General features: G+C 43.7%; 4 protein-coding genes, 2 long non-coding RNA genes and 1 pseudogene across 10 annotated transcripts; 1 reads left to right on the forward strand and 6 right to left on the reverse strand.

Moving 5' to 3' along the window:
- Positions 1-15,256: 15,256 nt before the first annotated feature.
- Positions 15,257-22,290, reverse strand: LOC139360644 (G antigen 10-like). The gene is made up of 5 exons (XM_071088488.1): positions 22,212-22,290; positions 21,089-21,177; positions 20,490-20,613; positions 17,582-17,707; positions 15,257-15,373 (listed from the first exon to the last, which is right to left on the reverse strand). The coding sequence occupies exons 2-4, from the start codon at positions 21,167-21,169 to the stop codon at positions 17,583-17,585; spliced, it is 330 nt and encodes a 109-aa protein (XP_070944589.1). The 5' UTR covers positions 21,170-21,177; positions 22,212-22,290; the 3' UTR covers positions 15,257-15,373; position 17,582.
- A 2,260-nt stretch (positions 22,291-24,550) lies between these two features.
- On the reverse strand, positions 24,551-31,283 carry LOC139360734 (G antigen 10-like). 3 transcript variants are annotated; one of them, XM_071088615.1, is made up of 5 exons: positions 31,159-31,283; positions 30,036-30,124; positions 29,437-29,560; positions 26,559-26,684; positions 24,551-24,667 (listed from the first exon to the last, which is right to left on the reverse strand). In XM_071088615.1, exons 2-4 carry the CDS (start codon positions 30,114-30,116, stop codon positions 26,560-26,562), a joined length of 330 nt encoding a protein of 109 aa, XP_070944716.1. In that variant the 5' UTR covers positions 30,117-30,124; positions 31,159-31,283; the 3' UTR covers positions 24,551-24,667; position 26,559. The 3 variants fall into 3 exon arrangements, with proteins under 3 accessions (XP_070944716.1, XP_070944714.1, XP_070944715.1); XM_071088613.1 differs by having other exon boundaries at positions 29,407-29,560; XM_071088614.1 differs by having other exon boundaries at positions 29,407-29,560; positions 31,123-31,258.
- Positions 31,284-33,501: 2,218 nt separating this feature from the next.
- LOC139360735 (uncharacterized) lies at positions 33,502-38,512 on the reverse strand. Its single transcript, XR_011618206.1, has 3 exons — positions 38,388-38,512; positions 35,510-35,635; positions 33,502-33,618 (listed from the first exon to the last, which is right to left on the reverse strand). It is a non-coding gene; the product is annotated as an uncharacterized lncRNA (long non-coding RNA).
- A 3,944-nt stretch (positions 38,513-42,456) lies between these two features.
- LOC139360623 (G antigen 10-like) lies at positions 42,457-49,477 on the reverse strand. Its single transcript, XM_071088408.1, has 5 exons — positions 49,403-49,477; positions 48,280-48,368; positions 47,681-47,804; positions 44,773-44,898; positions 42,457-42,573 (listed from the first exon to the last, which is right to left on the reverse strand). Exons 2-4 carry the CDS (start codon positions 48,358-48,360, stop codon positions 44,774-44,776), a joined length of 330 nt encoding a protein of 109 aa, XP_070944509.1. The 5' UTR covers positions 48,361-48,368; positions 49,403-49,477; the 3' UTR covers positions 42,457-42,573; position 44,773.
- A 2,270-nt stretch (positions 49,478-51,747) lies between these two features.
- On the reverse strand, positions 51,748-63,184 carry LOC139360628 (G antigen 10-like). 3 transcript variants are annotated; one of them, XM_071088439.1, is made up of 5 exons: positions 63,064-63,184; positions 57,267-57,355; positions 56,668-56,791; positions 53,757-53,882; positions 51,748-51,864 (listed from the first exon to the last, which is right to left on the reverse strand). In XM_071088439.1, exons 2-4 carry the CDS (start codon positions 57,345-57,347, stop codon positions 53,758-53,760), a joined length of 330 nt encoding a protein of 109 aa, XP_070944540.1. In that variant the 5' UTR covers positions 57,348-57,355; positions 63,064-63,184; the 3' UTR covers positions 51,748-51,864; position 53,757. The 3 variants fall into 3 exon arrangements, with proteins under 3 accessions (XP_070944540.1, XP_070944538.1, XP_070944539.1); XM_071088437.1 differs by having other exon boundaries at positions 56,638-56,791; XM_071088438.1 differs by lacking the exon at positions 63,064-63,184 and adding an exon at positions 58,149-58,171 and having other exon boundaries at positions 56,638-56,791.
- Positions 62,704-77,276, reverse strand: LOC105493934 (G antigen 10-like; annotated as a pseudogene).
- LOC139360629 (uncharacterized) lies at positions 64,701-74,832 on the forward strand. The gene is made up of 3 exons (XR_011618128.1): positions 64,701-64,753; positions 66,970-67,021; positions 74,138-74,832. It is a non-coding gene; the product is annotated as an uncharacterized lncRNA (long non-coding RNA).
- Positions 77,277-103,925: the final 26,649 nt, after the last annotated feature.

A 103,925-nucleotide genomic window follows, 5' to 3' on the forward strand; every position in this document is an offset into this window, starting at 1 on the left:
AAAGCTTGAATAATAAGAAGACAATTCCAGACACCTTTAATGGGTAGACTGGAGTCTAAATAAATCAAACCTCATGGGTCTATCTTTTTCTGTAAGAAAAAAAAACCTTCCCACCTTTCGTCATTGCCCACAATTTCTATCTTCCCTTCAAGTGCCTCCACACTCAAATTTCTGAATCAAAGACAATCATTGGGTGACAGGGAGAAAACAGACATCAGCCAGTTTCCCTGACTTTCGGTTTGCCCTAAATTGAGCTTAGCTTGATGAAAGCACTCCCACGTTGATACAACTGAAAAATCCCTGTCTCCACAGGCCACCGTTTTTCCTTTTCAAAAGCAAAACAAAACAAAATAAAAACATTTAGGTTGTTGTCAAGGCTGGGGAATGTCAGGGCATGAAAGTCTATGGGCACCATACAACTCCATGTTGTATGTGAACCCTTCCACTGGGGAGGGAAAGAATGACTTTCCATTACTTTGTAGGAAATACACACACACACACACACACACACACATATATATATATAGAGAGAGAGAGTGTGTCAGAGTCTCGCTCTGTCGCCCAGGCTGGAGTGCAGTGAGACCATCTCGGCTCACTGTAGCCTCCACCTCCTGGGTTCAAACGATTCTCTTGCCTCAGCCTCCCAAGTAACTGGGATTACAGGCGCCCACCACCACGCCTGGCTAATTTTTTTTGTATTTTTTAGTGGAGATGGGGTTTTGCCATGTTGGCCAGGCTGGTCTCTAACTCCTGACCTCAAGTGATCCGCCCACCTCAGCCTCCCAAAGTGCTGGGATTACAGGCGTGAGCCACGGTGCCTGGTCTTGCTTTTTACAAGGGTGAAACAAAAGTGGATTTCTAAAAATTTCCTGGAAATCAGATAGTTAATAAAAAGCATTCAATGGGAAGACTTGAAAAAGCCAGGTGAGCAAACCTTCAACAAAGTTGAATAAATAGGCAAAAGGAGTGAAACAATATAAAAATAAAGTCTTAATAAAGATGGTCTAGAATCAGGTTAAGAAAATTTCCTTAATCCCAGCACTTTGGGAGGCCGAGGCCAGCGGATCACATGAGGTCAGGAGTTCAAGACCAGCCTGGCCAACATGGCGAAACCCCATCTCTACTAAAAAAATACAACAATTAGCCAGGCGTGGTGGTGCACACCTGTAATCCCAGCTACTCGGAAGGCTGAGGCAGGAGAATTGCTTGAACCCAGAGGCAGTGGTTGTGGTGAGCCAAGATGGCATCACTACACTCCCGCCTGGATGACTGAATGAGACTCTGTCTAAAAAAAAAAAAGAGAGAGAGAAGAAGAAGAAAAGGAGGAGGAGGAGGAGGAGGAGAAGAAGAAAAGGAGAAGGAGAAGGAGAAGAAAAGAAAATTCCCTGGCAAATAAAATTCCCTGGCTGGGCGCGGTAGCTCACACTTGTAATCCCAGTGCTTTGGGAGGCCGAGGCTGGCAGATCACTTGAACTCAGGAGTCCAAGACCAGCCTGGCCAACACAGCAAAACCCTGTGTCTGCTAAAAATACAAAAATTAGCGGGGCATGGTGACGCATGCCTGTGGTCCCAGCTACTCAGGAGGCTGAGGCAGGGAGAATCACTTGAGCCCAGAAGGCAGAGGTTGCAGTGAGCTGAGATCGTGCCACTGCACTCCAGCCTGGGTAATAGAGAAAGACTCAAGGAAAGAAAGAAAGAAAAAGAAAGGAAAAGAGAAAGAAGAGAGAGAGAGAAAGAAGAGAGAGAGAGAAAAGAGAGAGAGAAAAAATAAAATATGTTCAACGTGTTGAAATGCAAATTAAAACTGCAAGAAGGTACCACTACACACCTATTAGAATGGCTAAAATGTAAAGAACTGGTAGTATCAAGTGTTCATGGAGATGTAGAGCAAATGCAGCCCTCATACACTGCTGGTAAGAGTGCAAAATGTCTCAGCCTCTGAAAAACATGTTAGCACTTTAGCAATAAAGCTGTAAAATAAGAAGGAACTTTGGGGGCAAGCTGAGCAAGGAACTGTATTTATGGTGAATGTGAATTAAAACAGAAGACAATATTAAAAGCACCAAAGATGCTTATAATGGAAAGTACATGGGTGTTCCAAGAGTCCTAGGTTGAAAACTGGCTGCACCAGGGACTACTGACTTGACCTTGAATTAGATACTTCTCTGATCTCGTTACCTCATCTATAACATGAGAATAATTGAGCAGTGAGATTTTTATTTTTTAATGAAAAGGGGGATAATGAACAGAGATTAAAAGTTATTTACTGGCCTGGCACAGTGGCTCATGCCTGTAATCCCAGCACTTTGGGAGGCTGAGGAGGGCGGATCACCTGAGGTCAGGAGTTCAAGACCAGCTCGGTCAACATGGCAAAACCCCGTCTCTACTAAAAATAAAAAAATTAGCCAGGCGTGGTGGCAGGCACCTGTAATTCCAGCTACTCGGGAGGCTGAGGCAGGAGAATCGCTTGAACCCAGGAGACAGGGGTTGCAATGAACCAAGATCACGCCTCTGCACTCCAGCCTGGGCGACAAGTGTGAGACTCCTGTCAAAAAATAAATAAAATAAAATAAAAGTTATTTACCAGCCTGGCGCAGTGGCTCACTCCTGTAATCCTAGCACTTTGGGAGGCCAAGGCAGGTGGATCACTTGAGGTCAGAAGTTGGAGACCAACCTGGCCAACACAGTGAAACCCCATCTATTAAAAATACAAAAACTAGCTGGGCAAGGTGATGGGCACCTGTAATCCCAGCTACTGGGGAGGCTGAGGCAGAAGAAACATTTGAACCTGGGAGGTGGAGGTTGCAATGAGCCGAGATTGCGACATTGCACTCCAGCCTGGGTGACAGAGCAAGACTCTGTCTCAATAAACAAACAAACAAACAAACAAATAAATAAATAAATAAAAAGTTATTTACAGTGAAGCAGTACCTAGAACACATACATCATCCCCTAGGAGTAGACTCTGAGCTCTGTGATAACTCTTATCCTGCATGAATCATTCCTTGATCCTCAGAGTCTTTCTAGCCCAGAGCACAGAGCCTGATTCCCAGCAGCTGATTCTCAAACAAGTTTTTGTTGTTGGTTTTTGCATTGTTTCATTGTTGCTGCTGTTGTTATTGTTGACAGAGAGAGAGATGATGACATGCTCCTTGCTTACTTAAGTGTAGCCATTATTAAACTAGTAATTTACTTCCTGGAAATAATACATTGCAGATGAGAGATCACAGGAAATCTCTCTTTGCAAACTTCTCTTCTCTTAGAGGAGGTTGTGCAGGAAAGGATGAACTCAGCAGGACCGCCTGATAAGAGTGTTTTTTATGCCTGAGTCTTTGGGCCATACTGTAACAGTGGGATCTGATAAGTTTGTTGAACAATGTGATTTATGGTGAATGTTTGTTTTTGCTCAGGAAGGCTAGAGTCTGAGTAGCTGAGGTCAGTTACACAAGCTTTGCATGCCTACATGATTCCCAATAAAAACCCTGAACACCAAGGTCAGGTGAGCTTCCCTGGTTGATAATACTTCACATGTTGTCACACATCATTGCTGGGACAGTATATAAACGTGTCCCTGTACCACTCTATTGGGAAAAAACACCTAAAATCTTGCCCCCAGTCTCTCCCTGATTTCACCCCATGCGCCTTTTACCTTTGCTGATTCTAATCTGTATCCTTTCACTTTAATAAACTATAACTGTGAGTATAACAGCTTCTGAATACTGTGTGTCTGGAAGATCATCAAGCTGAAGGTTGTCTTGGGGATCTGTCATAGAGGGCTTGTGCCCTTCACCACACACTTTGCCTAGAAGCATCTAGTACCAATGTATTACCTTTTATACTTTTATATTTACAGTGAATATATATAATATTTTATAAATATTAAACACTTTTACATTTATAATGAATCTTGGACACTGCTACTTTCTTAGACCATTTCTCAGTTAGGGGCTACATTGGCTAATTCGCTGATGTCTTCTCATATATAAAGGAGCTGATAAAGAAACAGCCCTCAATAAATACTTTTTGAATAAGCACAACACTGCCATTCTGGTTATTTTAGTTTTCAAGTGTGAGGCACAGATGTCACTCAGCCTTCAAAAAATAAAGAGGCCAGGCATGGTGGCTCATGCCTGTAATCTGAGTACTTTGAGAGGCCAAGGCAGGCAGAACACTTGAGGTCAGGAGTTCGAGACCAGCCTGGCCAACATTGTGAAACCTCGTCTCTACAAAATATACAAAAATTAGCCAGGTGTGGTGACGTGCACCTGTAATCCCAGCCACCTGAGAGGCTGAGGTGGGAAAATCACTTGATCCCGGGAGGCAAAGGTTGCAGTGAGCCAATATTGTGCCACTGCACTCCAGCCTGGGCAACAGAGCGAGACTCTGTCTCAAAAAAAAAAAAAAATAGAAGCAGGGTCTCGCTCTGTTGCTCAGGCTGGTCTTGAACTCCTGGGCTCAAGCAATCCTCCCTCCTCAGCCTCCTAAAGTGCTAGGATTACAGGTGTGAGCCTCCGTGCCTGGCCGTCATTCAGCCTTATATCAACAGAATCAAGTAGATGAACCCAGCGATCAGTGGATATGAGAAATCCAGTAGATCTCTTTCACTCTCACAAGGCTTCTCTCCTTGTTTTTCTCTTGCTTCTTAGGTACCCCATTCACTGTGGGGGGTGTGTGTGTGTGTGCACCTCAACTGCTCTTCTGTTTATGTGTCTGTCTGCCCCACCAGAACATGATATCCCTCGTGGGAAACACCATATGTATTGACATCTCATTCTCCATAGCAATCATTTAGCGTAAATATTGTAATCCGTACTTTAGAAATGGGGTGGGGAAACAGGCCCAAAGAATGTAAGAACCTTTCCCACCATTTCACCATTGCAAGGTCAGTGTGTCAGAGACAGGATGGAAACCCATGGCTATTTCATGCCATTGCCTATAAGGAGACAGTGTAAGTAGGACCCAAGTAATTTTGCGTAAGCAAATTTTCCTGGTTGCTTTCCCTTTTCTTCTATATAGGCTCTAATCCTTTCTGCTACCTCCACAACCAAGGGATCCCCTCATGTATTTGGGGTAAATTGAGATACCCTGCATTTAGCCTCACTCTTTACTTGAACCATAGATTTTAAGTCCTCTTGGATCAGGAAATATTTTTAGGCCTCTGTAAGAGGGAAAAATCATTGCTGTTTATAATCCCTTGTCATTCCCTAAGCAGGGTGGATTCTGAATAGGATTTTTTTTTTTTGGCAGAACTGTTTCCTTGGGGTGGGGGACTGTGAAGATGCAAACAAGACCTCAGAGGTATAACCTGTCTTTGTGTATAGTAATAGGGGTAGATGTCTGGAATCGGGCAGCAAGGGGGGCTTCTGAGAGATCTCTTATCAAGCCAACAGAGGATTTTGTGGAAGAAAAAAAGAGATTTGTGGCTGCTCCTTCTCCACCTCTGAGTAACTTCGAAGGACAGATGTGTTTGTAGGGGATGTTGTGGTGTTTTGCCGTGTGATTTGTGACACACGTTCTTAACTTTCTCCCCACAAATGGTTGCAAATGGCTTTAGTATTATATTTTCTGTAACATAAGCACATTATCATGGAAAAAAAAGTTTTTAAATGTTTGTTTTTGTATTAATGATTTCATCCAGCCAAATCCGTGGCTGAAGCTGCCCCAAAAGCAGAAGTAGGAGAGTACCCACAAGGGAGTGCCCCAGACCATCTAAAGATTGTGCCTGTCAGGATTTCCAAGGAGCACTAACCACCAGGGTGATCAGTCCAAAGCATTTATTGGGAGAACTTACAGAGTAGACTAAAGCATCCTCACAACAGACAACAAGGATGTCGTGCCTAGGTATATCCGCAGAGAGGGGGTCAGGTTATGGAGTTTTATAGGAGAGTTTAAGGGATTTGGTTCAGGGCCAGAGCTAGTTTCTTTCAGTATTTTGAGCAACAACTTAAATACCTTTATGTTCAAGGCTCCAGCTTGGGTTCAAGCATGCTGGGTAAACATGCAGCTGGCTGGGTCACAGTGCAGTCAAAGCACTTTGTTTTTCAGTCAGAACAAGAGAAAAAGGAGGGGAAATGCGGGGTGGGAGGCCCTAGAGACACCATGCGAGGTCTGTGTGCCACATTTTGGTAGACGCTTCCTTTAAAGGGAGAACAAAGCCTTTTAAGTCAAACACTTTTGTATATGTAATTTTTTTAAGAAAACATCAGATTACAACTAAAGTCATCATATACACCATCAGTTCGTCTACATTTAACACTTTCAAAAGCTTTACTTTGAGAAAAGTGCAAGGGCTTTGAGCTTAGAAATTGAAATCCCCCCAAATCTGCTTCTTACTGGAGTCAGTCGTCAATTTCATGAAAATTCTGCCTTATCTTGTGAGGATCTAAAGAGGTCATACATGTACAGAACCTAGCACAAAGAAGTAATTCATACATAGTACACATCCAGTAAATAGGAATTTTATAATAATTCCTCTTATTATTTTAAAAATAAATGGAGCCATTGTCATAATTATACACAGATCTAGGGTCAGTCAGCCCATTCTCAGCCACATAGCACAGATCAAAATCTAGGGAAAATAATAACCGGTGACATTTAACTTTCTGTGCACAGAGAGTTAATATCAGCAGAGAAACAGGAACAGATAGCTTTCAAATTGAAGAGGCATCCTCAGAGAACATGACCCTCACAAAGTTTGAGGGGATAGGTACCCGGAGCTGCCCGTTTGGTCACTGCCGTTTAAGAAGGGTCCAAATCTCAGAGAAGCATTCTAGAAAAGCTCATTATGTAATCCCAGCACTTTGGGAGGCCGAGGCGAGCGGACGACTTGAGCCTAGGAGTATAAAACCAGCCTGGGCAACATGAAAAAATATCATCTCCAAAATAGAAAAATTAGCTTGGCATGGTGGCATGTACCTATAGTCCTAGCTACTCAGGAGGGTGAGGTGGGAGGATCGCTTGAGCCCAGGAGGTTGAGGCTGCAGTGAGCTGTGATCACACTACTGCAGTCAGCATGGGTGACAGAGTGAGACCTGTCTCAATTGTTAAAATTTAAAAAGTACAGATTTATCAACGTAATTGACGACATAAACAGATTACTGGGGGAAAAACCCCTGTGGTAATCACAATTGATGCAGTGTTTGATGAAATTCAACATATATTCAAAATGAACACTCTCAGCAAACTAAAACAGAATGGAATGACTCTGAAAAAGTCCATCTACAAAAAAAGCACAGTAAATATTGTCGTGAAATGTTGAAATTTTTCCATTCCTCATCAGGAATAACACAAAAATTTCCACTATCGCAATTGTACTGGGTGGGTCTGCTCAATGCCATAAAATCAGAAAAGGAAATAAAAGTGTTTAAAATGGCAAAAACAGGCCCAGCACAGTGGCCCATGCCTGTAATCCCAACACTTTGAAAGGCCAAGGAGAGTGGATTACTTGCGCTCAGGAGTTTAAAAAAGCCTGGGCAACAAGCCAAAATCCCATCTGTACGAAAAATACAAAAAAAAACCAAACAAAAACAGCAGAAACAAAATTGTTCTTATTCAAAAATGATACGATTCTGTATGTTGAAAACTGAAAAAAATCTAGAAGAAAACTTTTTTTTTTTTTTTTTTTTTTGAGATGGAGTCTCGCTCTGTCGCCCAGGCTGGAGTGCAGTGGCCGGATCTCAGCTCACTGCAAGTTCCGCCTCCCGGGTTTACGCCATTCTCCTGCCTCAGCCTCCCGAGTAGCTGGGACTACAGGCGCCCGCCACCTAGCCCGGCTAGTTTTTTGTATTTTTTAGTAGAGACGGGGTTTCACTGGGTTAACCAGGATGGTCTCGATCTCCTGACCTTGTGATCCGCCCGTCTCGGCCTCTCAAAGTGCTGGGATTACAAGCTTGAGCCACCGCGCCCAGCCTAGAAGTAAACTTTTAAAATTCATAAGCATATTTAACAAGGTTTCTGGATAGAAAATCAATATATGAGAATTATGCCTCTACACACCAGCTCAAAGAGTTAGACTACAAAATTTCAAAGAATGATACATTTCACAGCATCAAATACCTAGAAATAAAATTAACAAAAGATGCACAAGACTTCTTTGCAGAAGGCTGTAAAGCTTTATTGGGAGAACTTTAGTGAAAATTTTTCCAACATAGGAGCAGCCTGCATCATTTCAGCGTGTCTTCTTTTAACACTGTGATCGCCCTTCACCTGAAACAAAAAACAACAGTTGGGAACATTACTGAGCAACAGATTATTATTATTATTATTATTATTATTATTATTATTATTATTACTTTAGACAGAATCTCACTCTGTCACTCAGGCTGGGGTGCAGTGGTGCAATCTCGGCTCACTGCAACCTCCGCCTTCTGGGTTCAAGCAATTCTCCTGCCTCAGCCTCCTGAGTAGCTGGGACCACAGGCACGTGCCACCACACCTGGCTAATTTTTTGTATTTTTAGAACAGACAGGGTTTCACCGTGTTAGCCAGGATGGTATCGAACTTCTGACCTCGTGATCCACCCGCCTCAGCCTCCCAAAGTGCTGCGATTACAGGCGTGAGCCACCGCGCCCGGCCGAGCAACAGATTGTTTAGATGACCCTAAAGGTATACAAAGCACACTACAGTTTGGGTTTTATAAAATGTACTAGAAACAGAAACCTAAGGGTGATCCTGTGTCTTACATCCAATTGAACCTCTGTACACACTTTGAGGGTAGACCTGCAGAATTTAAAGGTAATTTCTTCCTAAGCATCAGGTGCTCCCTTTCAATTCAGAAGCACTTACAATTCACAGTCAGCAATTTGGAAAACACATGTGTAAAACATACTTCAGTTGATTAGTCAGGAAGTACTAAAGTCATGGTCTTTCAACCTTAAATCTGATCAATCCATGTCTCTAAAGCTGAAACTTACATGTAACATTTGATATGGTGAGAGATGATTATATCATATATGTGTCGACAGTCTTATTAGAAATACTGGCTCATGAAGACTGACAGTGCAGCAGGGAGCGTGCATAGCACAGGCATCTTACTCACACCCATGCTGAGCATCACTGACCTACATGCCACAGATGATAGGAACTAACTGGTCTCTCGCCAGTTGATAATTCCGTCACTCAAGGTTTCCTTGGGGGAAAGATTTAAAAAGCAATTATTAATTAAAAGCCAGAGAATCGCAGCCTGGGCAACATAGTGAGACCTCATCTCTACAAAAATTTATTTTTAAAAAAACAAAATAAGTTAGGCACGGTGGCCTAGGCCTGTAGTTCCAGCCACTCAGGAAGGTGAAGTGAGAGAATGGCTTGAGGCTCAGAGGCAGAGGTTGCAGTGAGCTGAAATTGCACCACTGCACTCCAGCCTGGGTTACAGAGTGAACCCGTGTCTAAAAAAAATAAATAAATAAAATGAAGAGAATTCACAATTTGACAGAATCTAAGAGTAGGCATTCAAGTCTCCACACAGAAATGCAAACATGAAGCCGAGTGCCCGCTCACTTTCTTAGTACCAATGAAATCTCAATTCACACGTTTTAAGATGACTCAGGTCAGGGTTTGATGATTTGGGATAAAGAAATCATGCACAGCAGATAATCTCTGTATCCTATGCATTATATCCAACAGGATCAGTGTATGAAAAAACCAGAATGGAAAATTATATTAAAATATCTTCATTAAACTCAGTATTTTTATAAGACCAAAGATAGCTTTGTAAGTTAAGGGATTTGCTGAGAATCTCACCAAGGCTGTAAGAGCTGGTATTAGAACCTGCATCAGTGCTTCAGCATATTTCACACCAAGTGATGGGTGTTAAAAATATGTTATGTATTTGTTAAAAGCAGACCTTTAAAAAGCATCTGAAAATTATAAGCTGTTGGTCTGAGGGCTTATTCTCAAAAGCTATAATTCAATAGGGCTTTGACTCAATTTGTTTCTATATGACAGTCTATAAGTCAGTTGCTGGGGCTGGAACTACATTACAAAAAACCTTTATATAAGAACTCTATTATTGGCCAGAACCGGTGGCTCACGCCATAATCCCAGCATTTTGGTAGGCCGAGGCAGGTGGATCACCTGAGGTCAGGAGTTCGAGATCAGCCTGACTAATATGCCGCAACCCGTCTCCACTGATAATACAAAAATTACCCAGGCATGGTGGCATGTGCCTGTAGTCCCAGCTACTCGGGAGGCTGAGACAGCAGAGGTTGCAGTGACCTACAAGATCAGAAAACTGCACTCCAGGCTGGGTGACAAAGTAAGACTCTATTTCCAAAAATAAAAAATAAAAGTACAAAATAAAAAAAACCTCTAATATTAAAGAGGCAGTATTATCACCTCTGTGTTATTAAAACCATAATACTCTGGAAACAGACACCCTACAATTTGCATGGTTAATAGATTGCCTACCTTCTTCTGGCAGTTTCCCCGGCTCTGGATTTGACAGGCACATCCCCTTCACATCAGGACCATCTCCACGCTCACACCCAGTTTTCAGCTGAACCAGCTCCTGGCTATCAGCTTGCAGCTCAGGCCCTTAAAAGAAAAAAAATCAATTTAAGCAGTAAACCATGGAATATGAATAAGAAAATAATATTCATGCTCACAGTGTTATTAAATGAAAGCCTTAGGCTCATGTAGTAATAACTGTGTTAATAAGAATCACAAGAACATTATCTGAGGAGTCTGTTGCCAGAAAATAGGAAAACAGGGTTTTCCAAATATTACCCTCTTCCTTTCTGAAGACTGCCCTCACACAGCTTTGTCACCTCCTTTGCACATATCTGTGAATGTATTTCTCATTGTCCTTGTCATATTAAACACTCAAGGCTGAAATCCTGTCTCTCATTAGCAATTAGACTCCTAGCACCTAGCAAGTTATATGGCATGAGTAGCCACCAATAAATGGTGAGTGAAAAAAGGTCTCTAAACGATAAATGAAAAAGCCCAAACTGGTGAACATTCTGCAAACCAACTGTTCTATCTATCCTCTTCACAAACATCAGTATCATGAATGACAAAGAAAACTTAAGGAACCATTCCAGATGAAACTAAAAAGACATGACAACTACACGCAAGACATGATCCTGAACTGGACTCTGGATCAGAAAATTAAATTCTATAGAGGAAATTATCTGGGCCGGACGTGGTGGCTCACACCTATAATCCCAACAGTCTGGAAGGCCGAGGTGGGCAGAGCACTTGAGGTTAGGGGTTTCACCTGGCCAACATGGTGAAACCCTGTCTCTACTAAAAATATATTTTAAAAAAAAATTAGCCAGTTGCCATGACAGGCACCTGTAATCCAAGTTATTCAGGAGACTGAGACATGAGAATCCCTTGAACCTGAAAGGCTCAGGTTGCAATGCACCAAGATCGTACCACTGCACTCCAGTTTGACTGACGGAGTGAAACTCCGTCTCAAAAAAACAAAAAATGGGAAATTACTTGAATAACTGGCAAAATTTGAGTATATGCTGTATATTAAATGACTGCAGGTTCTCATTGTTAAATTTCCTTATTTCGATCATTGTGCAGTGATTATCCAAGGAATGACTTTTTCTTTCTGAGGATATACACACACTCAAGTACTTTGGGTAAAGGACCATAATACCTGAAAATTTACGCAAATAATTCACCATTAATAACAATAAATATAATACAAATAAGGGTGTGTGAGTGTGTAGGCACCAGGGTAAGAGAGGGAGAGAAGAGATAAGAAACTAATGAGGCAAAAACTATTAACAGTTGGTGAATCCAGATGAAAAATATATGAATTGATTGAAATTCTTGCAACTTTTCTATAAATATTATATTTACAAAATATATCAAATGAAAACTTAAAATAATATATGATGACTACACTGAACATTATGAAGACAGGGGATTTTTAAATTTGTGGTAAAAACTACACATAACTTAAAATTTATCAACTTAACTATTTGAAAGTGTTACAGTTCAGTAAAGACTTATGTTTCCAACATTACCAGCAACTAGGAACAAACTTTACATGTTTGCTTTCCAATACCACGAAACATTTAGTTATTCATTCACTCACTTATTTACTTACTTATTTACTTATTTCTTAGCGATAAGGTCTCACTATGCTTCCCAGGCTGGGCTTGAACTCCTGGACTCAAGCAAACCTCTCACTTCAGCGTCCCAAGTAGCCGGGACTACGAGTACACGGCACTGAGCCCATTGAGCCCACTGAGCACCATTGAGCACTGAGCCCATTGAGCACCTTTCTCTTAAATTACAATCTAAGGATAAACCATGGGACATGTATAATTCCTATATTCAGCCATAGAGTACTAAGAGCAGTGCGCATCAAATAAGAAATCTGATGTCTACAACACAGAAACGATTTCAATTACAATTGAAACGTAAATTTCTGAAGGACTGATTAGCTGAATGGATTTGAGGACTATGAAAAATCTTACAGTCAGGACATCCATTCCCTATTGGGGTAAACAGAAACTCAACTTTGTTCAAATGAAGTTATATTTAGGTTCAAAGGTCCTAAATGTAATATTCCATGAATGAACCCCAGGTAGTACAAAATAACATTATTTGTCAATCACAGAAAATATACTGCCCCAAACTGAGAATAAGGGAGAGGGTGGACAGCAATTAGTGGGTATTGTTGTCTGTCATAGTCTAGAAACCTTTAACAGTGAATTACTAGACTAATCCATGACCTGATACATAAAAGTATTGCTTCAAAATGTTTTATCTAGGAGAAATTATTTCTATCTTCTGTTAATCTCAGGATAATTATTTTTAAATTTTCTAACCATAAAAAAAATTTAGTCGCCTCTTAAAGCCACTTAAAAACTCATACTAAACCAACTACATGTATGGCAATATCCTGATTTATCCAGCTTTTATCCAACTTACCATATAAAAATATCAATCAAAGGAAATGGTGACCAACATTCAGCGACACAGTTTTTGGGTTTGCTCCTACTCCTAAGAATTGGGTCTATTTTGGGGCCAGTACTAAGCTACCTTACAGTAAAGCATTGCAGTTCTAACCATTTTAAGCAAAATCATTTACTATTTTCACAGCAACATAGATGGTAGGAAGACACACACTTTGGAAAAATAATACAAATTCTGTATTCACCAGTCAAGTGTTCTTGGATATTTGGAAAAATAATATAAATTCTGTATTCACCAGTCAAGTGTTCTTGGATAAAACACAGTCACCGAGGCTTCATTCTCTTTATAAAGTGGAGAAATTTTATCATAGTGAGGGATTTCCCTAAGCTAAGCTGCAAACTATACCCTCTTCAATTTTCCAGTCAATTTCCCAGCATTGTTTGCGTTGTTTTCTTCTCTCCTGCTTCTGGTATGTGACAACGCATCACACACACACACACACACACACACACACACACACACACACTTCCACAAGCATTCTTTCTTTGCCCTTCACCTTGAGCTGCAGATGCTCCCTTATCCTTTCTCTCCTGAGCAGGTGCAGGATCCTGACTTTGAGTTGGTGGTTCCAGTTTTTCAGGTGTTTCGTGAACATACTGGATGGGCTAGAAAACATGTGTGTGTGTACAATTTAAAAGTTTCGTTATTAATACATATCAATAAAATATACACATATACATGTATAGATACATATATATAAATACACACAGATAGAATACATAGAATCTTCTGATCATAATTAAGCCTAAAGACATTTCTCCAACTCTATTCTATATGCTTCATAAGGTTACTCTACCTACAGAAAGGTAACTCTGATAAGAGATACCCACAAAAACGTTGGAAGCAATTATACGCTATGGTAGAAGTATACAATTTAAAATTAACAAGCATGAGAAGGAAGTCATGTGCAAAAGCTGCAGAACACAAGAGGAAAAAAATCCTCCTGAAACATTATTTCCTTCATGAGATGCCATAACCATTGTCATAAGATGCCAGCCTAATCAACATGAGAAAATCTCATCACTACAAAACAAAAAAAAATCATAGAAAAATGAGCTAGGCATACTGGCATGTACCTAGAGTCACAGCTAATCAGGAGGCAGAGGTGGGAGGATCGCTTGAGCCCAGGAAGTCAAGGCTGCAGTTAGCTCTGACAACACCACCGCACTCTAGCCTGGGTGACGGAGGGAAATGGTAGCCAACATTCAGCAACACGGTTTTTGGAGTTATAAAAATACAAAATAAAAATGAATGAAGTTTTAAAAATACAATGTGAACCATAAATTTAGCAATCTAATTCCTGATATTAATAGATGAATGGGAAAAAATGCTGTGGTAATCAAAATAGATGCACTGTTTGATGAAACTCAACATAGATTCAAATGAATATGCTTAGCATATTTAGAACAGAATGGAATGACTTACTCTGAAGAAGTCCATCTACAAAAAAAGGACAGTAAATATGACGGTGAAATGTTGAAAGTTTTCCGTTTCTCATCAGGGATAAGACAAGGATGTCCACTATCACCATGGTAACAGGTGGGTCTGCGCAATGCCATATAATCAGAAAAGGAAATAAAACTCTTTACAACGGCTGCAACAGTCCTGGTGCGGAGGCCCACGCCTGTAATCCCAGCACTGTGGGAGGCAAGGCGGGTGCATCACTTGCACTCAGGAGTCCAAGAACAGCACGGGAAACATGGCAAAACCCCATCTCTACAAACAATACAAAAGGACAAAGAAAAATAAATGGCAGAAACAAAATTGCTCTTATTGAAGGATGATATGTTTCCGTATGTTGAAGACTGAAAATGATCCAGAAGTAAACTTTTAGAAATCATAAGCATATTTCACAAGGCTGCTGGATAGAAAACCAATATATAAGAATTATGTCTCCGCCGGGCATGGTGGCTCACGCCTGTAATCCCAGCACTTTAGGAGGCCAAGGCGGGTGAATCACGAGGTCAGGAATTCAAGAGCACCCTAGCCAAGATGGTGAAACCCCATCTCTACTAAAAATACAAAACTTAGTGGGGCGTGATGGTGGGCGCCTGTAATCCCAGCTACTCGGGAGGCTGAGGCAGAGAATTGCTTGAATCCGGGAGGCGGGGGTGGCAGTGAGCAGAGATCGCGCCACTGCACTCCAGCCTGGGTGACACAGCGAGACTCCGTCGCCAAAGAGAAAAATGAAAGAAAGAAAAAAGAATGATGTCTCTACATACCAGCTCAAACAGTTAGAATATAACATTTCAAAGAATGATACATGTGTCACAGCATCAAAAAGCGAGAAATAAAGTTCACAAAAGATGCACAAGACTTCTTTGCAGAGGGCTGTAAAGCTTTATTGGGAGAATTTTAATGAACAAATTTCCAACATAGGAGCAGCCTGCATCATTTCAGCGTGTCTTCTTTTAACACTGTCATTGCTTTTCACCTGTAACAGAAACATAACAATTGGGAACATGACTTAGCAACAGATTATTTAAATGACCCTAAAGACATACAAAATACACTACACTTTGGGTTTTATTAAATGGACTAGAAACAGAAACCTAAGGGTGATCCTGTGTCTTACATCCAATTAAACCTCTCTATACACTTTGAGGACGGACCTGCAGAATTTAAAGGTAATTTCTTCCCTAAACATCCAGTGCTTCCTTTCAATTCAGAAGCACTTACAATTCACAGTCAGCAATTTGGAAAACACATGTGTAAAACATATTTCAGTTGATTAGTCAGGAAGTACTAAAGTCATGGTCTTTCAACTTTAAATCCGATCAATCCATGTCTCTAAAGCTGAAACTTACATGTAACATTTGATATGGTGAGAGATGATTATATCACATATGTGTCGACAGTCTTATTAGAAATACTGGCTCATGAAGACAGTGCGGCAGGCAGCGTGCATAGCACAGACATCTTACTCACACCCATGCTGAGCATCACTGACCTACATGCCACAGAGGATAGGAACTAACCGGTCTCTCACCAGTTGATAACTCTGTCACTCAAGGTTTCCGTGAGGAAAGATTTTAAACACAATTGTTCATTAAAAGCCAGACAATCCCAGCCTGGGCAGCATAGTGAGACCTCATATCGACAAAAAAAAAAAAAAAAAGTTTAAAAAAATTTTTTTTAAAAATTAATAAATAACTTAGGCACGGTGGCTTGTGGGCTTGTGCATGTACTTTCAGCCACTCAAGAGGCTGAGGTGGGAGGACTGCTTTAGCCAGGGAGCCAGAGGTTGCAGTGAGCTGAAATCACACCACTGTACTCCAGACTGAGACTCTGTCTCAAACAAACAAACAAACAAAGAGGAGGGAGAATTCACAATTTGACAAGATACTACGATAGGTATTCAGCTCTCCACACGGAAAAACTAGGATGAAGCAGAGTGACCGCTCACTTTCTTAGTAGCAATGAAATCTCAATTTAGAGATTTTCAGATGACTCAGGCCAGGGTTTCATGATATGGGATCAACACATCATGCGAACCAGATGATCTCTGTATCCCATGCATTCTATGCAACAGGATCAGAGTATGAAAGAACCAGAAGGGAAAATGGTTTTAATTTTTTTTTTTTTTTTGAGACGGAGTCTCCCTCTGTCGCCCAGGCTGAAGGGCAGTGGCCTGATCTCAGCTCACTACAAGCTCCTCCTTCCGGGTTTACGCCATTCTCCTGCCTCAGCCTCCTGAGTAGCTAGGACTACAGGCGCCCGCCACCTCACCCGGCTAGATTTTTGTATTTTTTAGTAGAGACGGGGTTTCACCATGTTAGCCAGGATGGTCTTGATCTCCTGACCTCATGATCCGCCTGTCTCGGCCTCCCAAAGTGCTGGGATTACAGGCTTGAGCCACCGCGCCCGGCCGGGAAAATGGTTTTAAAATCTCTGACTTCAACTCACTATTTTCATAAGAACCAAAGACAGGTTTAGAAGTGAAAGGACTCACTCAGCATCTCGCCAAGGCTGTAAGAGCTGGTATTAGAACCCGCATCAGTGCTTTGGCATTTTTCACACCAAGTGATGGGTGTTACAAATGTGTTATGTATTTGTTAAAAGCAGATCATTACAAAAGCATCTGAAAATTATGAGCTATTGGTTCAAGGATTTAGACTCAAATCTTCATTCAACATGGCTTTGACTCAGTTTGTTTCTATATCTCACAGCCTATCAGTCGGGTGCTGGGGCCTGAACTACGTTTCAAATAACCTTTCTATATAAGAACTCTAGTATTACAGAGGCAGTACTGTTACCTCTCTGCTATTAAAAATATAATGCTGGGTCGGGCTCCGTGGCTCTCGCCTGTAATCCCGGAAATTTCAAAGGCGAGGCACGTGGATAACCCGAGGCCAGGAGTTCGGGACCAACCTGTGCAACGCAACGAAACCCCATCAATACTAAACATACAAAAATTAGCAGGGAACGGTGGAGCACGTCTGTAAGCCTGGCTACTCGGGAGGCACACGCGGGAGAATGACTTGAACCCGGGAGGCTGAAGTTCCAGTGACCGAGGTGGTACCACTGCACTCCAGCTTGGTCGACAGAGCGAGACTCTGTCTCAAAAAATAACAATTATTATTATTATACAATACTGTGGAAACAGACACCCTACGATCTGCATGTCTAATGGATTGCCTACCTTATTCAGGCCTTTTCACCTCCTCTGGATTTGGCAGGCTCATCTCCTGGACATCAGGACCATCTTCACGCTCATAATCGGGCGTCGGGCGAACCTCTTCCTGGCTCTCAGCTTCAGGCTCTGGCCCTTAAAAATAAAAAATACGTATCAATTTAAGCAGTAAAATATAAAATGTCAATAAGAAAATAATACTCATGCTCTCGGTGTTATTTTATCAAAGCTTTAGCTACTGTAATAATAGATGTGTTGACAAGAATCCCAGGAACATTATTTCAGGAGTCTGTTAGCAGAAAACAGGAAAACAAGGTGTTCCAAATATTACCCTCTTCCTTTCCGAAGACTGCCCTCAGACAACGTTGTGGCCTCCTTTGCTCTTCTCTGTTATTCTTCTTCTGATTGTCCTTACCTCATCAAATGACTCAAGGCTGAAATCCTGTCTCTCACAGCACTTACACTCCTAGCACTCAGACTCTCCTATGGCCTGAGTAGCCACCAATCAACGCTGAGTCGAAAAAAGGTCTTTAAAAAATACACGAAAAAGCCCAAACTGCAGAACATTCTGCAAACCAACTGGTCTATCCTCTTCAAAAATGTCTGTATCATGAATGACAAAGAAAAATTAAGGAAACATTCTAGATTAAAGGAAACTAAAAACACCTGAAAAGCACAGGTAAGACGTGATCCTGAACCGGACTCTGGATCAGAAAAAGAAATCCTATCAATAACATTATCTGGGCCGGGCGTGTGGTCTCACGCCTGCAATCCAAACACTTTGGGATGCCAAGGTGGGCAGATCAGGTGAGGTCAGAAGTTCAAGACCGCAGTGGCCGGCGCCTGTAGGCCCAGCTACACGGCAGGCTGAGGCGTGAGAATCCCTAGAACCTGGGAGGTGTAGGTTGCAGTGAGCCAAGATCGCACTACTGCACTCCAACCTGGGCAACAGAGGGAGACTCCGTCTCAACAAAGAATAACGAAAGGAAGAAAGAAGTTGTCTGGGGAGCTGGCAAAATTTGAGTATCCACTGTGTATTAAATGACTGCATTTTCTCATTGTTAAATTTCCTGATTTTGATCTTTCTGCAGTGATGATCCAAGAAATGACTTTCTCTTTGTGCTGACGATATACACACCCTCGAGTACATAGGGGAAAGGACCATGATACCTGAAACTTTATCTAAACAAGTCAGCATTAATAACAGTAAACATATATCCGCGTGTGGGTGTGTGCGAGTGTGGGGGCAGCCGGGTAAGAGAGGGAGGGAAGAGATATGAAACCTACGGAGCAAAAGCTATTAACAACTGGTGAATCTAAGTGAAAAGTATATGAGTTCATTGTACTATTCTTGCAAATTTTCTATAAATGTTTCGTCTTGAATATAGACACAGTAAAACTTTTAAAGAATACATGACAACTACACTGAACTTTAGGAAGAGAGGAGGTTTTCTTTTAATTGTGGTAAAAAACACACATATCATCAAATTTGCCGTCTTAACTATTTTTAAGTGGTACGGTTCACTAAGGAGTTATGTCTGCGACATTACCAGCCACTAGGCACAAACTATGAGTCTGTGTTTTCCTATACCATGAAACCTTTATTTATTTACTTCTTTGTTTGTTTATTAGCAATGAGGTCTTGCTGTGTTTCCCAGGCTGGGCTTGAACGCCAGGGCTCAAGCGATCCTCTCACCTCATCCTCCCAAGTAGCTGGGACTATGAGTGCACGACATTCAGCCCAGCTTGAGACCTTTCTCCTAAATGACAATCTGAGGATAAACCACAGGACATGCATAACGCTTATATTCAGCCGTAGACTACCAAGAGCAGTGTGCATCACCTAAGATATCTGAAGTCTACAACATGGATAGGATTTCAGTTACAATTACAATGTCAATTTCTGAAGAATTGATTAGCTGAATGGATTTGAGGACTATGGAAAATCTTACAGTCACGACACCCATTACCTACTGGGGTGAACAGAAACTTAACTTTCTTCAAACAAAGTTATATTTAGGTCCGAAGGTCCCAAATGTTTTATCCCACAAATGAACCCCGTGAAGAACAAAGCACCAAATATAACATTGTTTGTGAATCACACAAAATATACTGACCCGCACTGAGAATAAGGGAGTGGGTGGACAGCAAGTAATGGGCATTGTTATCAGTCATATTCTAGAAACTTTTAACAATGAATCCCTGGAATAATCCATGACCTCGGTTACATAAACGTTTCCTTTCAAAACATTTCATCTCGGAGAAAATATTTCCATCTCATGTTAATCCCAGGATAACTCCTTTTCTGCTTTTCCAACCATAAAAGGATTTAATCACCTCCTAAAAGCCACTTAGAAAATCACTAAAGCAGCTACCTGTATGGCAGTACCCTTGTTTATCCAGCTTTTATCGAACGTACCATATAAAAATATCAATCGAAGGCAACGGTGGCCAACATTCAGTGACTCGGTTTTTGGAGCTGCTCCTGCTCCTCTGAACTGGGTCTCTTCTTCGGCCAGTACTAAGCTACCTTACAGGAAAGCATTTGACTTTTAAGCATTTTCAGCAAAATCATTTCCTTCTGTATAGCAACACAGATGATAGGAAGACACAAACCGTGGAAAAAAGTATAAATTGTGTATTCACCAGTCAAGGGTTCTGGGATAAAACACAATCCCTGCACCTCTATTCTCTCATTTATAAAGTCGAGAAATTTTATCATAGTGAGGGATTTACCTAAGCTAAGCTGCAAACTACATAGCCTCCTGACTTTTCCAGTCAAATTCAGGCATTCTTTCCATTGATTTCTTTCCTCCTGTTCCTGCTATGTGACAATGCATAACACACACACACATGCACACACGCACACGCACACACACGGGCACACAAGCGGGCATTCTTCTTCCCTTTCCATCACCTTGACCTGCAGATGCTCCCTCATCCTCTCCCTCCTGAGCAGGTGCAGGATCCTGACTTTGAGTTGCTGGTTCCCCTTCTTCAGGTTTTGGTGGTTCCACTTCTTCATCACTGAACTGCTCGGGCTGGGGAATATGTGTGGGTATGCAAATAAAGAAAAAAAAAACAAGTTTTGCTATTCATACAAAATTTTACATATATACACAGAATACATAGCTATTTCTGATCATAACTAAGCCTAAAGACATTTCTCCAACTCTATTTTCTATGGCCAAGAACGTTACTCTACCCACAGGGAGGTTACTGTGAGAAAAGTGACGCACAAGGACTTTGGAAGCTATTATACTCTGTGTTGGAATACATGTGTACGATCTGTCATTAACAAACAAAGCATGAGAAAGAAGTCATGGGCAAGAGGTGAAGAACACGAGAGGAAAAACGAAAAATCCTCCAGAATCAATGTTTCCTTCATGAGACGCCATAATCATGTTTTATCAGCAGGAAAGACGTTTCTCAGCATTTCCATACTAACGCAACAACACTATCGCAAAAATTAATTTCTGCTAATAGAAAACCTCGAATTAATATTTAAGCGCTCACCAGCATAGGCCCAATCATTTCAGGAGGCTCTACATAGCGTCTTGGTCTACGCCGGTAGGTTGATCGTCCTCGCCAACTCATATTTCACACTGAAAACAGACAACCGTGATTGGGAACATGCGCTCCAGAGGGCTGCTATATTCGATCTCTTCCATGGATCAACGTTAACTTGTCGTTTTAATTTTGAAAATACTCTCAAAATAAGTCCCAGAGTGAAGCATACGTGTGTACGTTTTCTAAGTGCCTACAAAGCCATTTATGCTGGCCAAGCTGGCAGAGCAGTCATTTTAAGTCGTGTGGCAAGAGGCAGAGGACATTTTTTTCTAAATTTCTTTTGGACGCGGGGTCTCGCTGTGTTGCTCAGGCTGGAGTGCAGCGGCGCGATCACAGCTCACTGCAGCCTCGACCTCCTGCTCAAGGGATCCTCCCGCCTCTGTATCCCGAGTAACTCGGACTACAGGCGAGCACCACTGTGCCACGCAGATAGAGGTCATTTCTAATGAGGTTTAGTTTCACAAGCGGACTCCCCACGAAAACATTAGTGAATCACAATTCCCGTGATGGCTGCTTTGGGCAACTCCCGCTTCCTAGAGCCATTCACCCCCTCTCACATTAAGTTTGGTTGCACCGCACTGCCTCGCCCACTCCTTCCCACTTTTCCCGGACCTTCCATGGCGGACGTGAGACCTTGCAGTGCTTCTCACTCAGGCGCTCCACACTCCACACCGCTGGGGGGCGCTCACCAGGCCGTAGCCTTCCCAGGTACCAGGTTCCTTCTTTACCGACTGCCTCACCCCCACCGGGCACCCCATTCAGGATCTGCCCTGTGTCGTCAGGGGTTCTCGGCACCTCGGGACGTCCATCCCCCAAACAGCACTCACCCCATCATCACCTGAGCCCCTGACCGCCTTCCCTCTGCGGACCACCTTCCTCCCAATCCAGGCCCCCTCACGACCACAAAGTCGATGGTGGCCTGGTAGCCTGAGAAGAGAAGGAGGATGACCTCGAGGTCCTTCTCCCTCAGAGGCCACAGACCAGGAAGCGGGATCCACCGGACCCACCCGAGGCCCTCTTCACCCCCACTCACACTTCAGCCCCCGTTATGACTGGCCTGCAGACCTACCAGACGAATCTCAGTAGGGGAAAAAGAGTCCGGACGGCAAGAACGAGACCGCACAGCCTCACAGCTCCCTGGCGTTCTTCACGTGGGCTAACGGGCTGGGCGGAAGACGCCCAGTGAACATGCGCACTGAGAAGGGAGCCCAGAGAGCATGCGCGGCTGTGGGCCTGGGCGGGCTGCCGTTCCCAACCCCATGCCCCAAACCCCTGATTCCCATCCACACTGAGGATAATGGACTCCAACCTCCCTTTGCTGTTTCCTATGCTTCTGGGACTCAAATACCTCAAGTAGTGCTCCCCTCAAAACTCACTCGATTTTCAACTGAACCGACCCCGACACACACACACACACACACACACACACACACACACACCCAGGGTCCTCTCTTGCCCTGGCCCCACCATGGGGACAAGAACCACGGTGACTGCCTGGAAAGACAGGTAGACCACCTGCAAAAACAGCAATAGCAACCTACCCCACAAGGAAATTGTTCAATGTGAACAAGTCACAGAAAGAGACTGAAAGAAAAATGAATACAATCTCTAGGACCTGTAAAGAAATACTAAAACGGTATCTATCCTTTTTAGAATCAGAATCACAGAAGGAGAAGTGACAGTATTAGGGAAACGGGACAGCCAGAGTGGCACCATGTGAAAATCAGCTCCATCTTGAAACTAGCAAGATACATAGTCCTACCAGTCACAACCCATGGTCCTAAGATGTTTGGAGTTGAGAAAACAGACGAAAGGTACCTCCACGGACATGCCCCCACAGCAGCAGAAACTGCAGGGTTCCCAACACCCAACAATATATGCTTTCAACATAATTATGCTCTCATGGACTTACACACTGGTAAGTCAAGGATAGTTGTCTTTAAATCAACAGAATGATAAATTTCATCATGCAAGTCTTTGCCCACCTGCACAAAGGTACAGGTAAGTTTAGTCTTTATATAGATAAGACCCCTGTATAAGAAAAACCTGATCAGGCCAAGTCTCACGCCTGTAATCCTAGTATTTTGGGAGGCTGTGCTGGCCAGAACACCCGAGCTGAGGACTTCCATCGAGAGCAGCCTGAGCAACATCAGAAAATCTCAAAACTACAAAAAACAAAGAAAAAGCCATCAAAAAATTACCTGGGCATGGTGGCATGTACCTAGACTCACAGCTACTCAGGAGGCTGAGGTGGGAGGATCGCTTCAGCCCAGGAGGTCAAGGCTGCAGTGAGCTCTGATAACACCACTGCACCCCAGCCTGGATGACAGAGTGAGACCCTGTCTCAAGTTTTAAAAATTGAACATAAAAACATCCAATTTTATCAATCGAATTCACTATATTAACAGATGAATGGGAAAAAATGCTGTGGTCGAAATAGATGCACTGTTTGATGAAACTCAACATAGATTCAAATGAATACGCTCAGCATATTTAGAACAGAATGGAATGACTTACTCTGAAGAAGTCCGTCTACAAAAAAAGGACAGTAACTATGACAGTGAAATGTTGAAAGTTTTCCGTTTCTCATCAGGGATAAGACAAGGATGTCCACTATCACCATGGAACAGGTGGGTCTGCGCAATGCCATAAAATCAGAAAAGGAAATAAAAGTCTTTACAACGGCAGCAACAGTCCTGGTGCGGAGGCCCATGCCTGTAATCCCAGCACTGTGGGAGGCAAGGCGGGTGCATCACTTGCACTCAGGAGTCCAAGAACAGCACGGGAAACATGGCAAAACCCCGTCTCTACAAACAATACAAAAGGACAAAGAAAAATAAATGGCAGAAATAAAATTGCTCTTATTGAAGGATGATATGTTTCTGTATGTTGAAGACTGAAAATGATCTAGAAATAAACTTTTAGAGTTCATAAGCATATTTCACAAGGCTGCTGGATAGAAAACCAATATATAAGAATTATGTCTCCGCCGGGCATGGTGGCTCACGCTTGTAATCCCAACACTTTGGAAGGCCGAGGCGGGTGAATCACGAGGTCAGGAATTCAAGAGCACCCTAGCCAAGATGGTGAAACCCCATCTCTACTAAAAATACAAAACTTAGCCGGGAGTGCTGGTGGGCGCCTGTAATCCCAGCTACTTGGGAGGCTAAGGCAGAGAATTGCTTGAATCCGGGAGGCGGGGGTGGCAGTGAGCAGAGATCGCGCCACTGCACTCCAGCCTGGGTGACACAGCGAGACTCTGTCGCCAAAGGGAAAAATGAAAGAAAGAAAAAAGAATGATGTGTCTACATACCAGCTCAAACAGTTGGAATATAACATTTCAAAGAATGATACATGTCTCACAGCATCAAAAAGCTAGAAATAAAGTTCACAAAAGATGCGCAAGACTTCTTTGCAGAGGGCTGTAAAGCTTTATTGGGAGAATTTTAATGAACAAATTTCCAACATAGGAGCAGCCTGCATCATTTCAGCGTGTCTTCTTTTAACACTGTCATTGCTTTTCACCTGTAACAGAAACATAACAATTAGCAACGTGACTTAGCAACAGATTATTTAAATGACCCTAAAGGCATACAAAACACACTACAGTTTGGATTTTGTTAAATGGACTAGAAACAAAACCCAAAGGGTGATCCTGTGTCTTACATCCAATTAAACCTCAATACACTTTGAGGACGGACCTGTAGAATTTAAAGGTAATTTCTTCCCTAAACATCCAGTGCTTCCTTTCAATTCAAAAGCACTTACAATTCACAGTCAGGAATTTGGAAAACACAAGTGTAAAACATACTTCAGTTGATTAGTCAGGAAGTCCTAAAGTCATGGTCTTTCAACTTTAAATCTGATCAATCCATGTCTCTAAAGCTGAAACTTACATGTAACATTTGATATGGTGAGAGATGATTATATCACATATGTGTCAACAGTCTTATTAGAAATACTGGCTCATGAAGACTGACAGTGTGGCAGGGAGCGTGCATAGCACAGGCATCTTACTCACACCCATGCTGAGCATCACTGACCTACATGCCACAGAGGATAGGAACTAACCGGTCTCTCGCCAGTTGATAATTTCATCACTCAAGGTTTCCGTGAGGAAAGATTTTAAAAGCAATTGTTCATTAAAAGCCAGAGAATCCCAGCCTGGGCAACATAGTGAGACCTCATCTCGACAAAAAAAAATTTTTTTTTAATTTAACAGAAAAAAAAAAAAAAAAAACAACTTAGGCACGGTGGCTTGTGCATATACTTTCAGCCACTCAGGAGGCTGAGGTGGGAGGACTGCTTTAGCCAGGGAGCCAGAGGTTGCAGTGAGCTGAAATCACACCACTGTACTCCAGCCTGGGTGACAGACTGAGACTCTGTCTCAAACAAACAAAGAGGAGGGAGAATTCACAATTTGACAAGATGCTACCATATATATTCAGCTCTCCACACGGAAAAACTAAGATGAAGCAGAGTGACCGCTCACTTTCTTAGTAGCAATGAAATCTCAATTTAGAGATTTTCAGATGACTCAGGCAGGGTTTCATGATTTGGGATCAACACATCATGTGAAGCAGATGATCTCTGTATCCCATGCATTCTATACAACAGGATCAGAGTATGAAAGAACCAGAAGGGAAAATGGTTTTAAAATCTCTGACTTCAACTCACTATTTTCATAAGAACCAAAGACAGGTTTAGAAGTGAAAGGACTCACTCAGCATCTCGCCAAGGCTGTAAGAGCTGGTATTAGAACCCGCATCAGTGCTTCGGCATTTTTCACACCAAGTGATGGGTGTTACAAATGTGTTATGTATTTGTTAAAAGCAGATCTTTACAAAAGCATCTGAAAATTATGAGCTATTGGTTCAAGGATTTAGACTCAAATCTTCATTCAACATGGCTTTGACTCAGTTTGTTTCTATATCTCACAGCCTATCAGTCGGGTGCTGGGGCCTGAACTACGTTTCAAATAACCTTTCTATATAAGAACTCTAGTATTACAGAGGCAGTACTGTTACCTCTCTGCTATTAAAAATATAATGCTGGGTCGGGCTCCGTGGCTCTCGCCTGTAATCCCGGAAATTTCAAAGGCGAGGCACGTGGATAACCCGAGGCCAGGAGTTCGGGACCAACCTGTGCAACGGAACAAAACCCCATCAATACTAAACATACAAAAATTAGCTGGGAACGGTGGAGCACGTCTCTAAGCCTGGCTACTCGGGAGGCACACGCGGGAGAATGACTTGAACCCGGGAGGCTGAAGTTCCAGTGACCGAGGTGGGACCACTGCACTCCAGCTTGGTCGACAGAGCGAGACTCTGTCTCAAAAAATAACTATTATTATTGTTATTATACAATACTGTGGAAACAGACACCCTACGATCTGCATGTCTAATGGATTGCCTACCTTATTCAGGCCTTTTCACCTCCTCTGGATTTGGCAGGCTCATCTCCTGGACATCAGGACCATCTTCACGCTCATAATCGGGCGTCGGGCGAACCTCTTCCTGGCTCTCAGCTTCAGGCTCTGGCCCTTAAAAATAAAAAATACGTATCAATTTAAGCAGTAAAACATAAAATATCAATGAGAAAATAATACTCATGCTCTCGGTGTTATTTTATCAAAGCTTTAGCTACTGTAATAATAGATGTGTTGACAAGAATCCCAGGAACATTATTTCAGGAGTCTGTTAGCAGAAAACAGGAAAACAAGGTGTTCCAAATATTACCCTCTTCCTTTCCGAAGACTGCCCTCAGACAACGTTGTGGCCTCCTTTGCTCTTCTCTGTTATTCTACTTCTGATTGTCCTTACCTCATCAAATGACTCAAGGCTGAAATCCTGTCTCTCACAGCACTTACACTCCTAGCACTCAGACTCTCCTATGGCCTGAGTAGCCACCAATCAACGCTGAGTCGAAAAAAGGTCTTTAAAAAATACACGAAAAAGCCCAAACTGCAGAACATTCTGCAAACCAACTGGTCTATCCTCTTCAAAAATGTCTGTATCATGAATGACAAAGAAAAATTAAGGAAACATTCTAGATTAAAGGAAACTAAAAACACCTGAAAAGCACAGGTAAGACGTGATCCTGAACCGGACTCTGGATCAGAAAAAGAAATCCTATCAATAACATTATCTGGGCCGGGCGTGTGGTCTCACGCCTGCAATCCAAACACTTTGGGATGCCAAGGTGGGCAGATCAGGTGAGGTCAGAAGTTCAAGACCGCAGTGGCCGGCGCCTGTAGGCCCAGCTACACGGCAGGCTGAGGCGTGAGAATCCCTAGAACCTGGGAGGTGTAGGTTGCAGTGAGCCAAGATCGCACTACTGCACTCCAACCTGGGCAACAGAGGGAGACTCCGTCTCAACAAAGAATAACGAAAGGAAGAAAGAAGTTGTCTGGGGAGCTGGCAAAATTTGAGTATGCACTGCGTATTAAATGACTGCATTTTCTCATTGTTAAATTTCCTGATTTTGATCTTTCTGCAGTGATGATCCAAGAAATGACTTTCTCTTTGTGCTGACGATATACACACCCTCGAGTACATAGGGGAAAGGACCATGATACCTGAAACTTTATCTAAACAAGTCAGCATTAATAACAGTAAACATACATCCGCGTGTGGGTGTGTGTGAGTGTGTGGGCAGCCGGGTAAGAGAGGGAGGGAAGAGATATAAAACCTACGGAGAGAAAGCTATTAAAAATTGGTGAATCTAGGTGAAAAGTATATGAGTTCGTTGTACCATTCTTGCAAATTTTCTATAAATGTTATGTCTTGAATATAGACACAGTAAAAATTTTAAAGAATATATGACAACTACACTGAAGTTTAGGAAGAGAGGAGGTTTTCTTTCAATTGTGGTAAAAAAATACACATATCCTCAAACTTACCGTCTTTTTTTAAGTGGTACAGTTCACTAAGGAGTTATGTCTGCAACATTACCAGCCACTAGGCACAAACTTTGAATCTGTGTTTTCTATACCATGAAACCTTTATTTATTTACTTGTTTGTTTGTTTGTTTATTACTGATGAGATCTCGCTATGTTTCCCAGGCTGGGCTTGAACGCCAGGGCTCAAGCGATCCTCTCACCTCAGCCTCCCAAGTAGCTGGGACTATGAGTGCACGGCGTTCAGCCCAGCTTGAGACCTTTCTCCTAAATGACAATCTGAGGATAAACCACAGGACATGCATAATGCTTATATTCAGCCATAGAGTACCAAGAGCAGTGTGCATCACCTAAGACATCTGAAGTCTACAACATGGATAGGATTTCAGTTACAATTACAATGTTAATTTCTGAAGGACTGATTAGCTGAATGGATTTGAGGACTATGGAAAATCTTACAGTCATGACACCCATTACCTACTGGGATAAACAGAAACTTAACTTTCTTCAAACAAAGTTATATTTAGTCCGAAGGTCCCAAATGTAATATTCCATAAATGAACCCCGTGAAGAACAAAGCACCAAATATAACATTGTTTGTGAATCACACAAAATATACTGTCCCGCACTGAGAATAAGGGAGTGGGTGGACAGCAGGTAATGGGCATTGTTATCAGTCATATTCTAGAAACTTCTAACAATGAATCCCTGGAATAATCCATGACCTCAGTTACATAAATGTTTCCTTTCAAAACATTTTATCTCGGAGAAATGATTTCCATCTCATGTTAATCCCAGGATAACTCCTTTTCTGTTTTTCCAACCATAAAATGATTTAATCACCTCCTAAAAGCCACTTAGAAAATCACTAAAGCAGCTACCTGTATGGCAGTATCCTCGTATATCCGGCTTTTATCAAACGTACCATAAAAATATCAATCTAAGGAAACGGTGGCCAACATTCAGTGACTTGGTTTTTGGAGCTGCTCCTGCTCCTCTGAACTGGGTCTCTTCTTGGGCCAGTACTAAGCTACCTTACAGAAAAGCATTTGCGTTTTAAGCATTTTCAGCAAAATCTTTCCTTCTTTATAGCAACATAGATGATAGGAAGACACAAACCTTGGAACAAAGTACAAATTGTGTATTCACCAGTCAATCCCGGCACCTCTATTCTCTCATTCATAAAGTCGAGAAATTTTATCACAGTGAGGGATTTGCCTAAGCTAAGCTGCAAACTACATAGCCTCCTGGCTTTTCCAGTCAATTTCAGGCATTCTTTCCACTGATTTCTTTCCTCCTGTTCCTGCTATGTGACAATGCATAACACACACACACATGCACACGCACACACTCAGACACACACACCAGCGGGCATTCTTCTTCCCTTTCCATCACCTTGACCTGCAGATGCTCCCTCATCCTCTCCCTCCTGAGCAGGTGCAGGATCCTGACTTTGAGTTGCTGGTTCCCCTTCTTCAGGTTTTGGTGGTTCCACTTCTTCATCACTGAACTGCTCGGGCTGGGGAATATGTGTGGGTATGCAAATAAAGAAAAAAAAACAAGTTTTGCTATTGATACAAAATTTTACATATATACACAGAATACATAGCTATTTCTGATCATAACTAAGCCTAAAGACATTTTTCCAACTCTATTCTCTATGGCCAAGAACGTTACTCTACCCACAGGGAGGTTACTGTGAGAAAAGTGACGCACAAGGACTTTGGAAGCTATTATACTCTGTGTTGGAATACATGTGTACGATCTGTCATTAACAAACAAAGCATGAGAAAGAAGTCATAGGCAAGAGCTGAAGAACACGAGAGGAAAAACAAAAAAATCCTCCAGAATCAATGTTTCCTTCATGAGACGCCATAATCATGTTTTATCAGCAGGAAAGACGTTTCTCAGCATTTCCATACTAATGCAACAACACTATCGCAAAAATTAATTTCTGCTAATAGAAAACCTCGAATTAATATTTAAGCGCTCACCAGCATAGGCCCAATCATTTCAGGAGGCTCTACATAGCGTCTTGGTCTACGCCGGTAGGTCGATCTTCCTCGCCAACTCATATTTCACACTGAAAACAGACAACCGTGATTGGGAACATGCGCTCCAGAGGGCTGCTATATTCGATCTCTTCCATGGATCAATGTTAACTTGTCGTTTTAATTTTGAAAATACTCTCAAAATAAGTCCCAGAGTGAAGCATACGTGTGTACGTTTTCTAAGTGCCTACAAAGCCATTTATGCTGGCCAAGCTGGCAGAGCAGTCATCTTAAGGCGTGTGGCAAGAGGCAGAGGACATTTTTTTCTAAATTTCTTTTGGACGCAGGGTCTCGCTGTGTTGCTCAGGCTGGAGTGCAGGGGCGCGATCACAGCTCACTGCAGCCTCGACCGCCTGCTCAAGGGATCCTCCCGCCTCTGTGTCCCGAGTAACTCGGACTATAGGCGAGCACCACTATGCCCCGCAGATAGAGATCATTTCTGATGAGGTTTAGTTTCACAAGCGGACTCCCCACGAAAACACTAGTGAATCACAATTCCCGTGATGGCTGCTTTGGGCAACTCCCGCTTGCTAGAGCCATTCACCCCCTCTCACATTAAGTTTGGTTGCACCGCACTGCCTCGCCCACTCCTTCCCACTTTTCCCGGACCTTCCATGGCGGACGTGAGACCTTGCAGTGCTTCTCACTCAGGCGCTCCACACTCCACACCGCTGGGGGGCGCTCACCAGGCCGTAGCCTTCCCAGGTACCAGGTTCCTTCTTTACCGACTGCCTCACCCCCACCGGGCACCCCATTCAGGATCTGCCCTGTGTCGTCGGGGGTTCTCGGCACCTCGGGACTTCCATCCCCCAAACAGCACTCACCCCATCATCACCTGAGCCCCTGACCGCCTTCCCTCTGCGGACCACCTTCCTCCCTGTCCAGGCCCCCTCACGACCACAAAGTCGATGGTGGCCTGGTAGCCTGAGAAGAGAAGGAGGATGACCTCGAGGTCCTTCTCCCTCAGAGGCCACAGACCATGAAGCGGGATCCACCGGACCCACCCGAGGCCCTCTTCACCCTCACTCACACTTCAGCCCCCGTTATGACTGGCCTGCAGACCTACCAGACGAATCTCAGTAGGGGAAAAAGAGTCCGGACGGCAAGAACGAGACCGCACAGCCTCACAGCTCCCTGGCGTTCTTCACGTGGGCTAACGGGCTGGGCGGAAGACGCCCAGTGAACATGCGCACTGAGAAGGGAGCCCAGAGAGCATGCGCGGCTGTGGGCCTGGGCGGGCTGCCGTTCCCAACCCCATGCCCCAAACCCCTGATTCCCATCCACACTGAGGATAATGGACTCCAACCTCCCTTTGCTGTTTCCTATGCTTCTGGGACTCAAATACCTCAAGTAGTGCTCCCCTCAAAACTCACTCGATTTTCAACTGAACCGACCCCGACACACACACACACACACACACACACACACACACACACACCCCCAGGGTCCTCTCTTGCCCTGGCCCCACCATGGGGACAAGAACCACGGTGACTGCCTGGAAAGACAGGTAGACCACCTGCAAAAACAGCAATAGCAACCTACCCCACAAGGAAATTGTTCAATGTGAACAAGTCACAGAAAGAGACTGAAAGAAAAATGAATACAATCTCTAGGACCTGTAAAGAAATACTAAAACGGTATCTATCCTTTTTAGAATCAGAATCACAGAAGGAGAAGTGACGGTATTAGGGAAACGGGACAGCCAGAGTGGCACCATGTGAAAATCAACTCCATCTTGAAACTAGCAAGATACATAGTCCTACCAGTCACAACCCATGGTCCTAAGATGTTTGGAGTTGAGAAAGCAGACGAAAGGTACCTCCACGGACATGCCCCCACAGCAGCAGAAACTGCAGGGTTCCCAACACCCAACAATATATGCTTTCAACATAATTATGCTCTCATGGACTTACACACTGGTAAGTCAAGGATAGTTGTCTTTAAATCAACAGAATGATAAATTTCATCATGCAAGTCTTTGCCCACCTGCACAAAGGTACAGGTAAGTTTAGTCTTTATATAGATAAGACCCCTGTATAAGAAAAACCTGATCAGGCCAAGTCTCACGCCTGTAATCCTAGTATTTTGGGAGGCTGTGCTGGCCAGAACACCCGAGCTGAGGACTTCCATCGAGAGCAGCCTGAGCAACATCAGAAAATCTCAAAACTACAAAAAACAAAGAAAAAGCCATCAAAAAATTACCTGGGCATGGTGGCATGTACCTAGACTCACAGCTACTCAGGAGGCTGAGGTGGGAGGATCGCTTCAGCCCAGGAGGTCAAGGCTGCAGTGAGCTCTGATAACACCACTGCACCCCAGCCTGGATGACAGAGTGAGACCCTGTCTCAAGTTTTAAAAATTGAACATAAAAACATCCAATTTTATCAATCGAATTCACTATATTAACAGATGAATGGGAAAAAATGCTGTGGTCGAAATAGATGCACTGTTTGATGAAACTCAACATAGATTCAAATGAATACGCTCAGCATATTTAGAACAGAATGGAATGACTTACTCTGAAGAAGTCCGTCTACAAAAAAAGGACAGTAACTATGACAGTGAAATGTTGAAAGTTTTCCGTTTCTCATCAGGGATAAGACAAGGATGTCCACTATCACCATGGAACAGGTGGGTCTGCGCAATGCCATAAAATCAGAAAAGGAAATAAAAGTCTTTACAACGGCAGCAACAGTCCTGGTGCGGAGGCCCATGCCTGTAATCCCAGCACTGTGGGAGGCAAGGCGGGTGCATCACTTGCACTCAGGAGTCCAAGAACAGCACGGGAAACATGGCAAAACCCCGTCTCTACAAACAATACAAAAGGACAAAGAAAAATAAATGGCAGAAATAAAATTGCTCTTATTGAAGGATGATATGTTTCTGTATGTTGAAGACTGAAAATGATCTAGAAATAAACTTTTAGAGTTCATAAGCATATTTCACAAGGCTGCTGGATAGAAAACCAATATATAAGAATTATGTCTCCGCCGGGCATGGTGGCTCACGCTTGTAATCCCAACACTTTGGAAGGCCGAGGCGGGTGAATCACGAGGTCAGGAATTCAAGAGCACCCTAGCCAAGATGGTGAAACCCCATCTCTACTAAAAATACAAAACTTAGCCGGGAGTGCTGGTGGGCGCCTGTAATCCCAGCTACTTGGGAGGCTAAGGCAGAGAATTGCTTGAATCCGGGAGGCGGGGGTGGCAGTGAGCAGAGATCGCGCCACTGCACTCCAGCCTGGGTGACACAGCGAGACTCTGTCGCCAAAGGGAAAAATGAAAGAAAGAAAAAAGAATGATGTGTCTACATACCAGCTCAAACAGTTGGAATATAACATTTCAAAGAATGATACATGTCTCACAGCATCAAAAAGCTAGAAATAAAGTTCACAAAAGATGCGCAAGACTTCTTTGCAGAGGGCTGTAAAGCTTTATTGGGAGAATTTTAATGAACAAATTTCCAACATAGGAGCAGCCTGCATCATTTCAGCGTGTCTTCTTTTAACACTGTCATTGCTTTTCACCTGTAACAGAAACATAACAATTAGCAACGTGACTTAGCAACAGATTATTTAAATGACCCTAAAGGCATACAAAACACACTACAGTTTGGATTTTGTTAAATGGACTAGAAACAAAACCCAAAGGGTGATCCTGTGTCTTACATCCAATTAAACCTCAATACACTTTGAGGACGGACCTGTAGAATTTAAAGGTAATTTCTTCCCTAAACATCCAGTGCTTCCTTTCAATTCAAAAGCACTTACAATTCACAGTCAGGAATTTGGAAAACACAAGTGTAAAACATACTTCAGTTGATTAGTCAGGAAGTCCTAAAGTCATGGTCTTTCAACTTTAAATCTGATCAATCCATGTCTCTAAAGCTGAAACTTACATGTAACATTTGATATGGTGAGAGATGATTATATCACATATGTGTCAACAGTCTTATTAGAAATACTGGCTCATGAAGACTGACAGTGTGGCAGGGAGCGTGCATAGCACAGGCATCTTACTCACACCCATGCTGAGCATCACTGACCTACATGCCACAGAGGATAGGAACTAACCGGTCTCTCGCCAGTTGATAATTTCATCACTCAAGGTTTCCGTGAGGAAAGATTTTAAAAGCAATTGTTCATTAAAAGCCAGAGAATCCCAGCCTGGGCAACATAGTGAGACCTCATCTCGACAAAAAAAAATTTTTTTTTAATTTAACAGAAAAAAAAAAAAAAAAAACAACTTAGGCACGGTGGCTTGTGCATATACTTTCAGCCACTCAGGAGGCTGAGGTGGGAGGACTGCTTTAGCCAGGGAGCCAGAGGTTGCAGTGAGCTGAAATCACACCACTGTACTCCAGCCTGGGTGACAGACTGAGACTCTGTCTCAAACAAACAAAGAGGAGGGAGAATTCACAATTTGACAAGATGCTACCATATATATTCAGCTCTCCACACGGAAAAACTAAGATGAAGCAGAGTGACCGCTCACTTTCTTAGTAGCAATGAAATCTCAATTTAGAGATTTTCAGATGACTCAGGCAGGGTTTCATGATTTGGGATCAACACATCATGTGAAGCAGATGATCTCTGTATCCCATGCATTCTATACAACAGGATCAGAGTATGAAAGAACCAGAAGGGAAAATGGTTTTAAAATCTCTGACTTCAACTCACTATTTTCATAAGAACCAAAGACAGGTTTAGAAGTGAAAGGACTCACTCAGCATCTCGCCAAGGCTGTAAGAGCTGGTATTAGAACCCGCATCAGTGCTTCGGCATTTTTCACACCAAGTGATGGGTGTTACAAATGTGTTATGTATTTGTTAAAAGCAGATCTTTACAAAAGCATCTGAAAATTATGAGCTATTGGTTCAAGGATTTAGACTCAAATCTTCATTCAACATGGCTTTGACTCAGTTTGTTTCTATATCTGACAGCCTATCAGTCGGGTGCTGGGGCCTGAACTACGTTTCAAATAACCTTTCTATATAAGAACTCTAGTATTACAGAGGCAGTACTGTTACCTCTCTGCTATTAAAAATATAATGCTGGGTCGGGCTCCGTGGCTCTCGCCTGTAATCCCGGAAATTTCAAAGGCGAGGCACGTGGATAACCCGAGGCCAGGAGTTCGGGACCAACCTGTGCAACGGAACAAAACCCCATCAATACTAAACATACAAAAATTAGCTGGGAACGGTGGAGCACGTCTCTAAGCCTGGCTACTCGGGAGGCACACGCGGGAGAATGACTTGAACCCGGGAGGCTGAAGTTCCAGTGACCGAGGTGGGACCACTGCACTCCAGCTTGGTCGACAGAGCGAGACTCTGTCTCAAAAAATAACTATTATTATTGTTATTATACAATACTGTGGAAACAGACACCCTACGATCTGCATGTCTAATGGATTGCCTACCTTATTCAGGCCTTTTCACCTCCTCTGGATTTGGCAGGCTCATCTCCTGGACATCAGGACCATCTTCACGCTCATAATCGGGCGTCGGGCGAACCTCTTCCTGGCTCTCAGCTTCAGGCTCTGGCCCTTAAAAATAAAAAATACGTATCAATTTAAGCAGTAAAACATAAAATATCAATGAGAAAATAATACTCATGCTCTCGGTGTTATTTTATCAAAGCTTTAGCTACTGTAATAATAGATGTGTTGACAAGAATCCCAGGAACATTATTTCAGGAGTCTGTTAGCAGAAAACAGGAAAACAAGGTGTTCCAAATATTACCCTCTTCCTTTCCGAAGACTGCCCTCAGACAACGTTGTGGCCTCCTTTGCTCTTCTCTGTTATTCTTCTTCTGATTGTCCTTACCTCATCAAATGACTCAAGGCTGAAATCCTGTCTCTCACAGCACTTACACTCCTAGCACTCAGACTCTCCTATGGCCTGAGTAGCCACCAATCAACGCTGAGTCGAAAAAAGGTCTTTAAAAAATACACGAAAAAGCCCAAACTGCAGAACATTCTGCAAACCAACTGGTCTATCCTCTTCAAAAATGTCCGTATCATGAATGACAAAGAAAAATTAAGGAAACATTCCAGATTAAAGGAAACTAAAAACACCTGAAAAGCACAGGTAAGACGTGATCCTGAACCGGACTCTGGATCAGAAAAAGAAATCCTATCAATAACATTATCTGGGCCGGGCGTGGGGTCTCACGCCTGCAATCCAAACACTTTGGGATGCCAAGGTGGGCAGATCAGGTGAGGTCAGAAGTTCAAGACCGCAGTGGCCGGCGCCTGTAGGCCCAGCTACACGGCAGGCTGAGGCGTGAGAATCCCTAGAACCTGGGAGGTGTAGGTTGCAGTGAGCCAAGATCGCACTACTGCACTCCAACCTGGGCAACAGAGGGAGACTCCGTCTCAACAAAGAATAACGAAAGGAAGAAAGAAGTTGTCTGGGGAGCTGGCAAAATTTGAGTATGCACTGCGTATTAAATGACTGCATTTTCTCATTGTTAAATTTCCTGATTTTGATCTTTCTGCAGTGATGATCCAAGAAATGACTTTCTCTTTGTGCTGACGATATACACACCCTCGAGTACATAGGGGAAAGGACCATGATACCTGAAACTTTATCTAAACAAGTCAGCATTAATAACAGTAAACATACATCCGCGTGTGGGTGTGTGTGAGTGTGTGGGCAGCCGGGTAAGAGAGGGAGGGAAGAGATATAAAACCTACGGAGAGAAAGCTATTAAAAATTGGTGAATCTAGGTGAAAAGTATATGAGTTCGTTGTACCATTCTTGCAAATTTTCTATAAATGTTATGTCTTGAATATAGACACAGTAAAAATTTTAAAGAATATATGACAACTACACTGAAGTTTAGGAAGAGAGGAGGTTTTCTTTCAATTGTGGTAAAAAAATACACATATCCTCAAACTTACCGTCTTTTTTTAAGTGGTACAGTTCACTAAGGAGTTATGTCTGCAACATTACCAGCCACTAGGCACAAACTTTGAATCTGTGTTTTCTATACCATGAAACCTTTATTTATTTACTTGTTTGTTTGTTTGTTTATTACTGATGAGATCTCGCTATGTTTCCCAGGCTGGGCTTGAACGCCAGGGCTCAAGCGATCCTCTCACCTCAGCCTCCCAAGTAGCTGGGACTATGAGTGCACGGCGTTCAGCCCAGCTTGAGACCTTTCTCCTAAATGACAATCTGAGGATAAACCACAGGACATGCATAATGCTTATATTCAGCCATAGAGTACCAAGAGCAGTGTGCATCACCTAAGACATCTGAAGTCTACAACATGGATAGGATTTCAGTTACAATTACAATGTCAATTTCTGAAGGACTGATTAGCTGAATGGATTTGAGGACTATGGAAAATCTTACAGTCATGACACCCATTACCTACTGGGATAAACAGAAACTTAACTTTCTTCAAACAAAGTTATATTTAGTCCGAAGGTCCCAAATGTAATATTCCATAAATGAACCCCGTGAAGAACAAAGCACCAAATATAACATTGTTTGTGAATCACACAAAATATACTGTCCCGCACTGAGAATAAGGGAGTGGGTGGACAGCAGGTAATGGGCATTGTTATCAGTCATATTCTAGAAACTTCTAACAATGAATCCCTGGAATAATCCATGACCTCAGTTACATAAATGTTTCCTTTCAAAACATTTTATCTCGGAGAAATGATTTCCATCTCATGTTAATCCCAGGATAACTCCTTTTCTGTTTTTCCAACCATAAAATGATTTAATCACCTCCTAAAAGCCACTTAGAAAATCACTAAAGCAGCTACCTGTATGGCAGTATCCTCGTATATCCGGCTTTTATCAAACGTACCATAAAAATATCAATCTAAGGAAACGGTGGCCAACATTCAGTGACTTGGTTTTTGGAGCTGCTCCTGCTCCTCTGAACTGGGTCTCTTCTTGGGCCAGTACTAAGCTACCTTACAGAAAAGCATTTGCGTTTTAAGCATTTTCAGCAAAATCTTTCCTTCTTTATAGCAACATAGATGATAGGAAGACACAAACCTTGGAACAAAGTACAAATTGTGTATTCACCAGTCAATCCCGGCACCTCTATTCTCTCATTCATAAAGTCGAGAAATTTTATCACAGTGAGGGATTTGCCTAAGCTAAGCTGCAAACTACATAGCCTCCTGGCTTTTCCAGTCAATTTCAGGCATTCTTTCCACTGATTTCTTTCCTCCTGTTCCTGCTATGTGACAATGCATAACACACACACACATGCACACGCACACACTCAGACACACACACCAGCGGGCATTCTTCTTCCCTTTCCATCACCTTGACCTGCAGATGCTCCCTCATCCTCTCCCTCCTGAGCAGGTGCAGGATCCTGACTTTGAGTTGCTGGTTCCCCTTCTTCAGGTTTTGGTGGTTCCACTTCTTCATCACTGAACTGCTCGGGCTGGGGAATATGTGTGGGTATGCAAATAAAGAAAAAAAAACAAGTTTTGCTATTGATACAAAATTTTACATATATACACAGAATACATAGCTATTTCTGATCATAACTAAGCCTAAAGACATTTTTCCAACTCTATTCTCTATGGCCAAGAACGTTACTCTACCCACAGGGAGGTTACTGTGAGAAAAGTGACGCACAAGGACTTTGGAAGCTATTATACTCTGTGTTGGAATACATGTGTACGATCTGTCATTAACAAACAAAGCATGAGAAAGAAGTCATAGGCAAGAGCTGAAGAACACGAGAGGAAAAACAAAAAAATCCTCCAGAATCAATGTTTCCTTCATGAGACGCCATAATCATGTTTTATCAGCAGGAAAGACGTTTCTCAGCATTTCCATACTAATGCAACAACACTATCGCAAAAATTAATTTCTGCTAATAGAAAACCTCGAATTAATATTTAAGCGCTCACCAGCATGGGCCCAATCATTTCAGGAGGCTCTACATAGCGTCTTGGTCTACGCCGGTAGGTCGATCTTCCTCGCCAACTCATATTTCACACTGAAAACAGACAACCGTGATTGGGAACATGCGCTCCAGAGGGCTGCTATATTCGATCTCTTCCATGGATCAATGTTAACTTGTCGTTTTAATTTTGAAAATACTCTCAAAATAAGTCCCAGAGTGAAGCATACGTGTGTACGTTTTCTAAGTGCCTACAAAGCCATTTATGCTGGCCAAGCTGGCAGAGTAGTCATCTTAAGGCGTGTGGCAAGAGGCAGAGGACATTTTTTTCTAAATTTCTTTTGGACGCAGGGTCTCGCTGTGTTGCTCAGGCTGGAGTGCAGGGGCGCGATCACAGCTCACTGCAGCCTCGACCGCCTGCTCAAGGGATCCTCCCGCCTCTGTGTCCCGAGTAACTCGGACTATAGGCCAGCACCACTATGCCCCGCAGATAGAGATCATTTCTGATGAGGTTTAGTTTCACAAGCGGACTCCCCACGAAAACACTAGTGAATCACAATTCCCGTGATGGCTGCTTTGGGCAACTCCCGCTTGCTAGAGCCATTCACCCCCTCTCACATTAAGTTTGGTTGCACCGCACTGCCTCGCCCACTCCTTCCCACTTTTCCCGGACCTTCCATGGCGGACGTGAGACCTTGCAGTGCTTCTCACTCAGGCGCTCCACACTCCACACCGCTGGGGGGCGCTCACCAGGCCGTAGCCTTCCCAGGTACCAGGTTCCTTCTTTACCGACTGCCTCACCCCCACCGGGCACCCCATTCAGGATCTGCCCTGTGTCGTCGGGGGTTCTCGGCACCTCGGGACGTCCATCCCCCAAACAGCACTCACCCCATCATCACCTGAGCCCCTGACTGCCTTCCCTCTGCGGACCACCTTCCTCCCTGTCCAGGCCCCCTCACGACCACAAAGTCGATGGTGGCCTGGTAGCCTGAGAAGAGAAGGAGGATGACCTCGAGGTCCTTCTCCCTCAGAGGCCACAGACCATGAAGCGGGATCCACCGGACCCACCCGAGGCCCTCTTCACCCTCACTCACACTTCAGCCCCCGTTATGACTGGCCTGCAGACCTACCAGACGAATCTCAGTAGGGGAAAAAGAGTCCGGACGGCAAGAACGAGACCGCACAGCCTCACAGCTCCCTGGCGTTCTTCACGTGGGCTAACGGGCTGGGCGGAAGACGCCCAGTGAACATGCGCACTGAGAAGGGAGCCCAGAGAGCATGCGCGGCTGTGGGCCTGGGCGGGCTGCCGTTCCCAACCCCATGCCCCAAACCCCTGATTCCCATCCACACTGAGGATAATGGACTCCAACCTCCCTTTGCTGTTTCCTATGCTTCTGGGACTCAAATACCTTAAGTAGTGCTCCCCTCAAAACTCACTCGATTTTCAACTGAACCGACCCCGACACACACACACACACACACACACACACACACACACACACACACCCCCAGGGTCCTCTCTTGCCCTGGCCCCACCATGGGGACAAGAACCACGGTGACTGCCTGGAAAGACAGGTAGACCACCTGCAAAAACAGCAATAGCAACCTACCCCACAAGGAAATTGTTCAATGTGAACAAGTCACAGAAAGAGACTGAAAGAAAAATGAATACAATCTCTAGGACCTGTAAAGAAATACTAAAACGGTATCTATCCTTTTTAGAATCAGAATCACAGAAGGAGAAGTGACGGTATTAGGGAAACGGGACAGCCAGAGTGGCACCATGTGAAAATCAACTCCATCTTGAAACTAGCAAGATACATAGTCCTACCAGTCACAACCCATGGTCCTAAGATGTTTGGAGTTGAGAAAGCAGACGAAAGGTACCTCCACGGACATGCCCCCACAGCAGCAGAAACTGCAGGGTTCCCAACACCCAACAATATATGCTTTCAACATAATTATGCTCTCATGGACTTACACACTGGTAAGTCAAGGATAGTTGTCTTTAAATCAACAGAATGATAAATTTCATCATGCAAGTCTTTGCCCACCTGCACAAAGGTACAGGTAAGTTTAGTCTTTATATAGATAAGACCCCTGTATAAGAAAAACCTGATCAGGCCAAGTCTCACGCCTGTAATCCTAGTATTTTGGGAGGCTGTGCTGGCCAGAACACCTGAGCTGAGGACTTCCATCGAGAGCTGCCTGAGCAACATCAGAAAATCTCAAAACTACAAAAAACAAAGAAAAAGCCATCAAAAAATTACCTGGGCATGGTGGCATGTACCTAGACTCACAGCTACTCAGGAGGCTGAGGTGGGAGGATCGCTTCAGCCCAGGAGGTCAAGGCTGCAGTGAGCTCTGATAACACCACTGCACCCCAGCCTGGATGACAGAGTGAGACCCTGTCTCAAGTTTTAAAAATTGAACATAAAAACATCCAATTTTATCAATCGAATTCACTATATTAACAGATGAATGGGAAAAAATGCTGTGGTCGAAATAGATGCACTGTTTGATGAAACTCAACATAGATTCAAATGAATACGCTCAGCATATTTAGAACAGAATGGAATGACTTACTCTGAAGAAGTCCGTCTACAAAAAAAGGACAGTAACTATGACAGTGAAATGTTGAAAGTTTTCCGTTTCTCATCAGGGATAAGACAAGGATGTCCACTATCACCATGGAACAGGTGGGTCTGCGCAATGCCATAAAATCAGAAAAGGAAATAAAAGTCTTTACAACGGCAGCAACAGTCCTGGTGCGGAGGCCCATGCCTGTAATCCCAGCACTGTGGGAGGCAAGGCGGGTGCATCACTTGCACTCAGGAGTCCAAGAACAGCACGGGAAACATGGCAAAACCCCGTCTCTACAAACAATACAAAAGGACAAAGAAAAATAAATGGCAGAAATAAAATTGCTCTTATTGAAGGATGATATGTTTCTGTATGTTGAAGACTGAAAATGATCTAGAAATAAACTTTTAGAGTTCATAAGCATATTTCACAAGGCTGCTGGATAGAAAACCAATATATAAGAATTATGTCTCCGCCGGGCATGGTGGCTCACGCTTGTAATCCCAACACTTTGGAAGGCCGAGGCGGGTGAATCACGAGGTCAGGAATTCAAGAGCACCCTAGCCAAGATGGTGAAACCCCATCTCTACTAAAAATACAAAACTTAGCCGGGAGTGCTGGTGGGCGCCTGTAATCCCAGCTACTTGGGAGGCTAAGGCAGAGAATTGCTTGAATCCGGGAGGCGGGGGTGGCAGTGAGCAGAGATCGCGCCACTGCACTCCAGCCTGGGTGACACAGCGAGACTCTGTCGCCAAAGGGAAAAATGAAAGAAAGAAAAAAGAATGATGTGTCTACATACCAGCTCAAACAGTTGGAATATAACATTTCAAAGAATGATACATGTCTCACAGCATCAAAAAGCTAGAAATAAAGTTCACAAAAGATGCGCAAGACTTCTTTGCAGAGGGCTGTAAAGCTTTATTGGGAGAATTTTAATGAACAAATTTCCAACATAGGAGCAGCCTGCATCATTTCAGCGTGTCTTCTTTTAACACTGTCATTGCTTTTCACCTGTAACAGAAACATAACAATTAGCAACGTGACTTAGCAACAGATTATTTAAATGACCCTAAAGGCATACAAAACACACTACAGTTTGGATTTTGTTAAATGGACTAGAAACAAAACCCAAAGGGTGATCCTGTGTCTTACATCCAATTAAACCTCAATACACTTTGAGGACGGACCTGTAGAATTTAAAGGTAATTTCTTCCCTAAACATCCAGTGCTTCCTTTCAATTCAAAAGCACTTACAATTCACAGTCAGGAATTTGGAAAACACAAGTGTAAAACATACTTCAGTTGATTAGTCAGGAAGTCCTAAAGTCATGGTCTTTCAACTTTAAATCTGATCAATCCATGTCTCTAAAGCTGAAACTTACATGTAACATTTGATATGGTGAGATGATTATATCACATATGTGTCAACAGTCTTATTAGAAATACTGGCTCGGCCGGGCGCGGTGGCTCAAGCCTGTAATCCCAGCACTTTGGGAGGCCGAGACGGGCGGATCATGAGGTCAGGAGATCGAGACCATCCTGGCTAACACGGTGAAACCCTGTCTCTACTAAAAAATACAAAAAACTAGCCGGGCGAAGTGGCGGGCGCCTGTAGTCCCAGCTACTTGGGAGGCTGAGGCAGGAGAATGGCGTGTACCCGGGAGGCGGAGCTTGCAGTGAGCTGAGATCCGGCCACTGCACTCCAGCCTGGGTGACAGAGCATGACTCCGTCTCAAAAAAAAAAAAAAAAAAAAAAGAAATACTGGCTCATGAAGACTGACAGTGTGGCAGGGAGCGTGCATAGCACAGGCATCTTACTCACACCCATGCTGAGCATCACTGACCTACATGCCACAGAGGATAGGAACTAACCGGTCTCTCGCCAGTTGATAATTTCATCACTCAAGGTTTCCGTGAGGAAAGATTTTAAAAGCAATTGTTCATTAAAAGCCAGAGAATCCCAGCCTGGGCAACATAGTGAGACCTCATCTCGACAAAAAAAAATTTTTTTTTAATTTAACAGAAAAAAAAAAAAAAAAACTTAGGCACGGTGGCTTGTGCATATACTTTCAGCCACTCAGGAGGCTGAGGTGGGAGGACTGCTTTAGCCAGGGAGCCAGAGGTTGCAGTGAGCTGAAATCACACCACTGTACTCCAGCCTGGGTGACAGACTGAGACTCTGTCTCAAACAAACAAAGAGGAGGGAGAATTCACAATTTGACAAGATGCTACCATATATATTCAGCTCTCCACACGGAAAAACTAAGATGAAGCAGAGTGACCGCTCACTTTCTTAGTAGCAATGAAATCTCAATTTAGAGATTTTCAGATGACTCAGGCAGGGTTTCATGATTTGGGATCAACACATCATGTGAAGCAGATGATCTCTGTATCCCATGCATTCTATACAACAGGATCAGAGTATGAAAGAACCAGAAGGGAAAATGGTTTTAAAATCTCTGACTTCAACTCACTATTTTCATAAGAACCAAAGACAGGTTTAGAAGTGAAAGGACTCACTCAGCATCTCGCCAAGGCTGTAAGAGCTGGTATTAGAACCCGCATCAGTGCTTCGGCATTTTTCACACCAAGTGATGGGTGTTACAAATGTGTTATGTATTTGTTAAAAGCAGATCATTACAAAAGCATCTGAAAATTATGAGCTATTGGTTCAAGGATTTAGACTCAAATCTTCATTCAACATGGCTTTGACTCAGTTTGTTTCTATATCTGACAGCCTATCAGTCGGGTGCTGGGGCCTGAACTACGTTTCAAATAACCTTTCTATATGAGAACTCTAGTATTACAGAGGCAGTACTGTTACCTCTCTGCTATTAAAAATATAATGCTGGGTCGGGCTCCGTGGCTCTCGCCTGTAATCCCGGAAATTTCAAAGGCGAGGCACGTGGATAACCCGAGGCCAGGAGTTCGGGACCAACCTGTGCAACGCAACGAAACCCCATCAATACTAAACATACAAAAATTAGCAGGGAACGGTGGAGCACGTCTGTAAGCCTGGCTACTCGGGAGGCACACGCGGGAGAATGACTTGAACCCGGGAGGCTGAAGTTCCAGTGACCGAGGTGGTACCACTGCACTCCAGCTTGATCGACAGAGCGAGACTCTGTCTCAAAAAATAACTATTATTATTATTATACAATACTGTGGAAACAGACACCCTACGATCTGCATGTCTAATGGATTGCCTACCTTATTCAGGCCTTTTCACCTCCTCTGGATTTGGCAGGCTCATCTCCTGGACATCAGGACCATCTTCACGCTCATAATCGGGCGTCGGGCGAACCTCTTCCTGGCTCTCAGCTTCAGGCTCTGGCCCTTAAAAATAAAAAATACGTATCAATTTAAGCAGTAAAATATAAAATGTCAATAAGAAAATAATACTCATGCTCTCGGTGTTATTTTATCAAAGCTTTAGCTACTGTAATAATAGATGTGTTGACAAGAATCCCAGGAACATTATTTCAGGAGTCTGTTAGCAGAAAACAGGAAAACAAGGTGTTCCAAATATTACCCTCTTCCTTTCCGAAGACTGCCCTCAGACAACGTTGTGGCCTCCTTTGCTCTTCTCTGTTATTCTTCTTCTGATTGTCCTTACCTCATCAAATGACTCAAGGCTGAAATCCTGTCTCTCACAGCACTTACACTCCTAGCACTCAGACTCTCCTATGGCCTGAGTAGCCACCAATCAACGCTGAGTCGAAAAAAGGTCTTTAAAAAATACACGAAAAAGCCCAAACTGCAGAACATTCTGCAAACCAACTGGTCTATCCTCTTCAAAAATGTCTGTATCATGAATGACAAAGAAAAATTAAGGAAACATTCTAGATTAAAGGAAACTAAAAACACCTGAAAAGCACAGGTAAGACGTGATCCTGAACCGGACTCTGGATCAGAAAAAGAAATCCTATCAATAACATTATCTGGGCCGGGCGTGGGGTCTCACGCCTGCAATCCAAACACTTTGGGATGCCAAGGTGGGCAGATCAGGTGAGGTCAGAAGTTCAAGACCGCAGTGGCCGGCGCCTGTAGGCCCAGCTACACGGCAGGCTGAGGCGTGAGAATCCCTAGAACCTGGGAGGTGTAGGTTGCAGTGAGCCAAGATCGCACTACTGCACTCCAACCTGGGCAACAGAGGGAGACTCCGTCTCAACAAAGAATAACGAAAGGAAGAAAGAAGTTGTCTGGGGAGCTGGCAAAATTTGAGTATCCACTGTGTATTAAATGACTGCATTTTCTCATTGTTAAATTTCCTGATTTTGATCTTTCTGCAGTGATGATCCAAGAAATGACTTTCTCTTTGTGCTGACGATATACACACCCTCGAGTACATAGGGGAAAGGACCATGATACCTGAAACTTTATCTAAACAAGTCAGCATTAATAACAGTAAACATATATCCGCGTGTGGGTGTGTGCGAGTGTGGGGGCAGCCGGGTAAGAGAGGGAGGGAAGAGATATGAAACCTACGGAGCAAAAGCTATTAACAACTGGTGAATCTAGGTGAAAAGTATATGAGTTCATTGTACTATTCTTGCAAATTTTCTATAAATGTTTCGTCTTGAATATAGACACAGTAAAACTTTTAAAGAATACATGACAACTACACTGAACTTTAGGAAGAGAGGAGGTTTTCTTTTAATTGTGGTAAAAAACACACATATCATCAAATTTGCCGTCTTAACTATTTTTAAGTGGTACGGTTCACTAAGGAGTTATGTCTGCAACATTACCAGCCACTAGGCACAAACTATGAGTCTGTGTTTTCCTATACCATGAAACCTTTATTTATTTACTTCTTTGTTTGTTTATTAGCAATGAGGTCTTGCTGTGTTTCCCAGGCTGGGCTTGAACGCCAGGGCTCAAGCGATCCTCTCACCTCATCCTCCCAAGTAGCTGGGACTATGAGTGCACGGCCTTCAGCCCAGCTTGAGACCTTTCTCCTAAATGACAATCTGAGGATAAACCACAGGACATGCATAACGCTTATATTCAGCCGTAGACTACCAAGAGCAGTGTGCATCACCTAAGATATCTGAAGTCTACAACATGGATAGGATTTCAGTTACAATTACAATGTCAATTTCTGAAGAATTGATTAGCTGAATGGATTTGAGGACTATGGAAAATCTTACAGTCACGACACCCATTACCTACTGGGGTAAACAGAAACTTAACTTTCTTCAAACAAAGTTATATTTAGGTCCGAAGGTCCCAAATGTTTTATCCCACAAATGAACCCCGTGAAGAACAAAGCACCAAATATAACATTGTTTGTGAATCACACAAAATATACTGTCCCGCACTGAGAATAAGGGAGTGGGTGGACAGCAAGTAATGGGCATTGTTATCAGTCATATTCTAGAAACTTTTAACAATGAATCCCTGGAATAATCCATGACCTCGGTTACATAAACGTTTCCTTTCAAAACATTTTATCTCGGAGAAAATATTTCCATCTCATGTTAATCCCAGGATAACTCCTTTTCTGCTTTTCCAACCATAAAAGGATTTAATCACCTCCTAAAAGCCACTTAGAAAATCACTAAAGCAGCTACCTGTATGGCAGTACCCTTGTTTATCCAGCTTTTATCGAACGTACCATATAAAAATATCAATCGAAGGCAACGGTGGCCAACATTCAGTGACTCGGTTTTTGGAGCTGCTCCTGCTCCTCTGAACTGGGTCTCTTCTTCGGCCAGTACTAAGCTACCTTACAGGAAAGCATTTGACTTTTAAGCATTTTCAGCAAAATCATTTCCTTCTGTATAGCAACACAGATGATAGGAAGACACAAACCGTGGAAAAAAGTATAAATTGTGTATTCACCAGTCAAGGGTTCTGGGATAAAACACAATCCCTGCACCTCTATTCTCTCATTTATAAAGTTGAGAAATTTTATCATAGTGAGGGATTTACCTAAGCTAAGCTGCAAACTACATAGCCTCCTGACTTTTCCAGTCAAATTCAGGCATTCTTTCCACTGATTTCTTTCCTCCTGTTCCTGCTATGTGACAATGCATAACACACACACACATGCACACACGCACACGCACACACACGGGCACACAAGCGGGCATTCTTCTTCCCTTTCCATCACCTTGACCTGCAGATGCTCCCTCATCCTCTCCCTCCTGAGCAGGTGCAGGATCCTGACTTTGAGTTGCTGGTTCCCCTTCTTCAGGTTTTGGTGGTTCCACTTCTTCATCACTGAACTGCTCGGGCTGGGGAATATGTGTGGGTATGCAAATAAAGAAAAAAAAAACAAGTTTTGCTATTCATACAAAATTTTACATATATACACAGAATACATAGCTATTTCTGATCATAACTAAGCCTAAAGACATTTCTCCAACTCTATTTTCTATGGCCAAGAACGTTACTCTACCCACAGGGAGGTTACTGTGAGAAAAGTGACGCACAAGGACTTTGGAAGCTATTATACTCTGTGTTGGAATACATGTGTACGATCTGTCATTAACAAACAAAGCATGAGAAAGAAGTCATGGGCAAGAGGTGAAGAACACGAGAGGAAAAACGAAAAATCCTCCAGAATCAATGTTTCCCTCATGAGACGCCATAATCATGTTTTATCAGCAGGAAAGACGTTTCTCAGCATTTCCATACTAACGCAACAACACTATTGCAAAAATTAATTTCTGCTAATAGAAAACCTCGAATTAATATTTAAGCGCTCACCAGCATAGGCCCAATCATTTCAGGAGGCTCTACATAGCGTCTTGGTCTACGCCGGTAGGTTGATCGTCCTCGCCAACTCATATTTCACACTGAAAACAGACAACCGTGATTGGGAACATGCGCTCCAGAGGGCTGCTATATTCGATCTCTTCCATGGATCAACGTTAACTTGTCATTTTAATTTTGAAAATACTCTCAAAATAAGTCCCAGAGTGAAGCATACGTGTGTACGTTTTCTAAGTGCCTACAAAGCCATTTATGCTGGCCAAGCTGGCAGAGCAGTCATTTTAAGTCGTGTGGCAAGAGGCAGAGGACATTTTTTTCTAAATTTCTTTTGGACGCGGGGTCTCGCTGTGTTGCTCAGGCTGGAGTGCAGCGGCGCGATCACAGCTCACTGCAGCCTCGACCTCCTGCTCAAGGGATCCTCCCGCCTCTGTATCCCGAGTAACTCGGACTACAGGCGAGCACCACTGTGCCACGCAGATAGAGGTCATTTCTAATGAGGTTTAGTTTCACAAGCGGACGCCCCACGAAAACATTAGTGAATCACAATTCCCGTGATGGCTGCTTTGGGCAACTCCCGCTTCCTAGAGCCATTCACCCCCTCTCACATTAAGTTTGGTTGCACCGCACTGCCTCGCCCACTCCTTCCCACTTTTCCCGGACCTTCCATGGCGGACGTGAGACCTTGCAGTGCTTCTCACTCAGGCGCTCCACACTCCACACCGCTGGGGGGCGCTCACCAGGCCGTAGCCTTCCCAGGTACCAGGTTCCTTCTTTACCGACTGCCTCACCCCCACCGGGCACCCCATTCAGGATCTGCCCTGTGTCGTCGGGGGTTCTCGGCACCTCGGGACGTCCATCCCCCAAACAGCACTCACCCCATCATCACCTGAGCCCCTGACCGCCTTCCCTCTGCGGACCACCTTCCTCCCAATCCAGGCCCCCTCACGACCACAAAGTCGATGGTGGCCTGGTAGCCTGAGAAGAGAAGGAGGATGACCTCGAGGTCCTTCTCCCTCAGAGGCCACAGACCAGGAAGCGGGATCCACCGGACCCACCCGAGGCCCTCTTCACCCCCACTCACACTTCAGCCCCCGTTATGACTGGCCTGCAGACCTACCAGACGAATCTCAGTAGGGGAAAAAGAGTCCGGACGGCAAGAACGAGACCGCACAGCCTCACAGCTCCCTGGCGTTCTTCACGTGGGCTAACGGGCTGGGCGGAAGATGCCCAGTGAACATGCGCACTGAGAAGGGAGCCCAGAGAGCATGCGCGGCTGTGGGCCTGGGCGGGCTGCCGTTCCCAACCCCATGCCCCAAACCCCTGATTCCCATCCACACTGAGGATAATGGACTCCAACCTCCCTTTGCTGTTTCCTATGCTTCTGGGACTCAAATACCTCAAGTAGTGCTCCCCTCAAAACTCACTCGATTTTCAACTGAACCGACCCCGACACACACACACACACACACACACACACACACACACACACACACCCAGGGTCCTCTCTTGCCCTGGCCCCACCATGGGGACAAGAACCACGGTGACTGCCTGGAAAGACAGGTAGACCACCTGCAAAAACAGCAATAGCAACCTACCCCACAAGGAAATTGTTCAATGTGAACAAGTCACAGAAAGAGACTGAAAGAAAAATGAATACAATCTCTAGGACCTGTAAAGAAATACTAAAACGGTATCTATCCTTTTTAGAATCAGAATCACAGAAGGAGAAGTGACGGTATTAGGGAAACGGGACAGCCAGAGTGGCACCATGTGAAAATCAACTCCATCTTGAAACTAGCAAGATACATAGTCCTACCAGTCACAACCCATGGTCCTAAGATGTTTGGAGTTGAGAAAGCAGACGAAAGGTACCTCCACGGACATGCCCCCACAGCAGCAGAAACTGCAGGGTTCCCAACACCCAACAATATATGCTTTCAACATAATTATGCTCTCATGGACTTACACACTGGTAAGTCAAGGATAGTTGTCTTTAAATCAACAGAATGATAAATTTCATCATGCAAGTGTTTGCCCACCTGCACAAAGGTACAGGTAAGTTTAGTCTTTATATAGATAAGACCCCTGTATAAGAAAAACCTGATCAGGCCAAGTCTCACGCCTGTAATCCTAGTATTTTGGGAGGCTGTGCTGGCCAGAACACCTGAGCTGAGGACTTCCATCGAGAGCAGCCTGAGCAACATCAGAAAATCTCAAAACTACAAAAAACAAAGAAAAAGCCATCAAAAAATTACCTGGGCATGGTGGCATGTACCTAGACTCACAGCTACTCAGGAGGCTGAGGTGGGAGGATCGCTTCAGCCCAGGAGGTCAAGGCTGCAGTGAGCTCTGATAACACCACTGCACCCCAGCCTGGATGACAGAGTGAGACCCTGTCTCAAGTTTTAAAAATTGAACATAAAAACATCCAATTTTATCAATCGAATTCACTATATTAACAGATGAATGGGAAAAAATGCTGTGGTCGAAATAGATGCACTGTTTGATGAAACTCAACATAGATTCAAATGAATACGCTCAGCATATTTAGAACAGAATGGAATGACTTACTCTGAAGAAGTCCGTCTACAAAAAAAGGACAGTAACTATGACAGTGAAATGTTGAAAGTTTTCCGTTTCTCATCAGGGATAAGACAAGGATGTCCACTATCACCATGGAACAGGTGGGTCTGCGCAATGCCATAAAATCAGAAAAGGAAATAAAAGTCTTTACAACGGCAGCAACAGTCCTGGTGCGGAGGCCCATGCCTGTAATCCCAGCACTGTGGGAGGCAAGGCGGGTGCATCACTTGCACTCAGGAGTCCAAGAACAGCACGGGAAACATGGCAAAACCCCGTCTCTACAAACAATACAAAAGGACAAAGAAAAATAAATGGCAGAAATAAAATTGCTCTTATTGAAGGATGATATGTTTCTGTATGTTGAAGACTGAAAATGATCTAGAAATAAACTTTTAGAGTTCATAAGCATATTTCACAAGGCTGCTGGATAGAAAACCAATATATAAGAATTATGTCTCCGCCGGGCATGGTGGCTCACGCTTGTAATCCCAACACTTTGGAAGGCCGAGGCGGGTGAATCACGAGGTCAGGAATTCAAGAGCACCCTAGCCAAGATGGTGAAACCCCATCTCTACTAAAAATACAAAACTTAGCCGGGAGTGCTGGTGGGCGCCTGTAATCCCAGCTACTTGGGAGGCTAAGGCAGAGAATTGCTTGAATCCGGGAGGCGGGGGTGGCAGTGAGCAGAGATCGCGCCACTGCACTCCAGCCTGGGTGACACAGCGAGACTCTGTCGCCAAAGGGAAAAATGAAAGAAAGAAAAAAGAATGATGTGTCTACATACCAGCTCAAACAGTTGGAATATAACATTTCAAAGAATGATACATGTCTCACAGCATCAAAAAGCTAGAAATAAAGTTCACAAAAGATGCGCAAGACTTCTTTGCAGAGGGCTGTAAAGCTTTATTGGGAGAATTTTAATGAACAAATTTCCAACATAGGAGCAGCCTGCATCATTTCAGCGTGTCTTCTTTTAACACTGTCATTGCTTTTCACCTGTAACAGAAACATAACAATTAGCAACGTGACTTAGCAACAGATTATTTAAATGACCCTAAAGGCATACAAAACACACTACAGTTTGGATTTTGTTAAATGGACTAGAAACAAAACCCAAAGGGTGATCCTGTGTCTTACATCCAATTAAACCTCAATACACTTTGAGGACGGACCTGTAGAATTTAAAGGTAATTTCTTCCCTAAACATCCAGTGCTTCCTTTCAATTCAAAAGCACTTACAATTCACAGTCAGGAATTTGGAAAACACAAGTGTAAAACATACTTCAGTTGATTAGTCAGGAAGTCCTAAAGTCATGGTCTTTCAACTTTGAATCTGATCAATCCATGTCTCTAAAGCTGAAACTTACATGTAACATTTGATATGGTGAGAGATGATTATATCACATATGTGTCAACAGTCTTATTAGAAATACTGGCTCATGAAGACTGACAGTGTGGCAGGGAGCGTGCATAGCACAGGCATCTTACTCACACCCATGCTGAGCATCACTGACCTACATGCCACAGAGGATAGGAACTAACCGGTCTCTCGCCAGTTGATAATTTCATCACTCAAGGTTTCCGTGAGGAAAGATTTTAAAAGCAATTGTTCATTAAAAGCCAGAGAATCCCAGCCTGGGCAACATAGTGAGACCTCATCTCGACAAAAAAAATTTTTTTTTTAATTTAACAGAAAAAAAAAAAAAAAAAAACAACTTAGGCACGGTGGCTTGTGCATATACTTTCAGCCACTCAGGAGGCTGAGGTGGGAGGACTGCTTTAGCCAGGGAGCCAGAGGTTGCAGTGAGCTGAAATCACACCACTGTACTCCAGCCTGGGTGACAGACTGAGACTCTGTCTCAAACAAACAAAGAGGAGGGAGAATTCACAATTTGACAAGATGCTACCATATATATTCAGCTCTCCACACGGAAAAACTAAGATGAAGCAGAGTGACCGCTCACTTTCTTAGTAGCAATGAAATCTCAATTTAGAGATTTTCAGATGACTCAGGCAGGGTTTCATGATTTGGGATCAACACATCATGTGAAGCAGATGATCTCTGTATCCCATGCATTCTATACAACAGGATCAGAGTATGAAAGAACCAGAAGGGAAAATGGTTTTAAAATCTCTGACTTCAACTCACTATTTTCATAAGAACCAAAGACAGGTTTAGAAGTGAAAGGACTCACTCAGCATCTCGCCAAGGCTGTAAGAGCTGGTATTAGAACCCGCATCAGTGCTTCGGCATTTTTCACACCAAGTGATGGGTGTTACAAATGTGTTATGTATTTGTTAAAAGCAGATCTTTACAAAAGCATCTGAAAATTATGAGCTATTGGTTCAAGGATTTAGACTCAAATCTTCATTCAACATGGCTTTGACTCAGTTTGTTTCTATATCTGACAGCCTATCAGTCGGGTGCTGGGGCCTGAACTACGTTTCAAATAACCTTTCTATATAAGAACTCTAGTATTACAGAGGCAGTACTGTTACCTCTCTGCTATTAAAAATATAATGCTGGGTCGGGCTCCGTGGCTCTCGCCTGTAATCCCGGAAATTTCAAAGGCGAGGCACGTGGATAACCCGAGGCCAGGAGTTCGGGACCAACCTGTGCAACGGAACAAAACCCCATCAATACTAAACATACAAAAATTAGCTGGGAACGGTGGAGCACGTCTCTAAGCCTGGCTACTCGGGAGGCACACGCGGGAGAATGACTTGAACCCGGGAGGCTGAAGTTCCAGTGACCGAGGTGGGACCACTGCACTCCAGCTTGGTCGACAGAGCGAGACTCTGTCTCAAAAAATAACTATTATTATTGTTATTATACAATACTGTGGAAACAGACACCCTACGATCTGCATGTCTAATGGATTGCCTACCTTATTCAGGCCTTTTCACCTCCTCTGGATTTGGCAGGCTCATCTCCTGGACATCAGGACCATCTTCACGCTCATAATCGGGCGTCGGGCGAACCTCTTCCTGGCTCTCAGCTTCAGGCTCTGGCCCTTAAAAATAAAAAATACGTATCAATTTAAGCAGTAAAACATAAAATATCAATGAGAAAATAATACTCATGCTCTCGGTGTTATTTTATCAAAGCTTTAGCTACTGTAATAATAGATGTGTTGACAAGAATCCCAGGAACATTATTTCAGGAGTCTGTTAGCAGAAAACAGGAAAACAAGGTGTTCCAAATATTACCCTCTTCCTTTCCGAAGACTGCCCTCAGACAACGTTGTGGCCTCCTTTGCTCTTCTCTGTTATTCTTCTTCTGATTGTCCTTACCTCATCAAATGACTCAAGGCTGAAATCCTGTCTCTCACAGCACTTACACTCCTAGCACTCAGACTCTCCTATGGCCTGAGTAGCCACCAATCAACGCTGAGTCGAAAAAAGGTCTTTAAAAAATACACGAAAAAGCCCAAACTGCAGAACATTCTGCAAACCAACTGGTCTATCCTCTTCAAAAATGTCCGTATCATGAATGACAAAGAAAAATTAAGGAAACATTCCAGATTAAAGGAAACTAAAAACACCTGAAAAGCACAGGTAAGACGTGATCCTGAACCGGACTCTGGATCAGAAAAAGAAATCCTATCAATAACATTATCTGGGCCGGGCGTGGGGTCTCACGCCTGCAATCCAAACACTTTGGGATGCCAAGGTGGGCAGATCAGGTGAGGTCAGAAGTTCAAGACCGCAGTGGCCGGCGCCTGTAGGCCCAGCTACACGGCAGGCTGAGGCGTGAGAATCCCTAGAACCTGGGAGGTGTAGGTTGCAGTGAGCCAAGATCGCACTACTGCACTCCAACCTGGGCAACAGAGGGAGACTCCGTCTCAACAAAGAATAACGAAAGGAAGAAAGAAGTTGTCTGGGGAGCTGGCAAAATTTGAGTATGCACTGCGTATTAAATGACTGCATTTTCTCATTGTTAAATTTCCTGATTTTGATCTTTCTGCAGTGATGATCCAAGAAATGACTTTCTCTTTGTGCTGACGATATACACACCCTCGAGTACATAGGGGAAAGGACCATGATACCTGAAACTTTATCTAAACAAGTCAGCATTAATAACAGTAAACATACATCCGCGTGTGGGTGTGTGTGAGTGTGTGGGCAGCCGGGTAAGAGAGGGAGGGAAGAGATATAAAACCTACGGAGAGAAAGCTATTAAAAATTGGTGAATCTAGGTGAAAAGTATATGAGTTCGTTGTACCATTCTTGCAAATTTTCTATAAATGTTATGTCTTGAATATAGACACAGTAAAAATTTTAAAGAATATATGACAACTACACTGAAGTTTAGGAAGAGAGGAGGTTTTCTTTCAATTGTGGTAAAAAAATACACATATCCTCAAACTTACCGTCTTTTTTTAAGTGGTACAGTTCACTAAGGAGTTATGTCTGCAACATTACCAGCCACTAGGCACAAACTTTGAATCTGTGTTTTCTATACCATGAAACCTTTATTTATTTACTTGTTTGTTTGTTTCTTTATTACTGATGAGATCTCGCTATGTTTCCCAGGCTGGGCTTGAACGCCAGGGCTCAAGCGATCCTCTCACCTCAGCCTCCCAAGTAGCTGGGACTATGAGTGCACGGCGTTCAGCCCAGCTTGAGACCTTTCTCCTAAATGACAATCTGAGGATAAACCACAGGACATGCATAATGCTTATATTCAGCCATAGAGTACCAAGAGCAGTGTGCATCACCTAAGACATCTGAAGTCTACAACATGGATAGGATTTCAGTTACAATTACAATGTCAATTTCTGAAGGACTGATTAGCTGAATGGATTTGAGGACTATGGAAAATCTTACAGTCATGACACCCATTACCTACTGGGATAAACAGAAACTTAACTTTCTTCAAACAAAGTTATATTTAGTCCGAAGGTCCCAAATGTAATATTCCATAAATGAACCCCGTGAAGAACAAAGCACCAAATATAACATTGTTTGTGAATCACACAAAATATACTGTCCCGCACTGAGAATAAGGGAGTGGGTGGACAGCAGGTAATGGGCATTGTTATCAGTCATATTCTAGAAACTTTTAACAATGAATCCCTGGAATAATCCATGACCTCAGTTACATAAATGTTTCCTTTCAAAACATTTTATCTCGGAGAAATGATTTCCATCTCATGTTAATCCCAGGATAACTCCTTTTCTGCTTTTCCAACCATAAAAGGATTTAATCACCTCCTAAAAGCCACTTAGAAAATCACTAAACCAGCTACCTGTATGGCAGTATCCTCATTTATCCAGCTTTTATCAAACGTACCATATAAAAATATCAATCAAAGGAAACGGTGGCCAACATTCAGCGATTCGGTTTTTGGAGCTGCTCCTGCTCCTCTGAACTGGGTCTCTTCTTGGGCCAGTACTAAGCTACCTTACAGGAAAGCATTTGAGTTTTAAGCATTTTCAGCAAAATCTTTCCTTCTTTATAGCAACACAGATGATAGGAAGACACAAACCTTGGAACGAAGTACAAATTTTGTCTTCACCAGTCAAGGGTGTTCGGATAAAACACAATCCCGGCACCTCTATTCTCTCATTCATAAAGTCGAGAAATTTTATCATAGTGAGGGATTTGCCTAAGCTAAGCTGCAAACTACATAGCCTCCTGGCTTTTCCAGTCAATTTCAGGCATTCTTTCCATTGATTTCTTTCCTCCTGTTCCTGCTATGTGACAATGCATAACACACACACACATGCACACACGCACACGCACACACACAGACACACACACACCAGCGGGCATTCTTCTTCCCTTTCCATCACCTTGACCTGCAGATGCTCCCTCATCCTCTCCCTCCTGAGCAGGTGCAGGATCCTGACTTTGAGTTGCTGGTTCCCCTTCTTCAGGTTTTGGTGGTTCCACTTCTTCATCACTGAACTGCTCGGGCTGGGGAATATGTGTGGGTGTGCAAATAAAGAAAAAAAAAACAAGTTTTGCTATTCATACAAAATTTTACATATATACACAGAATACATAGCTGTTTCTGATCATAACTAAGCCTAAAGACATTTTTCCAACTCTATTCTCTATGGCCAAGAACGTTACTCTACCCACAGGGAGGTTACTGTGAGAAAAGTGACGCACAAGGACTTTGGAAGCTATTATACTCTGTGTTGGAATACATGTGTACGATCCGTCATTAACAAACAAAGCATGAGAAAGAAGTCATGGGCAAAAGCTGAAGAACACAAGAGGAAAAACAAAAAATCCTCCAGAATCAATGTTTCTTTCATGAGACGCCATAATCATGTTTTATCAGCAGGAAAGACGTTTCTCAGCATTTCCATACTAATGCAACAACACTATCGCAAAAATTAATTTCTGCTAATAGAAAACCTCGAATTAACATTTAAGCGCTCACCAGCATAGGCCCAATCATTTCAGGAGGCTCTACATAGCGTCTTGGTCTACGCCGGTAGGTCGATCTTCCTCGCCAACTCATATTTCACACTGAAAACAGACAACCGTGATTGGGAACATGCGCTCCAGAGGGCTGCTATATTCCATCACTTCCATGGATCAATGTTAACTTGTCGTTTTAATTTTGAAAATACTCTCAAAATAAGTCCCAGAGTGAAGCATATGTGTGTACGTTTTCTAAGTGTCTACAAAGCCATTTATGCTGGCCAAGCTGGCAGAGCAGTCATCTTAAGGCGTATGGCAAGAGGCCGAGGACATTTTTTTCTAAATTTCTTTTGGACGCGAGGTCTCGCTGTGTTGCTCAGGCTGGAGTGCAGGGGCGCGATCACAGCTCACTGCAGCCTCGACCTCCTGCTCAAGGGATCCTCCCGCCTCTGTGTCCCGAGTAACTCGGACTATAGGCGAGCACCACTATGCCCCGCAGATAGAGGTCATTTCCGATGAGGTTTAGTTTCACAAGCGGACTCCCCACGAAAACATTAGTGAATCACAATTCCCGTGATGGCTGCTTTGGGCAACTCCCGCTTCCTAGAGCCATTCACCCCCTCTCACATTAAGTTTGGTTGCACCGCACTGCCTAGCCCACTCCTTCCCACTTTTCCCGGACCTTCCATGGCGGACGTGAGACCTTGCAGTGCTTCTCACTCAGGCGCTCCACACTACACACTGCTGGGGGGCGCTCACCAGGCCGTAGCCTTCCCAGGTGCCAGATTCCTTCTTTACCACCCACCCTGCCCGCACCGGGCACCCCATTCAGGCATCTGCTCTGTGTCGTCGGGGGTTCTGGGCACCTCGGGACTTCCATCCCCCAAACAGCACTCACCCCATCTTCACCTGAGCCCCTGACCGCCTTCCCTCTGCGAGCCACCTTCCTCCCTGTCCAGGCCCCCTCACGACCACAAAGTCGATGGTGGCCTGGTAGCCTGAGAAGAGAAGGAGGACGACCTCGAGGTCCTTCTCCCTCAGAGGCCACAGACCAGGAAGCGGGATCCACCGGACCCACCCGAGGCCCTCTTCACCCTCACTTCAGCCCCCGTTATGACTGGCCTGCAGACCTACCAGACAAATCTCAGTAGGGGAAAAAGAGTCCAGACGGCAAGAACGAGACCGCACAGCCTCACAGCTCCCTGGCGTTCTTCACGTGGGCTAACGGGCTGGGCGGAAGACGCCCAGTGAACATGCGCACTGAGACGGGGGCCCAGGGAGCATGCGCGGCTGTGAGCCTGGGCGGGCTGCAGTTCCCAGCCCAATGCCCCAAACCCCGGATTCCCATCCACTGAGGATAATGGAATCCAACTTCCCTTTGCTGTTTCCTATGTTTCTGGGACTCAAATACCTCAAGTAGTGCTCCCCTCAAAACTCACTCGATTTTCAACTGAACTGACCCCCGACACACACACATACACACACAAACACACACCCAGGGTCCTCTCTTGCCCTGGCCCCACCATGGGGACAATAGCCACGGTGACTGCCTGGGAATACAGGTAGACCACCTGCAAAAACAGCAATAGCAGTCTACACCAAAAAGAAATTCTTCAATGTGAACAATTCTCAGAAAGAGACTGAAGGAAAAATGAATACAAACTCTAGGACCTGTAAAGAAATACTAAAACGATAGCTATCATTTGTGGCATCAGAATCACAGAAGAAATGACAGTATTAGGGAAACGGGACAGCCAGAGTGGCACCATGTGAAAATCAACTCCGTCTTGAAACTAGCAAGATACATAGTCCTACCAGTCACAACCCATGGTCCTAAGATGTTTGGAGTTGAAAAAACAGACGAAAGGTACCTCCACGGACATGCCCCCACAGCAGCAGAAACTGCAGGGTTCCCAACACCCAAAGCAACATATGCTTTCAACATAATTATGCTCTCATGGACTTATACACTGGTAAGTCAAGGATAGTTGTCTTTAAATCAACAGAATGGTAAATTTCATCATGCTCTTTGCCCACCTGCACAAAGGTACAGATAAGTTTAGTCTTTGTATAGATAAGACCCCTATATAAGAAAAACCTGATCAGGCCAAGTCTCACGCCTGTAATCCTAGTATTTTGGGAGGCTGTGCTGGCCAGAGCACCTGAGCTCAGGACTTCCATCGAGAGCAGCCTGAGCAACATCAGAAAATGTCATCACTACAAAAAACAAAGAAAAAGCCGTCAAAAAATTACCTGGGCATGGTGGCATGTACCTAGACTCACAGCTACTCAGGAGGCTGAGGTGGGAGGATCGCTTCAGCCCAGGAGGTCAAGGCTGCAGTGAGCTCTGATAACACCACTGCACCCCAGCCTGGATGACAGAGTGAGACCCTGTCTCAAGTTTTAAAAATTGAACATAAAAACATCCAATTTTATCAATCGAATTCACTATATTAACAGATGAATGGGAAAAAATGCTGTGGTAATCAAAATAGATGCACTGTTTGATGAAACTCAACATAGATTCAAATGAATACGCTCAGCATATTTAGAACAGAATGGAATGACTTACTCTGAAGAAGTCCATCTACAAAAAAGGACAGTAAATATGATGGTGAAATGTTGAAAGTTTTCCATTTCTCATCAAGGATAAGACAAGGATGTCCACTATCACCATGGTAACAGGTGGGTCTGCGCAATGCCATAAAATCAGAAAAGGAAATAAAACTCTTTACAATGGGAGCAACAGGACTGGCGCGGAGGCCCACGCCTGTAATCCCAGCACTGTGGGAGGCAAGGCGGGTGCATCACTTGCACTCAGGAGTCCAAGAACAGCACGGGAAACATGGCAAAACCCCGTCTCTACAAACAATACAAAAGGACAAAGAAAAATAAATGGCAGAAACAAAATTGCTCTTATTGAAGGATGATATGTTTCTGTATGTTGAAGACTGAAAATGATCTAGAAATAAACTTTTAGAAATCATAAGCATATTTCACAAGGCTGCTGGATAGAAAACCAATATATAAGAATTATGTCTCCGCCGGGCATGGTGGCTCACGCCTGTAATCCCAGCACTTTGGGAGGTCGAGGCGGGTGAATCACGAGGTCAGGAATTCAAGAGCACCCTGGCCAAGATAGTGAAACCCTATCTCTACTAAAAATACAAAACTTAGCCGGGCGTACTGGTGGGTGCCTGTAATCCCAGCTACTCGGGAGGCTGAGGCAGAGAATTGCTTGAATCCGGGAGGTGAGGGTTGCAGTGAGCAGAGATCGCGCCACTGCACTCCAGCCTGGGTGACACAGCGAGACTCCATCGCCAAAGAGAAAAATGAAAGAAAGAAAAAAGAATGATGTCTCTACATACCAGCTCAAACAGTTAGAATATAACATTTCAAAGAATCATACATGTCTCACAGCATCAAAAAGCTAGAAATAAAGTTCACAAAAGATGCGCAAGACTTCTTTGCAGAGGGCTGTAAAGCTTTATTGGGAGAATTGTAATGAACAAATTTCCAACATAGGAGCAGCCTGCATCATTTCAGCGTGTCTTCTTTTAACACTGTCATTGCTTTTCACCTGTAACAGAAACCTAACAATTGGGAACATGACTTAGCAACAAATTATTTAAATGACCCTAAAGGCATACAAAACACACTACAGTTTGGGTTTTATTAAATGGACTAGAAACAAAACCCTAAGGGTGATCCTGTGTCTTACATCCAATTAAACCTCTCTATGCACTTTGAGGACAGACCTGCAGAATTTAAAGGTAATGTCTTCCCTAAATATCCAGTGCTTCCTTTCAATTCAGAAGCACTTACAATTCACAGTCAGCAATTTGGAAAACACATGTGTAAAACATACTTCAGTTGATTAGTCAGGAAGTACTAAAGTCATGGTCTTTCAACTTTGAATCTGATCAATCCATGTCTCTAAAGCTGAAACTTACATGTAACATTTGATATAGTGAGAGATGATTATATCATATATATGTCGACAGTCTTATTAGAAATACTGGCTCATGAAGACTGACAGTGCGGCAGGGAGCGTGCATAGCACAGGCATTTTACTCACACCCATGCTGAGCATCACTGACCTACATGCCACGGAGGATAGGAACTAACTGGTCTCTCGCCAGTTGATAATTCCGTCACTCAAGGTTTTTGTGAGGAAAGATTTAAAAGGAATTGTTCATTAAAAGCCAGAGAATCCCAGCCTGGGCAGCATAGGGAGACCTCATCTCGACAAAAAAAAAAAAAAGTTTAAAAAAATTTTTAAAAAAACACAACAACTTAGGCACGGTGGCTTGTGGGCTTGTGCATGTACTTTCAGCCACTCAGGAGGCTGAGGTGGGAGGACTGCTTTAGCCAGGGAGCCAGAGGTTGCAGTGAGCTGAAATCACACCACTGTACTCCAGCCTGGGTGACAGATTGAGACTCTGTCTCAAACAAACAAACAAACAAAGAGGAGGGAGAATTCACAATTTGACAAGATACAATGATAGGTATTCAGCTCTCCACACGGAAAAACTAGGATGAAGCAGAGTGACCGCTCACTTTCTTAGTAGCAATGAAATCTCAATTTAGAAATTTTCAGATGACTCAGGCAGGGTTTCATGATTTGGGATCAACACATCATGTGAAGCAGATGATCTCTGTATCCCATGCATTCTATACAACAGGATCAGAGTATGAAAGAACCAGAAGGGAAAATGGTTTTAAAATCTCTGACTTCAACTCACTATTTTCATAAGAACCAAAGACAGGTTTAGAAGTGAAAGGACTCACTCAGCATCTCGCCAAGGCTGTAAGAGCTGGTATTAGAACCCGCATCAGTGCTTCGGCATTTTTCACACCAAGTGATGGGTGTTACAAATGTGTTATGTATTTGTTAAAAGTAGACCTTTACAAAAGCATCTGAAAATTATGAGCTATTGGTTCAAGGATTTAGACTCAAATCTTCATTCAACATGGCTCTGATTCAGCTTGTTTCTATATCTGACAGCCTATCAGTCGGGTGCTGAGGCCTGAACTATGTTTCAAATAACCTTTATATAAGAGCTTTATTACTAAAGAGGCAGTATTGTTACCTCTCTCTTATTAAAAATATAATGTGGCCGCCACGGTGGCTCAAACCTGTAATCCCAGCACTTTGGGAGGCCGAGACGGGCGGATCATGAGGTCAGGAGATCGAGACCATCCTGGCTGACACGGTGAAACCCCGTCTCTACTAAAAAATACAAAAAACTAGCCGGGCGAGGTGGCGGGCTCCTGTAGTCCCAGCTGCTACTCGGGAGGCTGAGGCAGGAGAATGGCATAAACCCGGGAGTCGGAGCTTGCAGTGAGCTGAGATCTGGCCACTGCACTCCAGCCTGGGCGACGGAGTGAGACTCTGTCTTAAAAAAATAAGTAAATAAAAATTTAGAAAATAAAAATAAAAATATAATGCTGGGTTGGGCACGATGGCTCTCCCCTGTAATCCTGGCAATTTCAAAGTTCGAGGCAGGTGGATCACCTGAGGTCAAGAGTTCAGGAACTACCTGTGCAACATAATGAAACCCCGTCTCTACTAAAAATACAAAAATTAGCTGGGCGTGGTGGAGTATGTCTGTAAGCCTTGCTCTGCGAGAGTCTCAGGCAGGAGAATCACTTGAACCCTGGAGACGGAATTTCCAGTGAGCTGAGATGGCACCACTGCACTCCAGCCTGGTCAGCAGAGTGAGACTACATCTAGAAAATATAATAATAATTATAATATGATACTGTGGAAACAGACACCCTACAGTTTTCATGCCTAATGGATTGTCTACCTTCTTCAGTCATTTTCACCTCCTCTGGATTTGGCAGGCCCATCTCCTGGACATCAGGACCATCTCCACGCTCACACCCAGTCTTCGGGTGAACCTGTTCCTGGCTATCAGCTTCAGGCTCTGGCCCTTAAAAATAAAAAGTACACATCAATTTAAGCAGTAAAACATAAAATATAAGTAAGAAAATAATATTCATGCTCTCAGTGTTATTATATAAAAGCTTTAGCTAGTCTTATAATAAATGTGTTGATAAGAATCCCAGGAACATTATTTCAGGAGTCTGTTAGGAGAAAAACAGGAAAACAGGGTTTTCCAAATATTACCCTCTTCCTTTCTGAAGACTGCCATCAGACACCTTTGTTGCCTCCTTTGCACTTCTCTGTTATTCTACTTCTGATTGTCCTTATCTTATTAAATGACTCAAGGCTGAAATCCTGTTTCTCGTAGCACTTACACTCCTAGCACTTAGACTCTTATATGGCCTGAGTAGCCACCAATAAATGCTGAGTTGAAAAAAGGTCTTTATAAAATACATGAAAAAGCCCAAACTGCAGAACATTCTGCAAACCAACTGGTCTATCCTCTTCAAAAATGTCTATATTATGAATGACAAAGAAAAATTAAGGAAACACTCCAGATTAAAGCAAATTTAAAACACCTGAAAAGCACATGTAAGACGTGATCCTGAACCAGACTCTGGATCAGAAAAAGAAATCCTATCAATAAAATTATCTGGGCCAGGTGTGGGGTCTCATTGCTGTGGGATAATTAAGGAATCAGAGACCTACCGAGGGGTTGAGGAGGAATTATTTAATTATTTAGGTGCACCGACCCATTCTGACTAACATCCAAAGGACTGAGCCCGAACAAACAGTCAAGCTACCTTTTAAGCATTTCGTGGGGCGGGGGGAGATCTGTGCAGGGGGAAGTATATTACAGAAGTGAGAAACAAAGACAGTTATTCAATTAAGACATGCATTACATCATTTCTTACTTTTCAAGGAACAACCTATTTTAAGACTTGAGATTATCTGTCTAATAACCTTGCTGCTGCACAGCTAGAGAAACAGAGTCTTCACAATGCCTGGGAAAGGGAGAGATAAGGCTCACTAGCCACAGAAGGAAAAACAGGCAGTTAATTTTAAAGGACTCCAACTCTTTCTTTTCCTCAGGGGGAACTGTGTTTTCTTACATACAACTGAGTTTTTGCTTACACATTTTTTAATTTCTTTTAATTCATTTCATTTCACCCCTTTGGTGCTTTTTATAACAAAGGTGTTCATAGAAAGCACCATTATTTGCCACCTCTTCACGGAGCTGAGCTTCTTCTTCTACTGGCAGCAGTTGATATTTGGTTAATGCCATCAACTGCGCAGTAGTGTGTCAGGTTACTATTGCCTTTATGGTTGACTGAATACTCCCAATAAACGGGTAAAATGCAAGGGAAGATGAGCCAGATGCCAAGAATAAACAAAAACCCACCAATAAGAGTTTTGAATCTTCTAAAGGTTGAGCACCATCCTCCAAACAATGAATCCGGGGCCCATCCGGATCAAGTCTGAACCGGAACATGGGCCAACTTGCGCATTCTAGCTGTGATTTCCATGACAACTCAGCCATTATCATTGATTTCTAGGCAACAGTTGGTTAAATTAAGTTTTCCACATACTCCTCCTTCTGAGGCTAAGAGGTAATCTAAAACCAATCTATTTTGATATATAGCATTTCTCATTTGTGTTGCTTGTATTGCCAATAAATCTAGTGCCCTTGACGCTTCATTGGTTATAATTTCAAGGACTGCCTGCAACCTTATGATGCAGTTGACCATATAGATTGGGGTGTGATATCCCCATGACCCATCTTATGCCCAGGTAGCTGGCCCATAATATTTAGTGATTCTTTCAGGAGGCCATTCATTATCCTTCCAGTCTCCTATGTCTACATCCTTTGTGACATTTGTGTCTAATTTTGTGATTATGCTTCTTCTAGTTCTTCTTTTATTTTCATCATAAACTGGATACCCTAAGAGTTCCCCTTGCTTTAGAGGAATTAGTAAGAAGGATGGCTTGATTGTTCCTAATACACATGCCCCTGTCCATTTAGCCAGCAGTTGCCAATATGCCCATGCTCCACAGATCTAATATAGGCCAGAGGGTGCTTTCCAAGCATTTGGAGCCCCTAGAGATGCCAAGAGTGGCTTAGAATAGAGAACCGAAAGGGTTTGGATCTGGTAAGTAGGAGTCATTCTGGGTGTTTCTCCAGAGTTTTGTCTTTAGTCTCATCATAATACTGTTGCCCTAGGCAGATTGTTTCTCCTACTCCCTCTCTGAAAGACTTTCTCCAATGGGCGATACAGTATTTTCCAATTATGGAGTTTTTTAACAACCAAACACTGGCTGAGGCTGTTGGTTCACTGGCAGGGTTAGGCGAAGTGAATTTATCTTGTGGCATTAATTCCTTTGCCTCCCATGGCCACTGGTCCCCCATATTAGTTTCTCCACATACACAGCATGAGGAAATTCCTAAGCTGCCAGTTATGTTTTCAGCTGGTTGGGCAAATAAGTTTTTGGTTGATGGGGGAAGCGCAGGCACTGACAGATCAAAATGCTTATAGAATGACTTATGGACCCGAAATTGCGGGGTTGGACGCATTTGAGTCCTTCTAGTCTTTTTGACAATTAGTAGTGGACTCCAAGGCCTGCTCCTTGTCTATTTACCTGTAATAGTGCTGTCTGTCCTGTAGACCAGAAAGGTAGCTCTGGCTTTAAGATAGCAAAATTTAAAGGATTGCATGCCCTTGTCTTACAGTTTGGTTTGGTTTACATACTCCTTAGCAGAGCAGTCCTTCCTGAATGTAAGTGTTGGAGCTCTGTTAGCATAGACCACTGAATGTTACAGTCTAGGCATCTGATTTGTGGTTCTCTGTACAGATGTTTAGGGCTGCTCCTGCTAAGCCTCTCTTGTGTTAAACCATTGCAGACTGTTTCTGGTTGTATGTGTAGGTTCTTAACTTGGTTCCTGTACATTTATAGTAGGTACGGTACAGTAGAATTTTAACTATGGTATTTTTTACCCAGGTAGTGTGTACACAATGTGGGTATCCTTCTAAAGATTTCTCCCCTTTTAGTATAGGCAGAAATGGTAACAACATCAGTGTATGTAATAGAAACATGCTTACACTACACCTGGGCATGGCAAACTTTCCTCTGAGCATAGACATTTGCAGCATTTGCAGTAATAACAACAGAACAATCAGTATTGACAGAATTATAACTAGGCTTATAAATTGTATTTACATTTACTTATCCAGAGATGGCCCTCTTAGCTTCAGCTGTGCGTAGACCAGTCAGCTTCCAGGATGTGACTAGAGCAGAGCTTGTAGGATCCTCAAGCTTCAGCCGTGTGTCGACTGACCAGCCTCTGGTGCGGTCAGAGCAGGGCAGTCGTCCTTCTTACCGGTGGTTGGGTTTCGCCGTAGGACCATTTGGGTGGGGCAATCTGGGTCTTGTTAGCTAATCCACTGGTCATCGTCAGGAGTCATGGCTGCCACTGGTTTCAGCCGGCTATTGTGAATCCAAGGTGTGACACCTGCAACTTTAACAGCAGTGGGAGTAGACATGATTACAATATGGGGCCCGTCCCATCAGGGCCCCAAGGTTGTTAGATTCCACCTTTTAACCCAGACAGAGTCCACTGGCTTATGTGGATGCACTGGGTCTGTTAGACTTATAGGTATCCTTTCCCTTACCCAGCTTTGCACCTCCTGCATTGCCACTCCTAAAGCCTGCATCTGTCTCCTAAGGGTTAACTCTCCTAACTCCTTTAAGTCCCCTCTAATTTGATTAATGATTGGGGGTGGCCTTCTGAACAATATTTCATAGGGTGAACACCCAGTTTGTTTTGTAGGTGTACACCTGACCTGGAGGAGGACCATGGGCAAGACCTGATCCCATCATAAGTGAGTTTCCTGGCAAAACTTTTTTAGTAGCTGTTTGAGTGCCCGCTTCATCCATGCCACCTTCCCTGAACTCTGTGGTCAGTAGGCTGTGTGCAGTTTCCATGTGATCTTTAAAGGTTGAGTCAGCTGTTGTACTACTTCTGCCACAAATGCAGGATCATTGTCTGATCCTAGGGTTAAAGGCAACCCAAATCTTGGCATGATGTCTTTTAGTAGCACCTTTGTTACCTCTCGTGCCTTCTCAGTTCTGGTGGGGAAGGCCTCAACCTACCCTGAGAAGGTGCAAACAAACACTAGCATATACCGGTAACCTCCTGCTCAAGGTAACTCGGTAAAGTCTACAAGCAGGTTCTCAAAAGGCACAGCTCCTGCTTCTTGAATTCCAGGGGGTCGAGTTGGTCCTTGTTTTGGATTATTCCGGGCACAGGATAGACATTGTTCACAAACAGCACGGGTGATGGCAGAGAGCTGTGGCACATAGAAATGCCAACCTATCGGCCGGGCGCGGTGGCTCAAGCCTGTAATCCCAGCACTTTGGGAGGCCGAGACGGGCGGATCACGAGGTCAGGAGATCGAGACCATCCTGGCTAACACGGTGAAACCCCGTCTCTACTAAAAAAAAAATACAAAAAACTAGCCGGGCAAGGTGGCTGGCGCCTGTAGTCCCAGCTGCTACTCGGGAGGCTGAGGCAGGAGAATGGCGTGAACCCGGGAGGCGGAGCTTGCAGTGAGCTGAGATCCAGCCACTGCACTCCAGCCTGGGCGACAGAGTGAGACTCCGTCTCAAAAAAAAAAAAAAAAAAAAAAAAGAAATGCCAACCTATCAAAGTCTCTAGTCGTCCTTCCAATGTGTGTTCTTTTATGGATCTGCTTCACAAACCTTGGGGCTTTTGTTTCTGGGATGGCTAGCCTCCCATCAGAGAACAGCCACCATCCATTTTTAATATATTTTCCTGTTTCCTGACCAAACCAAGCTTTTTCACTTCAAGAGTAACTGGTTACCTCCAGTAAAGGAGGCTCTATAAGGAGAGGCATTGCTAGAGTTCTTTCTTCAGGTAAAGCCTTGCTCATTGCTGCCTGCCTAGCCTCTCAGTCTGCCTTTCTGTTGCCCTGTGCCTCATAGCTTTTCCCGATTTGATGTCCTTTGCAATGAATGACAGCCACCTTCTCTGGAGCCCATATGGCTTCTAATAATTGTAAAATTTCCTCTTTATTTTGCATTTCTTTTCCTTCAGTAGTCAATAGTCCTCTCTCTTTGTACATTGCCCCATGGGCACGCAGGGTTGCAAAAGCGTATCTTGAATCAGTATATATGTTTACTTTCTTCCCCTTGGCCAATAACAGTGCTCTGGTTAATGCTATTAATTCAGCCTTCTGAGCAGAAGTCCCAGAAGGTAAGGCTTGAGCCTCGACCACTGAGTACTGGGTCACTACTGCATACCCTGCATATTGCACCTCATCTGTTATGAAACTGCTACCATCAGTGAAGTAGTCAACATCTGAGCTCTCCAAGGGGGTATCTCTGAGATCTTCCCGGCTGGAGAACACTTCATTCACCGTATTTATGCAACAGTGGGGAAGGTCCTGCCAGCAGTAAGGCAACCCACCATCCTTCCAACTGGGCTCCTCCACAGGTAGTAGGGTAGCTGGGTTCAAGGTATTCACAGACTCCAGTGTTATCTGGGGATTTTCACACAGAAGCCCTTGATACTTTAGCATTCTAGAGTTGGACAGCCAACGATGTCCTCTTTGCTCCATTAAGGTGAATACAGCGTGTGGCACCCGGACTATTATCTTCTGACCTAGGACTAGCTTGTTGGCATCTTCTATAAGGATTGCAGTAGCTGCCAGCACCCTGAGGCAGTGGGGCCAACCTAAGGCCACCAAGTCCAGTCTCTTGGATAAGTATGCTACTGGCCGATGCCAAGAGCCCAACAACTGAGTTAAGACTCTGACTGTCATTCCCTTCCATTCATCCACATACAGAAAGAAGGGTTTTGGTTTTTTTTGTTTTTGTTTTTGTTTTTACATCTGGCAACCCTAGCGCTGGGGCTTGAATAAGAGCTTCCTTTATATCTTTGAAGGCCTTTTCCTGTTCCTTTTCCTATACGAGGGGCTCTCTTTCTTTCCCTTTGGCAGCCTCATATAAGGGCCTTCCTATAAGGCAGAAGTTTGCAATCCAGATTCAGCAGAATCCCGCTGCACCCAGAAATTTCTTGACCTGCTACCTTGAAACTGGGGTGGGCAATGCACATACAGCCTCCTTGCATGCACTTCCAAGCCTGCACTGGCCTTGGGATACCATGAATCCTAGATATCCAACCTCCCGAAAACAGACTTTTGCCTTGTCCTTGGACACTTTGTAAACTGGCCTGTATTCACCATTTGGCTTGTGCACAGGAAGCAGAGGAGTATTCCAGGAGGACTTGCATTTCACTATAATCCTATGTTCATAGAGCTGATTTAAATGTTTTGTTACGCCATCAATTGCCTCTCTGGGTAGGGGTACTGACAGACTCGTACCAGGGCAGCATGAGGGTTAAGCTCTATTACCACCGGGGGTCTGTTTGCAGCAAGTCCAGGGGGGTTGTCCTTAGCCTATACACCTGGTACCTTGAAAAGCATTCCCCACATATTGTGTAGGTCTGGCTCCGGTAGCCTTCTGGCGTTCATAGAGCCACCATTCCTCAGCCTTTGTGACAGTTAGAGTCAATACCATTGCCTTAGACTTTCCAAACTCCAGTGTCATATTCCTTTTAAATGTAAAGGAAATTTGTGCCTGCAGTTTCTGGAGTAAGTCTCTTCCTAACAAGGGCACTCAACAATTTGGCATATATAGAAACTTATGCTGCACTTCTTGTCCCCTAATAACACATCTCCTGGATTTGCAGAAAAGTATCTTTTCTTTGGCCCCTATAGCCCCTACGATAGTAGCACAGTTCTTTGTGGGGGAGCTAATTGGGTGAGGTACCGCAGAGAAATTAGCACCAATATCGACCAAAAAATCCATTAATCGGCCCCCTACTTCCATAGAGACCATAGGCTCCCCGGGGCCTGAAAGGATGGAGTCTAGTCTGTCTCATTCCTCTAAATTCTTGGCCCCCACTAAGCTGATCGGATCAGGATCTGCCTTGGAAGCACCACAACTAGCAACCAAACGCCGCTCTTGGGTGTTAGACCATTGAACATTCTCCTTATTCTTTTGACATTTATCCTTCTAGTGTCCTTTCCTTTTGCACCATGCACATTAATCTCTCTCCAGCCTCGGCTGGCTTTCAAACTCCTATCCAGACTAGCCTTTTCCATGACCGCGTTCATGCCCGTGTCCATGCCTCCTTGCAAAGCCAGCTTCTCCTCGTGTAAGGGCTGCTGCTAGTAAATTAGCCTTTCTTAAGCCTCCGATCAGCTTTCTTCTTTGCCTCCTGATCTCAGTTAATGTACACCTTGGTAGCCACTTTAATAAACTGAGTAGCATTCACGCCGATGAAGCTTCTAACTTCTGCAATTTATGCCTAATATCTCCTTGGCCCTGCCTTACAAATGCTGTATTCACCATGCGCTGATTTTCAGCAGCATTAGGGTTAAACGGAGTGTACAACCAAAATGCCTCACAAAGTCTTTCTTAAGGGAAGAGGAACATCACACACCAGGGCCTATCATGGGGAGGGGGGAGGGGGGAGGGGGGAGGGATTGCACTGGGAGTTATACCTGATGTAAATGACGAGTTGAGGGGTACTGACGAGTTGATGGGTGCAGCACACCAACATGGCACAAGTATACATATGTAACAAACCTGCACGTTATGCACATGTACCCTAGAACTTAAAGTATAATAATAATAATTAATTAATTAATTAATTTTTTAAAAACTGGCTAGTGCTTTTATCTGCACCCTGGAGCACCTCTAAGATTTTTTATATTGGTTGCATTTTTCTTTTACCATCCTTTAGTCTTTGCAGAAGTGTTTCTTGGCGCCTTTGTAGGTGTTGAAGCCAGACTGCCTCATCTGGGTCCTAGTAGGTGTCCTTTTGTCCTCGTAAGAGGCGTAAGCATAACTTGGGCATAGCCAGACCTGAGATGGCCTGCCTGACTTTTCTAGCCTTTCACTTTAACTTCCCGGAGCTCTGATTTCTGTGAGACTGGGAGCCTGTATCTCTTTGAACTTAACTCCTTAGGGGCAGTTAGCCTTGGTAAAGGGGGTACATTGGAATGTAGGGAGGAGGGGTCTCTATTACCTCCTGTGGTTCTTGCAAAACCGGTTTTCTCTTTCCTCAGACTTTTCTTTTGTTTCCATAGCTGCCCGGGCAGCTGATTTTTACTTTCACTTTTGGCTTTTACTTTTCACTTTTTACTTTTGGAGTTACAAGCCTCTGTGACTTTCCCTGTAACTCTGTAGCTGCCAGAGCAGCTGGTTTCTCCCGGCGTGAGCTGCGAGCATTCTACAATAAACTGCTAGGCATTTAGTCATCAATCAATATAAAGACTAGGTCTGAATGCCCTGGCTGTCCTCTGACCCCAGTCACCACCTTAAAACACATGGCCAATTTCTCTGTAGTGCCTTTGGCCAGCCATCCAACACTAAAAGAGGGCTATTCTAATTCACGGTATGTCCTTAACTAAGCATCCAGTTTCATCCCATAATCACCTCTAAATCCTTTTTAAAATTTTTTTATCATGCACTCCAAAGGAGTTGGTTTCAATGCTTTTCCTCCCATTTCCTCCCTTGTAGCACACTTTCACTCTCGGGTCCACCAGACTGGGTCCTATTACGAGAGTTTCAGAGGCTGCTTAGCCAGGAACGTGCCTTCCCCTTTCACAGCCTGCTGTGGCTGTGGAGCTGGTCCTATCAGCTGTGCACAACGTCCTAGGTCTGATTTCCCCGCACTTGCCTTGGAGCACACAGCCCACGCTAAGGGATCTGTGCTTCCCCACGTCACTCCCCGCATTGGGCTCTCCCAAGACCATCTCTTTCACACACTTTCACACATGTCCTCTGCCCCAGGACTCCTCATCGGATGAAACGGGCCTCTCCCGTGTCCCAGGTGAGCCTAGTTAGGCTCCCACATTCACACACATACACACCACTCCTACCCCAGGACTCCTCATCGGACGAAACGAGCCTCCCTCATGTCCTGGGTAGGACCACACACACCCACACACTCCCAATTGGGGTGGCAAGCCACTCTTGCTACCCTGTCAGCAAGCTCTTCCTTGCTGCACTTGCCGCTCTATCAGCCCATTTTCTCCACCAGTGAAACACTTTCACTTTGTTAGGGGGACACGAGGTTCATCCAAATTGGCAGGCCACTCCTGCCACTCCCAGCCACTCTGGGTTAGATTAGTAGTTGGTCCCTGGGAGGTGATCAAGCTCCCCTTCGTCCCTATGGGACGGGCTTTCCTGACTTGGGCCCTTTATCCTTACTGTGGTTCCTGAAGTGCTGGTATCATGCTGCAGCCCTGTCTCTGGTTCCACTGCGCTGCCACATAAGTCCTCGGGATGCAGGGAGAGCCAGTCTCCATCCGGGTAAAGCTCCCCCATGGTGTGCCTTGGATGCCAAGTCTCCCCCAGTCCTGGGGGTCTAGTCCCACAGGCAAAGAAGACAGTAAATCTGTCATCTCTGATCCCCGTCTGGGCCACCAGAAATGCTGTGGGATAATTAAGGAATCAGAGAGACCGAGGGGTTGAGGAGGAATTATTTAATTATTTAGATGCACCAACCTAGTCGGATTAACATCCAAAAGACTGAGGCCCAAACAAAGAGTTAAGCTATCTTTTAAGCATTTCATGGGGCAGGGGGAGATCTGTGCAGGGGGAAAAGTACTACAGAAGTGAGAAACAAATAACAGTTATTCAATTAAAACATGCATTACATCATTTCTTACCTTTCAAGGAACAACATGTTTCACGACTTGAGATTATCTATCTAGTGACCTTGTAGCCACACAGCTAGAGAAACAGTCTTCACAATGCCTGGGAAAGGGAGAGATAAGGCTCACTAGCCACAGAAGGAAAAACAGGCAGTTAATTTTAAAGGACTCCAGCTCTTTCTCTTCCTCAGGGGAAATTGTTTTTTTTTTAACATACAACTGAGTTTTTGCTTACACATTCTTTAATTTCTTTTAATTCCTGTTCCATCACACCTGTAATCCAAACATTTTGGGATGCCAACGTGGGTAGATCAGGGGAGGTCAGAAGTTCAAGACCAACCTGGACAACAGGGCGAACCCTATCTCTACTAAAAATACAAAAAAAAAAAAAAAAAGGAAACATTACTCAGGCGTGGTGGCAGGGCCATGTAGTTCCAGCTGCATGGGAGGCTGAGGCATGAGAATCCCTTCACAACCAGGGAGGTGTAGCTTGCAGTGAGACAAGATCGCACTACTGCATTCCAACCTGGGGAACAGAGAGAGACTCAGTCTCAACAAAGGAAAAAAAAAGGAAGAAACAAATTGTCTGGAGAACTGGCAAAATTTGAGTATGCACTGTGTATTAAATGACTGCATTTTCTCATTGTTAAATTTCTGATTTTGATCTTTCTGCAGTGATAATCCAAGGAATGACTTTTTCTTTGTTCTGACAATATACACACACTCAACTACATAGGGTAAAGGGCCATAATACCTGAAACTTTATCTAAACAAGTCAGCATTAATAACAGTAAACATATATCCATATGTGTGTGTGTGAGTGTGTGGGCAGCAGGGTAAGAGAGGGATGGAAGAGATATGAAACCTATGAAGTGAAAGCTATTAACAATTGGTGAATCTAGGTGAAAAGTATATGGGTTCATTGTACTATTCTTGCAAATTTTCTATAAATGTTATGTCTTGAAAAGAGATACAGTAAAAATTTAAAAGAATATATGACAACTACACTGAACTTCAGGAAGACAGGTATTTTTTAATTGTGGTAAAAAATATATATATCATAAAATTTGCCATCTTAACTATTTTTAAGTAGTACAGTTCACTAAAGAGTTATGTTTGCAACATTACCAGCCACTAGGCACAAACTTTGAATCTGTGTTTTCCTATACCATGAAACCTTTAGTTATCTGTTTGCTTGTTTGTTCGTTTGTTTGTTTATTACTGATGAGATCTCGCTATGTTTCCCAGGCTGGACTTGAACTCCAGGGCTCAAGCAATCCTCTCACCTCAGCCTCCCAAGTAGCTGGGACTATGAGTGCATGGCGTTCAGCCCAGCTTGAGACCTTTCTCCTAAATGACAATCTGAGGATAAACCACAGGACATGCATAATGCTTATACTCAGCCATAGAGTACCAAGAGCAGTGTGCATCACCTAAGAAATCTGAAGTCTACAACATGGATAGGATTTCAGTTACAATTACAATGTCAATTTCTGAAGGATTGATTAGCTGAATGGATTTGAGGACTATGGAAAATCTTACAGTCACGACACCCATTACCTACTGGGGTAAAGAGAAACTTAACTTTGTTCAAACAAAGTTGTATTTAGGTCCGAAGGTCCTACATGTAATATTCCATAAATGAACCCTGTGAAGAACAAAGCACCAAGTATAACACTGTGAATCACACAAAATATACTGTCCCGCACTGAGAATAAGGGAGTGGGTGGACAGCAATTAATGGGCATTGTTATCAGACATATTCTAGAAACTTTTAACAGTGAATCCCTGGAATAATCCATGACCTCAGTTACATAAACGTTTTGTTTGAAAATATTTTATCTAGGAGAAATTATTTCAATCTCAATGTTAATCTCAGGATAATTTCTTTCTTGCTTTTTCTAACCATAAAAGGATTTAATCACCTCCTAAAGGCCACTTAGAAAATCACTAAACCAGCTACCTGTATGGCAGTATCCTCGTTTATCCAGCTTTTATCAAACGTACCATATAAAAATATCAATCAAAGGAAATGGTGGCCAACATTCAGCGACTCGGTTTTTGGAGCTGCTCCTGCTCCTCTGAACTGGGTCTCTTCTTGGGCCAGTACTAAGCTACCTTACAGTAAAGGATTTGAGTTTTAAGCATTTTCAGCAAAATCATTTCCTTCTTTACAGAAACATAGATGGTAGGAAGACACAAACCTTGGAGCAAAATACAAATTTTGTATTTACCAGTCAAGCGTTCTTGGATAAAACACAATCCCCACACTTCCATTCTCTCATTCATAAAGTTGAGAAATTTTATCGTAGTGAGGGATTTGCCTAAGCTAAGCTGCAACTACATAGCCTCCACGCTTTTCCAGTCAATTTCAGGCATTCTTTCCATTGTTTTCTTTCATCCTGTTTCTGCTATATGACAATGCATAACACACACACACACGCACGCGCACACACAGACACACATAGACGCATGCACCAGCAGGCATTCTTCCTCCCTTTCCCTCACCTTGACCTGCAGATGCTCCCTCATCCTCTCCCTCCTGAGCAGGTGCAGGATCCTGACATTAAGCTGCTGGTTCCCCTTCTTCAAGTTCTGGTGGTTCCACTTCTTCATCACTGAACTGCTCGGGCTGGGGAATATGTGTGGGTGTGTAAATTAAAAAAAAAAAAAAAAAGTTTTGTTATTGATACAAAATTTTACATATATACACAGAATACATAGCTATTTCTGATCATAACTAAGCCTAAAGACATTTCTCCAACTCTATTCTCTATGCCCAATAAGGTTACTCTACCCACAGGGAGGTTACTGTGAGAAAAGTGATGCACAAGGACTTTGGAAGCTATTATATTCTGTGTTGGAATACATGTGTACGATCCATCATTAACAAACAAAACATGAGAAAGAAGTCATGGGCAAAAGCTGAAGAACACGAGAGGAAAAACAAAAAATCCTCCAGAATCAACGTTTCCTTCATGAGACGCCATAATCATGTTTTATCAGCAGGAAAGACGTTTCTCAGCATTTCCATACTAATGCAACAACACTATCGCAAAAATTAATTTCTGCTAATAGAAAACATCGAATTAACGTTTAAGCACTCACCAGCATAGGCCCAATCATTTCAGGAGGCTCTACATAGCGTCTTGGTCTAAGCCGATAGGTCGATCTTCCTCGCCAACTCATATTTCACACTGAAAACAGACAACCGTGATTGGGAACATGCGCTCCAGAGGGCTGCCATATTCGATCTCTTCCATGGATCAATGTTAACTTGTCCTTTTAATTTTGAAAATACTCTCAAAATAAGTCCCAGAGTGAAGCATACGTGTGTACGTTTTCTGAGTGTCTACAAAGCCACTTATGCTGGGCAAGCTGGCAGAGCAATCATCTTAAGAAGTGTGACAAAAGGCAGAGGGCATTTTTTCTAAATTTCTTTTGGTCCCGCGGTCTCCCTGTGTTGCTCTGGCACAGTGCAGTGGCACGATCACAGCTCACTGCAGCCTCGACTTCCCACTCAAGGGATCCTCCCACCTCAGCGTCCCGTGTAACTGGGACTACAGGCGCAGGCCACAGTGCCCCACTGACAGAGGGCATTTCTGATGAGGTTTAGTTTCACAAGTGGAATCCACATGAAAACACTAGTGAATCATAATTCTCGTGATTGCTACTTTTGGAACACTCCCACTTACTAGAGCCATTCACCCCTCTCAAATCAAGTTTGGTTGGACCACACAGCCTCGCCCAGTCCTTCCCACTGTTTCCGGACCTTCCATGGCAGAGGTGAGACCTTGCGACGCCTCTCACTCGGAGGCTCCGCACTCCACAAAGCTTGGGGGCACTCACCAGCCCGCAGCCTTCCCAGGTGCCAGCTCCCTTCTTTACTGCCCTCCTCGCACCCGCCTGGGGCCTCGTTCAGGGATCTGCCCTGTGTCCGGGGTTCCTGGCACCTCCTGACTTCCAGCCCTCTGACAGCACAACCAGCAATCGCCCCTTCTACTCCTGAGCCCTTGACCTCCTCCCCTTCATGGCCCACCTTCCTCTCTGTCCTGGCCCCTTCACAACCACAAAGCTGATGGTGGCCTCGCAGCCTTTGAGAGAAGGAGGACGACCTCGAGGCCCTTCTCTTTCAGAGGTGAGGAACTCCCTCCCTTTCAGAAGACTCGAGGCCCTTCTCCCTCAGGAGCTACAAGGCCCTTCTCCCTCAGAGGCCACAGACCATGAGCAGGACCCGACAGACCCACCCGAAGCACACTGCCAGCTCTTCAACCTCACTCACACTTCAGCCCCCAGGATGACTGGCCTGCAGACCTACCAGATGAATCTCAGTAGAGGAAAAAGAGTCCGGACAGCAGGAACGAGACCACACACCCTCACAGCTCCCTAGCGTTCTCCACCTGGGCAAAGCAGCGGAGCGGAAGACGCCCAGTGAACATGCGCACTGAGACGGGAGCCAAGGAGCATGCGCGGCTGTGGGCCAGGGAGGACTGCAGTTCCCAGCCCCGCAACCCAAACCCCAGATTCCCATCCCCACTGAGGATAATGGAATCTGACCTCCCTCTGCTGTTTCCTATGCCTCTGGGACTCAAATACCTCAAGTAGTGCTCCCCTCAAAACTCATTCCATCTTCAACTAAACCCCTCTCCCCTCCAGGGCCCTCTTTTGCCCTGGCCCCACCATGAGGACAAGAACCACGGTGACTGCCTGGGAAGACAGGTAGACCACCTGCGAAAACAGAAATAGCAACCTACTCCAAAAAGAAATTGTTTAATATGTGAACAAGTCAGAGAAACAGACTGAAAGAAAAATGAATACAACCTCTAGGACCTGTAAGAAAATACTAAAATGGTATCATTTGCAGCATCAGAATCACAGAAAGAGAAGTGACAGTATTAGAGAAACAGGACAGACAGAGTGACACCATGTGAAAGTCAACTCCATCTTGAAACTAGCAAGACACATTCCTTACCAGTCACAACCCAGGGTCCTAAGATGTTTGGAGTTGAGAAAACAGACAAAAGGTACCTCCAAGGACATGCTCCCACAGCAGCCGAAACTGCAGGGTTCCCAACACCCATAACAGTATATGCTTTCAACATAATTATGCTTTCATGGACTTACACACTGGAAAGTCAAGGATAGTTGTCTTTAAATCAATAGAATGATAAATTTCATCATGCTCTTAGCCCACCCACACAAAGGTACAGGTAAGTTTAGTCTTTACATAGATATGACCCCTATATAAGAAAAACCGGCCAGGCCACGGCTCACGCCTGTAGTACTAGTATTTTTGGAGGCTGAGCTGGGCAGATCACCTGAGCTCAGGTGTTCGAGATCAGCCTAAGCAACATGAGAAAATCTCATCACTACAAAAAAAAAAAAAAAAGAAGAAGAAGAAAGAAAAATTAGCTGGGCATGGTTACATGTACCTATAGTCACAGCTACTTAGGAGGCTGAGGTGGGAGGATCACTTGAGCCAAGAAGGTCAAGGATGCAGTAAGCTCTGATGACACTACTGCACTCCAGCCTGGGTGACAGAATAAGACCCTGTCTCAATTTTTAAAAATAGAAAATAAAAATGTACAAAGTAATCTATCTAATTAACTACATTAACAGATGAATGGGAAAAAAACACTGTGGTAAACAAAATAGATGCACTGATGAAACTCAACATATATTCAAACGAATACTGTCAGCAAATTTACAACAGAATGGAATGACTTACTCTGATAAAGCCCGTCTACAAAAAAAAAGGATAGTAAATATGATGGTGAAATGGTGAAATGTTTCCGTTTCTCATCAGGGATAAGACAATGGATGTCCACTATCACCATGGTAACAGGTGGGTCTGCGCAATGCCATAAAATCAGAAAAGGAAATAAAACTCTTTTTTTTTTTTTTTTTTTTTGAGACGGAGTCTCCCTCTGTAGCCCAGGCTGGAGTGCAGTGGCCGGATCTCAGCTCACTGCAAGCTCCGCCTCCCGGGTTCACGCCATTCTCCGGCCTCAGCCTCCCGAGTAGCTGGGACTACAGGCGCCTGCCACCTCGCCCGGCTAGTTTTTTGTATTTCTTAGTAGAGACGGGGTTTCACTGTGTTAGCCAGGATGGTCTCGATCTCCTGACCTCGTGATCCGCCCGTCTCGGCCTCCCAAAGTGCTGGGATTACAGGCTTGAGCCACCGCGCCCGGCCGGAAATAAAACTCTTTAAAATGATAGCACCGGCCCAGCGCAGTGAGGGCCTGTAATCCCAGCACTGTGGGAGGTGAGGCGAGTGCATCACTTGCACTCAGGAGTCCAAGAACAGCCCGGGAAACATGGCAAAACCCTGTCTCTACAAAAAATACAAAAGGAAAAACAAAGAAAAATGGCAGAAACAAAATTGCTCTTATTGAAGGATGATATGATTCTGTATGTTGAAGATTGAAAATGATCTAGAAGTAAACTTTTAGAATGCATAAGCATAGTTCACAAGGCTGCTGGATAGAAAATCAATATATAAGAATAATGTCTCGCCCGGGCGCGGTGGCTCACGCCTGTAATCCCAACACTTTGGGAGGCCAAGCGGGTGGATCACGAGGTCAGGAGTTCAAGAGCAGCCTGGCCAAGATGGTGAAACTCCATCTTTACTAAAAATACAAAACTTAGCCGGGTGTAGTGGTGGGCTCCTGTATTCCCAGCTACTCGGGAGGCTGAGGCAGAAATTGCTTGCATCCAGGAGTGGGGGTTGCAGTGAGCAGAGATCATGCCACTGCACTCCAGCTTAAACAACAGAGTGAGACTCCGTCTCAAAAGAGAAAAAAAGAAAGAAAGGAAAAAAAAGAATGATGTCTGTACACACAAACTCAGTTAGAATGTAAAATTTCAAAGAATGATACGTATCTCACAGCATCAAAAACCTAGAAATAAAATTCACAAAAGATGTACAAGACTTCTTTGCAGAAGGCTGTAAAGCTTTATTGGGAGAACTTTAATGAACAAATTTCCAACACAGGAGCAGCCTGCATCATTTCAGCGTGTCTTCTTTTAACTCTGTGATTGCTTTTCACCTGTAACAGAAACATAACAGTTGGAAACATGACTTAACAGCAGTTTATCTATATGATTCTAAAGGCATGTAGAGCCCGCTACAGTTTGGGTTTTATTAAATAGACTAAAAACAGAACCGTAAGGGTGATCCTGTGTCTTACATCCAATTAAACCTCTGTATACACTTTGAGGACAGACCTCCAGAATTTAAAGGTAATTTCTTCCCTATATATCAAGTACCTCCTTTAAATTCAAAAGCACTTATAATGAATGGTCAGCAATTTGGAAAACACATATGTAAAACATATTTCAGTTGATTACTCAGGAAGTACTAAGGTCATGGTCTTTGGACTTCAAATCTTATCAACTCATGTCTCAAAATCTGAAACTTACATGTAACATTTGATATGGTTAGAGGTGATTATATCACTCTATCCACTGTCTTATTAGAAATAGTGGCTCGTGCAGACTGACTGTGGGGGCAGAGAGTGTGCTTAGCACAGGCATCTTACTCACACCCATCCTGAGCATCACTGACCTTCATGCCACAGAAAATAGAAACTAAACAATCTATCACCTTTTGATCATTTACCCACTCAAGGTTTCCTTCGTGAAAGATTTAAAAAGCAATTATTTATTAAGAGCCAGAGAATCCCAGCCTGGGCAACATAGTGAGACCCCATCACTACAAAACTTTTATTAAAAAAAAACAAAATAAATCAGGCACGGTGGCTTGTGCCTGTAGTTCCAGCTACTCAAGAGGCTGAGGTAGGACGATCACTTGAGCCTGGGAGTCAGAGGTTGCAGTGAGCTGAAGCTGCACCACTGCACTCCCGCCTGGGCAACAGAGTGAGACTCTGTCTAAAAAAAAAAAAAAAAAAAAAAGGCAGCAATAGCAAGATGGCCAAATAGTAATACCTCTGGTCTGCAGCTCCCAGCAAGATCAAGGCAGAAGCTGGGTGATTTCTGCATTTCCAGCTGAGGTACCCGGCTCATCTCACTGGGACTCATTAGACAGTGGGTGCAGCCTGTGGAAGGTGATCAGAAGCAGGGTGGGGCATTGCCTTACCAGGGAAGCACTAGGGGTCGGGGAACTCCCTCCCCTAGCCAAGGAAAGTCATGAGGAACTGTGTTGTGAGGAACGGTGCATCCAGGCCCAGATACTATGCTTTTCCCATGGCCTTCTCAACCTGCAGACCAGGAGATTCCCTCCTGTGCCTACGCCACCAGGGCCCTGGGTTTCAAGCACAGAACTGGGTGACCATTTGGGCAGATATGGAGCTTGCTGCAGGAGTTGTTTTTCATACCCCACTGGTGCCTGGAATGCCAGGAAGACAGAACCATTCACTCCCCTGGAAAGGGGGCTGAAGCTAGGGAGCCATGTGGTCTAGCTGAGCAGTCCCACCCCCATGGAGTCCAGCAAACTAAAATCTACTGGCTTGAAATTCTCACTGCCAGCACAGCAGTCTGAAGTTGACCTGGGACTGTCAAGCTTGGTCGGGGGAGGGACATCTGCCATTACTGAGGCTTGAGTAGGCAGCTTTCCCCTCACAGTATAAACAAAACCTCCAGGAAGTTCAAACTGGGCAGAGCCCACCACCATTTGGCAAACCCGCTATAGCCAGACTGCCTCTCCGGATTCCTCCTCTCTGGGTAGGGCATCTCTGAAAGAAAGGCAGCAGCCCCAGTCAGAGGCTTATAGATAAAACTCCCATCTCCCTGGGACAAAGCACCTGGGGGAAGGGGCAGCTGCGGGCACAGCTTCAGCAGATTTAATGTTCCTGCCTGCCGGCTCTCAAGAGAGCAACAGATCTCCCAGCACAGCACTCAAGCTCTCCTAAGGGACAGACTGCCTCCTCAAGTGGGTTCCTGACCCCCATGCCTCCTGACTGGGAGATACCTCCAAGCAGGGGTCGACAGATACCTCATGTAGGAGAGCTCCGGCTGACATCTGGCAGGTGCCCCTCTGGGACAAAGCTTCCCAGAGGAAGGAACAGGCAGCAATATTTGCTGTTCTGCAGCCTCTGCTGGTGATACCCAGGCAAACAGGATCTGGAGTGGACCTCCAACAAACTCCAGCAGACCTGCAGCAGAGGGGCCTGACTGTTAGAAGGAAAACTAACAAACAGAAAGGAATAGTATCAACATCAACAAAAAGGACGTCTACACAAAATCCCCATCTGAAGGTCACCAACATCAAAGACCAAAGGTAGATAAATCCACAAAGATGAGGAAAACCAAGCACAAAAAGGCTGAAAATTCCAAAAACCAGAACGCCTCTTCTCCTCCAAAGGATCGCAACACCTTGCCAGCAAGGAAATAAAACTAGACCGAGAATGAGTTTGACGAATTGTCAGAAGTAGGCTTCAGAAGGTGGGTAATAACAAACTCCTCCGAGCTAAAGGAGCATCTTCTTACCCAATGCAAGGAAACTGAGAGCCTTGAAAAAAGGTTAGAGAAATTGCTAACTAGAATAACCAATTTAGAGAAGAACATAAATGACCTGATGGAGCTGAAAAACACAGCACGAGAACTTCGTGAAGTATACACAAGTATCAATAGCCATATCGATCACGAGGAAGAAAGGATATCAGAGACTGAAGATCAACTTAATGAAATAAAGCATGAAAACAAGATTAGAAAAAAAAAGAAAAAAAGGAACGAACAAAGCCTCCAAGAAATATAGGACTATGTGAATAGACCAAACCTACATTTGACTGGTGTACCTGAAAGTGACGGGGAGAATGGAACCAAGTTGGATAACACCCTTCAGGATATTATCCAGGAGAACCTCCCCAACCTAGCGAGACAGGCCAAGATTCAAATTCAGGAAACACAGAGAACACCACAAAGATACTTCTCGAGAAGAGCAACCCCAAGACACATAATCGTCAATTCACCAAGGTTGAAATGAAAGAAAAAATGTTAAGGGCAGCCAGAGAGAAAAGTCCCACAAAGGGAAGCCTGTCAGACTAACAGTGGATCTCTCTGCAGAAACCCTACAAGCCAGAAGAGAGTGGGGGCCAATATTCAACATTCTTAAAGAAAAGAATTTTCAACCCAGAATTTCATATCCAGCCAAACTAAGCTTCATAAGCAAAGGAGAAATAAAATCCTTTACAGACAAGCAAATGCTGAGAGATTTTGTCGCCACCAGGCCTGCCTTACAAGAGCTCCTGAAGGAAGCAGTAAATATGGAAAGGAAAAACCAGTACCAGCCACTGCAAATACCAAATTGTAAAGACCATTGACACTATGAAGAAACTGCATGAACGAATGGGCAAAATAACCAGCTAGCATCATAATGACAGGATCAAATTCACACATAACAATATTAACCTTAAATGTAAATGGGCTAAATGCCCCAATTAAAAGACACAGACTGGCAAATTGGATAGAGTCAAGACCCATCAGTGTGCTATATTCAGGAGACCCATCTCATGTACAAATAGACACATAGGCTCAAAATAAAGGGATGGAGGAATATTTACCAAGCAAATGGAAAGAAAAAAAAAAAAGCAGGGGTTGCAATCCTAGTCTCTGATAAAAGAGACTTTAAACCAACATAGATCAAAAGAGACAAAGAAGGGCATTACATAATAGTAAAGGGATCAATGCAACAAGAAGAGCTAACTATCCTAAATATATATGCACCCAATACAGGAGCACCTAGATTCATAAAGCAAGTTCTTAGAGACCTACAAAGAGACTTAGACTTCCACACAATAATAGTGGGAGACTCTAACACCCCACTGTCAATATTAGACAGATCAATGAGACAGAAAATTACAAGGATATCCAGGACTTGAACTCAGCTCTGGACCAAGTAGGCCTAATAGACATCTACAGAACTCTCCACCCAACATCAACGGAATATACATTCTTCTCAGCACCACATTGCACTTATTCTAAAATTGACCACATAATGTGAAGTAAAACACTCCTCAGCAAATGCAAAAGAACAGAAATTATAACAAACCGTCTCTCAGACAACAGTGCAATCAAATTAGAACTCAGAATTAAGAAACTCACTCAAAACCACACAACTATATGGAAACTGAACAACCTACTCCTGAATGGCTACTGGGTAAATAATGAAATTAAGGCAGAAATAAAGTTCTTTGAAACCAATGAGAACAAAGACACAATGTACCAGAATCTCTGGAACATAGCTAAATAGTGTTTAGAAGGAAATTTATAGCACTAAATGCCCACAGGAGAAAGCAGGAAAGATCTAAAATCAACACGCTAATATCACAATTAAAAGAACTAGGGAAGCAAGAGCAAACAAATTCAAAAGCTAGCAGAAGACAAGAAATAACTAAGATCAGAGCAGAACTGAAGGAGATAGAGACACGAAAAACCCTTCAAAAAATCAATGAATCCAGGAGCTGGTTTTTTGAAAAGATTAACAAAATAGATAGACCGCTAGCCAGACTAATAAAGAAGAAAAGAGAGAATAATCAAATAGACACAATAAAAAATGATAAAAAGGGATATCAGCACTGATCCCACAGAAATACAAACTACCATCATAGAATACTATACACATCTCTACACAAATAAACTAGAAAATCTAGAAGAAATTGATAAATTCCTGGAGATATACACCCTCCCAAGACTAAATCAGGAAGAATTCAAATCCCTGAATAAACCAATAACAAGTTCTAAAATTGAGGCAGTAATTAATAACCTACCAACCAAAAGAAGCCCAGGACCAGACGGATTTGCAGTCAAATTCTACCAGAGGTACAACGAGAAGCTAGTACCATTCCTTCTGAAACTATTCCAAACAATAGAAAAAGAGGGACTCCTCCCTAACTCATTTTATGAAGCCAGCATCATCCTGATACCAAAACCTGGCAGAGACACAACAAAAAAATAAAATTTCAGGCCAATATCCCTGATGAACATTGATGCAACAATCCTCAATAAAATACTGGCAAACCGAATCCAGCAGCACATCAAAAAGCTTATCCACTATGATCAAGTCAGCTTCATCCCTGGGATGCAAGGATGGTTCAACATACACAAATCAATAAATGTTATCCATCACATAAACAGAACCAATGACAAAAACTACATAATTATCTCAATAGATGCAGAAAAGGCCTTTGATAAAATTCAACACTCCTTCATGCAAAGAACTCTCAATAAACTAGGTACTGATGGAACTTATCTCAAAATAATAAGAGCTATTTATGACAAACCCACAGCCAATATCATACTGAATGGGCAAAAGCTGGAAGCATTCTCTTTGAAAACTGGCACAAGACAAAGATGCCTTCTCTAACTCCTATTCAACATAATATTGGAAGTTCTGGCCAAGGCAATCAGGCAAGAAAAAGAAAGAAAGGGCATTCAAATAGGAAGAGAAGAAGTCAAACTGTCTCTGTTTGCACATGACGTGACTGTATATTTAGAAAACCCCATCGTCTCAACCCAAAATCTCCTTAAGTTGATAAGCAACTTCAGCAGTCTCAGGATACAAAATCAATGTGCAAAAATCACCAGCATTCCCATACACCAATAATAGACAAACAGAGAGCCAAGTCATGAGTGAACTCCATTCACAATTGCTATAAAGAGAATAAAATCCCTAGGAATACAACTTACAAAGGACGTGAAGGACCTCTTCAAGAAGAACTACAAATCTTTCCTTGAGCAGTGGCTCAAGGAAATAAGAGAGGACACAAATGGAAAAACATTCAATGCTCATGCATAGAAAGAATCAGTATCATGAAAATGGCCATACTGACCAAAGTAATTTATAGATGCAATGCTATCCCCATCAAGCTACCATTGAGTTTCTTCACAGAATTAGACAAAACTACTTTAAATTTCATATGGAACCAAAAAAGAGCCCGTATAGCCAAGACAATCCTAAGCAAAAAGAACAAAGCTGGAGGCATCATGCCACCTGACTTCAGACTATACAAGGCTACAGTAACCAAAACAGCATGGCACTGGTACCAAAACAGATATATAGACCAATGGAATAGAACGGAGGCCTCAGAAATAACACCATGCATCTAAAACCATCTGATCTTTGACAAACCTGACAAAAACAAGCAAGGGGGAAGATTCCCTCTTTAATAAATGGTGTTGGGAAAACTGGCTAGCCATATGCAGAAAACTGAAACTGGACCCCTTCATTACACCTCATACAAAAATTAACTCAAGACGGATTAAAGACTCAAACATAAGACCTAAAACCATAAAAACCCTAGAAGAAAACCTAGGCAATACCATTCAGGACATAGGCATGGGCAAAGACTTCATGACTAAAACACCAAAAGCAATGTCAACAAAAGCCAAAATCGACAAATGGGATCTAATTAAACTAAAGAGCTTCTGCACAGCAAAAGAAATTATCATCAGAGTAAACAGGCAACCTCCAGAATGGGAGAAATTTTTTGCAATCTATCCATTGACAAAGGGCTAATATCTAGAAACTACAAGGAACTTAAACAAATTTACAAGAAAAAACAACCCCATGAAAAAGCGGGTGAAGAATATGAACAGACACTTCTCAAGAGAAGACATTTATGCAGCCAACATGAAAAAAAGCTCATTATCACTGATCATTAGAGAAATGCAAGTCAAAACCATAATGAGATACCATCTCAGGTCAGTTAGAATGGTAATCATTAAAAAGTCAGGAAACAATAGATGCTGGAGAGGATGTGGAGAAATAGGAACATTTTTACACTGTTGGTGGGAGTGTAAATTAGTTCAACCATTGTGGAAGAGAGTGTAGCAATTCCTCAAGGATCTAGAACTAGAAACACCATTTGACCCAGCAATCCCATTACTGGGTATATACCCAAAGGATTATAAATCATTCTACCATAAAGACACATGCACATGTATGTTTAATGCAACACTGCTCACAATAGCAAAGACTTGGAACCAACCCAAATGCCCATCAATGATAAACTGGATAAAGAAAATGTGGCACATATATACCATGGAATACTATGCAGCCATAAAAAGGATGAGTTCATGTCCTTTGCAGGGACATGGATGAAGCTGGAAACCATCATTCTCAGCTGGAAACCTCAACTAGCAGAGGAACAAAAAATCAAATATCACATGTTCTCACTCATAACTGGGAGTTGAACAATGAGAACACATGGACACAGGAAGGGGCACATCACACACTGGGGCCCATCGGGGGGTAGGGGGCTAGGGAAGGGATAGCATTAGGAGAAATATCTAATGTAGATGACGAGTTGATGGGTACAGCAAACCACCATGACACGTGTATACCTATGTAACAAACCTGCATGTTCTGCGCATGTATCCCAGAACTTAAAACATAATTTTTTTAAAAAAAGCAAGAGAATTCAGAATTTGATAGAATCTAAGAATAGATATTCAGGTCTCCACGTAGAAAAACAAACATGAAACAGGGTGCCCACTCACTTTCTTAATAGGAAAGAAAGCTCAATTCAGATGTTTTAAGATGACTCAGGCCAGAGTTTAATGATTTACGATAAACAAACCATGCAAAGCAGAATCCTGTGCATTCTATCCAACAGGATCAGAGTATGGAAAAAAACAGAATGGAAAATGATTTTTAAAATCTGACTTAAACTCACTTTTTTTTTTTTAAGACGGAGTTCTACTCTTGTTGCCCAGGCCAGAGTGTGCAATGGCGTGATCTCAGCTCACGGCAACCTCTGCCTCCCGGGTTCAAGAGATTCTCCTGCCTCAGCCGCCTGAGTAGCTTAGAATACAGGCGCATCCCACCACGCCCAGCTAATTTTTTGTATTTTTAGTAGAGACAGGGTTTCACCGTGTCAGCCAGGAAGGTCTCAATCTCCTGACCTCGTGAACCACCCACCTTGGCCTCCCAAAGTGCTGGGATTACAGGCATGACCACCACACCCGGCCTCTTTTCTGGTTTTTCTAACCATAAAAAGATTTAATCACCTCTTAAAAGTCACTTAAAAAAATCACACTAAACCAGCTACCTGTATGGCAGTATCCTGATTTATCCGGCTTGTATCAAACTTACCATATAAAAATATCAATCAAAGGAAACGGTGGCCACATTCAGTGACTCGGCTTTTGGAATTGCTCCTACCCCTCTGTAATGGGTCTATTCTTGGGCCACTACTAAGCTACCTTACAGTAAAGCATTTGAGTTTTAAGCATTTTCAGCAAAATCAGTTACTTTTTTTACAGGAACACATACGGTAGTAAGTCACAAACTTTGGAACAAAATATAAATTTTGTATTCACCAGTCAAGTGTTCTTGGATAAAACACAATCCCCGAGCCTCCATTCTCTCATTCATAAAGTGGAGAAATTTTATCATAGTGAAGGATTTCCCTAAGGTAAGCTGCAAACTATACCCTCTTCACTTTTCCAGTCAATTTTCAGGCATTCTTTCCATTGTTTTCTTTCCTCCTGTTCCTGGTATATGACAATGCATCACACACACACACACACACCCCAACAGACATTCTTCTTCCCTTTTCCTTCACCTTGAGCTGCAGATGCTCCCTTGTCCTCTCCCTCCTGAGCAGGTGCAGGATCCTGACTTTGATTTGCTGGTTCTCCTTCTTCAGGTTTTGGTGGTTCCCCTTCTTCATCACTGAACTGCTCGGACTAGGGAATATGTATGTATGTACAAATTTTAAAAAAAAAGTTTTGTTCATAAATGTCAATTATATGTACACAGAATACATAGATGTTTCTGACAATAACTAAGCCTAAAGACATTTCTCCAATTCTATTCTCTATGCTCAATAAGGTTACCCTACCCATAGAAAGGTTACTCTGAGAAAAGTTATCCACAAGGACTTTGGAAGTGATTATACTCTGTGTTGGAATAGATGTGTACAATTTGCCATTAACAAGCATGAAAAGGGAGTCATGGGCAAAAGCTGGAGAACACAAGAGAAAAAAAAAATTATTCTGAATCAATGTTTCCTTCGTGAGACACCATATTCATTTTTTATCAGCATGAAAGACTTTTATCAGTGTATGTATAGTAATGCAACAACACTATCAAAAAGATTAATTTCTGCTAATAGAAAACATCGAATGTTAAAGCACTCACCAACATAGGCCCAATAACCTCAGGAGGTTCTACATTGAGTCTTGGTCTAGGCCGGTAGGTTGATCTTCCTCACCAACTCACATTTCACACTGCAAAAAGAAAACTGTGATTGCGAACATGCACCTGAGAGGATAGCTGTATTCGGTCACTTCCATGGCTAAATGTTAACTTGTCATTTTGATTTTGAAAATATGTTCAAAATAAGTCCCAGAGTTAAGCATATGAGTGTACGTTTCCTGAGTGCTTGCAAAGCCACTTACGGTGGTCAAGCTGGCAGAGCAATCATCTTAAGGCGTGTGACAAAAGGCAGAGGACATTATTTTAAAATTTATTTTGGATGGGGGATCTCGCTCTGTTGCTTGAGCTGCAGTGCAGCGCCGTGATCACAGCTCACTGCAGCCTTGACCTCCCGCTCAAGCAATCCTCCCGTCTCAGCGTCCCGACTAGTTGGAACTACAGGCACGCGCCACTACACCCCACTGACAGAGGGCATTTCTGATAAGGTTTAGTTTCACAAGTGGACTCCACATGAAAACACTAGTGAATCACAATTCCCGTGACTGCTGCTTTTGGCACACTCCCACTTACTAGGGCCATTCACCCCCTTAAATCAAGTTTGGTTGAACCACACAGCCTCACCCAGTCCTTCCCATTGTTTCTGGACCATCCATGGCGGAGGTGAGACCTTGCAATGCTTCTCACTCAGGCGCTACTCACTCCACACCACTAAGGGGTGCTCACCAGCCTGCAGCATTCCCAGGTTGCAGGCCTCTTCTTTGCGGCCCACCTCGCCTCTGCCAGGGGCCCCATTCAGGACTTAGGAATGTGCCCTGTGTCGGGGGTTCCCGGCACCTCGGGACTTCTATCCCTCCAACAGCACCCCCAGTACTCACCCATCTTCACCTGAGCCCCTGACCGCCTTCCCTCCACAGCCTACCTTACTCCCTGTCCTGGCCCCTTCACGACCACAAAGCTGATGGTCCGGTCGCAGACTGTGAGAAGGAGGAGGAGGATGACCTTGAGGCCCTTCTCCCTCAGAGGCCACGAGGCCCTTCTCCCTCAAAGGCCACAGACCATCACACCACGGGACCCACCGGACTCGCCTGAAGCCCACTGGCTCCTCCTCTCCCTCACTCACACTTCAACTTCCAGGAGGACTGGCCTGTGGACCTAACAGATGAATCTCAGTAGAGGAAAAAGTGTCCAGATGGCAGGAACGCTACTGCACACCCTCACAGCTCCCTGGCGTTCTCCACGTGGGCTAAGGGGCAGACGGGAAGACGCCCAGTGAACATGCGCACTGAGACAGGTGCCCAAGGAGCATGCGTGGCTACGGGGCAGGAGAGGGCAGCAGTTCCCAGTCCCACACCCGAAACCCCCGATTCCCATCCCCATTGAGGATAATGGAATCCGACCTCCCTCTGCTGTTTCCTATGCCTCTGGGACTCAAATACCTCAGACAGTGCTCCCCTCAAAACTCACTCCATCTTCAACTGAACCCCCTTCCCCTCCAGGGCTCTCTCTTGCCCTGGCCCCACCATGGTGACAAGGACCATGCTGGCTGCCTGTGAAGAGAGGTAAACCACCTGTTAAAACAGAAATACCAACTTACCCCATAACATTTACACAAGATCAAGAGTCTCATAACCTGATATTCAAAATGTCCAGCATGTAAATTGAAATTACTCAGAATATGAAAAACCAGGAAAATAGGGGAACTCAAATGGGGAAAGACAATGCACCAACACCAATGCTAAATAGACATGTTGGGATTATCTGGCAAAGCCTTTAAAGATGCTATTTTTAAAATGCTTAAACAAGCAATCATGAACACTTTTGAAACAAGTAAAAACAGAAAGCCCTGGCACAAAAAAAGAATATTTAAAGAAGAAACAAATGGAAATTTTAGAAGTGGAAAATATAATAACCATGGAAATAAATTCTCACTGAATGGATTCAGTAGCAGAATGGAGGCAAGAAAAGAGTTTGTGAACTCAAAGAGATAAATAGAAATCGTTCTATCTGGCCAAGAGCAGTGACTTTTACCAGTAGTACTAGTATTTTTGCAGGCTGAAGTAAGAAGATAGATGGCTTGAGGTTAGGCGTTTGAGACCAGCCTGGGCAACATAGTGAGACTCATCTCTACAAAAAAAAATAGATAAATAACAACAGCCCAGGCCCAGTGGCTCACGGCTGTAATCCCAGCACTTTGGGAGGCCAAGGAGGATATATCACCTGAGGTGAGGAGTTCAAGACCAGCCTGGCCAACATGGTAAAACCCTGTCTCAACAAAAATTACAAAAATTTAGCCAGGCATGGTGGTAGGCACCTGTAATCCCAGCTACTAAGTGAATGAGGCAGGAGAATTGCTTGAACCTGGGAGGCAGAGGTTGCAGTGAGCTGAGATCATGCTGCTACACTCCAGCCTGGGTGAAAGGAGCAAGACTCTGTCAAAAAAAAAAAAAAAAAAACCTTTAAAAATAGCTGAGTGTGATGATACATGCCTGTAGTCCTAGCTACTGTGAACACCAAGAAGGGAGGATCCCTTGAGCCCAGGAATTCAAGGCTGCAGTGAGCTATGATCTCACCACTACACTCCAACGTGGGCAACAGAGTGAAACTCAGTCTCTAAAACAAAAAGAAATTGTTCAATATGAACAAGTCAGAGAAAGAGACTGACAGAAAAATGAATACAACCTTAAGGACCTGTAAGAAAATGCTAAAACATCTATCATTTGTAGCATCAGAATCGCAGGAGAAGTGAAAGTGTTATGTAACCAGGAGCCTAGGACAGCCAGAGTGACACCATTTTAAAATCAACTCCATCATGAAACTAGCAAGGCACATTCCTGGCCAGTCACAACACATGGTCCTAAGATGTTTGTAGTTGAGAAAACAGACTAAAGATACCTACAAAGACATACTCCCACAGCAGTGGAAAGTCCAGGGTTCCCAACATCCATAACAATATACGCTTTCAAAATAATTATAGTTATGCTTTGATGTACTTACACACTAGAAAGTCAAGGATAGTTTTCTTTAAATCAATAGAATGATAAACTTCATCATGCTGTTAGCCCACCACACAGAGGTACAGATAACTTTAGTCTTTACATAGACAAGACCCCTATATAAGAAACACACTAGGCCAAGGCTCACGCCTGTAATCCCAGCACTTTGGGAGGCTGAGGTGGGCAGATCGCCTGAGCTCAGGAGTTCAAGACCAGCCTGGGCAACATGACAAAATCTCATCTCTACAAAAAAAAAAAAAAAAAAGAAAAATTAGCTGGGCATGGTGGCATGCACCTATAGTCCCAGCTACTCAGGAGGCTGAGGTGGGAGGATCACTTGAGCCCAGGGGGTCAAGGCTGCAGTGAGCCAAGATCGCACCACTGAACTCCAGCCTGGGGGACAAAGCGAGACCCTGTCTCAAAAAGAAAAGAAAAACTTAAAGATAGTGCATTCCTCTGCTTCCTTTCTGGGGACACCCTTCTCTGTAATGGACTAGTTTTCAATAAGTTATCTCTTTTTTTTTTTTTTTTAAGGAGTTTGGCTTTTGTTGCCCAGGCTGGAGCACAATGGCACGATCTCAGCTCACTGCAACCTCTGCCTGCCAGGTTCAAGCAATTCTCCTGCCTCAGCCTCCCAAGTAGCTGGGATTACAGGCACCTGCCACCACGCCCAGCTAATGTTTTTATATTTTTTGTAGAGACGGAATTTCACCACATTGGCCAGGCTTGTCTCGAACTCCTGACCTCAGGTGATCCACTCACCTCGTGCTCCCAAAGTGCTGGGATTACAGGCGTGGTGGCTCACGCCTGTGATCGGGACCCCTTTTTCTGGTAACGCAAGTATTTGATTAAACTTACATATATTTGACCAGGCCTGTGGCTCACACCTTTAATCCAAGCACGTGGGGAGGCTGAGACAGGATGATTACTTCAGCCCAGGAGTTCAAGACCAGACTTGACAACAAAATGAGATCTCACTTCTATAAAAGAAAAAATTGGCCGGGCACAGTGGCTCACGCCTGTAAACCCAACACTTTGGGAGGACGAGGTGAGTGGATCACCTGAGGTCAGGATATGTATATATAGAGAGAGAGAGATAGATATAGATATAGATATTCATTCATTCATTAAAGCATTGTGTGATGGGATTTCAAGGTATGTGGATATAATGTATAAGATAACTATAATATAATTACATAAATATAAAGGCAGGAAGACTAAAGAGACCTCTGTGATGGTAAGGTTTCTACCTTCCATGTGAAATAGTAAAAGATTTATTCTAAGTAGTCAATGAAGAGTTAAGTTTGTATATTTTAATTCCTAGATAATGAATCACATTAAAAAGTATATAAAAAGATAGAGTCAAAACACAATAGATAAAAAGAAATACTTCAAAATGTTCAGGCCGGGTGTGGTGGCTCACACCTCTAATCCCAGCACTTTGGGAGGCTGAGGCAGAGGACTGCTTGAGCCCGGGAAGTTCTTAGGTTGCAGTGAGCCCTGATCATGCCACCGCACTCCAACCTGGGCAACAGAGCAAGACCTTCTCTCAAAAAAAAAAAAAAAAAAAAAAAAAAAGAGTTCACAATTGTAGATATTTTTATTAAACTTTTTAAAAAGAAAAGAAAAAAATGTTCAAATAACCCAAAGGAAAGCAAGAAAGCAGAAAGAAACAGATAGTCTGAATAGATTTGTATCTAGTAAAAACTGAATTCATACTTGAAAACCTTTTTTAATAAAGAGAGAAGTTGCTGAATGTTGCTGGCCCCAGAAAGAAAAATTTAAACAGAAAAAGAAAAAAAAAAAAGAATTTGCAACAATGAGATACCACTATACACCTAGTAGAATGGCCAAAATCCAGAACACTGACAACACCAAATGCTGGTGAGGATGTGGAGCAACAGGAACTCTCATTCATTGCCGGCAAAATGCAAAATAGTACAGTCACTTTGGAAGACAATTTGGTGGTTTCTTTAAAAACTAAACATAGTCTTACCATACCATATAGGAATCATGCTCCTTGGTATCTACTGAAAGGAGCTGAAAACGTACATCCACACAAAAGCCTGCACATGCATGTTTGTTTATTTATGTTTCATCTTCTAGTCTATACCTTTGCAAACACACAGATGTTTGAAGTAGCTTTATTCATAATTGCCAAAACTGGAAAGCGAACAAGATGACCTTCAGTAGGGGAATGGATAAGTAAGATATGGTATATACAGAGAATGGAATATTATTCAGCACTAAGTAAAAATGAGCTATCAAGCCATGAAAAGACATAGAGGAAACTTAAACGCATGTTATTAAGTGAAAGATACACACTATATGATTCCAACTATATATGACATTCTGGAAAAGGCAAGACTATGGAGACAGTCAAAAGATCAGTGGTCACTGGGAGTTAGAGGGGAGGGAGGGATGAATAGGCAGAACACAGAGGATTTCAGGGCCGTGAAATTACTCTGTATTATACTATAAAGGTGAAAACATGTCATTATACAGTTAAGCCAACCCATAAAATGTACAACACTAAGAGTGAACCCTCATGTAAACCGTGGACTTGGGGTGATAATGATCAATTGTAACAAATGCTCCACGCTGATGAGGGTTGCTGATAATGGGGAGGCTGTGCATGTGTGGGGGTGAAGGGTATACGGGATATCTCTGTACCTTCCTCTCAGGTTTACTGTAAACCTAAAACTGCTCTTTAAAACAAAATTTTTTTAATCCTTTTTTAAAAAGAAGAAGATGATAAAGTTGCCAGGTCCAGATGGTTTCACTGGCAAATTGTGTCAAACATCTAAGAAGAAATAATACCAATTCTACAAAATCTCTTCAAAAAATAAAAGACAGAGACACTTCTCAAATAGCATTATCCTGATACCAAAACCAGAAAAAAGAAAGTATGGGAAAAGTACAGTCCAACTTCCTTCATGAACATAGATGCAAAACATAAGAAAACCCTCAACATAATATTACCAATTCAAATCCAATGTACAAAAATAAGACACCATGACCAAGTGAGGCTTATCCTGGGGATGCAAAACTGACACAATATTCAAAAATCAATGTGGCCGGGTGCAGTGGCTCATGCCTGTAATCCCAGCACTTTGGGAGGCCGAGGTGGGCGGATTGCTTGAGTCCAGGAGTTCGAGATGAGCCTGGCCAACATGGGGAAACCCCATCTCTACTAAAAATACAAAAATTAGTTAAGCATGGCAACACACACCTGTAGTCCCAGCTACTTGGGAGGCTGAGACACGAGAATTGCTTGAACCCGGGAGGCGGTTGCAGTGAGCTGATATAGCATGACTACACTCCAGCCTGGGTGACAGAGAGACTCTGTCTCAAAAAAATAAAACAAATTAAAATAAAATAAAAAATAAAACAAAAATCAATAAATGCAATCTACCATATTGACATTTGAAAGTAATTGAACCACATAACCATATCAAGTCATGCAGAAAAAGCTTCTGACAAAATTCAACATTGATTCATGATCTTAAAAAAAACTCTTAGCAAACAAAAAGATAACTTTCTTAACCTGATATAAAGCATGCACCAAAAAAAAAACTACAACTCAGATCATACCTTTTTTTTTTTTTTTTTTTTTGAGACGTATTCTCGCTCTGTTGCCCAGGCTGGAGTGCACTGGTGCGATCTCAGCTCACTGCAAACTCCACCTCCAGGGTTCATGACATTCTCCTGCCTCAGCCTCCCAAGTAGCTGGGACTACAGGCACCCGCCACCACGCCTGACTAAATTTTTTGTATTTTTAGTAGAGACGGGGTTTCACCGTGTTAGCCAGGATGGTCTCGATCTCCTGACCTCGTGATCCACCCCCCTCAGCCTCCCAAAGTGTTGGGATTACAGGCATGAGCCACCGTGCCCGGCTTAGATCATACTTGATAGAGAAAAACTAAATGCTTTCTCCCTAAGATCAGAAATGAGGCAAGAATATCCACTCTCACTCCTGCTATTCAACATTATAATTGAACGGCCTGACCAGCTGCAGTGGCTCACGCCTGTACTCCCAGCACTTTGACAGGCAGAGGTTGGCGGATCACTTGAGCTCAGAAGTTCGAGACCCCAGGGCAACATGGTGAAACCCCATCTCTACAAAAAATACAAAATTTAGCTGGGTGTGGTGGCACATGTGTCTGTAGTCCCATCTACTTGGGAGGCTGAGGTGGGAGAATCACTTGAGCCCAGGAGGTCAAGGCTGCAGTGAGCTGTTGATCGCTCTACTGCACTCCAGCCTGGGCGACAGAGTGAGACCCTGTCTCAAAAAAAAAAAAAAAATGTAGTGATAGAGTGTTGCGTGGGTGAGGGGATGAGGGGAGGGAGTGACTATAAGGGGAGGCACAATGGAGTTCTTTAGGGTGATGGAGCTGTTCTGAATACTGATTACAGGGGTGGTTACATGAATCTACACTTATTAAAATTCATAGAAACTCCCCCAAAGTCAATTCTACTGTGACAATTTTTTAAACTAATTTTTCCTTTTCCTTTTTTTTTTTTTTTTTTTTGAGACGGAGTCTCGTTCTGTCGCCAGGCTGGAGTGCAGTGGCGCAGTCTTGGCTCACCGCAAGCTCCGCCTCCCGGGTTCACACCATTCTCCTGCCTCAGCCTCCCGAGTAGCTGGGACTACAGGCGCCCGCCACCATACCCGGCTGATTTTTTGTATTTTTAGTAGAGACGGGGTTTCACCGTATTAGCCAGGATGGTCTCAATCTCCTGACCTCGTGGTCTGCCCGCCTCGGCCTCCCAAAGTGCTGGGATTACAGGCGTGAGCCACCACGCCTGGCCTAAATTTTTTAAACTGTATCAATCAAGCAGTTGAAAATCCTTGTGTGGGGTTTTGCTTGTTTGGTTGCTTGTTGTTGTTGTCGTTATTGTTGTTGTTGTTGTTTTGAGACAAGGTCTCATACTTTAACCCAGGCTGGAGTGCAGTAGCCTGATCTTGGCTCACTGCAACCTCTGCCTCCCAGGCTCAAGCAATCCTCCCTCCTCTGCCTCCGAGTAGCTGGGACTATGGGCACATGCCACCATGCCCAGCTAATTTTTGTATTTTTTGTAGAGATGGGGTTCGCCATGTTGCTCAGGCTGGTCTCAAACTCCTGGACTCAAGTGATCCTCCCACCTCGACCTCCCAAAGTGCTGGGATTTCAGACATGAGTCACCGTGCCTGGCCAGAATCCTTGTTTTCTGTAAAACTGTTTTAACACAGGTGTATGTATGCCTAAATACTAGTTTTGTTTGGTTTTAAGCCATATATGAAAAGCATATATCATCTCCTCTTTTGTATCTGGCTTCTTTCACTTAACATTTGTCTTTGTGTACCTCAGTTCACTCCATCTCATAGCTGTAGTATTCCATGATGTCAATATAGCACAATTTACTTACGCGGTTCCTGATGATGTATAATTGGTTTTTTCCCAGTATTTTGCTATTACAAATAGTTTTACTATATAAACTTTCCTGTGTCTCTCCCAAGTTTACGTGTGTGGGAAAAACGCTCACCACAGATAGTTTATAGTGGTAAAAAAGTAAATCAAACACTACCTAAACATCCAATAGGAGGATAATAATAAATGAGGGCATATCGTGTAAATCACGTCAGAACAGGTGAGTCATTATTTGGATAAATTACCCAAGTGCTAACCTGGTGGCTGTTGTGATGATGACGCACGGCTCTAATGACTGCATGTGGGTCGCAGTAACTCACAGTGAGCTCACTGTGAGCTCTTGGAGCATCTTTGGGCTCCCCATGGGCAGAGATGAGGACAAACAGGAAGGAACAGTGGCACAGTGGCTGGCCACCCCAGAACACTACAGAGACAACCTCGCCTGGTCCCCAGCCCACGGTTCTGCTCATAGACTCAGAACTTCCCCCGCCTGACTGTCCTGAGCACTTTGAGAAAGGCAGCCCCTGGCCATGCCTAAGGTGGCCGCATCTGTCCTTTCCCACCAACCCTGACCTGCTCCTCCTCCTTTTGGGCCAAATCTGCTTTCTCAGTGCCTCGGCTCCCCTCCATTCACGAGCATCTCCTGCATGTCGGGGGTGTAATGATGCCCATTGCACAGGTGAGGTGACTGAGGGCAGCAGCTAGGCCTGCAGCTGCACAGCAGGTCAGTAAGCCTGTGCTGGGTGGGCCATGCCTCACCCCACAGCTGTGCACCCCCTCAAGCCGTACAGAGATTGTCTCCTGCCTCCTCTTTTGAGGGATCCTCCCGGCCCGTGTCTCCCCCAGACCACCAGGCCTGGAGCTTCTAGACCCGGCATTCAGGCCCTGGGAGAGGACTGGGTGGAGGTGGAGCTGAGGATCGGGCTGGCGGGTTGGTGGCCTTTTCCTGAGCCCCAGGCTCTGTCGGGGCTGTCTCCAGTGTCTTCAGGATCCAGGCTGGTTCCCTCAGCAAACCTGGCCAACCTGGCCAACCTGGCCAACCTATATAGCCTGACCTGCCCCAGGCACAGGCCTCAGAGCCAGTGCATCTTGTGGAAAAATCCTATAATGGACCCTTTAAGTGAGATAAAGAGGATTAAAAATATGAGAACCTCTCTTTAGTGATGGAAATGAGTTCCTGATAGAAGGAAAGAGGAAGAGGAGGAGGAGAGCCATCTGTAGAAGACCCTGAACAACAGTAAAAGCCAGGCCCTCGGCTGCCCCCACCTGTCCACATGCATAGAGGGAGGCTCCGAGGGACACCCAGCATGCAGCTCATGTACCCTGAGGCCTGTGACCCTACAAGCAGTGAATGGTTTTTTTTGTTTGTTTGTTTTGTTTTGTTTTGATTATTATACTTTAAGTTCTAGGGTACATGTGCACAACGTGCAGGTTTGTTACATATGTATACATGTGCCATGTTGGTGTGCTGCACCCATTAACTCTTCATTTACATTAGGTATATCTCCTAATGCTATCCCTCCCCCACTCCCTCCCCACAATAGGCCCCGGTGTGTGATGATCCCCTTCCTGTGTCCAAGTGATCTCATTGTTCAATTCCCACCTATGAGTGAGAACATGCGGTATTTGGTTTTCTGTTCTTGTGATAGTTTGCTGAGAATGATGGTTTCCAGCTGCATCCATGTCCCTACAAAGGACACGAACTCATCCTTTTTTATGGTTGCACAGTATTCCAAGGTGTATATGTGCCACATTTTCTTAATCCAGTCTGTCACTGATGGACATTTGGGTTGATCCAAGTCTTTGCTATTGTGAATAGTGCCACAATAAGCATACGTGTGCATGTGTCTTTATAGCAGCATGACTTACAATCCTTTGGGTATATCCCCAGTAATGGGATGGCTGGGTCAAATGGCATTTCTAGTTCTATATCCTTGAGGAATCGCCCCACTGTTTTCCACAATGGTTGAACTAGTTTACAATCCCACCAACAGTGTAAAAGTGTTCCTATTTCTCCACATCCTCTCCAGCACCTGTTGTTTCCTGATTTTTTTAATGATTGCCATTCTAACTGGTGTGAGATGGTATCTCATTGTGGTTTTGATTTGCATTTCTCTGATGGCCAGTGATGATGAGCATTTTTTCATGTGCCTGTTGGCTGTATGAATGTCTTCTTTTGAGAAGTGCCTGTTCATGTCCTTTGCCCACTTTTTGATGGGGTTGTTTTTTTCTTGTAAATTTGATTGAGTTCTTTATAGGCTCTGGATATTAGCCCTTTGTCAGATGAGTAGATTGCAAAAATTTTCTCCCATTCTGTAGCTTGCCTGTTCACTCTGATGGTAGTTTCTTTTGCTGTGCAGAAGTTCTTTAGTTTAATGAGATCCCATTTGTCAATTTTGGCTTTTGTTGTCGTTGCTTTTGGTGTTTTAGACATGAAGTCCTTGCCCATACCTATGTCCTGAATGGTATTACCTAGGTTTTCTTCTAGGGTTTTTATGGTATTAGGTCTAACATTTAAGTCTGTAATCCATCTTGAATTAATTTTCGTATAAGGAGTAAGGAAAGGATCCAGTTTCAGCTTTCTACTTATGGCTAGCCAATTTTCCCAGCACCATTTATTAAATAGGGAATCCTTTCCCCATTTCTTGCTTTTGTCAGGTTTGTCAAAGCAGTGAATGTTTAAGACTGTCTTCTCTGAGGCTTTCCCTATCTTGGAGATAAGATGCCCCCTGCTGACAAAGGCAGGTATCACTGTAGGGTGGCCGTCCATGGCTGCGCTGTTCCTGGAGACACCAAGACCTCACTGTGGGACCAGAGGCTTCAGTCAGGCTTCCCTGACTAAAAGGAAAAAGTCACTTTGACTTAGCAGGAAGCTCAGGTTTGGACTTGGTCTCACCCTGGACAAAAAACACTGAGGAGGGGAAGCAGAGGGGTTGTAGGATGCAGGTGGGTGACAGCAGGACTGAGGGCTGAGGACAGAGAGATGGGGCCACTGTGAAACTAAGATGCTGGCCCTAGTCACAAGGAGGAGGGAGAGGCAGACCAAGAAGTCCTCGGCAAAGGGCTGAACTCAGGGCCGATAAGAACATGGAAGGCCCTCACCTGTAAATGGGTGATAGAAGTAGAGTTTATCTAGTGACTGGCCACTAAAATTTTTAGAAAGAAAAGTAGGGCCAGGCGCAGTGGCTCATGCTTGTAATCCTAGCACTTTGGGAGGCTGAAGCAGATGGATCACCTGAGGTCAGGAGTTCGAGACTAGCCTGGCCAACATGGGGAAACCCCGTCTCTACTAAAAACACAAAAATTAGCAGAGCATGGTGGCGCATGCCTGTAATCCCAGCTACTCGGAAGGCTGAGGCAGGAGAATCTCTTGAACCCAGGGGGCCGAGGGTACAGTGAGCTGAGAATGCGCCACTTCACTCCAGCCTGGGAGAAAGAGCAAGACTCCGTTAAGAAAAGAAAAGAAAAGGAAACAAAACAAAACAAAAGAAAGAAAAGAGAAAAGAGACAAGGAAAGAAAAGGAAAAGAAAAAGAAGAAAGAGAGAAAGAAAGAAAGGAAGAAAGATAGAGAGAAAGAGAAAGAAAGAGAGAAAGAAAGAGAGAGGGAGAGAAAGAAAAGTAGGCTAGACGCAGTGGCTCATGCCTGTAATCCCAAAACTTTGGGAGGCTGAGGCAGGTGGATGGCTTGAGCTCAGAAGTTCGAGACCAGCCTGGGCAACATGGCAAAACCCTGTCTCTACTAAAAATACAAAAAGTAGCTGGGCATGGTGGCATGTGCCTGTAGTCCCAGCTACTCGGGAGGCTGAGGTCAGAGGATCACTTGAACCCAGAGGTTGAGGCTGCAGTAAGCCGTGATTGTGCCACTGCACTCCAGCCTGGGTGACAGAACGAGATTGCATCTCAATTTTAAAAGACAAATGTACAAACTTATCAATGTAATTCACCACATTAACAGATTAATGGGAGAGGGCAGGGTGGGGGCATAACAGTGATTGCAAGAGCTCCAGCCAGCGGGGATGACAATGGGCGTGTACTCAGTCTTGCCCTGTGCCTGGCGCTGCCCGGTGACTGAAGACTCATCTCACCTCTCCCTCACTTAACCCTGTGAGGAGGGAAAGTTATTACCCTGATGACAGATGAGCAAAGGGAGGCACAGAGGGCTGAAGTCACTTGCCCACCGTGTGACCCAGGGCAATTTAGTCCCAACCTGTGTCGCTCCAGCCCCTGCTCCTGTCCACCCTCCTACCCTGCCTTGACTACAAGACCTGTCTAACATGGGCTCAGGAGGAGGGCAGTACACATGTTTTCCCCAAAGCCTGCACCTACCCTGCTTGGCAGGCATCAGCCCCCTTTATGAATGGGGAACCGAGGCTGGTGGAGGGCAGGTGACTTGCCCAAGGTCACACCACCAGGGCTTGGGGTTCCAGGCTTTTATGAGGCCCACCAGGCCCCAAAGTCCATATGTCCTGGGCTATTGTGGGTGTGAATGAGGCCTGAGGGGAGATGGACCCCAACATCTGAGGACAAAATGGGCAGGTCCTATCCATCCTCTATGGCTGGTGTCAGGGGCACACGATAGAGGATTCCCCATCAGGCGATCTCCACAAACAGAAGGCAAGACCCGGAGCCCAGGGATGGATCTGCAGGAAGGAGGCCGCCTACACTGTGTGGTTCACACCAGGAGGCTGAAGTCTCTGCAAGCCTGTGCGCAGGAGTCTCAGACACTCACGCTACTCCCACTTCCCACTGCACTCTGCTTCACTTTTGAGGTCTGTGCGTAAGTGTATAAAACCTAAATGTATGGGGCGGGGGGGTTGTTGTTTTTTTTGAGACAAGAGTCTTGCTCTGTTGCCCAGACTGGAGTGCAGTGGTGTGATCTCGGCCCACTGCAACCTTCACCTCCTGGGTTCAAGTGATTCTCCTGCCTCAGCCTCCCAAGTAGCTGGGATTATAGGCGCACACCACCACGCCCGGCTAATTTTTATATTTTTAGTAGAGACAGGGTTTCCCCACGTTGGCCAGGCTGGTCTTGAACTCCTGACCTCAAGTGATCTGCCTGCCTCGGCCTCCCAATGTGCTGGGATGACAGGTGTGAGCCACTACACCCGGTCCATAAATCTGTTTTAATGACGATGAATAAATTGCACATCCATGAACAGTCTTCCAGGTCAAGCAGTGAACCATTATTGACATCCCAGAAATCCTCCGGGCCCCTTAGCCACATCCCTCCCTCTGCCAGAGGTGAACACTATCCTGACTCTGGTAATCAGCCCCTCGCTTTTCTTTACAATGTCACCACTTAGGTGGTAATTCATGAGTTCTGCCTGCTTGAGAACTTCGCATAAATGGATCAGTGTGGAAGCTTTTGTTTGGCTTTTTGTGATTCATCTGTATGCTTTTGTGCAGTTATGGATCTTCTATTCTCATTATACAATATTCCATTCTGTGAATATACCACAATTTACTTAGATGCTTATTGGCACATCTAGTTTTCTTAATGTATTCCAGGTTTGAGCCCTTCATCAGTTATATATGATTCCATTATCTCCTCCCAATTTGTCACTTGTGTTTTCACTTTTTTTGTTTTGTTTTGCTTTTATTCATAGCAACCTACTACATAATGTTTTCACTCTCTTTGTGGTGTCTTTTGGTGAAAGGACATTCCTAATTTTAAAGTCACTGAATGTTTCATAATTTTCATTTATGGTTAATGTTTCTGTGTCATGATGGAAAATTTTGCTACCATGAGTATATGAAGGTATTTTGCCTTATTGTATTTTTTTTTTTTGAGATGGAGTCTCGATCTGTTGCCCAGGCTGCAGTGCAGTGGTGCCATCTCGGCTCACTGCAACCTCTGCCTCCTGAGTTCAAGCGATTGTCTCATCTCAGCCTCCCAAGCAGCTGGGACTACAGGTGGATGCCCAGCTAATTTTTGTATTTTTAATAGAGACGGGGTTTCACCATGTTGGCCAGGCTGGTCTCAAACTCCTGATCCGCCCACCTCGACCTCCCAAAGTGCTGGGATTACAAGAGTGAGCCACGGGGCCTGGCCCTGCCTTATTGTATTCTTAAAGCGCTTTGGTTTTGCCCTTCACATTTAGGCTTTAAGCCCACCTAGAATTATTTTTATTTGTGTTGTAAAGTAGGGATCCAAGTTCATATTTTTCAATGCAGGTAACCAATTGTTGTATTTATTCAAAATCCAATCATTCCCCCACTGATCTAAGACACCTGCTTGGTCACCAGTTCTGTGTCTACACATGAGTGTGTCTCCACTGTTTCTGAGATCAATAGTCTTTTATTGGTCTACTTGTCTACTCTTGCAAAACTATCGTGCCATCTGAATATACCACCACAATAAGTATGTGTCCTGGCTAGTCTTGGCACTTCTACATAAATTTAAGAATTAATGTGTCATGATCTGCACACAGGCAAAACTCTATTGGAATTGTGGTTGGATTTGCATTGAACCCACAAAGCAGTTTCAAGAGAACTGACAGCTTTGCACAGT

Source organism: Macaca nemestrina, chromosome X (assembly GCF_043159975.1).
Source record: "Macaca nemestrina isolate mMacNem1 chromosome X, mMacNem.hap1, whole genome shotgun sequence".
Lineage (NCBI taxonomy): Eukaryota > Metazoa > Chordata > Mammalia > Primates > Cercopithecidae > Macaca > Macaca nemestrina.

What these genes read in the sequence shown, in the direction of transcription:
- LOC139360623 (XM_071088408.1), bottom strand. Translation starts at nt 48,360, where the DNA reads ATGAGTTGGCGAGGACGATCAACCTACCGGCGTAGACCAAGACGCTAT. An exon ending in AAATGATTGGGCCTATGCTG is followed by an intron (nt 47,805 to 48,279) that starts GTGAGCGCTTAA and finishes CATATTCCCCAG; the next exon opens with CCCGAGCAGTTCAGTGATGA. An exon ending in GGGAGCATCTGCAGGTCAAG is followed by an intron (nt 44,899 to 47,680) that starts GTGATGGAAAGG and finishes TTTATTTTTAAG; the next exon opens with GGCCAGAGCCTGAAGCTGAG.
- LOC139360734 (XM_071088613.1), bottom strand. Translation starts at nt 30,116, where the DNA reads ATGAGTTGGCGAGGAAGATCGACCTACCGGCGTAGACCAAGACGCTAT. An exon ending in AAATGATTGGGCCTATGCTG is followed by an intron (nt 29,561 to 30,035) that starts GTGAGCGCTTAA and finishes CATATTCCCCAG; the next exon opens with CCCGAGCAGTTCAGTGATGA. An exon ending in GGGAAGAAGAATGCCCGCTG is followed by an intron (nt 26,685 to 29,406) that starts GTGTGTGTGTCT and finishes TTTATTTTTAAG; the next exon opens with GGCCAGAGCCTGAAGCTGAG.
- LOC139360644 (XM_071088488.1), bottom strand. Translation starts at nt 21,169, where the DNA reads ATGAGTTGGCGAGGACGATCAACCTACCGGCGTAGACCAAGACGCTAT. An exon ending in AAATGATTGGGCCTATGCTG is followed by an intron (nt 20,614 to 21,088) that starts GTGAGCGCTTAA and finishes CATATTCCCCAG; the next exon opens with CCCGAGCAGTTCAGTGATGA. An exon ending in GGGAGCATCTGCAGGTCAAG is followed by an intron (nt 17,708 to 20,489) that starts GTGATGGAAAGG and finishes TTTATTTTTAAG; the next exon opens with GGCCAGAGCCTGAAGCTGAG.
- LOC139360628 (XM_071088437.1), bottom strand. Translation starts at nt 57,347, where the DNA reads ATGAGTTGGCGAGGAAGATCGACCTACCGGCGTAGACCAAGACGCTAT. An exon ending in AAATGATTGGGCCTATGCTG is followed by an intron (nt 56,792 to 57,266) that starts GTGAGCGCTTAA and finishes CATATTCCCCAG; the next exon opens with CCCGAGCAGTTCAGTGATGA. An exon ending in GGGAAGAAGAATGCCCGCTG is followed by an intron (nt 53,883 to 56,637) that starts GTGTGTGTGTGT and finishes TTTATTTTTAAG; the next exon opens with GGCCAGAGCCTGAAGCTGAG.